The 144,179-nt window shown below is 35.1% G+C and overlaps 3 protein-coding genes, 1 long non-coding RNA gene, 1 other non-coding gene and 1 pseudogene across 12 annotated transcripts; 5 read left to right on the top strand and 1 right to left on the bottom strand.

Moving 5' to 3' along the window:
* Positions 1-16,926: 16,926 nt before the first annotated feature.
* LOC115953605 (tyrosine decarboxylase 1-like) lies at positions 16,927-18,758 on the top strand. Its single transcript, XM_031071342.1, has one exon. It carries the CDS (start codon positions 17,030-17,032, stop codon positions 18,632-18,634), a length of 1,605 nt encoding a protein of 534 aa, XP_030927202.1. The 5' UTR covers positions 16,927-17,029; the 3' UTR covers positions 18,635-18,758.
* Positions 18,759-42,233: 23,475 nt separating this feature from the next.
* Positions 42,234-44,976, top strand: LOC115951636 (annotated as a pseudogene).
* Positions 44,977-76,446: 31,470 nt separating this feature from the next.
* Positions 76,447-80,435, top strand: LOC115953093 (probable E3 ubiquitin-protein ligase RHC1A). 2 transcript variants are annotated; one of them, XM_031070579.1, is made up of 2 exons: positions 76,447-76,594; positions 79,121-80,435. In XM_031070579.1, exon 2 carries the CDS (start codon positions 79,215-79,217, stop codon positions 80,148-80,150), a length of 936 nt encoding a protein of 311 aa, XP_030926439.1. In that variant the 5' UTR covers positions 76,447-76,594; positions 79,121-79,214; the 3' UTR covers positions 80,151-80,435. The 2 variants fall into 2 exon arrangements, with proteins under 2 accessions (XP_030926439.1, XP_030926438.1); XM_031070578.1 differs by having other exon boundaries at positions 79,117-80,435.
* A 14,491-nt stretch (positions 80,436-94,926) lies between these two features.
* Positions 94,927-136,497, bottom strand: LOC115953126 (transcription elongation factor SPT6 homolog). 7 transcript variants are annotated; one of them, XM_031070639.1, is made up of 17 exons: positions 136,376-136,421; positions 136,178-136,279; positions 135,308-135,419; positions 134,849-134,921; positions 134,574-134,724; positions 105,136-105,265; positions 104,802-105,051; positions 104,522-104,725; positions 104,308-104,433; positions 103,791-104,177; positions 103,607-103,717; positions 102,715-103,494; positions 99,963-100,104; positions 98,714-99,885; positions 97,906-98,115; positions 96,736-97,225; positions 94,927-95,688 (listed from the first exon to the last, which is right to left on the bottom strand). In XM_031070639.1, exons 1-17 carry the CDS (start codon positions 136,404-136,406, stop codon positions 95,195-95,197), a joined length of 4,965 nt encoding a protein of 1,654 aa, XP_030926499.1. In that variant the 5' UTR covers positions 136,407-136,421; the 3' UTR covers positions 94,927-95,194. The 7 variants fall into 7 exon arrangements, with proteins under 7 accessions (XP_030926499.1, XP_030926500.1, XP_030926495.1 ...); XM_031070640.1 differs by having other exon boundaries at positions 134,574-134,721; XM_031070635.1 differs by lacking the exons at positions 134,574-134,724; positions 134,849-134,921; positions 135,308-135,419; positions 136,178-136,279; positions 136,376-136,421 and adding exons at positions 105,338-105,488; positions 105,614-105,686; positions 106,026-106,152; positions 107,241-107,330; positions 107,451-107,691 and having other exon boundaries at positions 105,136-105,268.
* TRNAN-GUU lies at positions 106,433-106,504 on the top strand. The gene has a single exon. It is a non-coding gene; the product is annotated as a tRNA-Asn (tRNA).
* LOC115953127 lies at positions 114,445-116,779 on the top strand. Its single transcript, XR_004083654.1, has 3 exons — positions 114,445-114,844; positions 115,739-115,969; positions 116,286-116,779. It is a non-coding gene; the product is annotated as an uncharacterized LOC115953127 (long non-coding RNA).
* Positions 136,498-144,179: the final 7,682 nt, after the last annotated feature.

Raw genomic sequence — 144,179 nt, 5'->3', positions numbered from 1 at the left:
CTCGGGAAACTCCATTGCGGGACCACCCAAACAACGCCTGTCCGTCGGCTACAACAAAGGGGCTGACCAACGCGAAACTGTGAAAATATTGTGTCCACGAATTCTTCTTCTTTGTAACACCACTCTTGCCTCCTCTCTCCACTTGCCATTGCCAACCAGTACTATTACACACATTTTTTCTATTCAAATTGATATAATAAAATTCTTTTTCAATGAAATAATAATCAAAGTCACCTAAATTCATTATCAATATATTTTTTTAGATCACATATCAATTTATAATATTTTATTTTGCTTAGTGTATCAATTGTAATTTCCTAATTATTTATTAATCACAATGTCTTATATGAATTGGCCTATTAGCTCAGTTGGTTAGCTAATAAAGTAGAGGTCGTAGGTTCAAAACCTGCATGGGCCATGATTATTATTATTATTATTTTCTATTTTTTCCTAATATTATATCATCGTCAATGTCAATTTCCCCTTTTATCTCTCTCTGCTCTTTTTTACTAGTAAATGTTAAAACAAAATTTTTGTTTTTTATTTTTATTTTTTTTCCTACCCTATATCTTCCTAATATTATATCATTGTGAAGGCCAGTTAGTCAGAAGGTATTATTAAGGCTGTACGAATTGAGCCTATGGCCCAATTCGAGGCCATTAACTAATTCGAGAATGGCCAAATGAGGTTATAATAGGAATGGTATAAAGAGAAAAATAAAAATAGTACGAGATAAGTCCAACACACGTCCAAGGAGAAAAGCCATCTCGAAAACGAGGATCCGAGGTCAGTAAGAGTGTCATATCACCCTAGACCTTCTTCAAAATTACATCACAACCAGGAGTTGGACGTTGGACAAGGGATAAGTAAAGGGAGGCAACAAATATCTTCAAAAGCTGCTACCTCCACATTAAATGCCTCCCAATTAACTTTTTGGGTTCATTAATGTGGAGGTGATACCTGAACAGTGACTAAGTAGCCTTACAACTACTATTTGATGGTTCTGGGAGGTGTTGGATGGGATAAAAAGAAGCTCCTAGAATCCAATCTACACGTGTATGATAGAAATAACACCAAGATTGTAATATATAGCACGGGAAGGTGACCTAAAAAAGGGATCGAGAAAAATCATAAAATCTAGGCAATAACATTGTGGATTCTTGTAACTATGTTCATCAACAAGATATTATAAGATAAGCTTCTCAGGCTGTGCCGAGGACAGATTTTCTTACTTTATTTGTGCTTAACAATCTTAATTCAGCAACTTTTATGATCCATTTTTTAGAGTATAACTAGTTCTTTCACCTACGCTCTATAAATTCATTGTTTGGGCTTGTTGGGCTTAAACCCAATCCCATACTAGGTCTAATCCAAATTTAGTCCTTATAATCATCATCAATCTCAACTTCCCCTTGATCTCTCTCTCCTTTTTTTTTTTTTTACTAGTAAATATTAAAACTCAATTTTTGTTTTTTATTTTTATAATGGTTGAGATGTATATGGAGATTTGTCACTAATCATTTTTCAGACAACTAGGGATTGGAAAAACCAAAGATCAGAAACACATTCCCCACCATCAATATCTAGAAGATATTAGCCTAAAGTTTAGGCAGACATTAATAAAACTATTATTCCTAAAATTATATCATCACCAGTGTCAATTTTCCCTTTTATCTCCTTCTTTTTTTTTTACTAGTAAATATTAAGGGCCTATTTGGTAGGAGAATTTTTTTTTTTTTCAAATTTCAAAAAATTGAATGTGAAACTAGTTTTCAAAGAATAATTTTATATTATATGTGCTTGGCTCCCTTTTTTAAGAACAATTTTCAAAATACTAAAAAAAAAAAATAAAAATGATGTTTGGGAGTCCATTTCTACTTTGAGATTTTTAATTTTTTTTTTCTACTAAAAGTAACGTATAGCTTATCTATTTCTATACTACTAATAGCATGATTACTTATTTGGATTTTATCATTTTGCATATTAAAATATTCTCACACAAATTCTTAAATTCTCCAAAATACCCCTATCTTTTAGTTAAATAATTTTAAATTAAAAAACACAAATTAGTTAAAACAGTAATTTATTTTCCTAAGTTTTAGGCTTTTTCCTAAACATTAGAACACTATCTCTATCTCACTTTTAAATAGTTTTGCATGTATATTTTTTTAGAGAAATTACTTTTCCTATTTGAATTCCTATGCCTCTATGTGAGGGGATCTATTAGGAAAACAGAGAAAAGAAGATTCTGGACTTGGAGAATTTCTGTATATTGCATTGATTAAAGATTACAAAGGCTAAGTGTATATATATACAAGGAAAGGAAAACAGGGGAAACCGAATAACTAACTAATCTACCAGGATTTTCCTCCTAACCCGACTAATGGAACTACCCACCACACACGTGCTATCCACATGCTGATTACTAAGACTTATACACAGTGATGCAAAGCTACATGTCGTAGTATAAAATAAAACAAATACAGTGCATTGTCGTTTAAGCAGACTTGAGAGTCTTCTTCTTCCCTTGATCTTTGCTTCTGTCATGATCCTCTCTATTCTTGACAGGAACAAGGAGAAAAGTGAGGGAACTGTCTCGACATGATTACATTTGACTAATAGGAAAGAAAATCACAGATCTTAGGACTAAATTCGAAGTGTTGAAAGGAAATGATCAAAAGGTTACCAGTCCCACATTTCAAACAAATTTGAATGTAGCCGAATGAAGCAACGTTATGTTGACGTTGCTTTTTCTTCTTTCTTTTTAACCTTTGTTGCTAAATTCTTCTTTTTCATTTAACTTCATGTTTTAGGTAACGAACACAGTTCTTCTTTGCATTACAAATAGGAGTACACAAACGCTCATAAAGGTCAGCCCCAAGGAGCAAGAAGGGCCTCAAGTATGCCCAGATTAAAGCCCAGGAACACCACACAGCCCCCACATTCATTTAACTTTTTAACCCAATTTAATGCCTTTTATCATAACTGAAAGCAAATGGCAAATGCTCCTACATTGGCTTACAAGAATTGCACGCTTCAAAAAGCCTGAATGACATATGATTCAACTCAGTACTACAGACGATATGGTACAAATCATAGTGAACTTTGTTTCCCCTGTTGGAGACAACATTAAGATGAGGATGCTTTTTCTAGTCTTCATCAGATCCAAGGTTACTTGGATTATTAGTATGCAACAGTTTTCTTTGAAGACACTCTCATGAAGTGATGCAGATGCATGTCTATTATTTTGGGTTTTCTGTTGGTGATAAGATTTGAATTTTGTTATGTACTACGAAGTTTGCGACAGTTGTAGCTTGATATTTGGAATTGCTGTGGAGGCTGGTATAGAGGTTCTGGTATAGACAATTCAGATTTGCTTATGTGTAATTTTTAAATAATAAAAAATATGTCATGTCACTTAAATTGACATGTCATTCTTCTATTAGACATATAAGTAATAAAACTAATTGAAATTAATTGAAAGACCAACGAAGAGTGGGGAACCTCTAGCTGGTTTTTTTTTAGCAAAAAAGAAACAAAATGTTTGATAATTTTACTCTTAGTTGCACAAATGAGAAACTTCATCAAGAACATGTTAAATAATGATTGCAATCAAGTTATGATCTAGACAAAAATATAATGATGAACTTATCAAGTTGATAGTACTTATGGATGAAACAACATTATTTAAAACATATAAAAATAAAAATAAAAAACATTATTTAAATAATGTTTCTTTAAGTTCAATATAAATCTCCAAGAACACATGTAATGTGACTAAAAAAGGAGAAAGAGACATGAATGTTACATTGTGTTAGCCAAAAAAGAACTCTAGTCAATTTATATCATTCTCTAGTGTTGCATGCTCAAGTCTTAGTTTGTCAAAATAAATAAATGGAGTCTTTAAGATTTTCAAACCATAAAATATAAAATTTTAAAAAAATAATCCCAAGATTTTTCTCCTGCTATATAAGCACTAAAAAAATGACACTATTAATAGAATTTCTTCTTGCGAAATGGAAGTCCTCCGTTTTCCCAATCAGCAAGCATATTTGGTAATTCATCTTATTTTTTTTGGTAATTTCATCTTTAAGATAGAAGCAACAGAGAATAAGAGCATTCACTTTAAGATAGGAGCTGAAAGTTCAAATAGTGTAAAAACATCCTTGAACGTTTAGACCCCCAAATTACAACTTAACCAATTCAAGCATTATGTCAAACAACTAGTGTGCGGAAAATTAACATAAGCTATAATATGGAATTGGAAAAACTATCTAAGTCAAATTAAAATCACAACCCACAGCAGATAATAAAAGGCAAAGATAAAAGGGAAGGAAGATGCAAACACAAAGACAACACGCGATGTGTTATCGAAGAGGAAACCGAAGCCCTCGGCGTAAAACCTCTCCGCCGCCCTCCAAGCGGTAAACAATCCACTAGAAAATGTAGTTGGGATACATGGACAGCAATAGACCCTCCAATCCTAATCTACCTAGTGCACCTAAGCCCTTCAAGCTTCTTGTTCCAACGAGGTTGCGCCGAACCTTTTTCTTTTCTAGCTTCCCAGATTCCGCTACTAGACCATAGCATCAACCAATGAAGATTGGTTCCTTCCTAACTGCTTCCCAGAACACCAAACAGCCCCCTCACAGTAATGGATATGGTGAGAACAAGGTTTTGGTAAAAAGCCTCTCAAGGGTTTGGCAATGGAGAGGAAGAGAGTTGAGGAATTTGAAGAGGCACTTATGTAAAGATTGTAGATAAATCAATCTTGTTTTACTCTAGGGTTTCTCTCTCAAAATTCTCTCTGGAAGCTCTCTTTCTTTTGTGGGTATAAGGGGTATATATACTAGGGTGAGAAAGGGATGTGAAACGTCAGGTTTTTTTCAAAACAGGGCTGGCTCGCGGCTTGGCCTCGCGACTTGACTGAGTCGCGAGATCCAGTCGTGAGATAACCGTATGGCCAGTTGTCCTGTTTTGTCTTGTAGTGCTCCAGCTAGCATGACTGTTCACCTTCTGGCATGCTTGGCACGTGTGCTGCGTCTGGTGGCTTGCAACCGTGAGTCACCCGTGAGGCCAAGCCGCGAGTCTCTGTTTTCTTACACACTCTTGAACAAACTTCACTCTGTCTCACTCACTACCCTTACAACAAGCCCACCTAAATACAGGGTTACTAAATGCTGAAATACAAGCAAATTTGGCACGGAATAAAGCCAATTAGATGGTTGAATATATTCAACTTTACAATCTCCCCCTTTGGCTATTCCGTGACAAAACCCTAAAACAGACTCTAGACTTAACATGTAAGTTGGGAACAATTGAGCAAAACTCACTCACACCTAACTCTAGAAGCTGTGAAGCACTTGAATCATATGAACATAAGACTCCTGAAACACAACAATACACCATGATCATTGTAAACAGAAAATCGTGAAATGCATATGAAACAGGCAATATGTGATCAAGCAAAGATGGAGTTAAGAAACAAACCATGGCTTGATCAACCAAGTAATCACTACAAGGTAGTGACCACAATGCTCATTCACACTTGGAATGAACACTAGGACATACAAGCTAACAAGCTCAATGCAAGTCTCTTGCATGTCAAACACTCAACCAATGCATAATACACTAAGTATATGCATCTAGGAACAATCCTACAAGGGCACAAGAGTGACAGTACTTAAAAGAAAATGCAATACATTTATATAGAAGTACTGATTTAAACAAAGCATAAAAGGCTGCATAAAGCATGGTACAAATCATAAAGCTTACAAACTATGCATAGAACATACCCTAAAAGCTTACAAAAGCAACATGGGTACAAGACGGTACAAAACACAATATATCAACTTAAACTGAAGAAGAATGCAAAAACACTCCCCCTTAGGTAATATCCTCCCCCTTTGATTAGGTCACTCCCCCTTTTTGTCATGGAATAGGCTATATATCCTCTTCTAGCCTTCTCTGAATTTGATCCAATTGAGTTTGAAGTGAGGTAAACTTCATATCCCATCGAGTGCTGAGATGGTGTAGAGTAGATGTGAGTCCAGACATCTTTGTATTCAACTCGTGTACAGAGGATACAATGTGATCAAGTTTTTCATCAAGGGAGAGAGTGCTGAAATGAGAGCCACTGTGAGATGCGGAAGTTTCCAGTTTGGCTCTCTTCCGACTATGTCCAATATTGGCGTTGAATGTACGCATGTTGATTGGACTCGGTTTCGAGAGAGGAGATTCATCTGCCGTTCGGGACTCAGTTCGTAGAACCGTTTTGCGCAGAACATAAAAGATATGAGCACAGATGTCAATTTCTACATCAGAGATTAGATCATGAAGAAACAAAGCACGTCCGAGGTTCATATACCCAGTGCTTGATAAAGGGTACAAATTTTGAAACATCACAATTGTAAGCACTCTCAATTTTGGAGGAAGAGAGGAAACACTGATGGATTTTCCATTGGGTGAGAACTCCAAGTCTTGTCCAAGACTTTCCTTGAGAAGCTCCTCATCAGGACAAAGATCATCATAAACCGGTGAGTGTTGAAATATTGGTCTGTTGATGTGCAGGATCTCTGCCAAATATGCAGGAGAGAGTGAAAAGCTCTTTTTCCTAATCCAGCACTTAAGTTCATCTTCTTCCACAATCGCGTTGGTATAAAATTCATTTACCAAATCTTCATACGCGTTATCCAGATCAGAGAGAAGGTAATTCCAATCCTTGTGAGCAAACAATTTCGGAATGTCAGTGTCATGAAGTGATGATTGATCCACAGTTCTTTCTAGTAATGGTGTAACATTTTGGAAATAATTCTCATGAGACTAATAGGCTGCATAGGATCTGAACTTGTTGGGATCAAATCTCTTTGATAAATAACGAGTCTCTTTTGTTTGAGGTGGGTAGTCATCAACATCAATGGCGTGTTCCTTCCCTTTGGAACTGCCTCCTTTCACAGCTACATTCTTGAATGGTGACATATTTAGTCCGAATCATGAATAAAGATGACAGAACACAATCCAACAGACATTATTAGCAGTGGGTTAGTGGTAATTTAGGGATAATGAAGAAACCCTAATATCTAGATGAAAATGACTAGAAAATAGCAATGAGGGACAAAAATGGCCCAAATGTAGCTACGCAGTAGAGTGGGTCAGATTAAAACCACACAATCAGCATAGTAAAACACACAGCCAACACATGAACGTTTTGAATCAACACATCAACAACGGATCAGATAAGATGAGAAACCAACAAATAACAAACCCTAGCTAAGCACATGATGAAGAACAAAATCAATAACTTAAAAAAAAACTCAAAACTGAATCAATAGCTACCACAGGCTAAGCATGGACAAAGAGTAACTGCCGAACCAAAAACCCATCTTAAAATCATAAACAAATGTGAATAATCCGGAGGGAAAAGCACAAAAACAAGTAAAATAGAGTTCAAGACAGAAAAACCCATACTTGTTACTTGAAGATTTTAAGCTGAAAAGAAGCAACAATGGAGTTTGAAAAATGGGTGCATAGAGTGTTTGGGAAGGAGACAATTGAGAAAGAAGATGAACAGTTCGAGGGAAAACTGAAAAAAATTTAAAACTGCCCTTATTTTTGCCAAACGCGTTTTTCGCGACTGAAGTGAGTCGCCACAAAGACGCCAGTTCAAGCCGCCAAAACACTCAAAGACAAAAGTTTGAAAGATTTTTTCTATGTGTTTTTCGCGACTGGAAGGTTTACCCACGAGGGAGTCGCGAGCTGAGCCGCGAAAATCTCTGAGTAACCCTCGGACTGGACCTTCCACTCGCAAACAAGTCGCCAAAGATGACCCGCGAACACGCGACTGAGGAACGCGACTTGACTTACCCGCGACTGAGTCGCCAAAACAGGGCAAAAATGGATTTTTGAAAATTTTCAGATTTTTCTAACAAAATACTTTCCAAAAACACCTAAAACACTCAAAAATCTTTTTGTGCTTGAATTAACAAAGATTGAGCATGTGAAAACACATTTCATTAAGTACAATCACACAAATGAATATGACATTTATTGAACATAAACTTGTGTGTTGTGTGTGGATATCAATAATGAGATAGTCCTTAATCTAATGTGAAGTTTCAATGATCAATTCAACCAAGGCATACACAATTAGCATTAGATCATGTGATCCATCTCAATTATAGAAATATGTATATATGACCTCCTACAAAACTTGATAACATATCTTGGAGCTTTACATTTGACTCCACTTTCAATCATACCATTTGATCTTTTTGATCCTTTTTGAGACAATCACCTCTCATTGTGAGAGTGATATTTGATATTTCACTTTAATGAACTAGCCTTTGGCTTTTTGAATAAACACTCACTTTAATTTTAGGTTGCTTACCCTTTTTCCTAGTCGAATACTAGAATGTGCGACAGGCTTTTGCAACTCAATATCTCTTTTCATTTGGAGATTTACATTTGGTGAGCTCTTTTTAGTAAAAACAAAAATAAAGAGTGGGAAGATATATAGACACAAATCTATGAATGTCTCAAGATCATCATAACCATTCACTAATCATTCATGACAAGTTTGAAGATCTATTTACAACAATCACATAGATTTCAAGATTTCTCCCACAGTGATATGAGTGCAAAGAAACAAGCAATGCTCGAAAATGCACAAAACCATTAGCACAAAGGTACAAGGCAAAACAAGTTTTGAGACAGAAGCTCAACAATGTCAATCAAACTTTTTGATTTTCTAATTTTTATGTGATTTTTGGATTTTTGACATAAGAGAAGAAAAAGATTGATCAAAAATAAAAAGGAGCAACAGTATGCACAAATAGACAAACAATCAATAATCATGCTACACAAAGAGCTAACAAAGTATTGTATGCCCCAACACAAACAAGCTTATCATATTATAAATATGTGAAGCACACATCACACAAGAGAGTCAAGGAATTGTACCAACACCAATGGTCTTACGGAGTGATTCAAACCGTGGACCATCGAGAGGCTTGGTGAAGATGTTCGTCTTTTGATTGTCGGTGTGTATGAACTCAAGACACACAACTTTTTCCTCTACCAGATCCTGAATGAAATGGTAACGTATCTCTATGTGTTTAGATTTTGAATGCTGGACAGGATTCTTGGAAAGATTGATGGCACTGGTGTTGTCACAGAAGACATACATCGTCTCTTGAGGAATTCCATAATCATGAAGTAATTTCTTCATCCAAAGAAGCTGAGTGTAGCAACTTCCAGCGGCGATGTATTCTGCTTCAGCAGTAGATAGAGACACGGAATTTTGTTTCTTGCTCATCCACGAGACAAGATTGTTACCAAGGTAGAAACATCCGCTTGAAGTACTTTTCCGATCGTCTACACTACCAGCCCAGTCAGCATCTGAATACCCGGTAAGACAAGCATTTGAATCTTTTGAATACCACAGACCATAATTTGAAGTACCATTCACATATCGAATGATTCGCTTAACAGCAGTCAGGTGAGATTCGTTCGGATTAGCTTGGTATCTGTCACACACCAACACTGAATGCAATGTCCGGTCTACTGGCTGTAAGATATAGTAAACTCCCAATGATACTTCTATATAAGGTAGGGCTTACTTCTACTCTAGAAGAATCAACATTCAGTTTAGTGGATGAGCTCATGGGAGTGGAGGCATGTTTTTTGGAGTCTAGTCCAAACTTCTTGACAATGTTTCTAGCATACTTCTCTTGTGAAACAAATATACCCTCCTTCTGTTGTTTAACTTGAAGACCCAAGAAAATGTGAGTTCCCCCACCATACTCATCTCAAATTCCTTCTTCATCTCCTTAGAAAATTCAATAGCACGATCTTCAATGGTTGCCCCAAACACTATGTCATCAACATAAACTTGTGCCACAGGGAGATAATCTTCATCATTTTTGACAAACAGAGTTGGGTCGGCATACCCCCTTTTGAATCCTCTATTTAGAAGGTAATGTGTAAGCCGATCATACCAGGCTCTAGGCGCTTGTTTTAAGCCATAAAGGGCGTTCTTCAATCTCAATACATGATTTGGAAAGTGAGGATCCTCAAATCCTTTTGGTTGCTCAACAAACACTTCTTCATTTAGATATCCATTCAGAAATGCACACTTTACATCCATTTGATAGAGTTTGAAGTTCATAGTGCATGCTATGGACATGAGAATTCGAATGGATTCGAGTCTTGCCACAGAAGCGAAAGATTCATCAAAGTCTACTCCTTCTACTTGAGTGTATCTTTGAGCTACTAACCGAGATTTGTTTCAAATTATCTCTCCATCTTCATCAGTTTTGTTTTTGAAAATCCATTTTGTGCCTATGACATGAACATTTTCAGGCCTTGGAGCAAGTTCCCACACATCATTCCTCACAAACTGATTCAGCTCTTCATGCATTGACTCAACCCAATTCTCATCTTGAAGGGCCTCTTCTACCCTTTTTGGTTCAAATTGCGCAAGATAGCAGTGATATGTTACATGATTGGCTAACGGGATGTTTCCTTTTCTGAGGCGAAGACCTTCATCTAGAGACCCTATGATGTTGCTTTTTGGATGGTTCTTAATTACTCTTGAAGATGGCTTCTTTGATGTGGAGACTTCATCACTTCGAGAGATAGGAGGATGGACTTCCGGAGGAGTAAGAGGACTTGATGTTCTAGACATCGATCTCGTTTCCATTCTTGGGTTGATGGGAGTCAATTCTTCTTCTGGTGTAGGTTCTTCACCTTCTATATCAAGAGCTTCGACCTCAACATTGGGCTCTTTGGTGCTCAGCCCTTTTCCATCATCAATCATCTCCACCTTAGATAAGGCCTCATCAATCTTGACATTGATGGACTCCATCACTGTCTTAGTTCTCTTGTTAAAAACTCTATACGCCCAACTCGTAGTAGAGTACCCAAGAAAAATACCCTCATCACTTCTCGCATCAAACTTCCCAAGATTCTCCCGATCATTTAGGATATAGCATTTACTTCCAAACACCCGGAAATACTTCACTCTAGGCTTCTTTCCATTCCAAATCTCATAGACGGTCTTCTTTGTTCCTACTCGGAAAAATATTCTATTGCTAATGTGACACGAGGTGTTGACAGCTTCTCCCCAAAATTTTTGAGGTATTTGCTTGTTAAGCAACATGACTCTTGCCATTTCCTGAATCACCCGATTTTTCCTCTCTACCACTCCATTTTGTTGTGGAGTTTTGGGGGCTGAAAATTCTCTTTTGATTCCATTCTTTTCATAGAAAGACTCGAATCTTGCATTTTCAAATTCCCTCCCATGATCACTTCTAATTTTGGCAATAGGGACCCCTTTTTCGTTTTGTAGCTTCTGATTTTTCTCTAAGGAATTCAACCCAAGTGTATCTTGAGTAATCATCCACAATGACCATAATGTATCTCTTTCCCCCTAAACTTTCAGTTCTGGTAGGCCCCATTAGATCAACATGAAGTAACTCCAAACACCGAGAAGTAGCAATCACATTCACCTTGTGATGACTTGCCTTTGTTTGCTTTCCCATTTGGCAAGCACCACAAACGGTCTTCTTCACCTTTCCAAACTTAGGAAGTCCCTCAACTGCTTCAAGTTTGGACACTTTAGCTACTTGTTTGAAATTGGCATGCCTAAATCTATGCTGCCACAGCTCCAACATATCCACATGAGTACTTCTACACGAAAATGGGTGTCGTGGGAACTATTCCATAACAGTTATCTGTAGTCCGATTTCCCTCTAAAACCTGAATCCCTTCTTCATTGACGATCAAGCATCCCTTCTTAGAGAATTGTACCAGGAAATCATCATCACAAATTTGAGTGATGCTCAGCAGATTTGCCTTCAGCCCTTTTATGTATAACACATCTTTCAACAGCGGTAATCCAGGTATCTCAATAGTTCTTTTGCCTAGGACTTGAGCATGACTTCCATCACCAAAGGTCACATAGTCACCAACCTTTTCTTTGAGTATCTTAAACAGTGACTTATCCCCTGTCATATGGCGAGAACAACCACTGTCAAGATACCACAAACATGCATTAAACACCTTCAATGAGGTATGCACAAATAAGCTCACATGAAACAAACATTCTTGACCTTCAAAAAAAAACTCATTATCAGTTTTCATGCTTCTTTCAGATTGACCTTTCATTTTCAAACTCTCAATCATCTCACACAACATTCTATTCTTTCTTTTATATTTCTTAATCAATGATTTAAATTTAGATATGCTACTGTGTAAGACATGATTCTGATTTTCGAAATATTCCAGCATGTGAACAAATATCCTAGCATGTTTCTTAGTTTTTAACAACTCTACAAGATCATTGGTAAAACACCCTTCAGACATATGCATAGAGTCATTTTCACAAACACTTAAGCTACAATTCAGCATGGTATTATCCAACACATCTACCACAACACAGGGGTCTAGGATCACACTTAGGTAATAAAACCACAACAAGTGTACCCGCTCTGATACAAATTGAAAGTTCAAATAGTATAAAAACACTCTTGAACGTTTAGACCCCCAAATTACAACTTAACCAATTCAAGCATTATGTCAAACAACTAGTGTGTGGAAAATTAACATAAGCTATAATATGGAATTGGAAAAACTATCTAAGCCAAATTAAAATCACAACCCATAGCAGATAATAAAAGGTAAAGATAAAAGGGAAGGAAGATGCAAACACAAAGACAACACGCGATGTGTTATCGAAGAGGAAACCGAAGCCCTCGGCGTAAAACCTCTCCGCCGCCCTCCAAGCGGTAAACAATCCACTAGAAAATGTAGTTGGGATACATGGATAGCAATAGACCCTCCAAGCCTAATCTACCTAGTGCACCTAAGCCCTCCAAGCTTCTTGCTCTAACGAGGTTGCGCCGAACCTTTTTCTTTTCTAGCTTCCCGGATTCCGCTACTAGACCATAGCATCAACCAATGAAGATTGGTTCCTTTCTAATTGCTTCCCAGAACACCAAACAGCCCTTTCACAGTAATGGATATGGTGAGAACAAGGTTTTGGTAAAAAGTCTCTCAAGGGTTTGGCAATGGAGAGGAAGAGAGTTGAGGAATTTGAAGACGCACTTATGTAAAGATTGTAGATGAATCAATCTTGTTTTACTCTAGGGTTTCTCTCTCAAAATTTTCTCTGGAAGCTCTCTTTCTTTTGTGGGTATAAGGGGTATATATACTAGGGTGAGAGAGAAATGTGAAACGTCAGGTTTTTTTCAAAACAGGGCTGGCTCGTGGCTTGGCCTCGCGACTTGACTGAGTCGCGAGATAACCGTATGGCTAGTTGTCCTGTTTTGTCCTGTAGTGCTCCAGCTAGCATGACTGTTCACCTTCTGGCATGCTTGGCACGTGTGCTGCGTCTGGCGGCTTGCAGCCGCGAGTCACCCGCGAGGCCAAGCCGCGAGTCTCTGTTTTCTTGCACACTCTTGAGCAAACTTCATTCTATCTCACTCACTACCCTTACAACAAGCCCACCTAAATACAGGGTTACTAAATTCTGAAATACAAGCAAATTTGGTACGGAATAAAGTCAATTAGATGGTTGAATAAATTCAACCTTACAGGAGCAACCGAGAATATTGAAATACAAAATTTGTTAGTACTCCTGTTATAAATATAAAGCCGTTATATAGCAATATTTGGTAATTCATCTTATTTTTTTTTGGTAATTTCATCTTTAAGATAGAAGCAACCGAGAATACGAGCATTCACTTTAAGATAGGAGCAACCGAGAATATGAAATACAAAATTTGTTAGTACTCCTGTTATAAATATAAAGCTGTTATATATATAAAATTTTAAAATATATAGCAATATTAATTTTTTTTTAGTGAGAATTATAGTAATTTATTATAACCAAGTTTATAGTCAAACTTTCTCAATACAAAAATGATAATTTTGATATCCTAATTAAGTGACGAGGAACATGCTAATTAGCTTAATTGTTTTTCATAACTTAAAAACTTCCAAAAATATGTTCTCATTTTCGGTGACTCAAATTCAAAATTTAGAGCTTTGAGTTATAAAGACTGAAAACAAAAATTCAGCCAAAAATATGTTCTCATTTCCAAATTCATTGAAGATTTGGCAGTGGGTTAGTTGTAGGACTTTAGAATTGAGCGACAAAAACTAAGTTTTGAGTTACAGTTATGCTCAAACCAAGTACCCTCTACCATGTCGGCCGAGTTTACGTAACTCTTGTTCGTGGTTGGAGGAGTTCACGTGATTCAATTTGCTGTTGGTGGAGTGACACGTTTATCATGGCCTGCAAAGTGGTGCAGGAACATGCAAATGTTGTACACTTGTACTAAACCCCAGGCTGGAAAGTTGTGGAGTTAGTACCAGTGGTGTGGCTAGAAATTTATCATTGGAGGGCTATTTATAAAATTTTTTGTGTATGTATGAAATTTAAAATAGTAATATACAATATTTCATAACTCAATATGTGCTATAAACAACAATTAAATACATGTTAATTTTTTTCGAAGTGCTAAATACATATTAATATAGTAGTATATACTTTATATTTTAATCAAACTAATCAAGTACATTTATAAATTATAATGCCATACGGTATATAATATATTAATTATTATAATAACAAATAATGTATTAAAAAAAAAAAAAAAGCAAATGAAAAGTAAAGTAAAGAAATCAAAAGAACACAAATGAAAAGTAAAGTAATATGCACAAGAGCACTATACATGGGTAAGGGGTCTACGGAAACTTCAAACTTGTCTTTCACTCTTTCTTGTCTAGTTTTAGAGAATTTCAGCCTATGGTCACACTAAACTTTTACTTTTATGTTGTAAACACAAAACTGTAGTAGCATTAATATTACTTTTTCATTTACCAATTACTATTCATCACATCAGCCATTTGTAATATTTTTTGTAAAATAATTTGTATCTCTAGCATTATTTTTCTATTTAAATGAGAGTTATGTTTATTTTTAGACTTTCTTAAATATATATGTATATTATTGGGTATAGGAATCAAAATGATAAGGTTCTTTTAAAAATTTTCAAATTATTTATGATAATTAAAAAAAAAAAATATTCATTCATTTTTTTCAAAAATTTGGGGGGGGGGGGGGGGGGGGGGCAAGGCCCCCTTCAGTCCTTGTGATGTACGCCACTGGTTAGTACAAATGTGACACGTTTAATTAATGTTTGCTAGACTGATAGTTGTGGAATTAAATTTTTTGTCAGTCAAGTGATAGCTTTAGGATTCAATTATACATTTGGTTGCTCAGTGCTTGTAGCTCTAGCATTTAAAAAAAAAAATATATTTAGTACTTATTTTATCATAAAATAATTGAGTTATTTGGTGTAATTGTGTAACCACGAGATAAAGTAAATATTTTAATAAATAGTAAGTCACGTAATAAGTTATCTATTGTACATCATGTAACACATGCGTTTTGTCATTGGCACAATCACAATTTCTAAAGCCTAACTTTTACTATATTTATATAGTATATCACAAAAAATTTGATAAGTTACATTTTAGGATTTAAGATTTAAAAATGTCCTAATCAAGTTAGTAATTCTGTAATTTTACCATTATAACTTATAATTCTTATTTGTGAGACAAAATTTGGCATGGTCACATAAATGCTCCATCTTAACAAGCTCAAAGAATTTGATTCTCACTCAAAAAACAAAAAAAAAAAACAAAAAAACAAAACAAGCAGGCCTAAAGAAAATATCATATTGTATGGTCTCTTTTAGTTGATAATTGTAATTGTATGTAACAGTATTGTAACTACATTTTGGTCTTGGAATGTGGAGCTGATCAATGGCATTTCTCGTGAAGGCAACTGTTGAGCTAACCTTTTAACTCTAGCCAAGGGCAACAACAACAACTGGAAAACATACTGACCGACCTTTTTGTATTCATCCCTCTGGTGCGCCCAATGACGTATGAATCAAAATTTAATTGAGCGGTTTGGCATGGTTTTAATTCATTATCAGCCCTTTACTCACCACCACTTTCACAACCAGGGACGGAACTAAGCTTGGACTTTGTGGGGCAATGCCCCCCCTGATTTTTTTTTTTTTTCTAAAAGATATTAGTATATATATTGGTATTAATTTTAGCAATTTTATTTTTATAAAATTACACTTTGCCCTCTTAACAATATCATTGATTTTTTTAAGAGTAATAGTATAGTCACAAACTTTTCTACAATATTTTTGCAAAGTGTTGAGATAGCAAATTCTTATTGGTTTGTATCTAAGCTCACCATTTATATCATTTTTTTTTACTTATTAATAACACTCACCACATCATTAATTTATAAAACAAGTTTGTATCCTTCACATTTTTCTATTTTTAAAGGTCATAAAAAAATTATAGAACTAAAATCTAAAACAAAATATACAAGCTCAAAAACATTAGCACAACAACAAAAATTACTAATAGCAAACCTAGCTAAAAAAATTTAAGTCCAACCAACAAATTTTACCCAAAACAAACAACTTGACCCTTTTAAAAAATTTTAGTAGAGTAATTTTGTCCTTACCTAGCATCAAACATACACATCAAAGACCCAAAAAAAAAAAAAAAAAAAAAAAAAAAAAAAAAAAAAAAAACCTCAACGTCTAAGCAGCAAATTAAGTTGGAGGTTAGAGTTACCGCACGTAATTAGAGCAGCCCCTAACTCTAAGTCCTAACTCCGTATCTGTTCACAACCACCATCTACTCTTCATTTAACATACATAAATATATATCCCTCTGTTGCTGTAAATGACTTGGGCAGTCTTGTGGCCAATGAGACAATGGTGGTCTATTCAAAGAAAATCACGGTGAATTTTATTCCTCACGTAGCTCCCTGACATCTATATAAACTCTCCATTCCCTTCGTTTCATCTCATCAGCTACAAGATAGTCTTTAGTTTCTCGTTTCACTTTTTCCTTTCCACAGTTATAACCCTTCCACCAGAAAACCAAAGAATCCTGAACCATTTCTTTTCCCCATAGTACATATATATATATGGGTAGCGTCAAGTCTGACCATATGCCCAACCACACTTCTTCCTATAACAATAACCCATTAGACCCCGAGGAATTCAGGCGGCAAGGCCATATGATCATAGACTTCCTTGCTGATTATTATCGCGATGTAGAAACATACCCGGTTCTAAGCCAAGTTGAACCAGGATATCTCCGAAAACTCTTGCCAGAGTCCACCCCAAAAAATCCAGAACCCATTGAAACCATTCTTCATGATGTAAAAAAGCACATAGTTCCTGGTTTAACACATTGGCAAAGCCCTAACTTCTTTGCTTACTTCCAATGCACTAGTAGCATTGCAGGGTTTCTAGGCGAGATGCTTAGCACCGGCTTCAATGTGGTCGGATTCAGTTGGATTGCATCACCAGCAGCTACTGAACTAGAGACAATAGTCGTGGATTGGCTTGGAGATATGCTTCAGCTGCCAAAGTCTTTCCTTTTCTCTGGCAATGGCGGGGGTGTGCTACAAGGGACTACGTGTGAGGCCGTTTTGTGCACAATTGTCGCTGCAAGGGATCAAATACTAAGCAAAATTGGGAGAGAGAACCTCATAAAGTTGGTGGTTTATACTTCTGACCAGACACATAGTGCAATCCAAAAAGCAGCACAAATAGCAGGGATCCATCCAATGAACGTCAGAGCCATCAAGACTTCTAAGTCAACATCATATGCACTATCACCTGTCTCACTACGAGCCCAAATTTGCGAAGATGTGCAAGCAGGCCTAGTTCCATTGTTTTTATGTGCCACCGTGGGAACAACTTCAACAGCTGCCATTGATCCACTAGAATCGTTATGTGCTGTGGCAAAAGATTATGGAATGTGGGTTCATGTTGATGCCGCTTATGCCGGAAGCGCTTGTATTTGTCCAGAGTTTCGGCACTTCATTAATGGTGTTGAGGGTGCAAACTCATTTAGTCTCAATGCACACAAGTGGTTCTTAACCACTTTGGATTGCTGTTGCCTTTGGGTTAAAGATCCTAGTGCCTTGATAAAGTCACTCTCAACCAACCCTGAGTACTTGAGGAATAAAGCCACGGATTCAAAGCAAGTGGTGGACTATAAAGACTGGCAGATAACCCTAAGCCGAAGATTTCGTTCCTTGAAATTATGGTTTGTGCTTAGAAGCTATGGTGTAGATAACCTTAGGAGCTTCATGAGAAACCATGTGAAATTGGCCAAACTTTTTGAAGAGCGTGTAGATATGGATAAAAGGTTTGAAATTGTGGTCCCTAAAATTTTTGCCATGGTTTGTTTCAGGATTTTGCCATCGGCACTAAGTGAGACAGTATACAAAAATGGTAAGCTTGGCATCGTAAGCGAGGAACTTGCGAATGAGGCAAACCGCAAATTGTTGGAGTCCATTAACATGTCGGGCTGTGTCTTCATGACTCATGCTGTGGTCGAGGGAGTATACGTGATACGATTTGCCGTTGGTGCAACTCTAGTTGAGGAACGACACGTTATCACAGCTTGGGAAATGGTGCAGAAGCATGCAGATTTCATGCTAAGCACTTGGAAAGTACGACCTCTTCTCAGTGTCGACTTCAAGAATTTTGTTCAGACTGTTCCTATTCTACTTTGAAAAAATTTCGGATCATTTCGGTCTATTTCGGGTGTTTCGGGACATTTCGATAAATACCGGCCGAAATTCAAAATTTGACCAACATGAAGTTTGTGCTTTAAATAAATAAATAAAAGTTCTTAAAACCAAAACAAATTTGCATTTTGTACATTGAAAAACTTCAAAAGGAAAAAAAAAAATGAAAAGAAAAGAAATAAACAAAGGTACCTATACAATAAACTATAAATTCATTTGACATATTAATAAAATTATTAATTATTGTTGTTTAGTTGTTTCATAAATTTGTTTGTCTTTTATAAACTATAAGTTGTTGTATTGTTATTTCATTAATTATTAAATTATTAATTGTTGTTTAGCCTAACATAATTTAATTTGTTTGTCTTTTATAATGTATTGATTAATTAAATTATTAATTATTGTTTATTAGTTGTTTTCCTCAATTAATTATTGATTAATTAAATTATTGTTTATTAGTTGCACTAGCACACATAGAATCTATGTGCACATTATACTAAAAGAGCCAGCCATGTGCACATTACACATCCCATGGGCTGATGTGCACATCATACTGCTTTAATTATTGTTTACCCGCCCCATGTGTTCATCCAACCAAAGGATCAAACCAATAATATTCATTCTACCAAATGGTGCCACAGTTATTAGGATGTGACTCAATTAATTTAAACATATCCACCATCACCACCACCTTCGCCGGCAATGCCACCACCACAGACTCTGTTGGAGGGGCTCAAGGACTATGGCCATGAAGATACTTTTGCTCTGTGTGATGAGCTCTCCCCTGATAAACATGGCCTTCTCATCAAAGAAATCGAGATCATTTTTTACCCTTCCTCCCTCTAAAAAAAAACAAGTGGGATTAAATGAATGTTTAATGCCTAAATGAGTAGTTGCGGTTTCTATTGCTTTTTCTCTAGTGAAAAAATGTTGGAAAACAAAAATAAAGTTAGTGATTTAGAAATTGTGATTCAGGGAAGGGATAAATGCTAGCAATATTTATCCCTTCCCTGAATCTTGATAACCTCAGTTCAGTCACCCTCTAAAACTACCTTCTCAGCCCCTATTGTAGACTGAATTGAATTAGCAGCCAAGGCCTCTACGATTGGTATTACTTGGGGGAGACGGATCTGCTCTGTCATAGACGTCATTTCCTAGGCTTCTGTGTTACGGATCATCGAAGATAGCTCCGTAAAAATTAGCTTTGTAGTTAACCAAAGGAGGGTTACTTTCATCTTGACATATTTGCTAGGAAAGTTAAAGTTATATGTAACATACATAAATGGTATCTAGATTCAAGACTATGTGTCCGTTTAGGAATAGTTTATTTAATTGAAACTGAAAACTTTTTACTGAAAGTATTGTAGATAAAGGTAAAAGTTAGGTGAATAGTATAGTAAAATACATAAATAATACCAAAAAGTGCAGTGAGACTCATAAATAGTAGCAAAAATAAGCTGAAATTGCAAATAAACTAAAATTTTCAGCTTGTCCCAAACAAACACCATATATATAGTTCATGTAGGCCCAAGAAACTTTCTTGGAAGACCATAGATGGTACAACATAGGGTGCAAGCTGCATCCCTAGACATAATTTATATACCATACAAAATTTGGCTAACGTAGGACCAACATTTTTTTTTCTTTTTTCTTTTTTTTAGGGGGAAAAAAGGGACTTGTAGAGGTGTGCTGATCGTCAACCCCCACCCCTCCCACCACCGAATTTTCTTAAACCTGGTTATGAAGTGGATGAGACCACCGGCGTAATAATCGGACTTGCCACTAATCCAACTTACAACTTCCAAAATTATACGGGTGATGGATTATAACCAAGGACGGCTCCATGTTATGTTTAGGGTGTTCAAATGAATACCCTAACCTTAAAAAAAATATATATATATATATATATATATAATCTTTTTTGAAATATTTTTTTACCATAAATAAATAAATTTAACACCCTACAATATAGTTACAAAGACCAATAAGGGTAAACATAGTTTCAATAATCAATAAGTTGAGTAACAAAAAAATTCCTAGTGCAAAAATTCTTATCTATTTTAGCATAAAAACCTAATTTTTCTATTTTACAATACTAATTTTTTTAAAAATCCACATCAAATCTATTTTACACTATATATTATTAAAATATTATTTCTTTATCAATTGTTTACTACTCTCTCAAATCATCTCTCTCTATATACGAGTAAAGAAAGTATTAATAAATAAATTTGCATATGAACTGTAACCGTAAATATTTGCATAATTATTGTAACTATAAATGCATTTTGCACAATAATACATAAGTTGTTGTGTATAATGTTTGTGGTTGGTTGTACAAAATTTTACCCTCATGTCATTTTGATACAAACTAATATGAATACTCTTAGTGACCACCCAAGAAATAATTCCTAGAACTACCACGATTATACTCATAAAAGGATGGTTAAGCCACCACCATTAATGGACAACATAGGACCAACCTGTTTGACCAAAAAAGGAGGGTTAATTTCATCTTGACAGTTGACATACCTGATATCTACGTAACAAGATTCTAGACCACCCTTTCTCAAAAAAAAAAAAAAAAAAGATTCTAGACCACCAACTTCTACTTCTATTGTTCATGTCATGTAGGCCTGATAACTTTTTTGCCAGACCATAGATGATACAACATAGATAGGGTGCAAGGATACTTGGAAAAATTTTATACCATACGGTATTTGGCCAGCGTAGGACCCACCTGTTGGACATCGGGTTTATTTCATTTGACACATTTGGTAGGAATGTTAGAACTAAAGGTAACACAGTTACACTATATAAGTAATTCTTAGGTACTTTCTAAGTGGGTTGATATGATATTCTCTTCTCTCATTTTATGGTAAATTAAACTAATTAAATTTATAGTGGAGTCTACTACACACATGAGAGGAGAGAGTACCACGTCACTTTGCTTCAGGAGTACCTAATACTTTTCCCATGATGTCTAGGTAATTAGATTCTAAAACACCGACCTTGATATAATTCTATAGTTCATTTAGGCTGGTGAAAACATTTCTTGGATGACCGCAACATAAGGTTAAGGCCAACCAATCATCTTATCAAATTCATTCCTCTTGGGGGCTTTATGACATTTGTATATATAAGTGAAATGTCTATTGCCACATTTGTTGGGTTTTATAGAGCCTAGTTGTGTTTGATCCAGATGACGACCCAACTCGAAATGATGTTGCGTGGTTTTTAATGGGAGATTTTCTGAGAGAGAGAAAAACTGTACTGCCACACTTTGTATTTTTCCTTGATAATAGTGAAATCCCAGCAACTTTGTAGACGTAGGCAAATTGCCAAACCACATAAATATTGTCTTGTGCATGTGAATATTTTTCTTTGGCGTGTGTTTTCTCTATTTTGTTTCTCACGGGTTTGGGAATTTCGTGTTAATTCCCTACAACATTCACTTACACACATTACACACTTATTTTTTTTTAACTAAAATCACAATTTCCAAGTCACGATTTTTGTTCCAAAAGTGATGAGTATGTATACTATGTGTGTAAATGAGTATGTGAAATAGACATTGCTCTTAGTATAAACTTTTAATTTCCTTCATTTTATATAATCTGCTACAAATATTGAGATAGTCTCTAGTTTTCCATTACACTTTTTTCCTTTCAAAATAATAACCTTGCCACCATAAAACAAAAGAAGTTCGAGCCATTTTTTTTTTCTCTATATTTCTATATGAGAAATGTTAACGGGCACTGTAAGGTACTTTTTAAGGATGAGTTATTGTGGAGTCCAGTTAATAAAAAATTGGCATGAATTGATGAGAGATGCTATACGATTGAAGTAATAAGTGAAACTCAAAAGTTAGCTCCATTGACTTCGCACCCTCTAAAGGTACCAAATTCGTAAGGCATATTCAACAAGGGAATACCGCATTTAATTGTGACCCTACAACTCAGAAGTTAACTCCAATAAGGTCAAACTGATCATAGCCCTTGAATCTATATTCATTGGTACAATTTTTTTTTTCATAAGAGAATCAGTGTGACAATCAGAACAACATGTTTTGAAAACACAAAGAAGCCAAAACAGCGTCGTTTTGAGACGACACATTTATTTAGGATCAATTAGAGATTGTAAAGGATCATAATACGAATGAATACAAAGAGATAATACCATTTAATTAATAAGGATAAATTTAAGAAAAAAAATAAAGACATTTACATTTGAATGCCTAAACTTCTTAATAGTTAATACATGGCAAGGAAGATTCAGCCTAGGCTTCTATAACAAAAGAGGTTTTGGGCTTGGAAACGTGCATTTTGGGCTTTCAAAGTGGAACCAAGTGTGCGTTTGGTTCCACTTTCTTAAGCCAAAACGCAATTTTTCCTACTGAAAATCCAAACCGCGTGTTTGGTAACACATTGCAAACACACTTTGTAGAAAAATCACTTTTCCAAATACAAAGGAGGCGCACAAGATTGTGTGGCAGCTGGGGAGTTGCAATTGCAAAAAGGCACGGTGCGTTTGCAATATTACCGTTGGAAGGTTTAACTAATTTCTCAAATTGCCCACTATTTTTCCTTAAAAGCCCAATTTTAACCCCTTTGTTTAAAAGATAGATTACTACACAGAGCAGCCCCAGATCACAGAACTCACAAATCTACAATATTTTTTTCTGCTCCTTTATGCTACTACTGGGTCCTTTCCTCTATGCTTCTTCTTCTTCTTCTTCTTCTTCTTCTTCTTCTTTTTCTTTTTAGTTTTTTCTGTTCCTCTGTGTTAATGCTAGGTCCTTTCTTCTATAAATTTGATCTCAGAAAACTTTTTGAATTCGGTAGAGTTTTTTATTAAAGGAAAATATGGAATAGAGAGAGGGAGCGAGAAAGATTTGTGTGTGTCACAGGGTCAATTTTTCTTTTAAAATTTCTGCCTGTGATGGCACTAAGCCCCTGACTTAGTCTCAGCCAACACACTACACACACACACACACACTGTAGGAACACTCAGAACAGAAGTATGAAGGGAATTCACACACACATTGCACACATAGTATTTACAGGGCACTAACTCCAACCCTTATTACTCAATATCAAGCACAAAGGAAGCTTGGAGAATACACACGAAACTCTCTAAGCCAAAATTACACACTCTGCTTTTGACAGCCCCAATAGCCATAAATGCACAGAAATAACTGTCGAGCAATTTCTGCCAAGTAACTGCCCCTTGTCTAGGACTTGCTGCCACATGTGGTCTGACTTAGGACACCTGCAACTGATGTTGTCTTGGCCTACTCTCCACGTTTCCAGCCTCTACTCAACAGGTCTAAACATCCAACAAGCTAGGAACTACTTGGTAACTACCGGTAACTGTTGCTGCACACTTTATACATGCTAGCCCATATCTCAGCACATCATGAGGCCTCTACCCATGCTCCAGCAACCCACACACAATTGTTCCATCATGTTTTAGAAGGCTTGGCCCCTACCCAAGCCCTTCTCATCAGCATCACAACCCACACAGCATGCCCATCTACAGCACATCAAGTAACTGTCATCAGCCCACTCATACAAGTCCATGCATTCTGCCAGCACCAACTAGCCCAATGTCTTACATAGCATATCATCATCACAGTAGCCCAGCACTGCCTTGCACTCAAGCCACCAAGCCTACAAACAGAGCAACCATTAGCCAAGCCACCAATGCCATGCACCATCTCACAGGGTCAGCACCACCTGCTGCTACCCAACATCAAAATTCGTCTTTGCCCACCATGGCCCTCCTCTGCCATAGCCTCGGGGCATCATGTGGAGCAAGATGCCTCCACATGCTGTCCCTCATCATGCTCATCATTCTGAATCCAGCAAGGAGACTGGGCTTATCCCCCTCAAAGAGCAGTTTGGAGCTTCACTAAATAGGCATGAGGAGCCATTGGTGTCTTGAGAAAACATTGAGCCAAGTGACTAACTTGATGTTGTCCAAGCACTCCAATTCCTCATGCCATCATCAGCAACTCGTAAAGCTCCTAACAAACCACCCCCACCAGAAGAAGCCGATGTCCTCGTCGGTAGGATATTCTTAAATGCCTTCACCTCTTTCTCAAACTGCCACAATGTAGATGCCTTCTCCCAACTCGCTTCTGATTCAGCCGCCCCTTTCCACTTCACCAAGTAGTAAGTTATCATATTTCCTCCATTTTGATAACCTGTCACCTTCTTATCGAGAATTCTATCCATTTCTCAATCAAACTGAACCATGACAGTAGGCGAAGCACACCTTGCCTCATTCCTTGTAGGATCTTCTGCATCCCCATGATAAGGCTTTAAGAAGCTCATATGAATTGTTGGGTGAATTTGCAATCTTTTTGGCAGCTTCAACTTGTAAGCCATAACACCAACTCTCTTTACAACCTCAAATGGACCATTATATTTAGGAATTAAACCTCTGTGAATTGCCTCATTTCTGAACTTTCTCTAAATCTGTGGAGTCAGCTTCAAGAGCACCTTGTCCCCAACTTGGGACTCAAAAGGCCTCCTCCCTTTATCAGCATATTTCTTCATTCTCCTTTGCGACAAGCTATCTTGTGCCTCCTGCATCAGTTTTTGCTTCTTGATGGAAAATCTATACGCTGCAGGACACGTGCCCCCTGAACGCTGCTTGGCAATCTCATGAGGTGTGAGAAGCTGCTACCCCATAGCCAACTCAAATGGACTCATTCCAGTCGATGAAGACTTATGCAGATTGTAGGAAAATTGTGCAGAATCTAACAAGTCTAGCCAATTCTTCTGGTTGGCAGTCACATAATGCCTCAAATAGTCCTCCAACACAACATTGATTCTTTCTGTTTGCCCATCTGTTTCTGGGTGATTAGTAGTCGAAAACTTCAACTCTGAACCCATTAAACCAAACAGAACAATCCAAAATCAACTAGTAAATTGAGAGTCTCAATCGCTTACAATATCTTCAAGTAACCCAAAGTATTTCACCACATTTTTATAGAACAAATCAGCATCTACCTCTGCTATACATGTACTCGGTGCAGCCATAAAAACAACATACTTTGAGAATCGATCAACCACCACGAAAAATGAACCCATCCCCTTAACTTTTGGCAAACCAGTAATAAAATCCATTGAAATCGAAACCCATGGACTTTCTGTTATAGGAAGAGGCTGCAGCAAACCTGCTTCCTTTTGAGTTAAGCCATTGTCTTGCTGGCAAACTAGACAAGTCTTCACATACAACTCAATATCCAATTCCATTCTAGGCCAATAGTAAGAACGGGACAGTAATGCATACATTCTATCCTTACCCAGATGTCCTGCTCATTGTGGATCATGAGTTTCCTTCAGTAAGTCTCTACGGATCTTCCCATTTGGAACAGATAGCTTGCCACCCTTGGCATATAGCAACCCATCCTCAAGCTAATAATGCCTCCCAAGGCCTGCAGTCACATCCTGCACCAGCTTCTAATAGGTAGCATCAAGCTTAGAACTTTCCTTCATCTTGTCCACAAAATCTGACTCAACTCTAGTCAAGGCAGCCACATACTCTTGCACTTGTTTTTGGCTAAGTGCATCTGCTACTTCATTATGCTTGCCTGGTATGTGCTCCCACACAAAATCATACTCTTGTAGCAACTCCTGCCACCTCGCCTGCTTAGGTGACAACTTCTTTTGTGTGTTGAAGAAGGTATTGGCCACATTGTCTGTCCTTACCACGAACTTAGGCTCTAGCAGATACACACGCCATGCCAGCAAACAAAGCACGCACTACAACAAAAGTGGACTAGAGTGACAAAACCTTTTGTCACAATATGTCATTATTTCGTCACTAAATACATATGGTGAAGAAATGGTGACGAAACAGTATTTGTCACCTAAGCTTCGTCACAGAATGTATTGGTGACGAAAATGTTTTGTCACCAATATAAAAATGATAGGTGACGAAAGTTTTTCGTCACCTAATATTTTCGTCACTAAACCTTATTTTCAATGATGGAATATTTCGTCACCAAATGCATTTTTTTTCCCAATTTCAATATATTAGGTGATGAAGTTTTGTGTCACCGATTTTATTTTATTTATTTTTTATTTTTTTATATATTTTTTTTTATTTTTTCAGTTCAATAGATTAGGTGATGAATTATTTTGTCACCAATTTCTACTTATAGTCAGATATGGCGACAAAAATTATCGTCAGTAATTTTATTTTTCTATTAAAAAAATGGGGAAATAAAAAGGATGACCAGGTTTGGGCAATGGAGGCGAATTTAGCGAGCTCAAGGTCTTTTGAAGAGGAAGCTCATTGGAATCCTCCAACAGAGGAAGAAGAAGGGGCATTGGAGAAGAGCCTATAGCTGAGGGGAGCTCGGTTAGGGTTAGGGTCAGAGAAGTGAGGAGAGCGAATGTGGTTGTTGATGGAGATGGAGGAGCTTAGGGCTCGGAGATGGCTATGCCTGATGAGCCTAGAAGCCATGTTTGAAGCTTGATGGCCGACCAAAACAAACAACACGGAATGAGTTTTGGGTAGGAATGACAATGGGTCGGGTTCGAACGAAAGCAAGTCTTGTACGATTCATCGCATGCAATGGCTTAAATGGCCTTTCAGAATCCCACCTATTCAAAACACAAGTTAATTTAAATTTCAAGTTGTAATTTCTTTCATTTTCCCTTTTTTTCCCCTCACCAACCAAATAGGGGATTAAAAATAAAAATGGGGAAATAAAAAGGCTGACCAGGTTCTGGCAATGGAGGCGAATATAGCGAGCTCGAGGAATTTCAAAGAGAAAGCTCGTTGGAATCCTCCAGTAGAGGAAGAAGAGGAGGCATTGGAGAAAAGCCTATAGCTAAAGCTGAGGGAGGTTCGGTTAGGGTTAGAGAAGTGAGGAGAGCGAATGTGGTTGTTGATGGAGATGGAGGAGCTTAGGGCACAGAGATGGCTATGCCTGACGAGCATAGAAGCCATGTTTGAAACTTGATGACCGACCAAAACAAACAACACGGAATGAGTTTTGGGTAGGAATGACAACGGGTCGGGTTCGAATGAAAGCAAGTCTTGTAGGATTCATCATATGCAATCGCTTAAACGGCCCTTCAAAATCCCACCTATTCACAACACAAGTTAATTTAAAATTTCAAGTTGTAATTTCTTTCATTTTACCTTTTTTTTTCCCTCACCAACCAAATACAGGATTAAAAAAAAATGAGGAAATAAAAATGTCGACCAGGTTTCGGCAATGGAGGTGAATTTTGTGAGCTCTAGGTCTTTCAAAGAGGAAGCTCGTCAGAATCCTTTAGCAAAGGAAGAAGAAGAGGCATTGGAGAAGAGCCTATAGTTGAGGGGAGCTCGATCAGTGTTAGGGTTAGAGAAGTGAGGAGAGCGAATGTGGTTGTTGATGGAGATAGAGGAGCTTAGGGCTTGGAAATGGCTATGCCTGACGAGCTTAAAATCCATGTTTGAAGCTTGATGACCAACAAAAACAAACAACAAGGAATGAGTTTTGGGTAGGAATGGCAACGGGTTGGATTCGAATGAAAGCAAGTCTTGTGGGATTCATCCCATGCAATGGCTTAAATGGGCCCTTCAAAATCCCACATATTCTCAACATAAGTTAATTTAAAATTTCAAGCTGTAATTTCTTTCATTTTCCCTTTTTTTCCCTCACCAACCAAATAGAGGATGTAAAAAAAAAAATGAGGAAATAAAAAGGCTGACCAGGTGTCGACAATGGAGGCGAATTTAGCGAGCTCGTGATCTTTCAAAGAGGAAGCTCGTTGGAATCCTCTAGTAGAGGAAGAGGAAGAGGCATTGGAGAAGAGCCTATAGCTAAAGCTATAGGAAGTTCGGTTAGGGTTAGAGAGGTTTGGAGAGCGAATGTGGTTGTTGATGGAGATGGAGGAGCTTAGGGCTCGAAGATGGCTATGCCCGGCGAGCTTAGAAGCCATGTTTGAAGCTTGATGACCGACCAAAACAAACAACATGGAATGAGTTTTGGGTAGGAATAGCACTGGGTTGGGTTCAAACGAAAGCAAGTCTTGTAGGATTCATCGCATGTAATGGCTTAAATGGCCTTTCAGAATCCCAACTATTCAAAACACAAGTTAATTTAAATTTCAAGGTTTAATTTCTTACATTTCCCCTTTTTTTTCCCTCACCAACCAAATAGAGGATGAAAAAAAAAAATGAGGAAATAAAAAGGCTGACTAGGTCCCGGCAATGGAGGCGAATATAGTGAGCTCGAGGTTTTTCAAAGAGGAAGCTTGTTGGAATCCTCCAGTAGAGGAAGAAGAAGAGGCATTGGAGAATAGCCTATAGTTGAAGCTAAGGGAAGCTCGGTTAGGGTTAGAGAAGTGTGGAGAGCGAATGTGGTTGTTGATGGAGATGGAGGAGCTTAGGGCTCAGAGATGGCTATGCCTGACGAGCTTAGAAACCATGTTTCAAACTTGATGACCGACCAAAACAAACAATACGGAATGAGTTTTGGGTAGGAATTGCGACGGGTCGAGTTCGAATTAATGAAAGCAAGTCTTGTAGGATTCATCACATGCAATTGTTTAAATGGCCCTATAGAATCCCACTTATTCATAACAGAAGTTAATTTAAAATTTAAAATTGTAATTTCTTTCATTTTCCCTTTTTTTTCCCTCACCAACCAAATAGAGGATTAAAAAAAAAATAAGGAAGTAAAAAGGCTGACCAGGTTTCGGCAATGGAGGCAAATTTAGCGAGCTCTAAGTCTTTCAAAGAGGAAGTTCGTTGGAATCCTCCAGTAGAGGAAGAAGAAGAGGCATTGGAGAAGAGCCTATAACTGAGGGGAGCTCGGTTAGGGTTAGGTTAGAGAAGTGAGAAGAGCGACTGTGGTTGTTGATGGAGATGGAGGGGCTTAAGGCTTGGAGATGGCTATGCCTGACGAGCTTAGAAGCCATGTTTGAAGCTTGATGATCGACAAAAATAAATAACAAGGAATGAGTTTTGGGTAGGAATGGCAACGGGTCAGGTTCGAATGAAAGCAAGTCTTGTAAGATTCATCACATGCAATGGCTTAAATGGCCCTTCAAAATCTCACCTATTCTTAACACAAGTTAATTTAAAATTTTAAGTTATAATTTCTTTTTGAAAGTTCAAATAGTGTAAAAACACCCTTGAACGTTTAGACCCCCAATTTACAAATTACCAATTCAAGTTTTATATCAAACAATTAATGTGTGGAACATGAACAAAAGCTTAATACAAAATTGGTAAACAATCTATGCCAATTAAAATCACATCCACAGTAGAAAATATAAGGCAAAGATAAAGGGAAGAGAGATGCAAACACAAGGACAACACACGATGTGTTATCGAAGAGGAAACCGAAGCCCTCGGCGTAAAACCTCTCCGCCGCCCTCCAAGCGATAAACAATCCACTAGAAAATATAGTTGGGATACATAAACAGCAATAGACACTCCAAGCCTAATCTACCCAGTGTACCTAAGCCCTCCAAGCTTCTTGCTCCAACGAGGTTGCGCTAAACCTATTTCTTTTCTAGCTTCCCGGATTCCGCTACTTGACCATAGCATCAACCAATGTAAATTGGTTCCTTCCTAACTGCTTCCCAGAACACCAAATAGCCATCTCACAGTAATGGATATGGTGAGAAAAGGGTTTGGTAAAATGCCTCTCAAGGATTTAACAATGGAGAGGAAGAGAGTTGAGGAATTTGAAGAGTCTTTTATGTAAAGATTGTTAATGAATCAATCTTGTTTTACTCTAGAGTTTTTCTCTTAAAATTCTCTCTAGAACCTCTCTTTCTTTGGTGGGTATAAGAGGTATTTATACTAGGGTGAGAAAGGAATGTGAAACGTCAGGTTTTTCAAAACAGGGCTGGCTCGCGGCTTGGCCTCGCGACTTAACTGAGTCGCGAGATCCAGCCGCGAGATAACAAAACGGCCAGTTGTCCTATTTTGTCCTGTAGTGCTCCAACTAGCATAACTCTTTAACTTCTGGCATGCTTGGCATGTGTGTTGCTTCTGGCGGCTTGCAGCCGCGAGTCACCTGCGAGATCTAACCGCGAAACTCTGTTTTCTTGCACACTCTTGAGCATTCAACACTCTATCTCACTCACTACCCTTACAACAATCCCACTTAAATACAGGGTTACTAATTGCTGAAATACAAGTAAATTTGGTATGGAATAAAGCCAACAAGATGGTTGAATAAATTCAACCTTACACTTTCATTTTCCCTTTGTTTTCCCTCACTAACCAAATAGAGGATGAAAAAAAAAATGAGGAAATAAAAAGTCTGACCAGGTTTCGGCAATGGAGGCGAATTTAGCGAGCTCTAGGTCTTTCAAAGAGGAAGCTCGTTGGAATCCTCTAGTAGAGGAAGAAGAAGAGGCATTGGAGAAGAGCCTATAGTTGAAGCTGAGGGGAGCTCGGTTAGGGTTACAGAAGTGAGGGGAGCGGATGTGGTTGTTGATGGAGATGGAGGAGCTTAGGACTTGGAGATGGCTATGCCTGACGAGCTTAGAAGCCATGTTTGAAGCTTGATGACCGACCAAAACAAACAACAAGGGATGAGTTTTGGGTAGGAATGGCAACGGGTCGAGTTTGAATGAAAGCAAGTCTTGTAGGATTCATCGCATGCAATGGCTTAAATGGCCTTTCAGAGTCCCACCGATTCAAAAAACAAGTTAATTTAATTTTCAAGTTGTAATTTCTTTCATTTTTCCTTTTTTTTTTTTTTTGCCTCACAAACCAAATAGAGGACTAAAAAAAAAATAAGGAAATGAAAAGGCTAACCAGGTTTCGACAATGGAGGCGAATTTAGCAAGCTCGAGGTCTTTCAAAGAGGAAGCTCGTTGGAATCCTCTAGTAGAGAAAGAAGAAGAGGCATTGGAGATGAACCTATAGCTGAAGCTAAGGGAATCTCAGTTTGGGTTAGAGAAGTGAGGAGAGCGAATGTGGTTGTTGATGGAGATGGAGGAGCTTAGGGCTCGGAGATGGCTATGCCTGACGAGCTTAGAAGCCATGTTTGAAGCTTGATGACCGACCAAAACAAACAACAAGGAATGAGTTTTGGGTAGGAATGGCAACGGGTCGGGTTCGAATGAAAGCAAGTCTTGTAAGATTCATCACATGCAATGGCTTAAATGGCCCTTCAAAATCCCACCTATTCTCAACACAAATTAATTTAAAATTTCAAGTTGTAATTTCTTTCATTTTCCCTTTTTTTTTCCTTCACCAACCAAATAGAGGATGAAAAAAAAAAAATGAGGAAATAAAAAGTTTGATCAGGTTTTGGCAATGGAGTATTTAGCCAGCTCTAGGTCTTTCAAAGATGAAGCTCGTTGGAATCCTCTAGTAGAGGAAGAAGAAGAAGCATTGGAGAAGAGCCTATAGCTGAGGGGAGCTCAGTTAGGGTTAGGGTTAGAGAAGTGAGGAGAGCGAATGTGGTTGTTTATGGAGATGGAGGAACTTAGGGCTTGGAGATGGCTATGCCTAACGAGCTTAGAAGCCATGTTTGAAGCTTGATGACCAACCAAAACAAACAACTAGGGATGAGTTTTGGGTAGGAATGGCAACGGGTCGGGTTTGAATGAATGCAAGTCTTGTAGGATTTATCGCATGCAATGGCTTAAATGGCCTTTCAGAGTCCCACCGATTCAAAAAACAAGTTAATTTAATTTTCAAGTTGTAATTTCTTTCATTTTCCCTTTTTTTTCCCCTCACCAACCAAATAGAGGACCAAAAAAAAAAATGAGGAAATGAAAAGGCTGAGTAGGTTTTGGCAATGGAGGCGAATTTAGCGAGCTCAAGGTCTTTCAAAGAGGAAGCTCCTTGGAATCCTCCAGTAGAGAAACAAGAAGAGGCATTGGAAATGAGCCTATAGCTGAAGCTGAGGGAAGCTCGATCTGGATGTGGTTGTTGATGGAGATGGAGGAGCTTAGGGCTCGGAGATGGCTATGCCTGATGAGCTTAGAAGCCATGTTTGAAGCTTGATGACCGACCCAAACAAACAACACAGAATGAGTTTTGGGAAGGAATGGCAACGGGTCGGGCCAGGTACCCGCGGGTCGGGTACATTTTGCCATCCCTAGTTTTGGGGAAGAAAACTCAAGTAAGAATGACCATGGGCTGGGCCTAAATTTTTACAAAGGGTTGTCTTTTATTCAGCATTAAAAACATTTATGAGAAAAAAAAATTAGAAAAATAAAGATCTAAAAATGGTATTTGTGAAAGTTGCTTGAAGAATCTTACAAAAACTATACCTTATCTCTCTATGTAATGTTCATAAATCAAATCTATTTGCATTAAAGAATACACAACAAATCTTACAAAAAAAAATAATAAAAAAATTGCTCCAACAATATACAATAAGTCTTGCTAAAAAATAACAAAGGAAAGTTTAAAAGAAAAAATAAATAAATAAAAAAGCACCCAAGGTTCAAAATCCCAAAGGCTTAGATATAGTCTAAATATTGATTAATTTTTAGATATTTCCTGACCATAGAGAATTGTGTTCTCTCATCTTACATTTATGGTGTACTTCATCCATTAAATTTATGTTGGGGTTCATCATGAATGTGAGAGTAATGAGCACAATTTTTCCGTACTCCGGAAGTTGCTAAAATTTTTTTGAAAATACTAAATACCTTTTCCTAAATTGATTGTCATCAAAAAAGGCCCAACCTAGTTAGAGGAATAAGTGTCTTAAAAACTATACAATAGTGAGACATTATTATATGTAACAGATTTTGCAGATAGTGTTAGAAGACAAACATAAAAGTAGTTTTCTCCCCAAAAAAAAAAAAAAAAAAAAAAAAAAAAAAAAAAAAAAAAAACATAAAAGTAGTTGGAAATCCATTCACCTGCAACAACTCTACACTTCAACCAAAATATGGGAATACAATAATTTATCTATTCTAAATTCATGCATCATCCAAAGAGCTCTCTCTTTTATCTATTTTTACAACTAAACCAAGAGAATCCAAATCAAAACCAAATCAAACCAACCCCTTCCCACACAAATCAAAATCCACAACATTCAACACCCTTTCAAGGACTGAGTTACATTAGGGCCAACAAGGGCCATGCTCCCCCCCCCCCAACAAGAAACAAATAAATATATATATATATATATATATATATATATCAAGCTCTAATCAAATTCATTATTTCAAAAAAAATAATGTATGAAAATTTTGAAGTGTTTTAATATAATTAAAAATAACAAGATTACAAAAGATGTTTAATAAATCTCCCACTCAAATTTCTTATTTTTGTGAAAATAATACGTGAAAATTATTAAGTGATTATAATATAATTCCATTTAAGGCATGCGGGTAAATAAAATTTACTGTTAAATCCATAATAAAAAACTTATTTTGTATGATAAATAAATATTGTCTAAAGAGTTCTGTTTTTTGTCTTTTTGAATTATGTTTTTAATATGTTTAGTTTTTATAATTTTCTTGAGTACTTAAATTTTTATTTTCTTCAATTTCTTGTTATGTTTCTTACTTTTATAGTATTTAATTGATTTATGGGAGAGAAAAGAGTGCAAAGTCACATAAGATATCAGTTGAAAAGAAAATTGATTTTTTATATATATAATTTTTAGAGTGTGTTAATCCTTTAGTATATTCTACAAGTTTGTAGAATTGTGAGGGGTAAATAAATTAATTTTTTTTTAAAATTAAACTCCAAAATTTTAAGCATAGCAAAAATTATCTCATAATAAGTTAAAAATATATTACAAATAACATAAAAATACTTTATTTAAATTCAATTTTTTTATATAAAATTTGTAGATATATATATATATATGTAATCAAAACTTATGCAATTTATCTACCTTTTTTGTCCAAAAAAAAAAAAAACTTATACAATTTAATATGAAAGATAGTATCTAAATAAAACATATGAAATTATAGAAATTAAAAAGAAGAAATTAGACTAAGAAATTCTCAATAATTTTAGTTTAGTTATCTCTTACCAAATATGAAAAATTTGCTCAAATTTTTAGGTGAATAGTAAACACACAATTATGTACGACCTTGTGTGTATGTGTGTGTACACGCGTGTGATTTGAATTTTATATAATTTTATTTTGGTCTTAGAGGTTAGCCCCCAAGTTAAGAATTTTAGCTCCGTACCTGCATCTTCCTTTTGCCTTTGCTTTTATTTTCAACTATTTGATTTATTTTCAAAAAGCCTTAGAAAGGATATTATAGCATTGTAGAATATTTTTATTTTTTAAAAGACAAACAAAATTCTGGCACATTTGTTTGAGGGTGTTGTGATAATATATATCAAATTATTTAAGCTTGCAGAATTTTTTTTTCTTGATCCTGTTAAGAGAATTAGAAATATTTTCAATGAGTTAGGTCATTGGATGAAAGAGGAGTGAGAAAGTAAGGGTTTTTTTTTTTTTTAAACAAACACACACAGGAGAGAGGAGAGAGAAAGTAAGTTTTGAGTCTTGATGGAGTACTTAATAAATAAATGAACATTTGCACTGGGTGATAAGTTCTTTTGGAAGGGACTGGAAAGTAGAACATTAGAAAATACATATTAAAAAGAGAAACTAATAGTAAAAGTGAGTAAAACTGTAAAACTTATAAAAGTTGTGGGCTTGTTGATGTGTTGGGGGAGGAGAGATGGAGGAAAAACTGAAAAAAAGTCAAAGTAATTAAGTAAATGTGAATAAAATAAGTAGTTAAGAACAAATGAGGGGGCAAGTTAGTTTCATTTGGAGGGGTCAACTTTTACAACAATTCTGTATGACCTATTTTTTAGCAGCTATAATAAATTTTTAAGCATTTTTGGCGGGGCCATGGCCCACATTGTAAGACGTAGCTCCGCCCCTGAATGAAATGACGATCAAACCAAACTAACAGTAAGCCAACTTTGAATTTTTAACGTGAAGAAGGCTTCCTTTTACAGATTATAAAAATAAAAATAAAAAAATCAAACAGTTTAGAGCTTTGACCTGACTGACATTTTAGGCTACCATCGCATCTTTTGCATGGTACAATAAGATAATTTAGGCCATTCTTATAAGTGTCACTAATAGTAAGAAACAGTAACATGATAAAAGCCCCATTAATTTTCATATAAGCAACATGTTATAATGTATACACTAAGAGCAAGCCTGCTAGACCATCTTGCTTTACACACAGAAAATAAGCACAAAAGGACAAGCTCTTAAAGACCCTCATCTATATACACAATCTCACCTAAAATATTTTTACATAAACCATGGCAGCGAGTTCATATCAAAATACAGTGATGGGAGGCCTAAAATATGGGAAATAGGAGTGTTGTTTACACCAAATAAGCTTTCTAAGAATGGTTGGTTGAATAGTTTTTTCAACCATCAATCAGCCATCCCCCTCTGTTTTGGAGATTTGGAGCCTTGACCAAGTTTTGGAGATCTAGAGCCTTGTGCTTCTCCCTTCTAGATGGTTTCAAACATAGAGTTATTGGAGTTTTTTTTTAGCTTGGGCTTCAACACCTAGTACTGTATGGACTTAGGACCTGTGGATGGTTTCAAACATCACTGCGGGGATAAGCCCAGGTATATCATATTTCGGGTATATACATCTAACTTCTCACAACATGTGGGTCTCATATGTTGTGAGTAGACATGGCAAAACGAGCAGGTCGGGTCGGGTCGGGTCAATCGGGTCACGGGTCAAAACGGGTCATTTTAAGCGGGTTGAAAACGGGTTCGGGTCAATTGGGTTGTGGGTCGGGTCGGGTTGGGTTGGGTTGGGTTGGGTTGACCTGTATTTTTCACATGAATTTTTTTTTTTTTTTTTTTAAAGAAATCAATATGTATTTGCCATTTGGATAGTTATGCAACATATTACTTGATGTAAAATGCATTATTTTGAATTCACTATTTATATCAAGAATAAACTCAGTTAAACTTATTAATACTTATTCAATAATTTTAAAATTATACAAATCCTAACATTGCTATCTAAAACAAAACAACACAAAGATAAGTAAAACAAATATACAAGTTTTATTTTTACACAATATCAACATTCCAAAAAAAAAAAAATTACAAATGACTTATTGGATAACTCATTTGATAAAGAATAAAAACATATAAGAAAGTTACAATTTAAAAAATTAATTTTATAATCTATTATCAATTGTGATTGACACTCTATTTCAATTTGAGATATACATTAAAGTTTGATTGCTTACTTATTTATACCTAGTCTCTTTTATGAAGATCATATCATTGTTAAGCAGCACACACTCTAGGAAATATCATAATTTATTTTGAAAAGCCGTTTATTTTGAACATAAATTGTTAAAAAAATAGATCTAAGCATTCATAATTTATGCTAATTTGATACTTTGGCTTTACTATTTTCACACTTGTGAATGTGTCTCACACATATCTAAAATTTTAAATCTGTTTTTAACTTTACTGTAACCAGATTATTTTGACATGTACTTTGCTATTTGATATCTAAAAATCTTTACTCATTACAGAATGCTCAACCATTTATTTTTTAATTAATTTGCATGCAGTTATGTAAATGTATCAATTATTTCCTTAAAGCTCACAATAAACAATTAAACCAATATTGTCTTAATTTCACTATTTTTTTTACCAAAAAAAAAAAGGTTTTAAAAAAATGGTTCGGGTTTGGGTCGGGTCATGGGTCAACCCGTTTTTGCTTCGGGTCAAAAAAATCGGGTTTAGGTCGGGTATTTTTCGGGTCGGGTCAGAAAATTCTGACCCGTTTTGCCATGTCTAGTTGTGAGAAGCTAAGCAATGCATTCGAAACATAATATCGTTGACCTAAAGTACCTTGGGCTCTTGTCCTATAATATTGGGCTTAGTATCCAAAGCCTTCACAAAAATCCTATTAAGATTTCTAAATAAATGGATTTTTATATGATAGAAGGTAGTATCAAAGTGCTCTACAAGACTACAATCCTTTGCACTCCCCATGTACTACGTACCCCATCCAATCTGAAGATAAACTATAATTATAAGTTGCTATGGAGAGCCAACTACCTTGAAATTCTTTGATTTTCTTTGTCAAGGTGGACTAAAAAATTGTTACGAAGAGCCTTTAGCCCTTTACCAACTAAGGATACATATTAAGATGTAAATTGTGATTGATGTCTATACACATAATAAATAAATAAAAATAAAAAAATGTTGTGATTGATGAAAATTTTGTCAGAAAACTCATTGAAAATAAACTGAAATCCTTCCTGCCCCAAATATAGAATGGGCTCGGTCCTCATAAATGTCAACTCCTTCCAACAAACTGTCCCTCTCAGTTCTTGGACTTTGAAGGCTGGCAAAGAGTGGTCAATTTTTATTTATTTATTTTAGATATATATATTGAAATCTCAATCACTCCCATAACATTCAGTACAGCTCCACGCCCATTAGCATTTCTCTCTCTCTCTCTCTAGTGAACATCATCAACGCACTACAAGAATTAAAGCCCTTAAAAAAGTGAAAAAAAAAAAAAAAAAAAAAAAAAAACATTTAGGTCTAAATCTCATTGCCAACTCTTTTGGTTGTGAACTCTTTTCGTTATTTCTGAGTTCCAATTAAAAAAGAGAAAAAAAAAAGGTATTGGCTAAAAAGAGAGAAATAAAAGGAAGGTGGTTCCCATGAGGTCATTAACTGTGACATAACGCAAAAATGAAAGATACGATTTTAAAGAGCCATGCTTTAGATGTATGCTTTATTTCATTTCAGGTTTCACCCACCAAAAAAGAAAAGGGAATATACTTCTTTTTCTTTTTTGCATTAGGTGCTAAATAAATAAATAAAAATTACATCTTGAAAATTTACACGTTTTTAGTTTCCACCTAATTTTATTTTCCTATATATCAAGCATTTTGTATGCACAGTCTGTTCAATTGGTCAGGGTATTAACTAGTTGATTCTTGTTAAAAACTTATAAATTCTTAACACTTTTTACAAGCCAAGACATTCGTACAGGTGCTCCCGATGTTTTCAGTAAATAGTTTCTTATTGAACTTATTGATAGCTCCCCCCTCCCAAAAAAGAAGAAGAAAGGAAACAGCATATCTAAATGTAAATGATCCCTGTTTTAACACAAAAATACGTATTTTAATTGAAAATACAAACGTGTAAATTTTCAATCCATAAATTTATCTTTTATGTATAATTTTAACTACAAAAGCTCAAAATTTAAACGTTTGATTGATAACATAACTTTTGATCTTTGATTTTATTGATATTTTGCAATAGATGATATAAGAAGAAAATGCAATACAATAGTAGATTTATCAAAATTCATATTCAATAAAAGAAATATTAGGTAGAGTTGTAGCTTAATCTACAACCAAGTTTGTTACCAAATTTTGTCCAAAGTTTATTTATGTTGGGCCTAGAAAAATTTAGGATGGTCACAAATATTTTTTTAAAGTAAAAAAATCATAAAATTTTTAAAATTTATATATAATAATTATTTTTTTCTAGGTCAGGGTGGTCCTATGATCACCTTGGCATCAATATAGAGCCATCCCTAGTTGTGAGTGTTGATTAATGTCATTATAATCTATATCATTGATAATGGATATTTTAATTGGCGTGGACATAGGCATGAAGTTGGTTGAATTGCATTAAATGTCGTTTTCTCTTGTTGATGTTTTATTATTAATTTTTATTATTTGTGTGAATGCGCCTTTGCTAGCCCAAATATATATATATATATATATATATATGTATGTATGTGTGTGTGTGTGTAAAAACACATAGATTTTTGGCTCTCAGGTATGCCATTATTTTATTTATTAGTCGAACAATGTGATAGCTACCTGCTATTAACAGGGTTTAAAGGAATACACAAAATCGTAAACTTCAATCTGAACTTGAACTTAAACTTCAAATAAATTTATATATAATAATAAAAAGGCTAGCGTCATTCACACTTTCTCTGATATCATTGGCAATTGGAACTCTTTTGGTCTTTTGCCAACCCCTTGGAGTTGAAAGCCCAAATTGCCAAATTTTTTTCTTGGGAAAAAACCAAAGTAAACCCTTCTTTCTTCTTTGCTCTTATTTTTATTTTTTGTTTAGCAACCAAAAGTTAATTGTATTGTTTTTTTCTCACAAAATTTTGGAGGATACAAACTCCGTTCTCTAGTGGAGGAAAGGCCAAATTATGTTATTGAATCACAAATTTCTTGATATCAAAGATGAAACTGTAATTTACACAAGTTACAGAGAGTGCAAATAATTGTCTGTATGATGTAATTATTTAGGCTAAAATGGGCATTTGCTCCTTTCGCCAAAACTTTCCAGTAAAATGCCCCCCGTCTGAAACTATTTAAGGATATGCCCTTGTTTTGAAACTCGATTTTCTAAAAATCGAGTTTCAATTTAAAACTCGATTTTTGGACAATTGAATTATAACGAACTGAAAATTTAAAAAAAAAAAAAAAAAAAATTGTGAGAACTTGAGTTCTAGAAATTTTTTTTTTTTTTTCTAAGTCTAAGTTCATTATAACTCGATTGTCCAAAAATCAAGTTTTACATTTGAAACTCAATTTTCTAAAAATCGAGTTTCAAAACAAGGGTATATCCCTAAATAGTTTCAGACATGGAGCATTTTGCTGGAAAGTTTATGAGAAATGGGTAAAACCCAATTTTGGCCTAATTTCTTATCTACCAAGTCCAATTTACAAGATTTAAGAATATAAAATATAATCTTCTCAATCAAAATAATTGAAGGCAGACATCAACATGATTACAATCACAACAATTTACTTTTTAATTAATTTAAAAACCTATAAACGCATAATCATTCATCTAATCCACATTAGTCACGCATAAAACAACTAGAATCCATCCATATGGTATTTGAGGCATGGTATTAATAAACCCCAGATTAGGGGTGTTCACCAAACTATATAAACTACACAAACTGCAAAAACCACACCAAAACTACCCACAAAATAGCATAACCGCACCACACCGCAAGTAATAGTGCACCGCACTGCACTGCACCACACCGCATAGTGCAGTGCGGTTTGCGGTTTTATAATAAAAAAACTGCACAAACCGCATCGCCCCGCATCCTCTCTATATATTAATATATTTAATATTAAATATATTATTAATAGTTTAATAACCCTAGTTTTCAAAAAAAAAAAATGATAACCCTAGCAAGTGTTGATTAGGAAAGTCAGCCCAAAATAAAGAAAAATTAGCTCAATAGTTTAGAACTTGGTTCAAAACAAAGGGAAAAATTAGTTTTGAGCTGGGTAGAAAAAGCCCAAAATTTGAAAAATATACCAACTTCAAATCATTCAAACCGTATCTTATACACTGCACTGCATATATGACCGCAAAAATGAGGTGCGGTGCTGTTATGGTTTTGGCTAAACTTTAAACCGCACCGCACCGCACCACACCACACCGCACATGTGACCGCAAAAATAAGGTGCGGTGCAGTTATGGTTTTAACTAAATCGCACTGCAAAGTGCGATGCTAAAAATGGCCCAAAACCGCATCACACTGCACCGCGAACACCCCTACCCCAAATAGCTTGCACATGGCCAAAAAGAATACCCAGATAGCTAGCTCCTCGTTTCTAAATTCTAATAATAAGTAATAATGCTAGGGCCACAATTTTTACCACAACTTTGCTACAATTTGTTCATGTTTTGAGTTGTGAGTGGTGGGCCTATTTGCACCCACCATTTTTACTCTACCACTAACAAATTGCTACATTGGCAAGTTATGACAAAAGTTGTAGTCCTAGTATTTTCCTTTAATATAATCACCAAAAAAAAAAAATCACAATTACTTAAAAAAAAAAATGTTTGTGGAGGGTCTGATGAGAACTAATAAAAATTTGTCATATCAATAATTTTAAAAATGTTATAAAATAGTCTGTATGGTTGTAAAATCACTCATTCAAAATTATTAAAAGCTTACTAACTCATTTGTTATGAAATTTATTAAAAAAATAATAAAAGTATTACAAATTTTACAACATTAAAATTACAAAATAATCAATTAATTTTTATTTTTATTTTACTGATCAGTGACACTTTAATTTATAAATTTCATGTAAAAAATTAAAATAGTCTTAACATCATCACTTATTAGGTCAGAAACATTACTCAAATCCTAATAGTACAATCATATAATATGTTTTTATCCAACTTTTCCAAGAGTTGACATTAGATTCTCAGATTTTAGGACTCCACTATATATAACTTCTTATTCTCTGAAACAGCACGCGAAAACTCTCTAGATATCCAAAAGTCAACCCCAACATTAACATTAAAATAGTTCAAAAACATTAAACAATTTTCTATAAAGTACAAACACAAACTTACTTACCCATCTCTAAAGTCAACTCTCTCACTCTCTCTCTCTTCCTAGCCTTTGTCAGAGATTCTTCATCATCTTCATCTTCTCTCTCTGTATCACTCAGAACCACGCAATGAACAAACGCATCGAAATCTAAGTATCTAACGGCTAACGCTAGCTAGGTTGAACTTACTTACAAGTTACAACGAGTCCAAGAAAGAGTAAATTATTATATAACGTACAGAGTTATCATGGGAAACAGCGTAGGAAGAGCATGTTACTGTTTCGCTGGTGAAGCAGGAGAGCTCTCAAAGCGCCACAACGACGTCGCTTTGGACCAGCCTGAGCCTCTGGACGAGGTATTGGACTTTGGTCATTCCTTTTGCTACCCAAAACCCGAACACCAACCAAGGCTGTCTGGCTTCTCGGTCTCCTCAATCTCAGAGGAAGACTATTCATCCACAACGACTACGTTTCCAACAATCTCAGGAGCTTTCTGTGAGTGCCAACACGTTCACGCCTTTGTCACCTTTGCTCTTGGACACGTGGGATTCCTCTATTGGTGTCGAGCGTGCCGCATCGTTTGCTAGCACCGCGTCATTCGCTTCCACACCGCTGCAACCAGTGCCTCGGTGCCCCACTTGTGAGACGAGTTCCGGTTCGGGTCCTGGAGAGAGAGGGTTCATGTCGGGACCGATGGAAAGGTTCGTTTCTGGGCCTTTGAATTCGGATCCTATAGAGAAAGGACATGAAAAAAAGGTACAACAAAACATTTTTCCAAATAATGGTAGAGTGAAGTCTAAGAAACGTTTCATTGTTGATTTTAAGGAAGCAATATCCAGGATGTTTCGAACTAAGAAATTGGTTAAAAGAGGTAGTGGTGTTGGAGTTAAGGAACCGAATTTGGATAAGGAGAATGGGAATGTGTGTGTGACTATTGGTGATGTGAGTTGTCGTGGACATGTGTGTACGAAATATAATGATGGTCATCATGAGGTAAGTCCGGATTTTATGGAGAGAGAATCTTCAATGGGCGCAAGGAAAGGCAGGGGAGGATCGAGTTCAGGTTGTGATTTCTGAGGAACGTGGTTGGCTCTTTGTGGGAATTTATGATGGGTTTAATGGTCCTGATGCACCTGAATTTTTTATTACTAATCTTTATTCTGCTGTGCATAATGAGCTTGAGGGGTTGCTTTGGAATAAAAAGGTTTGAGTCCACAGATGCAGAAGGTGATCAATCCCAAACGAGGAATTCTGATAAGGATAATGACATTTTAGGAAGTGGGGAAATGGATTTGGATTCTAAATTTCTAATATAAAGAGAGAGCAGGGGAATAGTCGTTCTAAAGGTAGGAGTGGAAGGGTGGGCAGCTTTGATTTTGAACTTGATGATGGGGAAATTATAGAGCGTGAGAGGAAGTTAAAGAAACAGTCAAATCCAGATGGGTTAGCTGGAGTTAATCATTCAGAGGTGTTGAAGGCTCTCTCTGAGGCTTTAAGGAAGACAGAGGATGCATATTTGGAGAGAGCAGATGAGATGGTGAGCAACAATCCTGAGTTAGCTCTGATGGGTTCATGTATTCTGGTAATGTTGATGAAGGGTGAAGATGTTTACTCGATGAATGTGGGGGATAGTAGGGCTGTGTTAGCTCAGGAGGATGAACTTGATCGCGGGCCAAGGAAAATGCACCAGGACTTGAAACGGATGAATGAGGAAATTTTAAGCAATCAGTACTTATTGGGTGGTGTTGGATTGAGGGGACTAATAAATTCAATTTCCATTCAGCTCACTACAGATCACAGCTCAGATGAGGAAGAGGTAATTTGGTTGTCTGTCAGTAATATGATCCTCTCTTATTATGATTACACTATAGTGTTTGTACTCTCTCTATTTGATGATAGGATTTTTTCATGACTGACAGGCCTTTTTGGTTTTCAGGAAGTTCAAAGAATCAGAAATGACCATCCTGATGATGCTTCTGCCGTTATAAATGATCGGGTGAAAGGTTATTTGAAGGTCACTCGGGCTTTTGGGGCTGGCTTTCTCAAACAGGTATTCTAATTTCTAAGATTATAAATTTGTGAGGGGATTACCTCAACAAGCATGCGAAATACACATATTTTAGCAAATACTAATTCTGTCTAATTTCTGCAGCAGCTTAGTATCTAAAAACTTTAATATCTTTTTGATCATCAAAATTAGAAGCAAATACCATTTACATTAGAAATATGCTAATCAAATGTACCTGGTTTCTAATTTGGGGATATTTAGATAAGAACTCAATTTGAAGCTGTGCCAGTCAAAAGCTGGCAACTTCTATATACTGAGCTTAGAAGCCTCTTCAATTAGCATAAATTTATTCAATTATGGGTTGTTCTGAGTCAGAAATGTGATTGATCTGCAAAGGTCTTATATATTCAATTCTATCTTCACATATTTGTGTAATAGAAGGATCTAGCTTTGGTTTTGATGATCACAAATTCCTCTGGTTTTTTTGCAGCCCAAGTGGAATGATGCACTTTTGGAGATGTTCAGAATCGACTATATTGGCACCTCCCCTTACATTACATGTTGCCCTTCACTCTACCATTATAGACTTGGTCCAAGGGACAGATTCTTGATACTATCCTCTGATGGACTTTACCAATACTTCACCAATGAAGAAGCTGTTGCTCAGGTTGAATCCTTCATTGCTTCATTTCCAGATGGAGATCCTGCACAACATCTCATTGAAGTAGTATTGTTTCGAGCAGCAAAGAAAGCTGGTAAGGCCTTTTGTGTGTGTGTGTGTGAACAAGAAATAGAAAAAAGACAGGAAAGAATGATAAAAGAGAAACTAACTCTAATGAGCTTGGGATATTGCAGGTATAGACTTCCATGAGTTGCTTGATATTCCACAAGGGGAACGACGTCGATACCATGACGATGTTTCTGTCATTGTTGTCTCATTGGAGGGACGAATATGGCAATATGGCGTTCCTTTGTGTAAATAAAGACATTGAAAGATACAAGAAACAAATACACTTTTTGTAAAGAAGATTGGCAGAGAGAGTTATGCCTACCTTACTTTTTTTTTTTTTTTTTTTTTCAATCACCATTTTCGCCGTGACGATCATGAAGAAGTGTCGGGATTGTATAAAGTTGATCTCATTTAGCAAAAAAATGTGAAAGTGCTTCCTATTTTTCCCTTGTTTATTGATAGATCAAAATGTAAATGACATTCTATATAAAGTTTCCATTTTCCTAGAAACGCACGGTATCCCTAAATTGGGTGTGATGATTTAAAATCAAGGAATTCCAAGAATCTTTATTAGTATAAATTGCTTGATATAAATTTAACAACTCATGATGATTTGAGTTTCATAGATTTCCTTCACACAGTGATATTTGGATTTGAAATGACATTTTAGAGCATTCACACAAAGGAGGTAAAAGAGCTAAAAAGCTATTTTATACCCCCAAACACTAAAAACCACCCAACATCAATGGTGTTATAGCTAAAACATTTTGCATACATGCTATAGTAATTTGCTACTTGTAGCAACTTATTGTAGCTTGTTGTTATCAATTTTTTATTATACTTTGTCTTCTCTCTCCTTCACATAATCTCCTCTCTCTCCAGTCCTAACTCTTTGATTCTCTCACTCACTCTCCTTTCTCTCAATCACTCACTCTCCTTCCTCCTTTGAAACCCCCAAGCTAATTCACCCTAACCCGGCTTGAGCTCCTCCAATGATCTCTTGGTTTTATCAAATTTTTCTTTGCTTCACCATTAATGGCAAATCATCGAGAGCTTCAAGGTTTAGATCTTGTAGTAGAGTCGTGAGCGGTTATTGGAGCGAGAGCTTTTAATTTCGTCTTATGTCGATACATTGGTTGGCGTGGTTGTCATTGATGAGATTCATCATAATCAAGTTCTTTCTCTGTTCCTTGAAACCAGAAAGTTGTGGATTTCGCAGAAATTATTAGGTATTTTTTATGATAATGATAGTATGCTAGTTGTGATGTTGTGGTTTCAGTGTTTTGTGAGGTTTTGAGTTTAATTCAAATTAGTATTGGCCAAGTTGGTGAGTTTTTTCTACATTTTTTGAATGATATGCCTTTGTTTTATAAAGTGGTGTTGAGTTCGCATGAGATTGACAATGAGTGTGGTTAGGTTTCGGTGGGTGTGGCTGGGTTTTAGTGGGTTTGTGATGGGATTTTGGGTGGTGGGGGTTCTGATTTGTAGGGGTTGTGGCCCTTGTGGGAGGCAGTGATGGTGGTTTTGGGTGGTTATTTTGTTTTGGGTTTGGTGGGTTGTAATTTGGAGGGATTGTGATGGTTGGGTGTTGCAGTTGTGGGTGGTGGTGGCTGTGCGGTGGTTTCCGTGGTCGTAGTAGTGGTTGTGTATTGGTGATTGTGGTTGTTTATTTTGTTGGATATATTATTTTATTGTGTTGTTTATATTATTTTAATGTGTTGTTGCTAAAATAAAACCATTGATGTTGGGTGTTTTGTAAAGTAAGGTGGTAAAATAGATAAAGTAGGTTTTTGAGATGTCAAAAGCTAAAATTTGTAGCTCCTTTGATGTGAATGCTCTTAGAGCATTTGCGTTAACTCGTGCAAAAATTTATGTCTATTTTAGCATAAGAACCTACCTTTTCTATTATATATACTCACTTTTCAAAACATCCCACATTAGATTATCTATTTTATACTACATTTAACAACCATCAGCTACTCTCCTTCATCCTCAAGATATGTTAAAGAAAGAATAAACAACTAAATGCAAAATGAATATTATCAGTGTAAATTTACACGGTTATTGTAGTAAACTTATAAATTTACACAACTATATACGGACTAATGTAGGTCATTTTTAGGAAATATTGTGTAAATTTTATACATTTTTTTATTATAAATGGACTGGTGTGAATGCTTTTACACACTAATAATAACTTCAAATCTATACGGAATTTAAATAATAAATTAGCGGTAATGACATTATTATTAACTAGTTTGTATAAATATAATAAAATAATTTATGGTTCTAGCATTATTATTAATTAGTTGCTAACTCGAGCAATGCATAGGAAAGCTATTGAGTGTGACTTATTATTTAATATGAATGTTTTGCAAATATAACTCTTCTAACCTCTTTGGTTACACATTAGGATTCCAATCTTAAAAATTCAATATGAAATATTAAATTACTAATGTTCTTTTTGTTTTAGCATTTACATTTTCTTAGAAAATATCAATCAAACAAAAAATTAAATAAAAATTAGTATTCAATTATCTAATAAATGTTGCAATGTTAAAATATCAATTTGTATTGTTTTTCAGAAATTTTTGTGATGATAGCATTACAAGTGAAGACAGTAGGCCTTGTATTCAAAACAATGCTGTGAATACCGTTTCGGTATGTCTATTAGAACAGAATATTTTGGTACAGGTTTATTTCCGCATATTATTTCTGAATTACTGTTATAAATATATATATATATATATACATATATATATATATATATATATATATATATCAATAAAAAATTATATTACTTATGACTATTATTAAGCCAAATGATATAATTTAATGAATTTTATTTATTACAATGTTAAAAAAAAAATCATAATAAAGTGATCAGAGTGGTGGTTATTGAGGAAAAAAAATTCACATTTGGGTTTTCTTGTAAATATTCAAATGTATTGGTATATTTATAATTTTATACACTATAAAGCTTCTCCACTCCCAAGTCCAGCCACCTACCCACACGATACCACATTCCAATGCCTTTGGCTTTTTATATTTCCAAGTCTCATTTGGAGTTTTTTGAGATTTGATGAAAAGTTCAGTTTATTTGGGGTTTTAACTTCTTTTTGGTACTATTTACGAGCCCTATTGCATTTTTTGGTATTATTTATGGGTCCTATTGTACTATTCAGCTAGTTTTTAACTTTTTTTTTCTACACCTTCAGTAAAAAGTTTTTAGTTTCAGTTAAATAAGTTGTTTTCAAATGAACCCTTAGTCCTCTCACTATACTAGTTTGAAAACTCAACAGACTTACAAAGTTCAGATGCAAGCCTTGAAGAACCAAATTTTTTTAATGTTTGATCATTGATGTGAGGAAAAATAAACATGGAATGAAATCAAGAACATTAATTCAAAAACGGGGAGTGTCTTGCCACTGCTACTGCGGCATCAAGGTAGAGTTGAGGAAGGAGGAGACGATAGAGTCTGTGTTTGGAAGAGTTGGGCTTTTTTTTATGCTCCTGATGATAGCTCTTTATCATCAGACAAAGACGCCAATTGGTTTTTGGTATAGACGGGAATTAAATCCCAGATCTCTTATTCAACTATCAGAAACTTTACTAGTTGAGCTAACTAGAACCCACTAATATGCCTTGAGTTAAACCATAATTTAGAGCTGAATATTTTAATATAGAAATAGGAGATAGATAAATACAACATATATACTGTTGGCATTTGAGCACATAGGAAGAACCAAATAACCGCCTGTGTGGGCGGCCCATAGTTTTAGAGTTTTGGTGTTTATATTATATATTTCAAAAAATATGTAGCTAAAGGCTCAAAAAAACTCATGCATCAATCTCAGTATTTTAACCCACAATTTTAACGTGGGGTTGTTTCCTCGCCAGACCTAGTGATTCTTTTCACTCACTACACAATATAAAAATAAATAAAAAATCAAACCATGTTTTTATTTTTCTCTCCCTTTCTTTCTCTCTCTTCGCTCACTCTCTGCCTCATTTTACACTGCTCCCTAATTTTACACAAAATCCTAATTTTGCACAAACTCTCATCTGACTTTCTTTAGTCCACTTGCGGCTTCATGATTACATTCTAGAGGTCAATAAAAAGCATAAATTCTATAAAATATAAAATAAAAGAGAATCTAAATATATATACATCACAAAAAAAACAAAAACCCAAATATATGAAGTTTTACAATTGCCTTTTTCATATTTTGAAATCATTGCATGATATCTTTATTATCAACACTACAAGCTACATCTCTTTCAATATATACAACCAAGTAATCATTGATTCACTCATCTCCCATTTGTTTGACTTATTTCAAATTTTTTAAGATCTAAATTGATTTTGTTGTTGAGCTGATTATTATTTTTTTTTTTTTTCCAAATTTTAGATCAAAATGGTTTTTTGTTGGGCTTCTTTATGTATTTGAAAATGCCAAAATATTGTTAAGAAGATCATATTCAAACTTATTTCCACTGGGCTTAAAAAAATTTTAATCATAATTTTAGGGGATCAAAGAAAAATATTATATATAATTTTTTTTTTCCCAGTTCAGGAAGTTCTAGTGTAGTGACCCAAAAGTGGGGTCTTGCATTCCATGGAATCCCACATCGCCTAGGAAAGCACATGAGAATGTGTTTATAAGGAATGACTTCTCTTTAATGTGTAGAGGCCTTTTCCCCAGCGCAACCTGGGGAAGAACAAAACCATGAGGGGTATAGGCCCCAAAGTGGACAATATCTACACAGTTGGAGTGAGGTCGTTATAAATGGTATCAGAGCCATACCCTAGCCGGAAGTGTGGGCCCCACACGCGAGGACGCGTGTGCCCGTAAGGGGGGTGAATTGTAGTGACCCAAAAGTGGGGTCTTGCATTCCATGGAATCCCACATCGCCTAGGAAAGCACATGAGAATGTGTTTATAAGGAATGACTTCTCTTTAATGTGTAGAGGCCTTTTCCCCAGCGCAACCTGGGGAAGAACAAAACCGTAAGGGATATGGGCTCCAAAGCGGACAATATCTACACAGTTGGGGTGGGGTCGTTATAGATAGGCTTCAAGTGGAACCACCCCTGCTCTAGTCTCAGGTTACATCATCAAAACCCTAAGTTTTGGCCCATAAGTATAAGCATCACTACCCTTTAACATTGTGTGTATAACAAACACTACATTTAAATTAAAAACTAAAATTGCTCTAGGCTTTCTTAGCTGTTGTACCTTTTCTTTTTAGGTACAATATTCTTAACCGTTGACCCTGTCCTTTAAATTTAAACCAGTATCAGAGATGACAGAAGATTCATAATTTTTCTCTATACAATATGTATATCAACATCATACCAGACTGGGAAAATCAAGCTTTAGAATCTTACTTATTTGGGATTGGAATGGCTGGTGTGATATCAATGATGGTTAGTTCTCCTTAACGACTTATAGTTGTCTAGTGGTCACCCTTGCATCTCTTAATTTGTTACCAAATCTACTACAAAATATCAAACCACCTAGATTTTCATATAGAGTTCTTAGCAATACAAAACAAAGCGTCAATCATCTTTATTATTGAGTTAATTTTTTAGGTTCCCCTAAGTTGGGGTTCGCGTGGAACATGCATGGTGATGATCCATCAAAGTTGTCGTTATATGTTTAGGTATTTGAGTCTGACACACTATGCGTAAGGCTGCTAGAGAGAAGTTTCGAGTTCCATAATCTTTAAGTTAAGAAATGCAACGTAAGACAGTGCAGTTGGGGATGAATGAGTAGTCTAACGAATCCCGCAATGTCTTTGAGACGGTTATTATTTAAAGGGAAAAGTACTTAATAGATGATCTAATGACTTGATTTAAGAAAATTTTTACAAATTTTTTATGGGGAAATAAAAAACAATTAATTTTTTTAATGACTTTTTATATTTTTCATAAAAGTAGTATCAAATTTCATAACATAATTTATCAACAATTGCTCTACAGTTAAGTTGTTAACAAGATCTTTATTTAAAATTCAATACTCATACATATCATGTTTGAAAGCTAAGAGTTAGAGACGTTTTGGACAAGATATATATTCAACCATTGTTTTTTTTAATAACATTTTATATTTTTCATAAAAGCAGTATCAAATTTTTTAAAATAATTTATTAATAATTGTCTTAAAGATACCGTTAACAAAATTCTTATTTAAAACTCAATCCCCAAAACATTTCATGTTTGAAAACTGAGAGTTAGAGACATTTTGGACAAGATATATATTCAGCCACTGTGACACGGTCTGATTTTCAAACAAATATCTGGATATCTTTAAACCAAGTAACAATACAAACAAATGATTAAGACTGGAAAATAACAAAATGATTAGTCTCAAATGAGTTCTTAGGGGACAAATATAAATGGTAGATGAAATGAAAAAAATAAAAATAAAAATACTGGTTCGTTTATAGTTTATAGTCAGTTAATAAAGAAAATTAAAAAATCGGCATGAATTAGTAAAAGGAGTTGAAAATACTACTAAAGTGATAAATGAAACTCAAAAGGTTGGTTTCATTGACTTCACACCCTTTAAAACTAATAAAACATCTTACAAAAAGTAAAAAAATTGACACAAAACAATTCCTTAACATGCACCTTATGGTGCCAATTAACATTGCCCTATTAATAATAGATGATAAAGTAATAACATGGTGAGAGCTTGAGGATCAATATAAACCAATAAAATATGTAAACATAATTCCCGTGTCATGTGATTGATTATAAGTAGTAGACAAAAATTAATGGATTCATGTGTTAGTAATAAACAACTATTCACAATATATCATGTCAATTGTGAAAAAAGTTGTCTAATTATTTTTTTTTAATAAAAGAAAAAAAATTATAATTATAAAAGAACTCAAATAAGTTGCTAACTTAATTATTCTGAAAAATATTATAGAAATTATCGTGTTAATTATAGTTTAAAAAATATTATAGAAATTATTGTGTTTTTAGTTTTACTTTTATTCATAATAATATTCAACAAAATTATAAGGAATATAAAAAAGAAAGCAATGAAAAGTAAATTAAAAAAAATCAAAATAAAGCAAATGGTACTTGGGAAGAGTTAAAAACAATGAGTATCAAGGTATAGATAGAGCTGGTTAGCTTAAATATGAAAGTAATGAAAATTATAAGGAATATAAAAAAGAAAGCAATGAAAAGTAAATTAAAAAAATCAAAATAAAGCAAATGGTACCTGGGAAGAGTTAAAAACAACGAGTATCAAAGTATAGATAGAGTCGGTTAGGTTAAAAAGAAAGCAATGAAAATTATGTTTATTTTTAGACTTTTTTAAATATATATATGTATATTATCATGTATGGGGGCCAAAATAATAAGATTATTTAAAAATTTTCAAATTATTTAAGTCATTTCCAAAAAAAAAAATTATTTTTTTTGAATTGGTCTTCAAATGGCTATGCCACTGAAGCTAAGAGTTAGAGACTTTGGACAAGATATATATTCAACCATTTTTTTTTTTTTATATGATTTTTTATATTTTTCATAAAAGCAGTTTCAAATTTTTTAAATAATTTATCAATAATTGTCTTAAAAATACTGTTAACGAGATTTTTATTTAAAACTCAATACCCAAAACATTTCATGTTTGAAAGCTGAGAGTTAAGAGACATTTTGGACAGAATATATATTCGGCTATGTACTGTGACATGGTTTGATTTTCAAACAAATATCTAGATATTTTTAAACCAAGAAACAATACAAACAAATGATTAAGACTGGAAAACAACAAAATGGCCAGTCTCAAATGAGTTCTTAGGGGACAAATATAAATGGTACATGAAATGAAAAAAAAAAAAAAAAAAAAAAATTACTGGTTGGTTTATAGTTTATATTCAATGATTACTTAATGAAAAATAATAGTACCTAATTGTTGGATTTTCAAAAGTTGGTATATTTTTAGACACACAGATCAGAAACTCCCAGATTCCAGAGACTTTAAATTTTATTACAGGTTGTTGATAGTGGTTTAGATCTCTCAAACATCACGTGAACTGCAAAATCAGTATTCAAGGAATATGCTGGCTTTTGATATGATCCAAACTGTCATCAAATGCCTCTACTGTTGGAACTGGTATATATAGATGACGATGGTGGTTTTCACGACAAAAGGACAACCTGTTACAGCTTGATCAGCTGTTTGAACTTAATAGTTTCGGCTGCCATTATTTTGGGATTGGTTTTAATCTATTTACTTCAAATGGAAAAACGTCATTCAGGTTTGAACAATTCCATGTTCCAACTCTTAATTAGCTTAAACAATGCGTTGCTATTTTATTGAGGATGTTAATTTATTCTGCGTTTTGGATGAGAGTTTGGGTAATTATAAGTCCCGTCAACCAAAACCAAACTATATTGGGAATCCATTTTCCATGACTTTCGATCAGAAGTAAAAGAGGATATTTCTTCTACCAAAAAAGGATTGGATGTTGGGAACGCCATTTCCCAGCAATATGCCATGTGTTTGAACTTTGAACATTTTTTTTTTTTTTTTTGGGCACAATCTTGGAATAAGACTTGGGTGTGTACACATTGGGATGCTTCAATTTTGAGGACTTCTTCTTTTCTTTTCTTTTTAAATGGAGGTAATCTATGATTGAAACCAATCCACTTATATTAATCATTTTATTTATCTATATTTATATAAAGTTGAGTATAAATTACGTCTAATATAACTTAAACAATATTACACTATATATTCAATTATTGAATGTGAGTTTTGAAAAATTCATCGTGGGATTAATTTATTTTTTTTCTTACATTCAACATCCTTACAATATTTCAATTTAATATGAGATCGATAATTATCTTATCCATAAAGTGTTTAAATTTTAAAATTTTATATTTTAAAATTATGTAAAAGATAAATTAATGAATCGAATAGAAAAGAACATCTTATTGACATGAAATAAAATTGTAAATCTTCAAAATACTGATCAATAAAAAATTTTGAACGTTACACCATGTGTAACTTGATCTATCACATTTATATATAATATAAATTAAAAGTCTTTAATTCTTTTGTTGACTTCTTCCACAATTTGCATCATTATTCTAACATAGGTGTGAATAAAATTTGGTTTTTAGAGTTATAAACAATATTAAACTATGTTAGTTTTTAGAGTTACAGCTCAAATTCTATTTGGATAAATTTTGGAGAAAACAACCTAAAACTAAACAAATTTTGATTAAATTATGTTTGATTTTCTCTAACTAATTAAACAATTTCTAGTTAAATTAGGTACGTTCTTTTTCTACAAATTTTCTAATTAGAATCTTTATTTATTAATACACATTAAAAGATTTTGAATTATATATATATTAAAAGTTTTTGACTTTTTGTTGATTTTTTCTAATCTTACCACATAAGTTTGTGAAAACCCATATTTTTCCACAACATTACTCTAATATATATTTTTAATTTGATTTTTAAAGTTACAAATAGTTTTAAAATATTTTTTTAAACTAATTAGAACGCACCATCTTTTTGATTAAACAACCCAATTGCTAAACTATTAAATTCGGTGCAATCTTCTATAAAAAAATCTTAATTAAATTAGCATGTTCTTTTCTATAGATTATCTAATTTGACTTTTTATTTTTATTGACGTTTATTAATTTAATATGTATCACATATAAATTTTTTTGGTCAAACCTTTCTATGCGTTGGGTGAATTAAAGACTAGTATATTATAAAATAAAAGCATTCCACTTTTTGTTAACATGTTCTAAAGTTGTTACGTAACTTTTGAAAGCCCACATTTTTTCACGTTATTATTCTAATATATATATCTTTTTTTAATTTGATTTTTAAAGTTACAAATAATGTTATATCATGTTAGTCTAAAATAATTAGAATTCACCATATTTTTAGATAAAACAACCCAAAACCAAGCAATTCTTATTAAATTAAGTTTGATATTCTCTAAACCAAATTATATAACATATTAGATACGATTCTTTTTTACAAAGTCTATGATTAAGTTAATTAAATATGTAGTGTTGATGAGGAGGGGCGTATCTATCACGTTTATAAAACATTGAGGGTGGGAATGCCATTTCTCAAAACGTTTTGGGGGAGTGTCATCCCTTTAAACCTCAAACGAGTTTAATACAATTTACCCAAAATTTTTGTGTTGAACCTTCTTGTGCATTACAAAAAATAACAACTGGCTATTACAAAAATAATCAAACCAAACCCACAAGATAAGTCATTTTTCATTACTTTACTTCTACTAATGTTATGTACTTATGTTAGGTCTTCCTCTACATTTTTTAATTCCCTCAACTTGAATTAACTCTCTCTTATTGGAGAAAAGTCAACTTGTGAAAAATCAATACATTCCCTTTGAGATAATCGAGTTAATTAGGTTGACAGGTAGAATGCACACCCCTAAATAAGGAGGTGGTATTATGTGTAACCATTAAATGCATCCCTCTCATATGGTGATGAATCCAACACTTGTGGGGCACCCTTATGTGAAAAGATGTTGCATGTAACTATTACACAAAATAATAAATGCTAAATAAGACCTAAGAGAAGGAAGAATAATCAACTGGATGTTTGATCAATGGGAAAATTTTTACTTGAGGCTACTATTTGACTTGAGCTTGGTGGAAAATGTATCCTTAATAGTGTGTTGATGGTTTGAGGCTTCGGTAATTCCTTAATTAAGACTCAAAGAGGACTTTCTTTTTTTACGAACTTAACTAACACTACAAAAAAATCGTCTTGTCCCAGCGTTTTTTTCCAGGCGCTTTTAAAAACCGCCGTAATAGATAAGCCTATACCAGCACTTTTTGAAAGCATTGGTATAGGAAACCCTATTACGGCAGCTCAAAACCGACGCTTTAAAAATCGCTGCAATAAGAGGCCTATAGCAGCAATTTTCAAAAAAGCTGGTATAGGAAGCCTCATTGTGTTGAAATAGGGTCCACCTATTCCAGTGCTTTGGAAGTGCTGGGATAGGTCTCTCCATTCCCTTATGGAAAGGGACCTGTCTCGGCGCTTTTAAAAGCGCTGGAATAGGGTCCACCTATTCCAGTGCTTCAAAAAGCGTTGGGATAGGTCCCTCTCCATAAGGGAATGGAGAGACCTATCCCAGTGCTTTTTGAAGCACTGGAATAGGTTAACCCTATTCCAGCGCTTTTAAAAGCGTGGGGATAGGTCTCTCCATTTCCTAATGGAGAAAGACCTATCCTAGCGGTTTTGGAAGCACTGGGATAGGTCTCTCCATTCCCTTATGGAGAGGGACCTGTTCTGGCACTTTTAAAAGCGCTGGAATAGGGTTCACCTATTCCAACGCTTCAAAAACCGCTAGGATAGGTCACATATAGGGTTTTTTTTTTTTTTTTTTAATACAAGATAGAATTTCTACTCTAGCACTTATCAAATGACCAATACTCCCCTAAACCTAGAAAAGGTCCAAAGTACCCTCCAAAACATTGAAAAAGAGCAAAAACACCCCCGATACCTAGAAAAAGACCGATATACCCCCGAAACCTAATAAATGACTGAAATACCCCCAAAACATCAAAAATGACCCAAGCACCCCTAAGACATCGAAAATAACCGAAGTACCCCTTATGCCTAAAACTAGCCAAAATACCCTCGATTAAATTGAATAAGACCAAAATGAATAAGTCTGGTAAATGACCAAAATGCCCCTAGAAAGACAAAAAAAGTCCAAAACACACCTGACACCTAGAAAAGGACTGATACACCCCCGAAACATAAAAAATGACCGAAATACCCCCAAAACATCGAAATGAACGAAATACCTCCTAAAAACAAGAAAATGACAAAAGCACCCCCCATGCCTGAAAAAGGTGGAAAACCCCTTGATTACTTGAATAATACTAGGGGTGGAAAAATCAACTCAAATCCATTTGCCCACCCAAACCCGCCTACTTAAATGAGACCCAAACCCACCCAATTATTAATTGGGTTAATACCCAATTAAACCCAATTAACATTAATGTTTATTGGGTTTTAAATGGGTACCCAATTATGATTCAAGTATCATTTCTACAAATTAACCAACTTTAAAATACAAATTAACCAACTTTAAAATACCCCAAAACCACTAAAATTACAAAAATACCCCTTAAACCTGAAAATGATCAAAATACCCCCAAAACCCCAAAAAAAAAAAAAAAAAAAACCAAAATAACCCCAAAACCTACAAAATGACCAAAATACCCCAAAAACCCAAAAAATGACCAAAAAAACCCCCCCCCCCAAAACCTACAAATTACCAAAATACCCCCAAAACCTAAAAATTACCAAAATACCCCTGAAGTCCCAAAAATGACCAAAATACCCCTAACATACAAAAAATGACTAAAATACCCCTAAAACATAAAAGATGACCAAAATACCCTTGAAACCTAAAAATAACCAAAATACCCCTTAAATCCAAAAAATAACCAAAATACCCCCTTAGGGTGGATTTTGGCAATTTTTTAGGTTTAGGGTGTATTTTTATCGACTTACAGGTTTAAGGGGTATTTTGGTCATTTTTTAGGTTTCGAGGATATTTTGGTCATTTTAAGGTTTAGGGGTTATTTTGGTCATATGTAGGTTTCAGGGGTACTTTGGTCATTTTTTAGGTTTCAGGGGGTATTTCAGTGAATTTTTAGGTTTTCAGGGTATTTCAATCATTTTTTAGGTTTTGATTGTATTTCGATCATTTTTAGCTTTCTTGGTTATTTTGGTCAATTTTCAGGCTTCAGGGTTATTTTGGACATTTTTAAGGTTTCAGGGATATTTTGGTCATTTTTATGTTTCAGGGTTATTTTGGTTAATTTTTAGGCTTCGGGGTTATTTTGGCCATTTTTTAGGTTTCAGAGGTATTTTGGACTTTTTTTTTTTTGGGTTTTGGGGGTATTTTGGTCATTTTTAGGTTTCAGAAGTATTTTAGTCATTTTTTGGGTTTAATGGGTATTTTGGTCATTTTTTATGTTTCGGGTGTATTTTGGTCCCTTTTTTTTTGTTTTAGGGGTATTTTGGTAATTTTTGGTTTTGGGGTTATTTTGGTCATTTTTTTGGTTTTGGGGGGTATTTTGGTCATTTTAAGGTTTTGGGGGTATTTTGGTCTTTTTTGGGGTTTTTTGGGTATTTTGGTAAACAAGATTGATTATGTAAACAAGATTCAAGAGCAATGAAATTAATGGTAACTAAGTGTGAAATTTAAACAACATAATTGATGACATAGATCGAGGCTAAACTAAATTGATCGATGCTAAATTGAATTAGTATTACACCTAGAGGCATAAGTAAATTACCAAACCAAACATGTCTAAGTTAAAAAGAAATTAAGGCATTGAATCTAATCTCACTTGCATTAGCATGACAAAAAAACTATAATCAATGCTTAATTTAAACTAAAGGGGAGATTATAAGGATAAATAAGCAAAATTTGAGCATGTTCTTGTCAAGGAAGTGAAATTCGTACCGTACCGGCCGGTACAGTCGAAAAAATTCGTACCGGTCGCCAAACCGGTACCGAAAACGTCTTAAAATGTACCGGTTTAAATACTGGATGTTTCGGTTGATACCGGATGTTTTTGTCTGTACCGGCCATTTAGGATGGTTTTTGTGCTTCCGGTCAGTATAAGAAATGCTCTTCAAACCCAGTCGCAAGCGCCTTCAACTTCTTCTTCGTCACTGCGTTATTTTTCTCTTATCCTTTTCGTCGGCGTCAACAACTCTTTGTAACTCTGTCTTCATCATTTCTTTCTTTTAGCTTCTCTTTCTATCTTTTGCTTTCTCTTTTTTACCCCTACTCTTTTATTTCATTGCCTAGTTGTACCCCATGTTTTAAAAAGTAAGTGAAAGTCTACGGTCTACCCACTAAAAAGTTGTGGACAAATCAATGAATTTATGTGGTTTGTCAACCTTCCAGGTGGCAAATATTAAGTTACTAATTATAAGTTTTGATTTATATTATATTTAGTCGTTAATATATATTTATATTGAGTTTTAACACTTGGCTGTAGAAAGTATGATTTTTGGTAGAATAGAATGGTGGAGATATATGTAGTCGACTCTGATTAGTCTGTTGAGGATTTATTGCCGACACTAAAAGTTTTGGGACTAAGGTTTTGTTGTTGTAGTAGTAGTTCATTGGGTATTCCTTGCCTCTCTATTCTCACACTTAGGTAGGCTTAATGGATTAGGTTCATCAAGTACTTGTCTTGAATTGCTAATTGTATGATTGCTTATTAAGCTGCAATTTAAATTTGGGTATGTAATGTGGTTACCCTGAAAATTGTTGTTTAAATGGTGACTGATGTGGGAGTTAAATTTATATTATAAGTAAGGGGCAGATGGTTTTAAATATGTAGACAACATGTGTCGTTGGGCTTTGGATAATTTAAAATTTTAGTTAGAAATATGGAGATACTACAATAGTTCAATCCGCTCTTATTGTCTTTCTCTCTTCATCATTTCTTTGTTCTTTTCTAGCCCTTTTTTCACCCCTTCTTTTCACAAATCTCTCACCTTCTTTTAGGGTGAGTTTGGTTCAGCTTTTTGTAAAAGTGCATAATGAAAAAGTTGAGTTTTCAAAAAATGCATAATGAAAAAGTGCATTTTCAAAAAGCTGAGTGTTTGGTAAAAGCTGTTAAAAAATGCTTTTTGAAAAAACTGAGTGTTTGACTAGCACTTATAAAAGTGACAGTTTGAGAGGTAAATTACCAAAAAAGACAATGTATATATAAGGGAGTTTATTTCATACTTTTTTTTTTTTTTTTTGGATGTGAGTTTGGTTCAAACTTAAAAATCAACTACTTCATCATACTTAAATCAATTTTTCTCTTTCTAAAAAAATTCTTTTTTTCTCACCAATATTAGCTAATAATAACTGTAAGGACACGATTCCTTTGCGGCCCATTAACATTTTTGGGCTCACACACGAAAGATCCCTCACAATATGATTTGTAGAGAGTGGGTTTGAAAAGCTAGCCGTTGGTCACGGGGCGATGTTCTGGGCTCGATTTTACAGGGATTCCAGTAAAAGAAAAGAGTTGGGTTTGACCATTTAAGCCGTGAAGCGTGGCGTCCACTGTGATTGGGCTCCTCGGACTTGGTCCGAGGACCATTAAGGTCTTCCCAGGTTACCCGACGGCGGGTCCTTTTATGGTCTGCACATGTTATTAGGGCGTTTCCCCCTATGGAGTCTTTCTTTTTTAGAGATCGCCCCCCTCAGATTTACTTTCTTTCTCCTTTTATACTCGCTTGCATTCACTGTCCTCCGTCCACGTGTAGAGTCGATCTTTACAAAAACTGACATTTGTCCCATCAGTCCAATCCCGGAATTGTTGGGGATGGTTTGATAAAGCTAAAGAGTACGGCTCTGTCAGGGGCAGCGCATTGAATGGCAATGAGAGCAGCTTTTCCGGATATTCTTAGATTCTCTTTTAAGCTTGGCCCTATACCGGTTTTATCCTTCTTCTTTTGGTGAGGTTTTGGATCTGCCAAGGACTGAGTTGTCCTCGGCTGCACCACAAAAATGTTTTGTGCTCTGCATTGTAGAGCTTGGGCCGTAGTTCTTCTCGGCTCGGGCCTTTGGACTCTCTAAGGGCGAATAGGCCTGGTCCATGAATTATTGAGCCCCACAATAACCTACCACTTAAGATTTATTGTGAAAGTATTGTGAAAATATTGTGATAAAAATTGATACTGATTTTAATTTTAACGTGCTATTAAAATTATGTTTTTCTCTTTCTAAAAAAATTATTTTTTTCTCACCAATATTAGCTAATAATAACCTACCACTTAAGATTTATTGTGAAAGTATTGTGAAAATATTGTGATAAAAATTGATACTGATTTTAATTTTAACATACTATTAAAATTATTTTTTTCTCTTTCTAAAAAAATTATTTTTTTCTCAACAATATTAGCTAATAATAACCTATCCCTTAAAATTTATTCTGAAAAAATTGTGATAATATTTCATTCTTCTTTTTTCCTTTTTTCCCCCATCTTTTTTTATCCTCCACACACGGCATTTCTTTCTCTCTTTTTTTCCTTTTTTTTTTCCCTCTTTTTTTCTCCTCCACACATGTACCCGTTCTCTTTTCTTTTTTATCCTTCTTTCCTCATTTTTTCCCCTGCCATTCCTCCAAACTCCAGAACATTCAGAGCTCTCCTTCTTCTTCTTTTTTTTTTTTCTCCCTTTTCTCTTAGCACTTTGTCTGTTGGTTCTTAGCAGTGTTGTTGACGCAGGATTGTGGAAGAGAGGCCCATTGCTAGGCAAAGGAGCATTTGGGTCTGTGTTTTTGGCCAAACCCACATCCAAGTTTCGCTCTTTTCCTTCGTTGATGGCAGTGAAGTCAGCGGATCAGTGTTGCTTGGTGTTTTGTTGATCAAATCTCTACCTTCAAAATGTATTTCTCAGATTAGATTAGACATAAATAAAATTAAAAAAAAAAATTACAGATCAGTGCGCGTTGAAGAAGACGAAGAAAGAAGAAGAAGAGGAAGAAGATTCACGGATGACTTACCATGGAGAGACTTGTAGCAGCACGAAGAGGGCAGAGCAGAGAAGAGATGAGAGGCGTTGAGCTTCAGAGCTTCAGAGCTTCAGGCGTTGAGCATTTGAGAATTGAAGCCATTTATCAAGGGTAATTTGGTATTTTTCGGCAGAGCCCAACGGATACCATTCAAAAGCGCATTCGACTTTTTGTTTATGGACCTCCAGAGGTCCATAATTGTCTTGCAAGTTTATGCCTTCATCCAAAACGCAACTTTTATATAAAAGTTGTGTTTCTGCTTCACCAAACGGTGATTTCTGTCCAGCTTTTAAACAAACGCGCGTTTCAGCCCCTAAAAGCTGAAACAAACGAGCACTTAATTGGACTAGGGTTTTTGAGAGAGGAATTTAGTTCATTCTTTTTTCTGTTTTAACTTTCCTATTATATCTCTATATTTTATTCTTAATTCCTATATTTGGATAAGAATATAGTGACCCTTGTTAGGACTGTATATGACTAGACTAGATAAAGTAAATGACCCTTATTAGGACATTTATAAAAAAACCAGACCATAGAATCTGACGCTGATAGTTGTCATTTTAGTTTCATCTAGCATGTAAATTGCACTTATCTATGAGTATGCACTTTCACTGCAGCTTATAATAAAAAATTGTCCTTTAGCTTTTTATAAGTACTAAGATATTCATGCTAGGGCTTTCATTGGAAATATATATGCTGTCCTCCACAGCTCTCTCTTTTATTGTTAAGCGTGTATGTAATGGTACAACAACAATTTCACTTCCACCTCCCCCACAAATAAATTCTGATTAGTTTTCCTTGTTTCAGTAAGGATCCTAACAGTGCTAGGCGTTTTGAAGGGCTTAAAATAGTTGATGTTGGTTGTGGCGGTGGAATTCTCTCAGAGGTATTCTTACAATATTTTGAATGCTAACATGTCTATTTTGGTTGCACATCCTTGTTAGCTACCAGTATCATCCCAGAAGAAATTATGGATAAGGCCTATTTAAAATAACTATCTGTCGAGGCCCTAAAGTTTTTTTAAGATCTATTCCTATATTTCACAATTTTTGGATTTTTTTTTTTGCACTCTTTCATTTCTTTGATGTTTTTCAATTTATAATAAAAGCAAAAACATAATGCTAAAACAATGAAAATAAGCTAAAAAATAATGCATGAATGTATATAAACACTAACTCCTAGGATGAATGATGAACAAGAATGCACATCCTGGGAGAAGAACTAGCAGATCATGGGACAGACACTGATAACCTTCCGAAGGGGCACTCAATGCAAAGGCCATCGAGTGGTTTGTTGAAAAAATCACCGAGTGATGTTTTGGGATGAAAGAGACACCATGATTTTCTAAAAGATTTTTAATGAAACGATATTGAACATCGATGTGCTTGGTCCAAGAATATTGGACAGGGTTCTTGATAATGTTAATGGCACTATTGTCACAATGGATAGTCATAATCATTCAAAGAAGTTGAGTGCAATAATTGCCTACAACAATGTATTATGCTTCAACAGTGGACAAAGATATGGAATTTTGTTTGTTGCTCTTCCATATGAAAAAAAGACAAAGATAGAAAGATCACAATAGTGTTTTGCTAAGAAATAAAGCTCTAAGTCCAGAAGAGCACTCTTGTTCATTCAAAATCAAGGCATATTCTTACTCTCAATTAAAATAGAAAATTTCCCGCCAATTTCCATTTGATTTAGTTCCATATTAGATCAAAAATTTCAAGCTACACACCCAACTCGGAGACTTTAAGACACAATCCAAGATCAAGCTTCATAGTCCTTTAGATCATCAAGCATTGCAAAAATCGAATTAGAGAAATTTATAGTATTCCTTTATTGCAAAGAATCATATAGAGAATTATACACACTTTCATATAATGTCAATACAAATTGATTATTTGTTGCACTCTTTTGTTACTGTGTGACTTTTAAACATAAAATTTGTGTGTACAATAACAATGTTGAGATTGCATATCAAAAGATTATATGGTTATGATTTAGTAAGATAACATACAAAAACAAAATTATTGAAACCATATAAAAACAGCTTTAGCAAAGTCAGGATTTGGCTGGGGAGGGGGGGGGGGCCGGATGGAATTTTTTGAATAAAGAACAAAGTTTATAATTATATGTGTGTGTATGCGCACGTGTATGCGTACACACACACTTATACACATACATTTTTTAAAAAAGAATATACATATACATTGATGTCATTAATAATTACTATATGTATAAATCAAAAATAATTAAATAATAAGCATATGAAGTAGTACTAATTTAATTATTTATACATAAAGTTTCATGAACAAAAAAAATTTATCATTTTTCAAATTTAAATGGTAACGATCTTTTATTTGGTATCTTTTTCTCTTCAAACCTTTAATTCCCTTTTATATATTTTGATTCCAAATTATTTGATTCTTGATATATAGAAAAGATCTTCCTATTTTGTTTGTTGATAAATAGAAAAAAAAATACTAATCAATTTATTATCCCATAAAAAACCGTTCAACAATAAACACATATAAGAGAATATATTTTGTATATACATATATTTTTTTATTAAAAAAAGAATCTATTATAATCTTTTGACTAAGATAGGTAGAATTTTATTTATTTTAAAACTTTTTTTTAATAAATTTTTAGAACAATTATAAATTAAGTGACATCCACATGTTCAAAGTAATAGCCACGTATTAGGCAACCATGACTAAGGCAGGTTGTTTGCATTTGTGTTCTCTATTAACTATTCGCATTGACTCATTATTTGCTCTACATTTTCTAGCAGTCTCAACTCTCAAGCCATTCGCCTAGATGTCCACATGGTATGTTGGGAGGACAAAATCAAGTTTTAGGAGAGAGTTAGAGTTTTTTTTGTTTGGGTGGGTGGGCACGTGGGCTTTATATACATATATGGGCCAAAAGTGACATTTTACCTTCCAAACTTTTTTTTTTTTCTTTTTCTAAACTTCGCCATGATTATATATATATATATATATATATATATCTATTCTTCTTTTTCTAAACTTCACCATGATCGTACCTTCGTTGAGGATCACGAGACCATCAAAGCCGATTGGCAAGTACTAAGTAGCACATTGAATAGAACACGTGAGAAGAAAAAAAAAATTAATAATCTATATTCCTATATATAAAACTGAAATCTTTGACTTTTGTTGACCTCTATAAAGCTTGCCACATCATTATTATTTTATAATTTTTTTTACTCTTATTTTCTTCTTCTATAATTTCTAAATTGATAAAACTCTTAATTTTCTTCTCCACGCACCGCCACGCGCAACTAGCAGCCCACACGTGCTACACGCGCCAGTCACTGTGCCGCCACTCGCCTGCACACACACCACACGCTTGATCCGATTTGCGTCACCCCACATTTGCCCTAGGGTGACATCATTATGCCCATGTCAGTGTCTGCATCACCAGCTTATGCTAGCACCTCACGTCATCAACTTACGTCAGCACACGTCAGTCGTTGACTTGAAATTTAACCATTGACTTTTGGCCAAAAATCAAAATTCTTCAATAGGGCTTATCTTGCTTAGTTTTTCGCGTAGATTCCGATTTTGAGTTGAGTTCCCTTTTTTCATTTGAGGTCCCTAAATCCATCTTTTTGGTCATTTTCTTCATTATGGCTCAAGAAAACGAACGAAACATTATACATCCTATCACCGTTATCTTAGATGGTCTTACTACCTATCATGCATGATTTCAGAATATAACTATCTTTCTCAAGGGTCGCAAACTATGGTGGTCTATAACTAGTTCGATTCCCAAGCCATTGCCAATACCTAAGTCCAAATCTACAATTGATGCCAATGTCTCCAAGACTACTGTTGTAGAGGATGATTATAAAGCACACCTAGAGGAATGGGAAAATATTCAGAGTAAGATCTTGTATTGGTTTATCAATACCTCTGTACCTTCCATTCATAGTCTTCTTCCTCATCTTGGTACTGTTGCGGCTGCTTGGATATTTCTGTCCAATCGCTACAATTACACTAATGATTCAAGCCTGGAATTTCATATTGAATCAAAACTTTATCAAATGCACCAAGAGATAGGTCAATCTATATCTGATTATTATTCTCAGACTTCTTCTATATGGGAACAACTCTCTGCTACAGATCCTCCATTACTGTATCCTGAGGACATTGAGTACTTTGCAAAATATCGGGACTGTCATTGATTTATGCATTTCATAATGGGTTTACGTGAGGATTTTAAGCCTACTAGGGCTTTTCTGCATAGCCGGTCTCCTACTCCTTCTCTTAATGCTACAGTCAAGGAGCTCATCTCCGAAGAGAACCGTCAGCCTATTTATCACATGTCATCCTCTGAACATGCATTGGCTACACCCTTTCTTCCCCCACAACCTCCCATTGTTGCAATCATTGCCCCTCCACGATTAATCTCTTAGCGTCCTTCCTCTCAGTCTTTGAAAGGTACTCGCTGCGAGTTTTGTCGTGCCAAGGGCCATGATATCTCTATTTGTCACAAACTGCAGAAATTCATTCAAGAGCAAAACAAAGCTCCTCCTCTTCGAACAGCTGCTATGTGTCCCTCAAATCTATCGGTTCCTACAAGTCCATCTTTGGCTTTCTCACTTACTACAGCTGATATCGAGGTAATAATTCAACAGGTTTTATCCTGAACTTCCACTGCCCTTTCTGTCACTTCATGTAACCATTCTTGGTTTGTTGATATTGCATGTTGTAACCATATGACCCCTGATGAATCTCAATTCTCTGATAAGGCACCCTTAGCACATTCTATCTCTATTTATACTGCTGATGGAACCCTTATGCTTGTTAGTCATAAAGGAACAGTCTCTACTCCTAGTTTATCCCTTAGTGACACTTTTCATATTCCAAAGTTGTCCCTCAATTTGCTTTCTGTTGGCCAACTCTGTGAATTAAGAGTAGATATTCTTTTTACTAATCATGGTGTGGATGTGCAGGACCTCGAACGGGTCAAGTGCTTGGAACAGGTCGCAAGGTTGAACGTATGTTTGAGGTTCATAACTTGAAGATTCCTTCACAAGTTGTTTCTACTGCTGCTACTACTACCACCTTTTCGCCTAATTTATGGCATGCTCATCTTGGTTATACATCATTATCTCGTCTTCAGTTGTTAGCTTCTCAAGGTCAATTAGGTTTAATTCGGTTTCCAAAATTTGATTGTACTTCCTGTCATTTTGGCAAACAAACAAAATTTCCCTTTAATAATAGTAACTCTTTTTCTTCTACACCTTTGGATCTTATGCATTCTGATATTTGGGGTCAAGCACCGGTTCCCACTGAGGGGGGATCTCGATATTTTGTTATATTTATGGATGATTTTTCTCGATATACTTCACCATAAATCTGAACTTGTGTCCATTTACCAAACATTTCATAAAATGATTGAAACACATTTCAATCATAACGTTAAGAGCTTTTGGTCAGATAATGCTCAAAAATATAATGATAAATCTTTCTTGTCCTTTTTAGGTAGCAAAGGTACTCTCCCCCACTATGCTCTTTATGGCCTCAAGCAGACTCCTTGGGCTTGGTTTGAAAAGTTTAGCTCAGTTGTTACTGGAGATAATTCTGCAGGTATCCACTCTCTTCAGCACTTCCTTAGTCAACATTTTGACATGAAAGATTTGGGCACTCTCAGCTATTTTCTTGGGCTTGAGGTTACCTCATCCTCTGATGGATACTATCTTTCACAAGCTAAATATGCCTTTGACCTTCTCTCCAAAGCCGGTATCACAAACAACAAAACTATTTCCACTCCCTTGGAATACAATGCCAAGCTCACACCCTTGGATGGTGAACCAATATCAGATGCTATTCGTTATCATCAATTGGTTGGTAGTCTAATCTATCTCACTATCACTTGCCCGGATATTTCACATGTCGTGAGTATAGTTAGTAAGTTCATGGATGTCCCTCGTATTGTCCACTATGCTGCTGTTCTTCAGATTCTCTGATACGTCAAGGGCACACTTTATCATGGTCTTCACTACTCCTCTCGGTCTTCTCTCGAGCTTCATGCTTATTCAGATGCGGATTAGGCAGGTAATTCGACTGATTGATGCTCCATCATAGGTTTTTGTTTCCTGTTGGGTACTTCTCTTGTCTCATGGTGTAGCAAGAAGCAGGACGTGGTTTCTCATTCCAGTACCAAGGCTAAGTATCGTGCTCTTACTGACACCGCCTGTGAGCTTGTCTGGCTTCGATAGCTCTTGGCTGACATGGATGCTCCACAGCCCACTGCCACTCCTCTTTATTGTGATAATCGTAGTGCTATCTACATTTCTCATAACGATATCTTCCATGAACGCACCAAGCACATTGAGATCGACTGCTACATCACTCATCAACATCTCAAGAAAGACAATCTCCAATTATTCTCCATCTCCTCTGTCACGACTCAAACCTATACTTCAGAATTTAGAGCATGACCGGCATGTTGATATCAAGTTTACCTCAATACTAACACGAACCAACTTAAGCTTAAGGTGCTTATCAAAAATTCATTTCTTGTAACATGAGTCTCTTTAACATGAGTCTTTCTCTCTTCTCTTTTGAATCCTTACGTGATTCTTTTTTGTGTTTTAATCCTAACGTGAGTCTCTTTAATATTTTAGTCTACTTAATTGAATCCAAACACGAGTTTTATATATATATATATATATATATATATATATATATATAGATTAATTAATTAGTATTATATTTATTTAAGTAATGCTGACGTGAAAAATTGTGGAGAGGTCAAGAGCTTCGGTTATATATATATATATATATATATATTGACAAGTAGTTAAAATTAGAGTAATAATTTTAACATTATCTATTATTATCCCTATCACATTCAAATGTCAAGCAAAAAAAAAAAAAAAAAAAATACATTCAGATGTGAATTTGGTTGCGTCAGCACTTACTGTTATTGAAAACAAAAATCGTAAAGTAGAAGGCGTCAGCCAGAGCATTATCCTATGCCTTATTTATATAATTATATCTATATCCCCATGCATTGAACCTTGAGCTTCCGGAAATTGACTAATCGCCGCGTCACGTTGGGCCCCACTTCACAGCTCTCTCTTTCCAGCCAATCCAATTCCAAATCCTAAGAAATTCTGAATTACGTTGCGCCCTTTGGTCCTTCGTATCTTTCACTTATTTGGCCACAATGTGTCTAATTGTCTATACAACCAAAGATTGAATAGTTTAAAATGGAAACAGAATTCCAAACCCAAAAAAAAAAAAAAAAAAGAACCACTATGCTGCACTTGCATCACAATATTACTTACATGAGAACAAATTATGCTATTTATAAACATTTTATGAAGCAATTAAAAAAAAAAAATTGAACCAATTGGAACATACAACCATTTTTCAGAATATTAAATGTTAAGATGATTTCCATATCCAAATTATTTATTAAAAAAATTGAAGCAGTTGAGTGAAATTTAAAAAAAAAAAAATTCAAAATTTCCAAACTTCACCTGTTCAGAAATTTGGGCCAAATTGGCCATTTACCACTTTTCACGGAAATTATTATAAACATACCACTATTTACAAAATAAGTAGCAATATAACACTTTTTGAAACTCCAGTTCCTGAAACTCGAGTTTGCTGTTTAAATCGAGTTTTAAACACTCGAGTTTCATAAAAATAAATAAATAAAAATTGTGCTGACGTGGATTTTTTTTTTTTTGAAAAATTGCCACATGGAACTCGATCTTGGTAAACTCGAGTTCCATGCTACACAATAATCGAGCTTACCAAGCTCGTTGTAAATACAAAACTCGAGCATAATGCTCTTTCTTTTTTTTTCTTTTTTTTTCTTTTTCTTTTTTTTCCTTCTATGGTACTCGATCTTACCAAACTCGAGTTCCTTATAATATGGAACTCGAGTTTGGCAAGCTCAAGTTCCTTATACTTTTTTTTTCCCTATAATCAACTAATAAACATAAACATAAAAATAAGTAATTTTTTTCATTTGAACGCACAAACATATGTTTTTATTTATTTAAATAGAAGCATTGTAAAATATAGAAATTTTAATTTCAAAATATTAATTTTTAGGCCACTCATACCCCTTATTCATTCATTTTTAACACACTCATCAATTTCTAACTTCTCATAATACAATGAGAAATTAGAACAACATGTAAAAGAAAAATCTCACTACATTTTTAGCCATGGGCACACGGAAAGAAGTTTAAACTACATATTGTTACTTTATCAATCTTGTTCCAAATTACTGTATGGTCAAATGATTGATAAGGGATATAAAGAAGAACTTACGTCTTACCACGTCTGGATATGTAAGTTCTTGACTTGCAGTGTTTCTAAGAGGAATGTGAAAGATTTTTTCAAGAACTTACATATCCAAACGTGGTAAGACTTAAGTTCTTCTTTATTTGTTGATTATCGGGAAAAAAAAAAGTATAAGGAACTCGAGCTTTCCAAACTCGAGTTCCATATTACAAGGAACTCGAGCTTTGTAAGCTCAAGTACCATAGAAGAAAAAAAAAAAAAAAAAGAGCATTACGCTCGAGTTTTGTATTTACAAAGAACTCGAGCTTGGTAAGCTTGAGTATTGTGTTGCATGGAACTTGAGTTTACCAAGATCAAGTTCCATGTGGCATTTTTTCAACAAAAAAAAAAATCCACGTCAGCACAAGTTTTTTTATGAGACTCGAGTGTTTAAAAGTCAATTTACACATCAAACTCAAGTTTCATGAACTCGAGTTTCAAAAAAGTGGTATATTGCTGCTTATTTTGCAAACAATGGTATGTTGCTAATAATTTCTGCGAAAAGTGGTAAATAGCCGATTTGGTCCAGAAATTTGGACCTCTAAAAAAACCCGAAATTTTAATAATAAAAAAAAATATTAGAAAGAAATAAGGAAAAACCTATAATAAGTACTAAAATTGTAAGATAGTGTTAATTCTGATCATATTCAGAAAATAAGATTAAAATTAAATATACTAACCTTCGAGTTGCAAAGCAAGCAAGGTAAAGATAATTGAGAATGCTGAAGCCACAGTTATACGAATGAATTTTACTTTTTTGTGGGAAAGAGAAGCAAGGAATAAAATTGAATCGGGTTTCGAGGGGAAAGGGCCGTAGGAAGTCGGTGTTTGGAAGGAAGTTCGATTGAATTGGGTTTATTATCTATCCCTGACGGTGATAAGGTTAATTTCGTATATAAGCGGGGTGTTTGGCAAATGAAGAGATCTGGATTTACTGAACTACATTGTTTGGGTTAGGATAAGTCAAAAAAATGACAGTTTAGCCTTAGTTTTTGAAGTATGTAGTCAAATAGTTCATTTTCAAACTATATGGCAAAATACTCCTGTTTTGGAACTCAAACTAGCCTGTGCCTATTTTATTACTTAAATTTTTAAATTTTGTGCACCACTTAAAAGTATGCATAGCTAATGTTGAGTTCCGGTCAGAACTTAACGTCAGTAATATCGAGTTCCAAAATAAAGGGATTTTGCTATATATTTTGAAAAGTGTACTATTTGGCTACATAATTCATAAATTAAGGCTAAACTGCCCATTTTTTCCAGATAGGCCATAGCCGCCTTTATTTCTCTTCTTTCTTTTCTTTTCTTTTTCTTTTTTTTTTAATTAAGTTAGAGCCTTTTTTTTTTTATTGGGAAAAAATTTGGCTCTTAACATGTTTTGAGTTATCCTCCTTTGATCTATTATATATTAATTGAGCAGATCATTCATGTATATTCTTCAAGAAAATCTCAGGATTATTTCAAATTACTAATTTGGTCTACGTAAGTTTTTTTTTTTTTTTTAATTAAAAGTCAAAAAATGTAAGATTAATTTTATTCTCTATTCAATAAATATATATATATATATATATAAATTAATCTTTCGACAATCAATTATATTAATTTGGCAAACACATAGACCTAGGGTCCATTGAGTCAGATTAAAAATGATTAAAAACTTTGCATTGGATATGTTGCATTGTTGCCCTTGATTACGGATCCATGTTATTCATGATTGAATATGGCTGTTGAGTCACTCACTCAGAGTATTCACACTAGGCTCAACGGTGTTTAGCTAAATTATTAAAAAATAATAATAAAACTCACTTTTTCTATTTTAACTAGCTATTTTTCTCAAGGACAAAACTATAAGTTATAGTACCTTAGGTGTTATTCCTTAGATTTCCCTCTTAAGATTCAGTCATGTGGCTACTTAACTAAAAAATACACTTTCATTCCATGAAAAAAAATTCACATGGCAAAATCTTAAAAAGAGAACCTAAGAAACAGCACATAAGTACTGTACCTCTAAGTCTTGCTCTTTTCTCAAACACACCAACATTGGCCTTGATACTATATTTCTAATTTTATTGAAATATTTATTTTTCTCTTCCCTCCCAACTCTAATAGTAAATCACATTCTCTCTCCAATCTCTTCCACCAATTTTAGCAAAAAAACTGTCATCACCTCTCAAGTCTCAACACAGATCAATTTACAAACCATTCAACTTGGAAATAAGATCCACAATCATAAAAAGTTTTTATTGTTCATCTGCATAGATTGTCTAAAATTTTTTCACAGTTCAATTCACTGTTCATCAACACAAATCATCCAAAAATGTTTTCATCACTTATTAAAACAAATCAATTCACCATTTTTTGCACAATCACAGAGGCACCATTGCATAATCGCACAACCAAACCACACATTGTCACACATCACAATTTTCTCAATCACCATCTCAATCCATAAATTATCCAAATTCAACCACCACCTTGCAAATCCAGAGACCTAGCCATGAACCCGAATTGTGACCCACCTCCACTGTCATCCACCACAAATTGCCACTATAGCTTGGGAGCCCAAACATCAAAGACTCACCAAAATATGGGAGCATCGTAGCCAAATAACAATTCAATTTCGGGGGAATTACAGGTTACCCACATGTGATTTGCCTCAAATTTAACTTACCCACCCATGGTTTCATTTTTGGCACTTTACCCACCTGTGCTTCACTCCGTTACTATTTCGTAATCCACCTCCCTTTCAAATGTTACTCTAACACATTTTTTATCAAAAACAAAGCCCAAAATAGATCAAACACTCCTCTCTCTCCCAAAACACACTCCCATCCACACATGCTCACCAAACTGAGATCCTAGATGCTACAACGTAGGGAGCTTCAGATAATAGACCGAGAACCATTTGGGGCCATCACAACCACCATCGGAACCCACAACCACCGCAACCTCCATCGAAAACCACAACCATTGCAAGCCCTAATCTACAACCACCACCAAAATCAAATCAATCCACAACCTAAAACTACAAAAATAAAACAAAACCCATGAAGCAAATTTTGAGAGAGAAGAGATGTAGTTCGATTTAAAACCTTCGGCATCAATTCCTCGCAAAAAATGGTGGTGGTTGATCTGGGTTTGCCGGGCTTTTCACTATTGTGGCAGATCAACCTCTAAAACACCGCCTTTGGCATCGATTCCTCATAAAAACGGTGGTGGTAGATCTGGGTTTGCTGGGCTTTTCACTATGGTGGCAGATCGACCTCCAAAACGCTGCCTTCGGCATCGATTCCTCACAAAAACGGTGGTGGTTAATTTGGGTTTGTTGGGTTTTTCACTATGGTGACAGATCGACCTCCAAAACGCTGCCACGAGAGAGAGAGAGAGAGAGAGAGAGAGAGAGAGAGAACAGGTGAGAGGAAACAATGTTGCTGGGCTTTTGTTTCAGTCTTAAGAGAGAGAGAGCAAATCAACCTCATGTTGCTGGGCTTTTGCTTTTGTTTCATTGAAATGAATGTCTTCTATTAGGTTAACGAATAATGATTATTCCCTCGTGCTTTTGTCTTCAATTGGATTAATGTCTTCTATTGCTGTCCTTTTGCTTTTGCAACATAAGGTTTGTGAGGTGGCACAAACCTAACTAGAATTGGTACAAGCTTAAAATGTTGAAAATTCGTACGCGTGGATGTGAGTGTGTTTTGGGAGAGAGAGGAGTGTTTGATCTGTTTTGGGTTTTGTTTTTGATAAAAAATGTGTTAGAGTAACATCTGATTGGGAGATGGGTTACGGAATAGTAGCAGAGGGAAGCACAGGTGGGTAAAATGTCATAAATGAAACCACGAGTGAGTAAGTTAAGTTTGAGGCAAATCACAGGTGGGTAAACTGTAATCCTCCCGAGAAATTATTATGAGTTGTACAATTATGTCAAATAGTTGGATGGATAAAAGAGATAGAGAAGTGACAAATCTAAATATAAAACAATTATATTTAAAAAAATGTTTGTTACCTTTTTCTTTTTTTTTAATGAACTATCAAGCTTAATGTAAGAAGTTTGTTAAGCATGCTATTTTTTTCAAGATAGATGTGTAAATCCTAGAAGAGGGAAAAAAAAAATCCTTCAACAAAAAAATAAAGGCGAAAATGACATTAAATATTTGTGATAATTTGATAGTTACTATTGAAGGTTGATGTGGTACCAAAAAATAGTATCATCTCTAACTCGTCCATAGGAGTCGTCCAAAAGCCAAAGGCCAACCATTTAAGGAGGTCGTCTATAAGCAGAAGGCCGTCCATGGACATAAGTATCGTCCATAGGTAAAGTGCTTGGACGATCGTCCGACACTTGGAAAATTTCCAATAATGGATTTACCCGTATGAGTTAAAGGTTCGAACCACGTGGAACTTTGAAACGAGAACAAGGTCCGTATTTATTGCCATAACTTCCTCACAAGTGCTTAACTTCCAGTGGCAGTTGTAGAAGATAAGATTGAAAGTTTTAACTTCTATAGCCGTTGTGGAAGTTACATCTGAACTTACCAACTTCCACAGATATTGGGGAAGTTACTAAACAAGTAACCGTTCCAAGGCTCTCTATATAAGGGCTCACCCACATCAAATCAAAGTAAGTTTTACATAACTCCTAAAAAGTTGGAACTCTAAAATTTAAGAGAGAAACTAACTTAAGCATCGGAGGGTTCTTGGCCAGTCCACCCCAGTCACCTTTTGATCATATGTTTTTCTTTTCAGGCCTTCCAAGCAACCATCATTCTATTGAAGCCTGGAGCATTCAGCCTACTGATTTTCTGTGATCATTAAAGGTGAAATTTGAACCATGGATATCATGGATATGGATGACAATTTTGCCCTATCCTGCCTTAGGCCTTGGGCACCCCACTTGATTAAGTTTTTCCCACTCCACAGAGATGGTAAAGTAGGGATAGCCATATTATGGTGGAAGAAAGTAAAAATTATTGTTGAAAAACTGGGTAATGTGTATTTTTTTTTTTTTTTAATGCATTAGGAGTTTGGATTATGTTATTAGAGCACCCACAGTAGATGTGGGATATGTGCCAAATGCTAAATATTTGGCACATATCTCACACCAAACACAAAAAACAGCTCCCATCAGATGTTGCATATGTGCCAAAATTATACCATTTGTGTCCGTACCGTTGCAAATTTGCAACGGTACGGACAGATGTGGTAAAACGAAATAATGTTTTATATTTGGCTTTCTCTCTCCTTTCACTTCCAGTCTTGATTTCTTCTCTCTCTCTTCTCACATCAAACCCAGCTTCCCTCATCAGAGAAAGAACAAAATGACACTCCGATCGGATCCGAGGAGAAGCAGATTATCTTCATGGGCGAGGCCACTCCGATTGGATCATCGCCATCTAAGACCCAATGATACTATGTGGCTATCATACAAAACAATAGTTTACAAGCATTTTCCAGCTAAATTCCTAAGAAGAAAAAGAAATGAGAAATTAAGCCAAAAAAAAAAATGTGCGAGGCCACTCCGATCGGATCATCGCCATCATCATCGTCGTCGGAGGCGCAAGCGGTATGGGCGAGGCCACTCCGATCATCCATATCGCCATCACCGTCGTCATCGTCATCCGCTCCAATCTCACTAATCTCTCTCTCTCTTTTTTGGTGGTTGGTTGTTTTGATTGTTGGTGGTTGGCTGATTTTGGTTGATGGTGGTAGGTTGATCGGGTTATAGGTGTGAGATTTGGGTTGATATTGGTGTTTGAGTTTGGGTTGATTGGGTTGGCTGATTTTGGTTGATCGGATTTTGATTGTAGTGTTTGTTTGAGTTTTTTTTTTTTTTTTTTTTTTTTTTGTAGCAGTGGCTGATATTGGTGGTCGGTGGTTGATTTGTGGGGGTGGCCGGTGGTTGTGGGCTGTGGCGGTTAGTCTGCGGTGTGGGTTGTTGTTGTTGTTGCTTTTGTTGATGATAATGGGGGAGGGGATAATATATTATTTTAATGTATAGAATTGAATTATAAAATATCTGATAAATGAGATGTTGCAAAATGATGTGGTAAAATAATAAAGTAGGCATTTGGTGTGGTAAAATGGCATAATTTTTGCACCAGCTGCTACGGATGCTCTTATGCATTAAAGTATTAGTGTTAAAGATTTTATTTGTATTATTAAATACTCCTATTAAAATACATAAATATTAAATTTTTTTTATTTTATTGTGATATTGTTATCTTAAAGACTTTGGATAAAATAGTATGTATTATTTAATATGATAAATTTATTTGTAATTTCAAATATTTATATTAATGAAACAAGATTTATTAAAGAAAAATGATATGTTTATAATATTTTCACAATATTTTTATAATAAATTTTAAGTAGTAGGTTGTTGCTGGTTGTTATTATTGGAAAAAAAAGTAATATTAATGTTAAGTTCAAATTTGAACCAACAACAACTAACCAGTTATCATTTATCGTAAAAATATAATATCTTACTTTATTAAATAATAAATTGTAGCAGTGGGCGGAGAAAATTGACACAGGACAAGACGGTTTCAATGCAGTCCCTGACACATGAAGTGGCAACTGGCAAGTGTCAACTAGTTGTTGAGCTACACAAATTGTTGCCGACGTTAAATGGTATTTACCTAATTAACCACCCCTGACACTGAACTAGTGAAGCGATGAGTGAGTGAGAGAAAGACATAAAAGAGACGTAGCTGGCTCAGTAATCGCCACGTGTAATTTAAGATAAAATTGATTCCTTCCAGACTTAAAAAAAAAAAAAAAAAACTATAAACAACCAATAAAAACAAAAAACCCAAAATTCCACACCTTCTACTCTCAAATCTCAATCAGTCAACCTATTAGGGTTTTCATCAACACACCCATTCTCTCTCCCTCATCGCAAAAACCCATCGATCGATCCATTCGCTGCTCTCTCGATCTCCCAAAGGTACGTTTCAACCGCACATCTTCTCATCACATCAACACTTCACAATTTCAACACTATACTTCAAATTATATAAATAAAAAATAAAAAACAAGTTTCATTTCTGTTTGGTTGCCGAGAAAACTTGATAAACTGTACTCAAAAATCAAAATATCAGGGTTTTGTAAATGCCTGGATTTTTTTTATCAGTTGGGATCTTAGAAATGACCTTTTTTTTTTTTTTTTTTTATAATTATATATAGTTAAGCTTGACTTGACTCGTTGGATTAATCTGAGGTCAACGGGGAACCCAAAATAGTAAAAAATTACTCTGTTTATAGATTTGCCTTTGTTTTTCTTAGCAACCAAACAAGGGTTGTTTGTTGTGTTTTTCTCAGATATTTGATTTTTGTTGGCGGTTGAAAGTGCTGCATTAGATCTTTCAAATTGGGTAACTGTTTCTGTTACTTTGATCATAAGTAGAAATTAATTGGATAAATTAATTGGATATTCTGGAATGGATCTGGGTATTTTAAGCTTTTGTTGTTGGCCTTGAAAAATTTAACAAATAAAGCATAAATATTGGGGATTTGCCACTTTTCTGTTGTTTGAATTTTGGTGTAGAATCATAGGTTGCCTTCTTGTAGTTTAGTCTTTAGTCGAGCATTTATTTCAACGACTAGTATAGTAGTATATTCTTTTATTCGGAAGCTTTTTTTAAGTTGAATGCTTCTATTTTTGTACCACATAGCACTGGGGCATTTTCTTTTGGGAAAATGGGGGCAATTGCTGCAATTTTTAGTAACTGGATTTGGGTTTAACGATTTTTATTCATTTCAATCTTTCGTTTGTGATGATGGCTGATGGATCCCTTTGCTCATTTAGAATCTGCTAGTGTGTCGTGCTAGTAAATGAGCATGGAGCATATGAAACTTGTACATGAAGAGAATTACTGTCGGAATGCTTGGAACGAACTATTATAGATCTAAAACTGTTTTTTTTTTTTTAAATCTTTGTATTGGTTGATGGTAGGATTAGGCTCAAGTTTTTTTTTTTTTTTTTTTTTCACCCTCTTAGATTTGATTAATCATTGTACTAGGCTTTGATTTGATGTACCCATAGTATACCCCGTGTACTTGGGCTACACTTTATTTTTTAATAGGTTAATAAACTCATTAAATTAAGAAAAATGAAATCCCAATACACAGGGTGTGTACTAAAAAGGCATAGAAGAGTACAAAAGAAAAATAAAAATAAAAACATGAGCTAGAGAAAGCTAGCCAATGTACGTGTTTTTCATATGAGTAAATATTGTTATTTACCCAAAAAAGTGTTTTAAACCTGAAGGGCTTTTTTCTTTAATTAATAATGAATGACGATTACAAAGCAAGTGGAAACCATAGCAGTAGTATTAATTGGATTGAATATCATTTAGAAGTATTATAATTAACCTAGCTATGAACTATAAATGATAATTGATTTTCTTAAAGTCATACATATGGTATGGTGGCTGCTAAAGTTTTTGAGTTCACAACTTCCTTTGTGTAGTAGTATATAGATAATTGTATAGTTCCCTCAAGCGTTGGCTCATGTTGTAAATGATGGGCTTGGTTTGGGGTGGGTCTTATTCATATCTCACCAAACAAAGAATAACAGTAGGTAAATAAGAAAGAGAAGGATTTTATACAATCATCGGTGAATGTTGACTGGTTTGAGCATGATCATGCACACAACAAGATCTTCTCAAAAGAATAGAAAGTTTTGAGCAACTGTTTGTATGGAATGAACCTGTTGCATTTGAAGTTAAATATAGCTCCATCTGCTATTATGTGTCAATTTGTGTGCGTATAGATTTTGGCATAAGATTTGATTGTGTCATTCTGTTGTTGGTTTGTATTATTTGTCTCTTTATGTGGCTTTTGTTTTCTTTTACCTCATATCTTACGGGGTTTATGTATTATTAGATCATTTAATGCTTGTTTTCTCTTAGAGTTTGGCTGTGTTTTCGATCTTCAATATGAGCATTACTCTGCTATTGTTTGTGGTTCATGTTTTTGGGGATATTTGATTTTCCTTTCCTTTCCTCTATTCCTTGTTTTATTGCTGTACTCATAAATTCTGATTTGATAAGGGTATAACTATAGGACATTCCTCTCTCTCTCTCTCTCTCTCTCTCTCTCTCTCTCATTTTTTTTTTTTAAATTTTATAAATAGGAATTTCCTATTTTTATTTTGTGCTTTCCTTTTTCTTTTTTCTTTTTTTAAAGGTGGGGGGTGGGGCGAGCATGAAGGAATATGGAATGATCAAAGATATGGTCTTCTGATCCTATATTTAATCCAGAAAAATTACTTATCAGAAAAACAAAAAAATCCTAGACAAATTAATTAGCATCATATCTTATAAAATATTTTGTTTTGTAATTACTTATTAGTGGAGATGAGGCTGTGATACAAAAATTCAAATTTCCTGTTTATATGCTTTAGTTTGTTTATACTTACCATGTTTCAAAAGCTTGTGTTATATCTAATTTTTATTGCAAACTTAGACAGCATGTTCAGATAATAGTTAAAGGTTTGAGGAGCTCCAGGGACGAGTTTTGGGTTTGGTTTTCACAACTTTGCAAGGGGAGAGGGTGAAGAAAGGATGTCAAGTGGCAGAGAAACCCATTGGTGTTACCGCTGCAGCCGGCGAGTTCGACTGCGCGGACGAGATGGAGCCTGCCCCAGCTGTAATGGAGGATTTGTTCAAGAACTTGAAGATATGATGCGTGGCAGCCCATTTGATTTATTTGGACTGGACATTGATGAAGATCGCGATAGGAGTTTAGGGCTTATGGAAGCTTTCTCAGCTTTTATGAGGCAGCGATTGGCAGACAGAAGCCGTGGACATGATATCAGGGCAAGATCAGATGCAGTTCCGGAACATGCTCCTGGTTTTGGTCCTTTGCTGATCTTTGGTGGCCAAATTCCTTTTAGGTTGTCTGGAAATGGTGGAGTTGAAGCTCTTTTCAATGGAACTCCTGGGATTGGTCTTACACGGGGTAATGCTGGTGACTATTTCATAGGTCCTGGACTGGAAGAGCTGTTTGAACAGCTTTCGGCTAATGATCGGCGAGGCCCTCCCCCAGCATCTAGATCTTCAATTGATGCAATGCCAACTATTAAGATCACACAGAAGCATCTTCGTTCCGATTCACACTGTCCTGTTTGCAAAGATAAATTTGAGATGGGGTCTGAAGCAAGGCAAATGCCGTGTAATCATATGTATCACACAGATTGTATTGTCCCATGGCTAGTCCAGCACAACTCATGCCCTGTATGCCGCCAAGAACTGCCACCACAAGGATCGAGTAGTGGCCGTAGCTCAAATAGTCGAAGTAGAAGCAACAACTATAGTGGTAATGCCGATGGAAGGGAAAATAGTAGGGAGACTCAAGGAAGAAGGAACCCATTCTCTTATTTGTGGCCATTCCGCTCATCTACTTCTAGCTCTAATCATAATGGAGCTGCTGGAAGCAGCTCTCCGACTATCCATGAAAGCAACGAGATGGGTTATTCAGGATGGCCTTTTGACTATTAGCACATGGTTTGTATAATTGTATTATTGCCATTGTGATTAAGATTATCGGGTCCAACTTGCTAAACAAATTGCTTGGATTCGGCCAACATAAGGGAGGAAAAAAAGGAGGTGCTTGAATTGAAAGTGGTTTTAGACCTTAAAGTCTACCAGACTGGAGTGTGTGTGCTTGATGAATTAAGCTCTTTTTTTTTCTTTTTTTTTGTTATGTTTTGTAACTTGCTGCTTTTTATGTAAATGACTCTTCTTTTGTGAATTACCTGTCCTGAGCCTCTTTAGTGTTTTTGACGCTGTGATTGCTTGTGTTGGTGAGAGCTTTTCACATTTTCCTGATTTATTTCTCAGCTTGGGAAAGGGAGATTTGATTCTTTGAATACAAGTTGTTTTCGTGCGGAGACCACACGCATGAAGCCAAAAGCCTCCTGGGTATTTATTAGAGCATCTATAGTAGTGGATCTATATTTTTAGCTTTTTAGCTATACAAAAAGTCACTTTATCTATTTTAGCTCCACACATGCTACAGCAGTGGATCTATTTTAGCTTTTAATCTAATAAAATAATATAAATATCCCAATAAAATAATATAACAACTACAATAAAATAATATATCTCACTAAAAAAAAAACCTCCACACCATCATTCACAACCACCTCCATTATCAGCCACACCCACCACCACCACTGGCCACAACCACCATCTACTTTGGCAATCACAACAGAACATAGAAAAAAAAAAAACAAAACCACAACCACATTCACAAATTCCACAAACACCATTTCTATTCTCAATTCATTGAATCAATCACTTCTAAACAACGATTCCAGGCACCGAGCTCCCGGCCTAAGCTGTGGGACCCAGATTCTTGATCTTAACCGTGGCGGAGGAGCTCAGATTCTCCGTCTTGATCTGCGTGTTTCGAGCTGAGCCAAACCGGAGCCTCCACCCGCGTTGGCGGCGTCGAGGCGAGCTGTGGTGAAGGTGCGAATGGAGGAGTCGTCTTCATCGGAGTTTCAGTGTTTGCAGCGTCGGGGGCTTCCTCGTCGGAATCGTCGTCAGAATCAATGTGGGCGATGGGGCTTGGGGTGGGTCGGCGGAACAGATCGGCGATGAGAGAGTTGGCCAGCGAGCTGAGGGATGAGGGAGATGAGGGAGCTGGCCGGCGAGAACGAGAGGAAAAAAAATTAAGAAAGAAAAAAAAAATTGAGGAAGAAAGAAGAAAGAGAGAAGTCGGATAGAGAGAGAGAGAGAGAGAATAGGAAATGTATATTTAATTGGAGAGGAGAGGGAATTGTAATAAAAAAGTTTTTTTTTTTTTTTTACCTGTGAGCTACAGTGCACATCTAAAAATAGATGTGCACTATAGCTGAGGAGCTAAATCTTTTAGATTTAGCTCCACTGCTGCATGGTGTTTTTTGTGATAAAAAGCTAAAAAAATACAATTATACCTATATAGCTCTACTGCTGCAAATGCTCTTAGCATTCACAGTAGGCTCGCCAAAGGCTAAACCTAGCAAAAGTTTTGATTAACCAATGCTAAAAAAAATACCGAACAAAAGTTGCAAATGAACATAGTACCACCCCAAACTTAATGAGCACTGTTCATTGCCAACACTAAATTTAATTTAATTATTATATTTGTTCTCTCTCTCTCTCTCTCATGCAGAGATATGTTTAGCAATGGTGGTGGATTGGTCTCAATGGTGGCCACTGGCCGGTGGTTAGTAGGTTTGATGCATGGTTGTCAAAATCGCGATCTGGATCGTAGGATCACATGATTTTACAATCCTACGTCACCTAAACGTTTAGGATCGCACTAGGATTATAAAAATTGTAGAATCGCATAGGATTGTAGGATCATATATCAAAACATAAATCTTTGCTTTTATTTATTTATTTATTTATGGGATAAATTTTTTATTTTGATGAAATTTTTAAGGGTTTAATTTTTCCATTTCGTGATGGTACGACTTTTTTTTTTCTAGAAAATTATGTTAATGTAGTCAAATGTTTTCTAATTTCTAGTTCACTTGTCATCAATCTGAAGGAATGTTTCATCATTTCTAAATAAAGAATTTGATGTTAGCTTTGCTACCTTTTAAGCTATAATGTTGTTAAATTTGTTTAATCAGTATACTAATGTGTGTTCTGATATTACTAAAATGTCTTTTTATATATAATTTTTATCAATTATGCTTGTATTTCTATATTGATTGATTAATTTTTTTGAGCATGCTCTGTAATTTTATTGAGTGGTATAACTTGAATAGTTAAGTGTGAAGCTGTATCTTGATGTCTTTTGTAACTCTAGCATACAAATATACAGTGTTTACATAGATGATGAAATGAATGATGATTAGGACGGTGGTTATAAGAACCCTAGAATGCGAATGATTAAATGTTCACTCTACCTTAATATTCCTCTTGCTTTTGGATTTCATATTGTAGTTAGCTAGTTTCCATTTCCTAACTTATTTTGAATTTTAAACTTGGAACTTAGAATTTAGAAAATATTTTTCATATGTGTTGATAAATATTTTGGTACTTGGTTGCTAATTAAATATTTATTGAACTTTTTAAATACACTGGGTCAACACTTAAATATATTTGTTTCGTTAGTATAGACGTAACGATGAATGGTATGCAAATTACATCATATGATGCAAATCTTTGTTTTTTTATGGATGAATTCATAATTTACATGATTATTCAACATACAAAGTCACTATTAATGTGTGTGTGCATTTTTTTTTTTTTTTTGCTTTAAATATGAAAATAGCTAGGATCTTACGATCCACGATCCAATTCTACGATCTATGATCTCACCTACCTCCCACGATCTTACATAGGATCTCTATCTTGATAACCTTGGTTTGGTACTTGAAGGTGGGTTTCTCTGGTGATTGGGTTTGGAGGTGCTTGGTAGTTGAAGCTGAAGTTGGGTTCATGGCAGAGTAGTGGGTTGTATGTGATGGAGTTAGGTCAAGAGAAAGGGGTTTTACGGTAGTTATATAAGAGAGAGAGAGAGAGAGAGAGAGAGAGAGAGAGAGAGAGAGAGAGAATAATTTGAATTTCAAATTTTAATTTAAATAACTTGAATAGAGTATGAAATGACATTTTTTAAGGCTAAATTGCAAACTAAACTGCTAGTTTAGGGGTAATTGGATTTTATACTCTAAAATTTTAGAATTTGGATTTTACCTTTTAAAGTTCTATTTCGTTTGCATCAATAACCCCTCTATCCATATTTTTTATTAAGTGCCACATAAGCTTGCCACGCGTGTTTAGTTCATCCAATAAAATAATGACATGTCAGTTTTATTATGTCATGTCATTTTAATTATTTAATTATTTAGGCTAAACTAAACATATGTGGCATGTTTATATACCACTTAATGGAAATAAGAATGGAGGGACTGCTAATGCAAACAAAATAGAATTTTAGGGGGTAAAATTTAAATTCTGAAATTTCAAGATGTAAAATTCAAACACTCTCAAATTTTATGGGTGTAGTTTGTAATTTATTATTATTTTTATTAAAAAAAATCTATTAATGAGTTTAAACTTTATTAATATTTGGATTTGAAATACTTCGGTGTCAGATGTTATTTCAAATCCGTAGTATCACAAGTGTTTGACTTTGTAAAATCTTCAAAACTCAAATCATCATATGTTGTTAAATTTATATCAAGTAATCCATAGTAACAATTGTTCTTCAAACTCCTTGATTTTAAATCCTTAAGTTCAAACTTAAGCTTAGGGCTTTTATTGGTCTTTGGTCATCTTAGGATCGATGACTAACTAGCCCCTTAGGATAGATGACTAGCTAGCCTCTTAACCCATGGCCATTACTAAAGTTAATTCAACCTTATGTGTCTAAGAACATTTAGAAAATTCTACAAAACATCGTCCTCGAAACACGTACTCTTTGCTAGGGGATTGGTTCAAAATGTAGTATTAACAACCTACACCCTTATAACTAAGTTTCTATTAACGGTTTTTTTTTTTTAAACATTGGAAATGCAAATTTATCGTCATATGCTAGCATTATTGTACTCTTATTTCAGTTTTCTAAAGAAAATTATTCTTCTAATATGATTTTTTTTTTTTTTTTTTACTATATATGGCTTGGTCAGATTTAACTTTGCGAGACACCAAATTTTTATATAATAAAGAATAGAAGTTGACGTACATCATTTTAATTTGAAAAACAAGGGGGAAAGGAAGAAGCATTTTGGAGTCATTTAGTTTTGATATGGTAGCTTAAATGGTGGATAAAAAGTTGTGATTAATGTTTTATATGATTAAATCTTTCTTTTTTTTGAGAAGCTATATGATTAAATCTAGTTCCATCTTTGGAATATAAAATTATCATTTATCAATGAGCTTAGAAAGGATTGGAGAACGCATAAAAATAAATAAATAAATAAACGATTGGAAAATCCCACGGTTTATAGCCCATTCACAATTTAATTAACATAGCTTTAACATTAACTAAGGCAGAAGCAAAGCTCCTTACGTTATAAATACCTCATTTTGTTATTCTATTTGGCACAAGCAGGGATGGTCATGGCTAAAATTACTCAATTTCTTTGTATTTTTCTTATTCTCTTTATTTTCACCTTTCCTGCTGCATGATGGAAGAAAGTGCACAAATTTAAAACAAACGTTTTTGTTTTTATTGTTGTTATTGTTATTGTTATTAATTGTTGTTATTATTGTTGTTTTACACAAGTTTAGCCATTCAAAATAATTTCTAATTTACTACTGCGCACCCTTAATGCGGTAATCACTCTACAAGTATAAATGATTATGGGGTGTGGGGGGCAAGGGTCATGGTTCAAGTCTCTAAGAAAGAGTTTCATACACATATATACTTAGATTAGGTTAGAGTAGAAATTTTATCTTGTAAAAAAAAAAAAAAAAAAAAAAATTTCCTAATTTGGAATCCATTGAGCTAAAAATAGTCATAATGTTATTGGGTATGGTATATCGTCAAAATTTTTCCCATTATTTATTAAGAATTTATGTATTTTTATTGTGATTTGAATTGCACTAATTTTCATTACATTCACAAGGATTCTTATTTTAAACACTTTGAGGAATTTATGTATTTCACGGGTAATTTGAATTATTAAGTGCGTACACTACAATATTATTTGTAAAAAGGAAAAAAAAAAGAGTATTTACATTTGAATTTTACTCTTTTCAAAAAAAAAAAAAGGAATTTTACTCATGTTAGCTTTACCATTACAAATGCTACTTGCGCAAATTAAATAATGAGAATATTGAACATAATTTGCACTTATTATGGTAATTGAAAAAAAAAAAAAAAAAAAAAAATCAATAAGGAGCCAGACTACTTTAGAAGTTGGAGGTATATGATTTCTCTAAACACCATACAAAGAAACTAGAATTCTCATTATGAATAGCAATGCTAACTTTCATAGCTTGAAAGGTACTTGCTCTCTTTCTATATCTGTGTCTGATATTCTTCAATCTTTATATTGTAGAACGCACACAGGACTCTCCTCTTCAGCCAAGCAAAAGATACAAAGGGAGATGCAGGAACTGATGCGATTGCTCTTTTATAAAAGAATTTGTACAATGTTTATTTGCGTGTGGAAACGAAGAGGCATATCCTGCATATTGCATAAATGAGAAGTGCTACTGTCTTCGTAAGTTACTCTAAAATTGTTTCTAAAAAATTAAATAAAAAAAGTCTCTAAAATTTACAAATATTGGTTTAGACAATGGCGGGGCCACAAATTTATCTTTGAGAGATTGAATAAAAAGTGAAATGATTTTTTTTCCCTTTGTAAAAAAAAAAAAAAAAGATTAGATAGTTACTATGAGAAGGGGATTTGAACCCGAAATGAATATCGGCATTGAAAACACTAAGAGATGTCAATCAGTCTAATTACAAGATTCTTGACTTTGTGTGTGCTGTATTACTACTATGTATAGTGGTGTAAGAAGAAATTACAGCAACAATGATTTAAAATACAAATTCAATTCTTTACTATCCAATACTTATACTACAAAGAGCATAGTTATTAAACAAACTCGTGTGATGATTGACACAAAAAAATATTGATATCTTTAACTTATTTTTAATTAAGGGTAAACTACATATTTGATCCATAACCTTTACACCATATTTCAATTTGATCCCCAACCTTTCAATTGTGTCAATTTGGTCCCTAACTCTTCAGTCTCGTGTCAATTTAGTCCCTACTATTATATTTTGTATGAAAATTGATAACATGGAAAACGACCAAAATAAAATTTTAGTTTATTTTCACATCAATGGAAGCTAATTTTTTATTTTGGCCATTAGACATGTTATCAATTTTCTTCCAAAAGATAACAACATGAACTAAATTGACACGGTACTAAAAGATTAAGGACCAAATTGACACAATTGAAATGTTAGGGATCAAATTGAAATATGATGTATAAGATAAGGACCAAAAACGTAATTTACCCTTTAATTAATTATGACCTACGCACGTTATTATTTAAATTATGACTCATAAAGTGTAAAAATTAAATAAAGAGTAATATTATGGATACTATAAAATGGGTTCTAGTTAGCTCAACTGGTAAAGTTTCTGATGGTTATATAAGAGATCTGGGGTTCAATCCTCACCTATACCAAAAACTGATTGGTGTCTTAGTCTGATTATAAAGAGCTATCATCAGAAGCAAACGCTATAGGTTGATCAAACTCTCTAAAAAAAAAAAAAAAGATACTACAAATTTTATAATATAAGTCTTATAAACTTATGTGTTACTAATTATATTCATTATTGTCACATTAATGTGTAACCCTTTTGTAGTAAATTAGTAATTGCTTTAGCATCAACCACAAATAAAAACCCTTCTTTTGTTCTTCCTATGTATTTGAAGATAACTGCATAGTTTAATTTTATAAATATCCAATTAATTCATATAATTTTATAAATATGCAATTAATTTATAGAAATTATATTATTAGATATATAAATTTTAATTGTGATTTTTAGGCCATAACTATGAACAACTTCTTTGACGTTTCATATGTATAAACATGTGCACTTGTGATATTATTTAAATTCATGATCCATATTGTCCTAATGTGTCTCTACAACTGGGTAAAGAGGGACATCTAATCTGATTAGTATAATACCTTATATTGAAGATGCTCCTTTAGTTAATGAAGATGACTTCTATATCACTCTTAAGTTTTTGAAATTTCACAATGATTCAAATTTTAATATATTTAAAACTGAATTTCATCAACAATGTGTTTTCAACAATAAAATTTTAAAATTTGTGCTTATGAATTTAGCCATGATAATATCGATAATAAAATTGAATTTTTATTTTTTTATTGTGAAGAACATAAATCCATTAAGATTTTGGACTGCTTGAGAAGATAGAGACTCAATAATCAATATCTATTTATTTAACACTATTCCAAGAAACTAGAATTCTAATTTTAACCATCATTTACTTTTCTTTTGTCTACTTCTCTTTTTCTTAGGTTATCTTTGTCTCTAACTATATAATATTATAGATACTGAAGGTTATTCAAATTTTAAGAGATGGAGGACATTATTGAAGTATAACCTCATTGATTATTTCAAGACTTTGCCCAAGAGGATTAGAAGCTTCCGTAGGATATGCCGATATGGATGATGTTTTACAATGTTGAGAGAGACATGCATCAAATTGGAACACCCAAACATCATTTGGAATTTGCATTTTTTTGGGAAGTTCTACTACACATGTTATAATTTATACTAATAAAGGTTAAGTGATCAAAGGTTGCATAGAGTGCTATCTAGACATTAGTGCACAACTATTAGTTTTTTCCCCCCTAAAAAATAATGTTCATGCGATTTGTTTGTTTGTTATTACTTTGTATTATTGCATGATTGAAAAACGATAAATAAATAAGTTGTGTACCCATATATCACTGAAGTTGAAATTTGTTTGTAATAAAAGTTTGTAATTAAGAAATAATAGATTTTTGTAAGTGGGAGGGTTTTGTTTCTGTTCCCATCTCTATATATCCTTCACTCTTTTGGAGAAGGATAGAGTTGGTTAGATCATTTCCTTTTCTTTTGTTCTTGTTTTAATAAAATCTTCTTATTCAAGAAAAAAAAAATTAAAAATGATCACGATGCCGGATTGAATTCTTGAAAACTTAATAGTATTAGTTTATTTTGTTTTGTTGTAATCAGCAACGCTTTTGACTTTTGTTTTGAAAGGTTAGGAAACTGAGCAAAAGGCAATCAAATGAATAACAACGGTTGATGACAATTTGTTACCCAAAGCAAATATCAAATATCGTTAGGGCTATAAATGAACCAAACTGTTTATGAACCGCTCAAGCTCGGTTAGAAAGAAAACTTATTCATGTTCGTTTGTTAAAAAAACAAGTCAAGTTCAAGCCTTAAGTTTAGGCTTGATTATTAAACAAGCCAAGCTCAAATATAATAATGTGTTTGTGAACAAACTCGTGAACATGAGGGTTCGATTTAACTATATATATTATTATATTTTTATGTATATACTTGGCCTAAAAATATATTTATATAGACTTGAAATTAAATTGTATAAGTTTGTAAATAGGTTCATAAGATATTAAATTATTATTTGTAATTTATTGTGATATAAACAGTTTATTAGTAGTAAAACTTTATAAAATTGTAAAGAGGTAAAAAATTTTAGTCATATGAAAAGAATAAGTTAATTAAGTTGATCGTGAACAAGCTTAAGCTTGCTCGACAAAAAAATGAGCCAAGGTTGAACATAAATTCTTGTTTGGTGATGAGCTCGAGCTTAGCTTGTGTTCAAAAAAAAAATTAAATGAACTGGTTTGAATTTTTAATACTAAACGAGGCTCGGCTCGTTTACGACCCTAAATATCCTTATTATCTTTTAAATAGAAGTTCAAGAAAATGGTAGATATCAAAATGCCTCCTTATGCTTAGAAGGATTATCATTTATATAGCCCCCTCTCTATTCAAATGTTACAGTACACCTCCTTGAACCTTGACTTATAGCTTACTTTAACCATTATTATTGACTAATTTCAAAATCATGACACACATGTGACCAATGGCCAAGATTACTACCCAATTTCACATTAATGACACTTGGTATAATTGTTACCACCCCACTAATAAAATGCTCAAAATATTTCATGCAATGCAAGCGTTCCGGAAAATGGTGGTTTTCAAAATTTTGAGTGTATATATATAAACATTGGATATATGTGTGCGTTGCAGTCCATGAGATACATTGTATGTGATTTAAGTAAGAATCCAGCTCAAAGCTTATGAAATGATTTCTGCATCAGTGCATCAGCCTAGTGTCACTTGATGCATTAGTGTTGTTAGTGAGCAGCATAATGCAGGAACTGTCCTAATTTGTTAGGAATTGGGTGTTAGAGATGCTGTGTGTTAGAGATACTATTGAAGTGCCTACTGCTACTGGGATGCCATTTGTAATGTACTGTATATAGCTTGGTGAATGTAAGGATCAGTTGTAAGTCACATTAGTAGCAGTACCAGCTAAGTTGTTATCCTTGTACTAGGTTAGCATACAGAAGTCTAGATAAGCAGCCTTAATGTGTGCGAACACACCCTTACAGTTACAACAACAGTCCTAATCTAAAAACTGAAGAGAATGCAGAGAAATATTGAATTTTAATTCCAAAAAAAAAACTGAATCTATTGGTTGGAACCCTCCGGCTTTAGGCAGAATTCCTACCAACCAAACACCAAAAAGCCTAGGGTTAAATGTGGGAGAGGGAGTTAGAGGTAAAGGAGGCAACCAAAACACGAGAAAAAGGTTAATGATGTAGGCTAGAGAGCACAACGTGGAATAGAAGACAAATTGCAAAGACCGATGTGCTTCTAATGTCTAAGTTTTTCTTCTCCTCTTTTTGACTTTTTATTTATATTCTTCCATGAATTCTTAATTAGGATTGAGAATGATACCTTATTAATGATTATCAGTATTTATTTATGAGATTTGATTTTTTTCCAATAGTGATTTTTTTTTTTTAAATGATTAAATTGTTCTTACTTCATATCAGTTTACAAAGATAAGATTCTAAATATGGGTTCAATCATGTTTTTGTCATGATTTAAGATAATCTTAATGAATTGAATGCTTGGTTTAAAGTTGAATATCTCCTGAGATTTTTCTGTTAACAAATACAACTAATGATTTGATTTTATATTTGTAAGGGACATAACATACTTTAGATTTTTATTATAGTAATTTTAATGATAATATCTTCTATGGTAATAAGATTGAATTCTAGATTATCATGCAGTTGTTTGGGAACAACTAATGACCATGAATATATGCAAATATGAATTAACAAGGCAGATTTCAAAATCTTAATTCTTTACTTTTGATTGTTTACCACTCTTCATTTCCTTTTATTATCTTTTTGGTTAGATTAATTGCTTGTTAGTTTTATTTAATTTTAAAGCTAGCAACTTTTATTGAACTAGATAATAATTTATTTTTTGAGGTTTGGTTAATTTTTCTACATTCACATAAGTTCCAATGGGTTCAACCTCACACAAGTCACATGGCATATGCGTGGCATTCTAGGTGGCAAAGGAATCATTTTTTTTTTTTTTTTAATTTGGTCGTTAGCCATGTCAACATTTTTCATCTAATACTTAATAGCAGAGACTATTTTGATAGAATACCAAAACGCTAGGGACCTGACACATTTGAAATTTCAAATTGACATATGGTCAAAACATTAGGTACCAAATAGGTAATTTACCCACCTTTTATAGACAATATTTTTTGTTTTTTATTCTTTATCGATTTCATTGTTTAGTTATAAATAAATATATGCATGTATGTATGTATGATTTTTATTTAAATAAATTATTCAAATTCTTCATTCTCTGATAACCAAAACTCATAAAAAACTTGTACTGAATATGTATAATTTATTCTCTAAATTTTATTGTAGATAATTTGTTCTCCCTAAAAATTAAACAATTTTAAAAAATAGTTTCCATCATTCTGTTTTTACAAATATACAATTTTATCATTTTTGATGTTTTTGATTGATATTATTCTTTTTAGAAATGGTCCATATTTTCTTAGTTTTTTTTTTGTACAAATAAACTTTTAAGTTTCAAAGTTATTATTCAAATTCTTATTCTTTTAAAGAGGTTATTATGATAATAAAAACTTATCATATAATTACAATTGATACTACACAAATAATTGGTAGTAGTCTCAACCCAAACTTTTATTTTCTCATTCTTAAATAGGTACACCAAATTGGACAGAAGTGATTTGAAATAGGTCAAATTAACCGAATGGACCAAAGTGGACACAATGGACCGAAGTAAACCAAATGGACTGAATGGACCGAATATGACCAAATTGACCGAAGTAAACTGAAATACACTGAAGTGAACCAAATGGACCGAATTGGAATGAATTGACTGAATGGACCTAATTGGACTAAAGTGAACCGTAGTAGACCGAATTGGACTGAAGTAGACCAAACTAGACCAAATACATGAAGTGGACTGAAATGGACCAAATTCCGATCTATAATTATCATAGCAAGATTGTCTAGAATTGCAAGAAAAAATATGAGAGAGAGAGAGAGAGAGAATAATAAGAAATTTATAGAAAATAATATGAGAAGGAAAAAAGTAAAAATAAAAAATATAGTATTAACACCAAATTATCCAAGTCATGTTATGTTATGTAATAAAATAACATTATATTCTTATATACTATCTTTATAATACAATAGGATAACATCTATGAAATCAAAGAAAAGAAAAAATATAACAACTTAAAAACACAACTTAATCATCAATCCAAAGTAGAGTTCCTAATAATACAAAAATTCATCAACCTAAAGTAGAGATGCAAGGAAAAAAAAATTTAAAATCCACCAAAAAATGAAAGGTAAAAAATTGACAAAGAGAAAGAAAGAGAAATAACCTTTTGTGTGTAGGAAAACTTTGTATAGAATGAGAAAGATAATTGTAAATTTATAGTAAGAGAAGGAGAATAAGAAAAGCCAAAAATATAGGAAGATAAATGGATAGAGGAAATGTGATATTAATGTAGTTAATAGTGGGGAGATGAAAAGGTAAAAGGAAAGGGGAAAATTGGAGAAAGTATAACAATAAGTTGGTAAATCAATAAGAAAAGAAAGTTAAAAATATGAGAGAGTGTTGGAAATGGATGGATAATGTGGCTGCTGATGTAGCTCAATAAGAGCGTAAAAACAATAAATATTATGCTTCAGCTTTTAGATATACATAGATAAATTATATAGATATGAGTAACATCGAAACATTTTTTCAAAGCATATGGATTGAATTAAAATAATTAATTGTATGTATATAGAAAAAAATTGAAATATTAGGGCTATTTAATTAAAGTAATTAATTGTATATAGAAGAAAATTGAAATTTGTCCTAATACTGCAAAACCACAAACTAATTAAACTATATATATAAAATAATAATAAAAAACCACCACCTAAGATTACATCTATCACCTTATCATAATTCAAATTATAATCGAACAAAGTGTTTGGAGTTTAGTAGGGAAAATGGTTTGAACTGTGAGATTAGCAGTACATCGTAACTATCTATAAAAATTAAAAATCAAAATCAAAGAAAACAAACCCATAGAGACAGTTGGATTTGTCAAAATGCTTGTCTAATGAAAAATGATAGAAAATGTTACCTAATTTGTCAAAATACTCATTTAATGAAAATTTATAATTCTAGAATTTACATTAGATGTAATTGGAACATGAAACATAAGTGTGTGTGTGTGTGTGTATACACCATCTATAAGAGGATTCCCCTCTTTGGACTGGACTTTTATGTGGTTCAAAAATGCCCCTATTCCCTATTTTAATAGTAAACAAACTTGAGAACTACTTAGTAAAAATATATCTTAAATACCACGTAAAATGACTACAAAATAAGACACTCTACTACTAAATCATGTTTTCAAAACAAAATTATCCAAAAATTAAAATTAATAAAAAAAAAAAAATGATGAGTCCACTTTGATATTTCCCTCAAGATCACATTCCAATTTTTTTTACTTTATCAAGATTCACTGGTTTCTTTTATTTATCTTTTAAAATTTTTGGTTCCTTAATTGCTAATCTCACGTGCACTAGACCAAAAAAAAAAAAAGCCTCATCGCACACGCAAAGCGCATGTGATGAGGCTAGTGTATATATATAAGCTTTCTATTAGAATTCTTCACTAAAATATTAACACATTTGTTTCAATCTAATGAAGATCAATAGTCGATCTAAAAAAAATTATAACTAAGGTTTTGCTGATGTTTACCGTATAACTAACTAAATAGATACATAACTACAAATTTGTTAAGACTCAAAAACTGTCCTCTATGCACTCAAACCCACCCTACTATCTCAGTATTAACTATGAAGACCTTGATTTAATCTCATCTAGATCCACGCCTCTTGGAAGTGAGCACAGGTTTGGTTGGGTTCATGCAATCATGCCTGACCCGCATATAAATGCCATAACCCTATTTACCTAAACCTGCACGGACTGAGTTTGGGTCGGGTCCCTTCTTGCTCTTCTCTTTTCTTTTTTTTCTTTTTTTAATGAAACAATGCAAGAGATTTTACTCTTTTTTTTTTACTGAAGAAGGTATAAGAGATTTTACTTTGGTTCTATTTAAAACTTGGGATTTATACTTTTCAATCATTAAGCACGGCATAAGTTGACAAAATTTTAAAAAGTTCCTTACGGCCCATTTCCAAACAAGTTTCTTACGGAAGTTTGGAAATGGTCCAAATATAATTGCTTTCAATTAAACTTGTAGTCTTGTATTCAAAATCTAGTCAATATATTCAATAAAACTTGTCGACAGAAGGAAACTTATGTCGTTTCTTGTTTATGGAAAGATTAACTGTCACGGGATGTTTAGGGTTTGTAATTAAAATTAAAATTCTATTTCCTTATGTCGTTTATGGAAAGATCAGCTGTCATAGGTTGTTTAGGGTTTGTACTTAAGATTTATAGAAAGTTACTTAAGATTTAGGGTTTGTACTTAAGATATAAGTTCTATTTGTTAAAGCGATAATGTTTTATAAAAAATAAGCCATTTTTCAAAAAACATTTTCTATAAAATTATCTCATTTTCTTATATTTAATAACAATCTTAAATAGTTAACAGATAATCTCTTAATTTTCCTTATTTAATTTACTACAAAATAAAGTTATTTTTAAAAAAATAAGTGAAAAACAAACTCTTAAAATTTTTTTTTTTTTTTTATGTTGAACAAAAATAATTTTCGTTTGACTCATTTTTTTTCTAATATTATCAAATACTAAAAACAAGAAAAATTATCTTTATACAAAAATTTTCATCAAAACAATTAGGGCGTTAAGTAAATGAGTCCTCATCCAAATCAAATACCAAACTGACTCAACAAAAATTGTGGGTTGAAATATTTATTAACTCAAATATTGATTCATGCAAATAAAAAAAACAAATGAAACCCTCCAAAGGAGTAAAAACTCGGAAGAAGAAAAAAAAAATCAAAATTAGGATCAGGTAGGTCGGGTCATGCAGGTGAGATTCAAGACTGACCTGAACCCGAAACAGGCCCAAGCATGGGACCCGACCAGTCCAAAGCCCTTTGGACCGGGTTGGATGGGCAGGTCAGGTTATGCGGATTCCTGCTCAGCCCTACCAAAATACAAAACCAAAATATTCCAGATTTTACAAAAGTAGGGTGAGATATTTCTCATCCAAGAAATAATGCAATTAGAAAGAGTAGAGAAACAAATAGAAAGAAAACTCAGTGCCATTTATAAATAAATTACATACAGAGATTATAACAAGTAAAGGTCAATACAATTAATCGCATCACCACCTGGATGTGAATGCCCAAAAGGGTTCCACACCTTTGATGCCATATCAAAACATCTGCTATTAGTCAGGAGTGGGAGACCAGGAAAGGAGATATATTAGCATATCATGTGGTTTCACCAACCACCACCCCCACCCCCGCCCCCGCCCCCACTTCCTCCCGACCATCCATTCCCAGCTTGGGACTGAGAAGAACTTCTCTTAGGTGCAGTTCCCCAACCGGAACCCCCATTATCAGTACCACCGTCATTTGTACCTGCATCCCCCCACCCAGCATTTTCATTGCCACTAGCTCCACCACCCCAACTATTACCGCCGCCACTGCCACTGCCACTGCCACTGCCACTGCCACCCCAACCACCTGGGAAAGCCTCCCTGCCTGGTGAGTTTTGAACTTTAGCACCAGGAAAACTGCCCCAACCATCTTCTCCATCCTTGGTAGTTGAATCCCATTTGGGGGCATCATAACCAGAATCTTGCCTCTCATTGCCGGAACTATTTCCTCTGCTGCTGTTATACGAACCTCGACCACGTCCGCGCCCACCATATGGCCTAGGCAATCCACTTGGATGTCCATCTCGGCCACCTCCATTTCTATAATCATTTCGGCCTGTCAAATGAAACATCGAAGTCATGAATTATATAGGAACGAGTTGTAGGCCTAAAATCTTTCTCAGAAAGTAAGACATGGTAAGGTCATAAAGGTGATTTTTCCATTCCAATGATTGAAACCATTGCTTTAATTCCAGCTCATAAAAGAGGCATGCAAAAGGTTTGTTTTGAAAGAGAATCAAAATTTATCGATAACCTTGTGACTAAAATGAGTACATTTGGAAGACAATGATTAGTAAAAAATTTAGAACTATTTTTTGAGGACTTAAGATCAGATTTTATTAAGTGGGAATTATGATCAAGCCTATTAGAGGCTTTGTCCTAGTCAACTTGTTTTGAAAGAGAATCAGAATTTATTGATAACATTATGAATAAAATAAGTATGTTTGGAAGACAATGATTACTAAAAAATTCAAAACTATTTTCCAAGGACTTAAGATCAGATTTTATTAAGTGATCATTATCATGATCGAGCCTGTAAGAGGTTTTGTCCTAGTCAATTTTCCTACCAAAAGAGGATGGGGAGAAAAACACTTCGAAAATACACGTTCATGCAAAGATGAATGTTTATCACCTTGCCATTCATTATTGTAAAAGAACGAAAAAAGAAGAGCAGCTCAAATCCAACGAAAACGACAGGACTTTTAAGATCGAAGTGTAGGTCATGATATTTGCTAAACATTTGGCAAGTTTATCTTAGTAGAGCCAGATATGTCCAAAAATACAGTTCAGGAAGTTCAATACTTTACTATTTAGTTGCATATGTCAAAGAAAAAATTAAGAATGAAATTTAATTATAAAAACCAAAATCAAGAGGTTATCAGTATTACAAAAAATCATTGGGATAAAACACATACAAGTTGCAAACTGAAATCCCAAAATAAACAAACTTATATAAAAGGTTTGCATACACTAGCATTGTAAAATGGACAAAAACATAAAATAGAAAACAAAAAGAGGAATGGACCATAACAGAACATGGTAATACAAGTGTTGATGCATAAAATATACAACTATAAGCAATTGATATTTCAGAAGAATTTACCTGTTCTTGAACCAGGTGTAGAAGATCGATCCCTGTCATAAGATTGACCCCTCCAATTATCCTCATCGGTTGAACCACCCCAGCCACTACCCCCAGATGCCCCTGAAGAGCCCCCAGTTGCAGGGCTTCGCATTGGCACCCTAGCAGCGATCGATCTGAGAGATTGTGCTGACTGAGGATCATCAATATGTCTCTGGAAGTATGCTACAAGCCGATCAATGTCCTCAAACATCCTTTTCCGGAATTTAAATCCCTTTGGATATAAACCAATATACTCATGGTGTGGATTTGTACTCCTTACATAGGTCAGGATGAAGGTGCCAGGATGCTCATGTGAGATGCCAAAACAATAAACTATCCTCGTAGGATTTTCTGATTTCTCAATCCTTAGGAGTTCATCAACTTCTGCTTTTGTGCCCTTCCTGAACTTTCGATAACTTAGCATTGCTTTCAAGTGAGACACCAAGGGATCAACATATCTATCCATCACCTACAGTTTTTTTTTTAGTTAGTAATAAGCCACTTCAGGAAGGTAAAAAACAACATTTACACACAATGTAAACAGCAAAATCGATTTTCACTATGTTTATGCCAAGATTAAATCCAAAAAGTGACATCAAGAGGCCCAAAAGCCCATACCCTTACCCCCAAAACTACAACAATAATATATTATTATTTTTCTCCAAAATCATATATACTAATTCAAATGGCTATTTGTCTACAAATTTGTACACTAAATCCTTATGCTGCTGTGATGTGAAGAGCAACACTCCACAACGGATGTCTTTCTTACTAAAATTAGACTAATATCTACTCATTTAGCAATGAGAGCTCACAACCTTTGGAAACATAAAAAGGGATTCCATCTTTCCCTCAATACTTATAACTATATGATATAAGTGCCATTAGTTCTACTCATTCAAGATGGAAGGTATTCCACATATAAGATGATTTGGTAAGTAATGTCAATCATATCCAGCTCACTTTGATTGCAAAAGCTCCCAAGTTCAATTCTCAGAAGGCCCCATTAATCAATATCGATATTGTAATGATTACATATAAAATATCAAGTTCAATTCAGAACTTAGAGCAGTTCACCACTGTCATCAATATGTAACTTCAATAAACAACAACCAATCAGAAAACACCCCCCTAGAGAAAAATACTAACCTCATCCAAATCCTCAAAAGTGTCCTCCCCAATTTTCAATGACTTCCCAATACGAAGTAAGCTTGTGATGTCCTTGTGCTCCTTTCCACCTTCAACTATGTCCTTTTGAGCATAAACTCCATCATAAACTTTGAGAGTTAGAGTTAGATGAGAAGGTCCATGGCGACTGGGACTGATGATACTTTCGCCAGGATCCTTGTCAGACAAGAACTGTAAGATCCAATCAACATAAAAATGTATTATAATCTTGCAAACGTATTAAAGCAACTATAATACAAAACATAATACTAAACCCTATCGTGGTGCCTTCCAGAAATGATATGCTATGACTTAAATCCTATAATTCAAGTAGAACAATTACGAAGAATCTCAATTTATTCACATCTGAAAAGCAAGTTAATTTTTAAATCTAATTAATCATTTACGAAAATATATCTATTAAGAGGGGGGGAAGAGGGGGTGAGATACAATTTTGTCCCTGAATTCTGGTCTATATTTGACAGCAATGGATGAAAAGTGGTCAAGGCCAAGGTTACAGGTACAAGGCATCAAGCCCTACTAGGTGTATGCATGCATAACTTACTAATTAGAAAATTTTAGAAACATATTATATGCTGAAATTACAAATATATCCTTTTTTTTTTATAAGTACAAATATATCCTAAAACTTCTAAAGGCAGAATACTCCAACTAGATTCCTTTTAAAAGTATAAATGATCCTTCTGACTAACAAGATTCATAATTCCAATAAATATTAAGCACAAATTATTAATACACATGCTATTAAATGTTTTAGTTGACAACATACCTCCTTTGCTTCATCTAAGGTAATATTCTGGAAGCGGGGATGAACAATCATCCTTGGCTTAAAATGCTTCTTTGCAAGCTCCTTTTCTTTGCGAGCTTTGTCTTGCTCACTTTGTAGCCTGCTTCGGTCTTCATGGTAGTATGGATCGGCGTTTCTGACATACTGAAGTCGGTTACTTCGCATCTCACTCTCTTTAGAAACTAGGAAGACCTGGTACCTATTCTTTTGAATTGACTTAATCTTGCAAGTGAGAATGTCACCTTCATGTAGCCTGTCAGACAACTCAGCCTCCCTCCAGTCATCTGAATAGTCTTCTTTCATGAGCATCCCAGTCAAACCAGATTCAAGCACACAAATTGCTTTTTGACCTTGCACCCTACGGACAGTGGCTTGCACAATTCTTCCCTCAGCAAGGGTCTCCTCAGTTTCACCTGAAATCATATAGAATTCATCATCTTGACTAGGCTCTTCATATTGCTTACGCCAATCCTGAAATCCCTGCATAAGTTCCCTTTTTATGTCATAAAAAGTTTCCCTTTTATTCGCACGGTTCTTGCCATTAGCATATTCATCAACATCAAGGCTTCTCAAAATACTAGGTCGATCTCTAACATGCTCTATTGCCATCTCCAGTGCATCATCATCATCATTTGTATCACCTCTTATGTCCTCGTCATAAACGTCTTTGGCCAACTCTTGTGCAAGATTATAAGATTCTGGATGTATTCTTGTATCATCTAGCAAATCAATGAACTGGCTGCTGCTAGCAGCCAATCCACTCCGCCGGACACGCAAGAAACCAACCGAATTGACAAACACCTTTTTACCAAGTCCATGCACTGTGACAAAGTCCTTTCGAGTAAATATTGCCCCAGCTCTTACCAAGGACCTCTGCAGAGATGCTGCCTTCCTAGGACCAAGCCCAGAAATGAACTGTAGAGGAGCAAACAACCATTCATGACTGATAGCCAAATTAATGTCAACACCCACTTGGTTTGTTACGTCTACCAAAACCTGTTCAATCATTCCATATTTCTCATCTGGGTTTAAAAAGTTCTCTAGGGAACTAAGTTTCCATGATAAGATCTCCCTTCCCGGTCCACATAGCGTCGCAATCATTGCCAAAGGATTTTGCAAATATCGCCCGAGAGCGACAGCCCGTTTAACAATGCCTAACAATACAAGAGAACAAAATTAATAAAAGAAGTCTAGAAAGCATTAAAAATAAGAAAGGTAATGAAGTATGTACCTGATTGCGAAGGTAGCTGGTCAGATGAAATCCGAGAGTTCTCATAAAGGCGAGGTAGACTCTCATCCCCATATACAATGCTTAACCCATCCATCTCATGCCCGACATCTCTGGGATTTTCCTCCACCATCTTGAAAATAATCTGATAAACACACGGTAAACTAAAATAAGACCACCTCCAACAAATGAGAAATTAAGAACATGAACTGCAGAACTGTTCAACACAAAAAGAGAATCTTGAACTATCATGTAGTAATTTATCATTGATTCGACACAAAAGTATTTAAGAGATTTATAAACTGCAGCATAACAGATTAGCAAAAATAAGAAATAAAAGGAAAAAAAAAATTGCACTGTCTCAAAACCATTCTTGGAGCCTCTTTTTAGGCTTCAATGAGTACCTCAATCCACAAACACATCCCACAAAATCCTCAACATCAAAGCCCAAATTTAAAATACAAAAATGATATCTAGTACCTCAAATAAGAAAAAAGAAAAAGAATAAACTCTAAATAATTTTGGCTATAGTCCCCGCAGATAAAGTATCATGTAGTAATGGAACTCAAATCAATGGAAAAATGAACGATATTTCTATGACATCTAGGGCTGTCCATCAACCCATCAGACCCGACCCACCCGTCTGACCCGAGAACCCACAGGTGGATCCGACGGGTCGAGTGCGGGTCTGTTAATTTTAAAAATCGGTTTTGTGGGTTGGTTCCAGGTCCCTTGAATTCTAACCCATATAAACCGACCCGACCGCCCAAAATTTTAAAAGAAAAATCTTTGACCTCGGTTTCTCATTTACGCTAAAGTCTGAACACGCATTACACGCCTCCTCATCCCCTTTCTCAAAAACAAAAACATGCCTCAAGGCCTTCAACCATTATTAGTTTCAGAAAAATTTCTCTCTCTAATCTCTCTCTCAAATCCCTAACCCTAACCTCATTACTGCCGCCATCATCCTTCACCGAGTTGGGCTCTACTACCGTCCCTAACCCTAGCCTCCTTACTGCAGCCCCTAACCCTAGCCTCCTCACTGCTGCCGTCACCGAGTTTGGTTTATTGCCACCGTCACTAACTCAAAGTTCAACTTGGAACTCCACATATTGATGAATCCCTCCTCTGATGTACTTGAAATCTCCTCTAATCTTGTGCAGTCTGTGGGTTAGTAAAAACAATGTTTTTTTTTTTTTTTTTTTTTTTTTTTTTTTTTTTTTTTTGGAATCTTGTGGATGATCTTGTGGATGTGGTGCTGGTGGGGGAAGGAATGGTGGTGGTGATGTGGGTTTAGTCTTTTTCGTTTCAGTCTAAAGATCTGGCGTTTTTGTTATTTGGGTCTTTTTTGTTTTAATCTATGGATATGGTGTTTTTGTTATTTGGGTTTTGATTTCTTTGTTGTTTGGGTTCTGATTTCTATCTTGTTGGGATTCAAACCCAAAATCACCCGTCAGTTTAGACCCGCTCAACTGATGACCCGCACCACCAGGTTCAACCCGAACATTCCGTCGGCCGCAAGTCCCTTTTCCGTTCACCCAATTCGATCGGATTGGTTGTAGGTCAACCACAAGCCCGATCCAACCCGACCCATGGACAGCCCTAATGACATCCCAAAGGGGAAAAATATAAAAATAAAGACATGGAAATACATGCTTAAAATCTTATGTTTACATCCACTACTAAAAATAAAATAATGAAATGAAAAGAAACGAAAAATTAATTCTCAGGCATAGAGCCATTTTAAGAGGACAAGCAGCTTACTGTTATCATACTGATATACCATACATTAAATGATTTCAAAAGCATCTTTCTGCCCAAAAGAAGTGAATTCCTAGAGTGTTCTACACCACCCCCCCCCCCAAAAAAAAAAAAAAGAACAAACAAACAAGAGTTTGCTACATAATTCAAGAATAAACACGCAAGTTTTATTATATGTATTACACTGTTAACTGAAGGTTTGACACCTATTACTCATCAATATCAACCAAGTCAAATTATAATAAGCTATTCATGGGCCTCACTGCACTTTTTAGTACTATTCATAGGTCCCATTATATTACGTCAGCTAACTTTTACCTTTATCTACAGTACTTTCAGCAAAAAACTTTCAGTTTCAATGAAATAAGCAGATCCCAAACAGACCTTCAATCTATTCACTTCTAAGAACCATTAGAAAATAAAAAATATATCCAAACATGAAAAAATAAAAGATAACAAATAGAGTTCTAGTAAAAGAAAATGAAACATTATTGGAGAACCATACATTACACATCGTAAGTTGTAAAACAGATTAGCTTTTTTAAATAATATTTAGTAATGAAAAAAATTAAACATCACTACTTCAAAACATTAGGTTTCAGATCTTTTAGAATTAAATACGATTAAAAAGAAATATTGTTAAAACCTACTACAAGCCACAACCTTACCCTCCAACCATTCTTATGGGGGGAAAAGGTGCTGTATAAGGGGAAACACCATTACAATTATCTATTTTAAAAGATAAAATAAAATTCGGATAGCACTAGTTTCGTAAGAAGCGAAGACACGACGACAAATGCACATTGCATCACACTTCCTTGCATAGTTTAATAAAAATGTTAATGACAATATAATAAGAAATACCTGAAAACCATGAGATCCATAAATTACTGAAACTAAACAAAGCGCTAAAGTTCAGGATCTCAAGAACAATAACCACAATTCCAAACAATAAAAATTCAATGACTACCATGGAAAGATAAATAATGTTCACCTCATATATATCCTCCTTCAATCGGGTACAAGAGAGATTTACAGCTCCTAAAACAACAACATGTGGTTGGTGATCTGTCATGAACTTCAATACACGTTCTTGATCATTTTTCTTACGTTGTTGGTCATTCACATTTTGGGACCGCAAAGTGAGGGACCCAGTGTAAAGCACATCCAGCACCTCACCTGATGAATCTAACATTACAAAGGTAGTAGCTGGCTTTCCAGGGCCCCAACAACAAGCCATGACCCTTGGTGCAGCTTCTTCATCTGAGTTAATATCAGTTTCCTTCCGTTGATATGGGCCCACGGAAACTTTGTTCCACAAAACATTCCCATACTCCATAAGTAACCAGTTTTTCGCTCTACTGGTCAACAAAGATCTTGCTTCTTTCTCCATGGAGGGCATAAGAAACCCAAAAAGTGCATCCTGCAATATTAATTTCCTCTGCTCATTCCATAGTTGAGCAGATTTACTAACACCATCACTAAGATAATACTCATTAAATTCATTTATTAACTTCTCCAGATCCCTTTCTGGCATCTTAACCGTAACCTGAAGAAGCCTTTCCTCTTCAGCCTTCTGAATGAGGAGCCATTGTGCATCATCAAATGCACTAAGAGGCTTCTCGCGCAACCACTTCACCCCTGCAAACTGATGGAAAGAATCTATTGCCAAATTCCCATCAGGTGTTGGACAAGTTGATACCACAGCATGATCCATAAAGTTGCTACGGACATGTTTCCTAACACATGGCTCACAACTTATCTCCACAGCTGCCTGGAACAAGTCACAGACAATTGCAGTCAAACTTAGAACATAACCGTTTGATCAAAGCATTGAACTGAAAAACAGTTGCACTGATGCCTATGTAGTACAAAAACTAGCATACCATGTGCCTAGCTCCTTTAAGCACAGCTTGAGGTGTCTCAAACATTGCACATGTAAAGTTAGAAGCCATCTCCTCAGGTGTTTCCTTAGGATCCTCCAACTCATCATTTCTCTACAAACCAACAACACAAGAACATTAAGCCTTTGTTCAACAGAATAAAAATTGCAAGGCAAAAGTAACCTACCATCTTTTCTAATGATAGCTGCAATCCAAATTGCTCAGAGCTGTAACCAAACTTGTTTGCAACCTCCCATAGACCAGCTTTACTGCAAATACTGTATAGTGATTTCCTCTTGGGCCTCTTGTATTGTCCCTCATCCACTCCCACTTCACCCGAAGGGAAATGTAAGTTAAACTTGGAGTCAACATCATCAACCTCCCTTTCTGATCCTGCTGCCTTGAGTGACTTCATAATTGAGTCAAAGAGTTGCTGATTTAAATTGAGTCTTGTTACATCATATACACGCCGAGATTCTTCCTCAAATCTCTTATTGTAGTATGACTGAAGAGCACTCTTTCGCTTCTGAAGCAGCAGCCACTTTCTATCCAAGTCTTGAATTGCCCAAAGTACCTTCATATATGCAAATATCAGTTATTCACTTATTAGTCTTGCTCTTAACAAGCATAATTTTCTTTTTTTTAATTTGAGTAAATATTTCATCAATTAACATGCCAGATCATCCTATGAATAAAAAATTCACCTTGTGCCACTTTAGAGTAGGTGTCTTCTCATTCTTATCCTGATTTTCATCATCATCTTCCGGCTGTTCAGGATCTTTCAGGAGACTTAGGCACTCCTCCTTTCGATACATAGCAATAAAGGGGATCTGAAGGCATGAAGAAAACGCCAAAATAATAAGATAGAGATCAAATCAAAAAAAGAGTGGCTTCCAATGTAGATTAATGAATACTAACATCTAGTTTTTGCACATGCAGTAGGTCCAAAAATCTCATGATATCATCTTTCTTAATAGACAGATCCCCCCCTTCCTTAACAGTCCCCATGCCTCTCTTGCCAAACAAAGGTACCGTACCACTTTGGAGTTGATTATATATCCAAGCAGTCTCTTCAACTATACTATCATCCAATGGAGGAGAACCAGTGCTCTCCTCAGATATCTGAAAAGGAAAATTATTATATACATGTTATCTCACATATATGAAATAAAGATATATCTCAAAAGGCCTGTCAAACCTGCATTCTTTCTGGGATGTCAAGCTCCTTAATCTGGTCATCCTTCTCTGTCATATACTTCTCAGAAAGAACAATTGGTTCAAATTCATCTTCCAGCCTCCTTTCCCTCCATTCAGTAGAATCTAAACCTTGCTTACGGAGCTGCAGGAGTTCATCAACATCACCGAATATTTCATGAGCTTCCTGCAAAGCTGATGAGGAAACTCCAGGCGCCCTCCTATTCCCTCCTTTCTTTGGCCGCCTCCCTCCCCTACAATTGAGCCACTTAGTTCAATTAGTTTCTTGGTAAAACAAAAGAATACCTCAGTATTGAAGAAACACACACAGAACATACTTGGGAGGAGCTCCGTGCTCATCTTCTTCGTCCACAATAAAGTCAGCCATTTCATCCTCCTCACCAATGTCTCCATCCTCTTCATCTTCTGCTTGTTCCTCCTCTTCAGCAATGTCCTCAAGCGGAGCACCTACTAAATCACAGAATATTGTCAGTCAACAGTCAACAGGCACCTAAACCAACAAATTTTATAAGACAATACCTTCATCATCACCAAATAAACTACGCTTAAGCTTCTCCTCTGCAGTTCTCCCACCTTTTCCACTTCCAAACATCTCCTCCTCATCAGATAATCCAGAGGGCTCCTCAGAAACCCCCTGAGCTTTTTTCAGCCGCTTAAACTTTTTGCTCTGCTGATAAAGATTCAAGATAAAACATCTACCATATGAACCATTATACTTTACACGTACACAGCTCTACAAAAATTTATAATAACGTCAAGAGGATGAAATGAAAAGATATCAAGAATGTTCAAAACCTTCCAACGGGGAATGGTTATATTGTTGTCCTCCAAGAGCTCATAGTCATCTTCATCAAGTGTATAATTCTCTCTAAAAAGTGGAAATAGAAGTTGTTAGAATCAACAACTTACCTACAGTCCGGGTTTTAATAGAATAACTAAAGAAATGGAAAAAAAGATTTGCTATCTAACACAATTTCAAATTTGAAAGGGAAAAAGGGAAAAATATATATCAACTAGCCATAAAATTTAATTGTTAGATCAAAAAGATGACAATCATTTGTTTAAATCAGTATCAATTAAAAAAACACAGGTATTTATCTCTTCTTTTTTCTTACTATTTTCCCATCAACAACCCATTCCATTTCTTTTTTCTTTTTTTAAATGAATGAACTTTATATAAATAACAGCCAGTGGAAAGAAAATCTACTTTTTCTTCCGTTTCTTCTTCCTCTGCCTCTCCTCATCACTGTCTGCCCTCTCTTCTTCATCTTGCTCCTCTTCATCAACATCATCCACTATAAATCCATCCTTCTCATATTCATCCTGCCCTTCTTCTGCACAAAGAAATTAAAAAACCAAAAATAAAAATAAAATTATTCAGTCTCCCCCACAAAATGCACCAAGATACTTCCAACAGAAGGTAACTGCATACATCAGAACAAACAGCTAAAAGTCCAAATAAAAATCAAAATTACATTGAATTGCACAACTATCACAAGAGTGGTACGGAGCCACTACGAAGAAGTTCCCAGAGTTAGGAAGGAAACTTCAAGCTCATATTGGTCACAGGTTGAGAATGGGAATTGAACTCTATGAGATCAAATCTCCCGTTGCTCCTCGGTAGTTTAGTGGCAGAGCAGTCGGCTGTTAACAGACCGGTCGTAGGTTCAAATCCTACTTGGGGAGATTTGATTCATTCCGAATTAAAGAATAAACATCTCACTGAGTACCACGTGGTAAATTATATAAAATTGACCATGACTGTACCAATCAGAACATAATTTTGATGGGAAAAATTAGCATGTATATAATTGATTCATATACAAACGAAACAATCGTCAATTCTTCAGAATCTCAATTAACAATAACATAAAATTTCATGTCAATTGAAGTTCACAGACTACAAAAAATTGCTAAAAATGCTTAAAACCAATACCAAAACAGTGGTCAACCACTAGAATTCAGATGGAAATAATTCCAAGATGAACATATATTATTTGAGAAAAACAGATTTCAGAAATCAGTTTTTCCTACAAAAATTCTTCGGAAACCATACTAAGTGTTATCACTTTGGACAAATATAAGACTCAGATTCTTATGTCTTATCAATCAATGTTGCTTCGTGAAAAAAATTAATAATTAAATAATTAAAAATCCACAACTCAATTACAATTTCTCACCAACCAAACACAATTAAATCCAAGCCCAGCCTCTAAACTCGCACTCCGAAATTTCCCATCAACCAAACAGACCCCATCAAAGGGGAAAAGAAACTTCTTACTCAACATGCAAACAAACAAAACCCTAAATCGAAAGACTTTGACTTTGAAACCCTAGTCCACACCAATCAATCGCATTAAACCCCCAAACCCAAAACCAAACAATTTAAAAAATAAATAAAGCGAAACCCTAGAAACCGTACCATCTTCTTCGTCCTCTTCATCCTCATCGCGACCACCTCCACGACGATCAACGTGTTCCCTCTCGTCCTCGTCCTCGACCTCGACCTCATCTGTTTTTCAAATCCAACAGCGACCAATGTGAGAAACCCAGAAAAATCTAGGGCTTAAATTTGTCCAAAATCAAAATAAATAGAGAGAGACAAAGTAAATTTGGGTCTTCGAGGGCTTACCTTCTTCATCAGAGACTACGTTTTTGCCCATTGTTGGAGAAGAAAATTAGGGCAAAGAAGACGAAAAGAGTCTGAGCTCGTAGAAATGTGTGTGAAAGATAGAATCTGAGAAAGGACTGTGCGAGTTTTTGTTAGAGTAATGGGGGACGATAGAAATTTATATAGAAATGTGAATTTGTATAAGCAAGAGCGAGACAACAAATAGTGGCGGTTCGAGTGTGTGAAAAAACATAGGGGAAATAACACTTTCTGGTCCTTATATGTTGAGTCTGTTCCTCATGTAAAAAACTAATCCATTTGGTCCTATAGTTTTTGAATGTATTACCATTTTAATCCCTGCCTCGTCTAGTGACCAAAAAAAAACTAGCTTATGCTGAATGGAGTTAGCTCAATTAGTGAAGAAAAAAAAAATTGTCATTAAATAACATATTTAGGGTACTTATATAAAAAAAATCACATAAAGAACTCTTAGAGCACTAGTATTGGGGGGAGGGTAAACACTCCCCAATTGCTATTTTATAACTTAAGACAGCAAAAACTCACTCCATCCGGATTTATATACTTAAAAAAATTTGCAACTTATGAATAATAAAGTTGCATATATACAACCTTACTATTCATAGGTTGTAAAAAAAAAAAAAATATATATATATATATATAATCTAGTGGTTGTGTATGAAGAGAAAAAGATAGTGGGAGGAAAGAGAGAGAGAATAATTTTTTATTTTATTTTATTAGGTAGTTTATATTATTTTATTGGATTGTATGTAAAAATAAAAACTAGGATGTAAGGTAAGTTGTAAAATAAGTTGGTAAAATAGTGTTGAGGTCAGAAAAATCATGACACCAAGGCCCAAAGAAATAACGCAATGGGCCAACCCCATGACAAGTAATCATAAAAGGGATGAATTCACCACAAAGAAAAAAGGATGGTAAGCCCAAAAGATTTGAAGCCCAATATCCACGAAAGGAAAAGCTTAGTCTGCCAAGATCAGGGGATTGAGGCGAGCCCAGCAGGAAGAGCTGGGCTGGGATCCCTAGAAGCTGCCAAAGGCTCAGGATCCCTGGGACGCGCAGCACAGCTGAGGTAGGATTGAGATAGCTCAAAGGAAGTACCAAAAAAGCACAAGGAACGAAGGATAGACATGTCCTTCTCAAGCACCCAGTGATACAGTAAGGAGTTAGAAGGCATGAAGTAACCATTCGTGAACAAAGGGGGTGGTACTTCAGGGAACGCAGAATGAAGAACTATAAGGGGAAGTAGCTGGAAAAGCCTTCAACCCAGCAGGAAAGGATTCTGACCACTTGGGAAAAATGACAAAAAAATGGACAACCAAAAGCTGAAAAGGTAAGGAGCCAAAAGGCTAAGGTTAGCTACTTAAAGGCACCTCGGAATGAAAAGTCAACAAGGAACTTTCAGGGAAACAACATCAAAAGGAGAAAATTATGAGAAATAAGGAAAGGGCCAGCCCTCTGAGTAATTGGCACAGCACAAGCTCTAGTACCTATAGGAGCAAAAGAGAGAAATTAGTGGTACCTCGGAACCCTATCATGACACTATAAAAGGGGAAGGCAACTAGCATTGAAAGGGAAATTGGGCAGTAGTGAACCATAACAGAATCATTGAGAAAACTCTGTCAAAACTTAAAGAAAGTAGTAAAAAAAGAGAAATACTCTTTGGTATCCCAGTATAGCCACTGTAGAACATACTCAGATTCAAAGAGATTCAAACTTTGCAAGTCTTTAATAGCTTGAATAGCCATCTAAGTTTGTGATTTTTGAGCTTATTTGGACCTCGTAACACGTCTTAGTGAGCACATTGTAATCCATAATTAAGAAAATAATCAAATATTTTATATTGACTTGAAGATCCCTAACAGTCATTGTGTATTTTTTCCTTGTTACATTGTTTTCCTTTTGCTATTATTCTTGATGTTCAATATATATATTCTTGCTTGCTAGTGTATACGTGTTGTAGGATCCTTGCCCTATGCACCACTTGGTTTGTAAACAGCCCATTTAGCTACGATGAACCAAGCCCAGTCCACTAAACCACAAGTATTTGGCCCAGGATCCTTGGGCTTGGGAGCTAAGAAAAAGGCACCCACACAAATAGATATAGTAGTGTTTGAGAATGCATAATAGGTTTTTTTTTTTTGCATGCTCGGATGCTAGTGCTCTTAAAAGTTAAAACATTCATTCCTCAAATTAAAATAAAAGAACCCTTAAAAGCTAAAACATTCATTCCTCAAATAACACCACCACACACCCTTAGCACGATAGTCACTCTACAGGTATAAGTGCTTGTTGGATGTGAAAGGCAAGGATCGAGATTCAAGTCTCTAGAAGAGAGTTTCGCACACATATACACTTAGATTAGGTTAGAGTAGAATTTTTATCTTATATAAAAAAATAAATAAATAAATAAAAATAACGAATTAAAAAATTTAAATCCTCATTTTTTTTTTCTTTTGGTTTAGCAACCAAACACATATCAAAAGTTAAACCTAATCAAAACCCTAACAAAAATCAAATCCAACCAAAACAAAACCCTTTGATTGCACTTCCTCGCACTACATGACCTAGGGTGTCAAATGTTGATGCTAATTTACTTAGATATTAAATAAAAAGACATCTTAGAGTGTTAGATGATGATATTAATCTTGTACTTTGCTTGTGTATATAATTTTTTCGTAATGGACATCATGAGATATAAGGATGCCTATAGTATTTCGAAGTTGTAAAATACAGAGATGTCTACAGAATTTTGAATCACAAGCATATGATTAGATTTTATGCAACATCTGTGAGGATGATACAAATAGATAATCAATTTATTACAAAACAAAAGTTTCAATTGGTGTCATTTGATGACTTGAAGTATCTTGCTGGCAAAAATTTTCAAGATATTTAAAATAAAAATTTTATTATTTGTTTTAAATTGTTTTATAATTTACATATATTTTTATAATAAACTATACTTACACAATGTGCATTTATCACTAACATAAAATAAGTTTTTTTTTTCTTTGACATATGATTTTGTATTTAGAATAAGTTTTGCATTTATTTTAAAAGATTTTGTTTAATTCATATGATTAAAAAAAATACCTTGAAAGCAAGAGGAAATATATTTATATAAAATCCATGAGCCACAAAGTAATAGTATCAATACATTAATGACATTAATAAAGTCAAATGATATAAAAATTAGGGTTAATTGTAATTAACCCACTTGTAGTTTGGCCGATTTTAACAAAACTTGCCCATGGTGTGAAAATTGTCACTTAACACACTTAAGGTGTCTTCCATTACATATATGTAACCCAACTTTCCCATTACTGTCAGAAAATAACCATTACTATATAAGCCACAATAGAAACAAGATTAGAAGCAACACTATAAGAACAACTTCTCTCTCACTATCTTAGAAATCGAATCTTCAAACCCAAATCCCATATCGTGACTCGAATCTCATTCGATCAACACAAGAATTGGTTCTCTCTACTTAATGCGAGCAAAGAGATATACTTTGGGCTATAGGGTTCCTTTTTTTCTTTTCTTTTTTCTCTTTTTCATCGCTCTCATGGTGTTATCAATTTCTCTTTTGTTTGTGAAATTCCATAATCTTTTTCAAGGGTCTCAAAGCAAAGGGGTTTGAGATTTTGATTGTTGTTAAGATTTGAAAATATGAGTTTCTTTTAGTTTGTTTTGGTTCTAGGAGTTTTGCATGTTGAAATTCAGAGGGTGGTGGCTTTATCGGGGTTAGGGTTTGTGCCTTTGTGGTTGCAATCTCATAGAAATGAAGATTTGGAAGGGAATTTGTAAAAATTGTGAAAGTTATTAATCCTTTGGCTCAAGAACACTAAAACTTTCATTTTTATGCACAACAATTCTTGCAAAATTATGTTAGCAACTCAATATTCTTCCAACAATATACATCAAATCTCGTAAAAAAGTACAAAGAAATTAAGAGAGAGAGAGCGAGAGAGAGAGAGAGAGTCTAGGATTTCAACACCGAAATCTAACTTTGACACCAAAATCTACCATATATTCATAGGTTTCTTCCTTCAATAGTGATGATGCCGAAAAATCGTCAGTAAGCCACACGGTCCTTACGTGCTCCTGACAAGAACCTGCATAACACAAAAGCTGAAGACCTTAAGAAGAGTACCGATGTGGTACCAGCCAAATACCCTCTGATGGTTAAGTTAGAGAAATCTTTTGTTCACAACTCTAGAGTGTCAGAGCTAGGGGGAAATTGTGTGTACCTTTGTTTGTGAGGGTTTTGGGGTTTTTATAGTAGTGTAGGGTCGAAATCCATGCCTTGATCCAGAAGTTCTTTCCTTATAGGAGAGAACCTCTTTAATCCATGTATCTTCCGGAATCCTTTCCTTATAGGAATCTTCTTGATTAGAGGTAAACGTGGGGCACAAGATATTTCCTTATACACGCATGCGTGGAGACCAAGCAAGGCCACGTCAGACTCATCAGAGATTCATATATCCCCTTCAGCTTATTCTCTTCAGTTTACTGTCTTCAGCTTACTGTCTCCAGCTTACTATCTTCAGCTTACTGTCTTCAACTTATTCTCTTTAGTTTATTCTCTTCAGCTTACTATCTTCAGCTTACTATGCCCAAGATGTAGCCATCAGGTAGGGGGTGGAGCTGTAGACTTTACAACTAGGGCTGTCCAGATTGATCCGGTAACCCGACCCACCCGAAGAACCGACCTGAATCCGACCGACCCGATTGCTCCAGCGGGTCTGTGGCGGGTCTTCACCACCAGAAACCAATTTCGGCGGGTCGGTTTCGGTTTTCCTCCTCTAAAACCCAAAAAACCCGAACCGACCGAAAGATTTCCAGATTCCGACAAAAATTTTTAGATCCCGGCCAAAATTTCCAGAATCCGGCGATAATTTTCCAGAATCTGGCGAAGAAACCCAGATTCCGACGATATTTCCTTTAGATCCAGTGAGATTTTGACTGGATCTGGAGAAATCTCATTAAATCCGGTGAGATTTTTTCCAGATCTAAGGGAAACCTCGCTGGAATCTGGAAAACTATCGCCGGAATCTACGTTTATTCGCCAGATCATTGTTTTTTCACCGTTTTCTCGCTGTCTTCTCAGATCTATGACTCTGACCGACCCGCCCGCCATCTGTTGATGGTCTAAACCGTCCGACCCGATTACTCCGGCGGGTCGGCGACGGGTGCATTTTTTTCTCACCCGATTTCGGCAGGTCGATTCCGGGTTGGGCACAAACCCGATCCGGACCGACCTGTGGACAGCCCTATTTACAACAAGGTTGTCTCTCATGAGTGAAGTTGACATCCTTGTTATGTCCATCGCCTTTTGTTTCGTCATGGGTTGATTACAAAATTACCCTTATCAAATAGCATAACCAAAAACCATTCACCCAAATTCTACAAAAACCAATTACAATCACCACACTCAAAACTCAAAATTCACAAACTCATTCACAATTTTTGTCTCTACCATTACCTTACTTTCAAGTCTCCCCAAATTGAATCCCCATTTTGAAGCCAATCTGAAACTGAAATGAGAAAGAAACTTAGTCTTCATATGGTTTATATCACCACCAGTGCCCAAGGCTGGTTACCAATCTCCAAATCTCCCAAAACCTGTTTAATTCATCATCCCCATCTATACATTAACAAACCCTCTTTTCTTTTACCCAATTTCAAACACAAACCCTAACCTTAGACCCAAATATGAAAAACTCCAGTTCAAGCTGACCCACACCTCCTTCCTTAAACTCATTCACTTAGTCATACCCAAACAAAATCTTCACTACAACGACCTTCAACACCGAAATATGCAGGCTTGGTTGCTCCACCTCCAATATTTGATTCTATGGTCATGTTTTTCACGATAATGACAGTCTCAATGCCACTAGTTATGGGTTTTGTGAAATGTCTAGAAGAACCACTAAGAAAGTAACAAAGCAGAGAGGGAGAGAACGAGATGGGGGAGATCAAATTAGAGAAAGAAAGGGAAAAAAAAGTGAAGAAGAGAAAAGAGAGGAAAAAAAAGGAGAGAGACATAAAACATAATGAAAAAGACACATTTACCCCTCCTTTTAATGGTAAAAAGGGAGAGATGGGTAACAACTATCTAATAAAAAGCACCTTCAGTGGGCTAAGTGTCAATTCTCAATTCACAAGTAAGATTTGTTAAAATCGGTCAAATTGTAGGTGGGTTAACTACAACTAACCCTAAAAATTATCACTAGTTTTTTTTTTTTTTTTTTTTTCCATAAGAATGCAAATTTCATAAGGATGTGGTTCAAAAGCCTACCTTTACACCCTCCGATCAAATATTGCCACATCAGATTTAAGTAAATACAAGAAGAGACTAAAACACCAAATCACAAAACATACCTTCTCTCTCGGTCTTGGATTGGACATTTGGATTACCTACCATAGCCATACTCTTAAGCTTCACCCATCATTGGTGTTGTCGCCACCATCCCTGGCCCTTCTCTCTCTCTCTCTCTTTTTCTCTCTCTCTACATACATACTATAATGCATACAACAAAAATTAAAAACCAAAGAAGATAGTGTCAAATTAAATCCTAGTCCATACACCATATTAATCACCGGAATCATCATCACCACCGGCTAGTGTGTTGTTTTTGTTTTCTTTAATGTTAATGGGATGGTGAGATGACTTGGTGTTTTACTCTCTATTCTTCTTTTTACACAAATCTAACATGGCAGTATATGATTGGATGGCATAAACACATACTTATTGAATTCAATCTCTTTTCATAATAGTTCAAGCAAGATGTTGTAACAAATGCACAAATAAAAATCATATGTTGTGGTAAGATCATTTGAGAGTGATGTTGCATTACTTATAACTTGACACCCATAAATTGTGAAAAACATCATGTCACTAACATGATTGTTGTTATTTTAACTAACCATTTCTGCAAATAAATCTTGCAATTTCCAACTACTTCTTTTATTCCACGTGATAGTGTTTCATTATCTTTCTCATATTCTCCACTCAAGCAATTCAAACCCGAGAGAAAGGGAGAGATGGCAATCAAACTTCACAAATTGCACAGGGCAGTCACATCGATTTCACCTAAACTATTTCATCAGCTCCTCATTATAGTCATGTATCACCTTCATCCCATCCCTTACCCCACTAATGACCATGATCTATGACCACCTAGTTGGAGTTGTGAACTCCATTATCAAACACAACTCAACAACTTGGATATGCGCACAGTTTGCACATATGGTTATTATGCCATGAATAAAGAGCATGGTGAGAAATTGAGATTTTTTTAACTATAAGGGTAGAAAAAATTCAGTCTTTCTCACATTTGGAATGGGCAGACTTGGAAAAAAAGAAATTGGTAATAAATTTTATTATTTAATTTATTATGTAATTATTGTACATTTATTTTTCTTAAACTCACCAATTATTTATCAAAATTTGATTCAATTTATCTTCGAGTAAAATACTAATAAACATGATTGAAAATTTAACAAATATCTTGAAAATGTATCCAATAAAAATGGAAATGATTCATTTGTTAGTTATAATTAATTAAAAAAATCAATGCTTTTCATATTTCCCCTCATATAAAATTACAAATACTAATCAAACATTCAACTACTAACTAGAAAACTAGAATTAAAATGACTCTAATTGGGAAATTTGAGAAATATCGGGGTTGGAAGTTGAACGGTCAAGTAAGATAAGAATTAAAACATGGTGTTCATATTTACAGTTGGCCTCCACAGCTCACAGGTTCACTACCCCGAATTGTTGCCTGATTTTGCTACCTAGTATCTCTCTCTATCTCTTTATGTTTGAGGGTGCAAGTTTCCTTTGTTCCGTAAGTATATAGAAACCCAAACTAAAAGAAAAATACTAAAACGGTGTTATTTAGATAAACGTGTATTGTATTGCTGTACAACTTGCATTTTAGGGCCCGTTTGGTGGAGGCGTTTGAGTAACATTGTTTAAAATGATGTGGAATGTGGTTTAAAAAGTGTTGTGAAAAACACGTATTTATAGTATTTATAAAGGAAAAAATGTGTTTGGTACTGTGTTTCAAATACATTTTTTGGTATTTGAAATATAAGTTGTGTGTTTGGTATGTGTGTGTGTGTTTTTGTTTAAAAAGCTGACAACGGTACAATTTTAAATTTATTACATCAAAAGAGAAGACAAGTGCCTGAAGCGTCTGACTACTTCTTTTTCCCTGTGTCCCACTGAAACTTCTTCCCTTTCCTAAATTCAGTAGGAACCTAGGTACCAAACAATCTGCAACGTTTTCCTTTGCTTCTGTTTCCTCATCTCCATCAACATAAACGACGATTGAAGGCTGGGCTTTAGTTTCCATCGGATCTCGTCCATTCTTGTCAGTAATCCACCCTACCCCAACAACAACCAGGGGTTTCATCGTCGTCGAACCCAAGGGAAAAAGGTTCCACTTTACCACCGAAAACCCATGGGCTTGCTGGAAATCTAGGTTTGAAGAACACTTTAACCTTGGTTCTTAATGGGTTTTTGTAATAAGATTGTTGTTTTCCTTCTCTATACTTATAATTGGAAAACTGTCAATTTATATATATAAGGGGTTTTGTGAGATACCGAAATGGTTTAAACCACTCCATGGGGAGAAACCACGTACCCCTAGCAGAGGAACCCTTGTGAAAAGATAACACTTTTATATAATACATATTACAATTGTTTGATGTTAAACTTGATACTGAACTCGTGGTTATGTGCAATCCTTTATACTTTGATAGCATAGTGAATTCAATACTCTTTGGTTTCTTTTGCAGATGTCGGAAGCAATGCATAATAATATTGACAACGGGCTTCAATTTCGAAATGTGAACTGTTTCTGTGGCTTGAGAGCAACCGTGAGGATTTTGGATAAGCGAAATGAGAATCGATATAGGCTTTACCAATGTTGCCCAAGGGATCAATGTGGTTTTTTTGAATGGTGTATTCCATTGAATGTGTCATTGTCATATGCGGAGGATTTCCAGCAACTACAAATAGAGCTATGTGTATTACGAGAGGAATATAAGGCCGTTCATGAGACGGTCCAACCCATTGTTGAGATTAAAAGAATGGTGAAGATTACGTTTGTTGGTGCCTGCTATGCGCAGTTGTTGCACTACTGCTCACTATATCAACGGTGTCAACGAAAATGATATGTTGTCCACTTTGTGTTTCCTTGTTACACATAGTTGTGTAGGATTTTTTGACATAGCAACCTCTTGTATTTTGTTACTACTACCCATATGTATGTTTTAAAACTGTTTGCATAAACCAGTTTAGCAACTTCTACTGTATATATTAAACATATTATCATCTTACTAATTCCACATATCATTTTGTGAAATTAGCACCATCGATACAGCATTTGTTATTTGTGTTGCTAAAAATAGCTTTTCGCATTTTCATCTGTGAATGCTCTAAGTGGCTCATATTGTGCCCGTTTGGGTAGAGCTGAAACTTGCGTTTCAGCTCTACGTTTTCCTACCTTTTTTTTTTTTTTTTTTTTTTTTTCTCTGCACGTGAACAGTAAAAGCACTGTGCAGGGAACAAAAAATACTATTCACGCACTGTTTACGTACTGTTCGTATACTATTCATGGGTCCCACGACACTATTTACACATTTAAAAATTATTTTGCTACAGTGTTTTCAGTTTTCAGTTTTCAGTTTCAGCAACAATAAGCTCAATCCAAACGGACCCATTGATTTAAATGTGATTAAAGTGAAAGATTGTTGTCAATTTTATTATGAAATTAATATATGTGTGTATGAAAAACTTTAGTGAAGGACTCAATAAGGGAAAAATACAAAGTTATCAATGAGATTGATCGAAACTTGGCATTAAAAACAAATTATAGTTAACACAAACTTAATAGAAAACAAAAAAAATGACCAGATGGTTACAAAAAATATACACACCATATATTTATAGGACTCAAAATTGCCATTTTTAGTTCAACATTATGGCTTAAATCAGATACCATTTTGCTTTAAATATCCTCTTTCACAAGAATGAATTTTTTTCAATCCATATGCAAGTTTTACGATTGTTATCTTTTTTTTACCCTAAAGAAAAGTTGTGAACCAAAGTCATGTGACTAGTGAAAGACAAAAGTCACATGATCTGCCAAAAATATTTATTAACCCAATTGGAAGCCAAGTGAAAAACAAAGCAAAAATTTCCTCAATAACATAATCCAATTATAGAATCACCAAATCCTTTATAACAGAATCCAATTACAAACAGAGTGAGTTCATTTTGCAAGATAAGAAGAAACACAGGATGAGTTCCTCTTATCAAATTACAAGATAGAGAAAAGATAAGAAGAGTGGAAAAGAAATAGAATGAATTTGAAATACAATGAATTTCCCTTTATCAAATAGGATGAGGGGAAATTCAGAAATGTTATTCCATAGCAACACACAGCACAGCAGCACCTAATGCACACAGCAGCATTTGATGCACACAGCAACAGCGTATGCATGCAGCATAGCCCAGTAGCACTTGATGCCAACACAAAATAGACAATTACACAAAAATCAGCACAAATACGGCAACATCAAATTCAAATATTGATTAATATTTCTAAACATTAATCTACAAAGGGAATCCAATAACTTGCCAAATACCTCAAATGCTAAAGAGCTTTTTAGTAAAAGCTATCTTTCACTAGGACATTAAGGCAACAATACCATTAATTTTGTTCTTTCACTAGGACATTAGGGAAGAAGGTTTCAAATGAAGCTATGTGAGACTGTTAGGGCTGCTACAATCCACCATATATATCTAAAAAGAAACACAAGCATTCATAATTGTAATGTCAAAATAGAAGGCATTTTCGAGCCATGAACATGTTATGCTAATTTACTCAGTTTTAGATTCTGTGCATCAAATGCAGAACACAAGATCATATTAATTTCAATTCACTGCATCACTACCATTAATATTGTTAAAAATATATATAAGATTGTATATCACAAAAGTTCTACAGTTCAAATTTTTACTTTCTACAACAATGTTAAACAGACACATAGTACAGCTTTTGTAGTATTCATTACAGTTCTGGAGTTATAAAGCTTGAAATTGTTTTCAGCTTTAAAGACTGTAATATTGATTACAGTTGCTATTGTAATATTGATACACAATTTCTCCTTAAAAGCACTAAATTTCAACTTCAACCTTAAAATTGTTTTCAGCTTTAAAAACTCCTTAAAACTCTAATTAAGGTTAGAACCCTCCCCCTTTTTTTTGTCTTTTTTCTCTTTTTACAAGAAACTATAAATAATATTTTATATAACACACTTGGCATTAAATCATACAACCTCTTATATATAGAAAACCACAAGGGAGAGTCCAAAAACTATCTCATCTCCATGTTAATTTCCCTTTTCCTAATTAAAATACACTAATTAATAAATGAATTTTTGGTCACTGTTAGTAATGTCTACAACCAATATTCGAAGATCATGAACGACTATGAATGCAAAAAAGATCAATCTTTCTTTATAGTAATTGCCCAACAAACAATACATATGTCATAAAGAACAGTATATTAATTGCCCAACAATCATGACTTACTTATGTCTAGCCTGAAGCCTCAAAACGCCGTGTTTATTATTTTTTATTTTTAGAAAGTAGAACACATTAACATTTGAAATGCAATGCAAGAAAAGGAAAGAAAAAGAAAAAGAAAATGAAATGCAAGACAGAAAATGAAATTGACTTGTTTCAATAAAACTCAAGAACAATTGCCTTTGTACTTTGCCCACATAGTTTCTGTGCTGTCATCCTGAAACTGGGACATGGCTCGTTGTGCCTAAGGACTAAAGGCTTCCTCATTCCCTCCACCTCCAACTCTTGCACCACCTGAGGTACTTGCGTTGCTAGGCTTCATGTCTTGTCCTTCCCATGCATCAAACATTTCATCGAAGTGGCTATACATGCGGATGAAGTTGTGCAACGCACAGCACGCGATGATAATCATTCGTTGTCTAGACTGTGAATAGGAGTGCATATCATTGAGAATCGAGAACCTCCCCTTTAGCACTCCAAAACACCGCCCAATGACCATGTAGAGCAAGGAATGCCTGTAGTTAAACAGCTCTTGTGAAGTTCTATCTTGTCTGCCAGAACCTCTGTATTCTTGTGCGTGATATCTGACGAACTTGTGCGGTGGGAGGAATTCAAAGCCAATGGCATACCCCAAATCGACAAGATAGTATAAGCCTACAACAACACAAAAAAGAGGCTTAACACGAATATAATAAATGAAACTGTAACAACATTAATAACTACATGAAACAGGGTATATTTAGTGTTCACCTCTGGGCACCCAAGGGAATTGAAATCCTAGATCGCCAAGGGCCTTTTGCATTACCCGCGAATCATGTGCATCACCCTCCCAGCTAACATGCACATACGTGAACCTCATATCAAAATTGCACGCACACATAACATTCTAGGAGATGTCACTAGATCTATCCCCGTAGGAGGTACTTTTGCAGGCCAGTGCAGAAGCACTGATGTGTGTTCCATCAATAGCTCCTACACATTTTTGTTAACAAAACATACATTTCAACTAACTAGTCATAAGGTAGCAATAGTATAAATTAACAATTGAAATTAACAATTTCCATTGACTGCCACACTATAAAATGAACCCCCTACTAATAGTATCATCCTATGTACATATTTGTCTCAATTTAACTTTCGCCATATCATCAAATATATTTATAATAGAGATGTATTCATACCTCAAACCATGGGTAATACTTCGTATTTCCACGAAGATGATGAGGGAGCTTAACTGCATCCTGTTCAGGCCTTATTATGAGGCACCCCAACGAGTGAATTGCTTATAACACCCAATGGAATCTCCGTTGAATTGTGTCTAGTGAATGCTGGAACCGATTTCCAGTCACCCTCATGTCCACATTATGCCCAAGAATATATAAAAGTGTGCCAATGGACTCCTCAATAGAGACAATTCCGGTGTCCTCTTCTAATAAGTGTAGCCTTTTCAACTCACTACACAAATGCAGGAAAACATGCTTGTCCATGTGAAACGTATTATAACATGTCTGTGGATGTCCTTTAAGTGTCTCCTGCACGTACGACTTCCCTGATAGAATACTAGTGCACATCGAAGTCTTCAAATAGTGTTTTTGGATGTAGTCAATACAAATGGCGACATAGGTTGACATTATTTCGTGTTCTATGTCATTGAGTTCATCATCTGTGTTGCGGTCGGGCATAGTGGAATCACAACTTTATGGTGATAGACGTTGTCAACAACACATTAATGCAGTGTTGATGCATAAATTATGCAAGTCATTCATACGTAATCACTCCAACCACAACACCTGGATGTGTTTTACCTAAATTGAATTATAGTTGGGGTAGAATTTTAGATTACTTGAAACTTGACTTATAGGCTTTTACCTAAACTGAATTGTTCTAATTAGTGAGAATTTAAGCATTTGTTGCCAAAAAAAAAAAACCACTATCTGAATTATTAATGAGATGAATAACAACAACACATTAGTTTAACAAACTATAATATACATATATATTGAATCACTTGGCGCAAAGCATGTAGGGTGTAAGTTTTACAATATTAGGACCAATGGTGGATTTTATATTTTTATTCGCCGCAGGCGGCGGCGACGGCGGGGGGGGGGGTGTCATGGGGATGGGGGAACTTAGGTTGAGTTTGGTATTGGCTTAAAAACTTAGTTTTTTATTATTATTATTTAGATTGTGTTTGGCATTAGCTTAAAAAGGTAGCTTATTTTACTATTTAATTTATTTTTATTACTATTCATGGGTCCCACTGCACTTTTTTGTACTATTTATGAGTCTCACTGTACTATTTCAACTAACTTTTACCTTTATCTTTAGTACTTTTAGCAAAAAAAATTTAGTTTTAGCTAAATAGTGTGCGTTTGGCATTGATTATTTTTGCTAGCTTATTTTATTATTCAGTTTATTTTTACTACTATTCATGAGTCCCACTGGACTTTTTGGTACTATTCATGAGTCTCACTGTACTATTTCAGCTAACTTTTACATTTATTTACAATACTTTTAGCAAAAAGTTTTCAGTTTCAACTAAATAAGCTGTTCCCAAACGGACACTTAGGGTTTATTTGGATACCGTTTATTACTGAAAACTAAAAATACTGTAGCAAAATAATTTTTAAATGTGTTAATAATACCATGGGACCCATTTTTAATGAAAATTTTGCTGAAAAAAGAGGTTTGTGGGTCCCATGAACAATACACGGGACCCACTAACAAATGCTAGACGCAAACGTTGAGGTAAATCATCTGTATCCAAATGCTCACTTAACTTATTTTTACTACTATTTAGGGGTCTCATTGCACTTTTTGGTACTATTCATGGGTCCTACTGTACTATTTCAGCTACCTTTTAGCTTTATTTACAGTACTCTCAGCAAAAAATTTCAATTTCAACTAAATAAGTTATTTCCAAATGGACCAACAAAATTCTTAAGTTAAAATTGTGATAGTAGAATAAGTGAATATAAATATCAAATAACAAATCACTACTGTATTAAAATTAATTAATTAATACAAAATAAAATGAGAAAAATTGAATTCTAAAGATGCAAGATGTAAACCTCACATCATATAAACATCATAAAAAAAAGAAGAAAAATGCAAAAAAGAAAATAGTAACAAAATCTAGTAAGTGTGCGTTTGGCAACACTTATTTTTGCCAGCTTATTTTACTATTCAACTTATTTTTACTACTATTCATGAGTTCCAGTGCACTTTTTGGTACTATTCATGGATCTTACTGTATTATTTCAACTAACTTTTACCTTTATCTATAGTACTTTCAGCAAAAAATTTTCAGTTTCAACAAAATAAGCAGATCCCAAACAAACCCTAAGTCTAGTCTCAACACATAAAATAATAGAAATTTAAGTTTTTAAAACATCAAGGGGCCGTTTGGTATGGGGCCCTACACTAAGTTATGTGTTTGGTAAGGTGTGTTGTTCATGTCTTGTTTGAGTTATGTTGTTCAAATGGTGTTTGAGATATATTATCGTTTGGTTGAAACACATAGGACCTACCTGAAGTGACACCTTAACTCTCTTCTCTCCCACTCGTCCGTTCAAAGTCTCTATCCTCTCATCCTTCCCGAAGCTCTTCTCCTCTCCCTTTTGCACAGAATCTAGTCCCATCACCTGGCAGGTAGCTCCCTTCATTAACCCTTCATTAATACCACACACTCACCCGAATCCCTCATTACTCATCCCAACGGTCATCTGAGCTCATTCATAAACACGCAGAGAACCCCAAATTACGAAACCCTAAATTCACCAAAATTAATCCATATATCGTATGGCCTGGTTCATCTCCCAACCACCATATTTACTCGAACACTCCAGCCACACCTTTCCTCACTATTTTGGGCAAGACTTTTTCAAACAACCATCAGACTTTATCTAAAATCAATTTAAGTTCCTTTACACAGCGTATCTACCATTAGCTGAGTATATTATAGAGCTTGCAAACACAGCGTCTTCCTCCTCAGTCATTCCGCCATATTCATCCTCCTCCAACGCAGTTCCTTCACCTACGGTAAGTGTTTAATTTTGCTGTTGACTTCAATGTTCAATTTTCCTGTTGCATTTGTTCTTACCAATTAACTCAAACCAGTTATTACAGGTATATATAGTAGAGATTGCAGTGAAGACAAGTTACATACAACATGGGGAAACAAAACAAAATTAACATCACAATTATAAATGATTGATATGAAATCAAATACACACTTTAGGCCTTTATTAATGATTTCTGAGATAAAGCCCATTTTCCTAAACTCAATCTTTTAGCTTCAAAAAGCCCATTTAACAAATTATACTTAGCTTTAGTTAGATGGGCATTGAGGAAAATCGTGTCCAAAATCAAGAGCAACAATCAACAATCAACATTTCAATACTGTTAAGAATTGTGATGGCCTTGTCCATTGAGAACCTATCACCCACTGGCACAAATTCAACAGTTGTTTTCGACTATCGCTATCCTTATCACTATGCTTTTTCCTTGACATGTTCGTGAACTCCATGACAACATCAGTGATATACTCAATGGGTTGTCCTTTCCTCTTCTTCTCTGCCGAGGTCTCGGAGTGAGATGGCTGCTTTCCAACACGTTTGTTGCATTGCCCTACAACAAGGGCTTTAATCTCCTCCACATTGTTTGGACTATCGGGTTCGACATTGACGTGCACTCCATGCGTTAGGAAAGTTGCATCCAATTCTCGCTATTCATTGCCGTTAAGGGCTGGTTGGGCGGAGGAAATTTGGAGAAATCTAGTTACAGTGCTTGTGAGTTTTCCTAGCAGATCATAGTGGTCTAGCCCCTTTTTACGAAACTCTTTGCACCTAGGTTGGCCTATCAAGATGTGGTATATACGGGATTATTCACATGTGGTATATATGAGATTATTTATATGAAAACTTTTGTGAATCAACGACATGAAACTCACCGCCATTGCCTGTGCCCAAGCCGCGTCACTACCTGTGATGGTGTTCGTAACAAAATCCCATCTCATTCCGGTTCGGCCGATTAGCTGGCAAAAAAACGGTGTCTTAGCTTTAACCTTTGATATTTCTGGCCCATGGATTTTTTTTTGTAATACCGTTTACCTCATGATTTTGTTTTTAAAAAAATAAATTTTATTCTTAATTTATTCTTTGACAAATGCAACTAAATAGTAAAAAAAAAAAAAAAAAAAACTTCTAGAACTGTTTTTTTGGTCATATCTGGCTCCACTTAGATAAACATGGCAAATTATTGGCAAATATCATGACCTACACATTAATGTTAAAAGAACTGTTGGTTTCTTAGGAGTTGAGCTATTCTTCCTTTTTCATTATGTACAATAATGAATGGCTAGTTGAAATGAAACATTCTTGTTTGCACGGACGTGTATTTTCTATTTTCTAAGTGTTTTTCTCCCTTCTCATTTGGTAGGAAAATTGACTAGGACAAAGCTTTTGTCAGGCTTTATCATGATTATCATTGAATAAAATTTGATTATAAGTCCTATGAAAGTGCTTAATTTTTTTTTTAATAATCATTATCTTCCCAAACATAATTATTTCATTAATAAGGTTATCGATAAATTTTGATTCTACTTCAAAAAAAATCTTGTTGCATGCTTTTTTTTTTTTCAATAATTTGGAATAGAAAGTTCACACTTATTACAACCTTTATATGAGATTTTTTTTTGTCATGAGAAAGATTTTAGGCCTACAACTCCTGTTCTTCATAAGTTATGCTTTATCTATAATTTGTAACTTATAAACCAAAATGATTACATAAATAGAGGTGACTGACATAGACATACGAGTAGGTGCTGTTATAAAGCGGTCTTATTTAGAAAGCTGCTGATAAGGATAATGTTTGCATGAAGATGAAGAACATCCAGAGAGATAAGTCAACACGATCCAGCTGAGCAACTGAAGCATAATTGATATTGCTTGGTTATTTAATTTCATCTTAATAATAATTAATAATTTCCTAAAGTATTTGTATTTAAATTAAAGTTGTATTTGCCATGTTATAATTTCCTAAAGAACATTTGTATTTGCCACCATGTTATTCAGGATCCAATGCAGAAATTCCTTGCAATTTCCCTGGTTTAAGTTTGTGTTGGGTCTAGAGAGATGCATATAATTATGCTCGTCATACTCTGGCCAAATGGTCATTACATCTTGCTCTTTTGATATTGGGAATGTTCCTCCCTGTTTTGTTGATGTCATTAATTAGGAGAGAGGCCTCGTAAACTTGTTTCTCCATTATTTAGGAGTTCGGCATATGAATGAAGTAAACAGATAATTAATATATATAAAAAAAAAAAAATGTCTATTTCATTTCTATTGGAAATAAAGGAGAGATAATACTTGAATTTTCCTTGGAAATTACACAATTTGATTTTACCAAAAGAGGTGACAAAAATGAGGCGTGGACCAAGTCACTGTCTTGAGACAAATCGTGCCGTCTACAGTATATCTGATGTAATTAGACAAATAGTTTCTGCACATTGTCCCCAGGATACAACAGCCCAGCCACATTTGTTGATTATCCTTGCGAGCCTATACTGCCCTTAAGAGAAGTTCTTCACAATCCCAACCTGGGAATGGATGGTCTGAAGCAGTTTAGTTGTGGTTGGTTATATCACGAGCTCTAGTCTCTCTCTTTTCCTAGTCTCTTTTGAATGTTTTGACATTACATAAAAAATGTAGAACCCTTTTGGACCTGCACTGGTTGTACATCCCAGGTGAAGTAATTTACGACAGTTTATTTATCAATGGTATTAATACAATAGTAAAATGTATCTTGCTCAAATACTTGGTTGCAGAGTGAAGTCTTTCATTCTAGTTCTGTCAAGACTTTCCATTCTCTCTACTCGTTCTAATTTCCTTATTTCTTGGATGGATGAGAATTTCTCACCTGACCATGGTAAAATCTAGTACATTTTGGTTTTGTATTTTCACCTAGATGAGATTAAAAGGTCTTTATTACTGGATTTAATCAAGGTCTTCATTGCTAAGATAGTAGGATTTGGTTGCACAGAGGATAGTTTTTGAGCTCTGACAAATTTCCAGTTGTTATCAATCCATTTAGTAAATGATGCGGAAAACGACAACAAAACTTTAGTCCCAAATTTGTGAGGTTCAACTATGAATTCTCAATAGATTAAAACAAATGTTTGAGGATTTAAAGCTTAATTTGTTACATATTATGTTTAGGGTTAATAATACACCTGTGCAATGCCTCATTAATTAAAAATTCTATATAAATGAGCCACTTGGAATTTTTTTAGTTCCATATGGATTAAATAATCAAAATGCAAATATATATTATGCTACTTGGCATAGAGATGGTTATTGGTATGTAATGTATACATTGTATTATATTAAATTACAAAATTATTATGATAGATGATCAATATAATTAAAATGCAATTTAGATTTCATTTTAAAATTCTTCAAGTTATTTGTAATAGAATTTTAAATCCCCCACCCCCCCCAAAAAAAATTGTAGGCAGTGTTCGTATAAAAGTATCTAGTGCACTTAAGCGCACAAGCTTCCTAGAGCCTAAGCGACAAGTGCAAAGCATAAGCGTGAGTTGCAAGCGCATATTTTTCAAATAAAATATAAATAATTTCTAATAAAATGATAAATGACATATGGCATATGGGGAAAAAAGTTCATAAACTCATAATAGTAACATATTTTGCTAATTAGATAAAATGGATAATGAAATTGCACAATTGGTACATTCAAATTTTATACCAGTTATTTCAATTTCTTAAAACTTTTTTATGGTAATAAAATTTAAAACAATTATTAACAGATAACAATATGATAATAATCTACTCATTGAAAGTTTAAACATACCATCTTGTAAAATTCTCTTGTACTTTATAATAATACGTAATCGGGATAGTTATGATCAAATAAAGTATATGGTTCAATGAAAATAAATTAAGTCCAAAAACTACAAGAATATTAAATAATCCTTCTTGATTTCTTTTCAAATGTAAAAAAGAAAAAAAGAAAAAAAAAATTGTTTGTGTAATACAACACCTTAAAAATAGGGTTAGTTTAATTAGTCAATGTCCATGTTATTTTCTTCAAAATCAAGGAGTTAAGTCATATATATTTTGTTCCAAAAATAAATAAATAAATAAGCACACCCAAACGTTCTTTTTGCTTCTTCAAAAAGTGCTAGAAAAGGGTACTTAAGGCACGCTCCATTAAATGAGCTTTGCTTTGACCAAGTGAAGTGCTCAGACCTTGGAGCTTTGAGCTTTAAGTGTTTAGGCACACTCTATTAACAACACTTGTAGGGCTTCACATTGGCACCCTAGCGGGGATTGATCTGAGAAATTGTGTTGACCGAGGATCATCAATATGTCTTTGAAAGTATGCTACAAGCTGATCAATGTCCTCAAACATCCTATTCCGGAACTTAAATCCCTTAGGATATAGACCAATACATTGATGGTGTGCATTTGTACTCTTAATGTAAGTTAGGATAAATGTGCCTGGATGCTCATGTGAGATACTCAAACAGTAAACTATCCTCATAGGATTCTCTGATTTCTCAATCCTTAGGAGTTCCTCAACTTCTGCTCTTGTGCCCTTCCTGAACTTCCGATAACTTAGCATCCCTTTTAAGTGAGACACCAAGGGATCAACATATCGATCCACCACCTACAAATTTTTTAAAATTTTTTGGATAAGTAATAATGAACTATTGGAAGATTAAAAAAACAAGAAGTTTACACATGACATAAACAGCTAAATCGATTTTAACTTTGTTTATGCCAATATCAAATCCAAAAAGTGACATCAAGAGGCACAAAAGCCGATACCCTTACCCCTCAATGTGTAACTACAACAATAATATAATATTGTTTTTTCTCCAAAATCATAGATACTTATTCAAATGACAATTTTACTACAAAATTTGTACACTAAATCCTTGTTCTGCTGTGATGTGAAGCTGAGCAACACTCCACAAAGGATGTATTTCTTACTGAAATATGCATAATATCTACTAATTTAGTCATGACAGCTCATAGCCTTTGGAAACTTAAAAAGGGATTCCATCTTTCCCTCGATAATAATAATTCTTTGATATAATTGTCATTAGTTCTACTCATTCAAGATAGAAGGCATTCCACATATAAGATGTGATTTGCTAGGTAAATCCAGCTAACTTTGGGTATGAAAGCTCTCAAGTTCAAATTTGGGTATGAAAGCTCTCAAGTTCAATTTTCAGAATGCCCCCATTAATCAATATCCATGGTTATGAAGCACGGGTGCATTTTAGGATTTGGGTGCAGGTGTGGGACTTGACAATTTTTGAAAAAGTAGAATGCGGGTGCGGCGATTAAAAAATTATTAAAAATATTTTTATATAGTAAATTTAATATTTTTTATATATAAAAAAATCAAATAAAGGGGTAGAGTTTATTATTAAAAAACAATTATTTATGATTTGTTTTTAATAAAATCAATATTTTTGGTAATTGTAAACAAAAAACCACCTTCCAAGAAGGTTCCTTTGCTTCTTTTCCAATTCCCAAGCCCACCCACGGGAAACAATTGACTTTCTCACCTACTTAATTTATATTCTTTTGTTATAAACCTTTATTCTTCTTCCTCACCTCTTCTAAGTTCTAACTATTTATTTGTGTCTTCTCATCTTCTTCTTCCTTCTCCTTTTTTTTTTTTTCCTCTCACAAGGCCACATGAAGCAGAAGAATGGCGGCCAGTAGCCGTATTGGCCAGAATTGGGAATTGGGCCATAATGGTCTATTTCAGTCGAAATCAGACCATATCAGCCATTTTGGCTCCCGTTTCAGTTGGAATTGGGTTGAATCGGCCGGTTTCAGCCCAAATCAACACGAATTGGTGCGAATGAGGACAAATCAAAAAAAAAAAAAAAGGCGACTTAGCACATCAAACACTGGACGCCGCGTTGGGGCGAGTCCGGTGCGGGTGTGGCGGCCCTAGAGCCGCACCCGTGCTTTCTAGGTTGAACCAATTACATATTGAATAATGTCAAGTTTGATTCAACACTTAGAGCAGTTAACCACTATCATCAATATGTGACTTCAATGAACAACAACTAATCAGAAAACAACCCTCTGAAGAAAAATACTAACCTCATCCAAATCCTCAAAAGTGTCCTCCCCAATTTTCAATGACTTCCCAATACGAAGTAAGCTTGTGATGTCTTTGTGCTCCTTTCCACCTTCAACTATGTCCTTATGAGCATAAACTCCATCATAAACTTTGAGAGTTAGAATTAGATGGGAAGGTCCATGACAACTGGGGTTGATGATACTTTGGCCAGGTTCCTTGTCAGACAAGAACTGTAAGATCCAAACATCATAAAAATGTATTAAATTCTTGCCAACATATGAAAGCACTTAGTATACAAAACATAATGACAATTAGTGAAAAATAAAGAAAACCCCATCTTGGTCCATTCCAGAAATGGTATGCTATGACTTAAATCCTATAATTCAAGTAAAACCCAAGTACAAAGTATCAACAAATAAGATACAATTAAAAGAATCTCAATTTATTCACATCCAAAAGGGAAGAAAAATGATCCTTGTGCATGCATGCGTAACTTACATATTAGAAAAAAGTAGCTACTAAAACTTCTAAAAGAGGAAAACTTCAACAAGATTTCTTTGAAAAGTATAAATGATCCTTGTGACTGACAAGGTTCATAATTCCATTAAACCTAACAAACAAGTTATTAGTACACAAGATATCAAAAATGTTTTAGTTGACAACATACCTCCTTCGCTTCATCTAAGGTAATATTCTGGAAATGGGGATGAACAATCATCCTTGGCTTAAAATGCTTCTTTGCAAGCTCCTTTTCTTTGCGAGATTTGTCTTGCCTACTCAACCTGCTTTGTTCTTCATGGTAGTATGGATCAAGGTGTCTAACATACTGATGTTGGTTACTTCGCATCTCACTCTCTCTACAAACTAGGAAGACCTGATACCTGTTCTTTTGAATTGATTTAATCTTGCAAGTGAGAATGTCACCTTCATGTAGCTTGTCCGACAACTCAGCCTCCCTACAGTCATCTGAATAGTCTTCCTTCATGAGTATCCCAGTCAAACCAGATTCAAGCACACAAATTGCTTTCTGACCTTGCACCCTACGGACAGTGGCTTGCACAATTCTTCCCTCAGCAAGGGTCTCCTCAGTTTCACCAGAAATCATATAGAATTCATCATCTTGACTAGGCTCTTCATATTGCTTACGCCAATCCTGAAAACCCTGCATCAGTTCCCTTTTTATGTCATAAAAAGTTTCTATCTTATTCTCACGGTTCTTGCCACTAGCATATAAATCAACATCAAGGCCTTTCAAAATCCTAGGTCGATTTCTAACATGCTCTATTGCCATCTCCAGTGCATCATCATCATCATCATCATTTGTGTCAGCTCTTATGTCCTCATCATAAACGTCTTTGGCCAACTCTTGTGCAAGACCATAAGATTCTGGATGTATTCTTGTATCATCTAGCAAATCAATGAACTGGGTGCTGCTAGCAGCCAATCCACTCCGCCGGACACGCAAGAAACCAACCGAATTGACAAACACCTTTTTACCAAGTCCATGCACCGTGACAAAGTCCTTTCGAGTAAATATTGCCCCAGCTCTTACCAAGGACCTCTGCAGAGATGCTGCCTTCCTAGGTCCAAGCCCAGAAATGAACTGTAGGGGAGCAAACAACCATTCATGACTGATAGCCAAATTAATGTCAACACCCACTTGGTTTGTTACGTCTACCAAAACCTGTTCAATCATTCCATATTTCTCATCTGGGTTTAAAAAGTTCTCTAGCGAACTAAGTTTCCATGATAAGATTTCCCTTCCCGATCCACATAGCGTTGCAATCATTGCCAAAGGATTTTGCAAATATCGCCCGAGAGCGACAGCCCGTTTAACAATGCCTAACAATACAAGAGAACAAAATTAATTAAAGAAGCCTTGAAAGCATTAAAAATAAGAAAGGTAATGAAGTATGTACCTGATTGCCCAGGTAGCTGGTCAGATGAAATCCGAGAGTTCTCATAGAGGCGAGGTAGAGACTCATCCCCATAAACAATGCTTAACCCATCCATCTCATGCCCAACATCTCTGGGATTTTCCTCCACCATCTTGAAAATAATCTGATAAACATGCAGTAAACTAAAATAAGACCACATCCAACAAATGAGAAATTAAGAACGTGAACTGCATCACCGCTCCACACAGAAAGAGATTCACATCGTAAGTTGTAAAACAAAATGAAACATTAGTGGAGAACCATACAATTCACATCGTAAGTTGTAAAACATATTAGATTTTTAAATTAGATTTAGTAATGAGAAAAAATACACCACTTCTACTTTAAAACTTTAGGTTTCAAAAGTTTTAGAAGGAAAAAAGATTTAAGAACAGTATTGTTAAAAAAAAACCTACCCATTTTAATAGGTAAGCTTACACAAGCACTGTTTTTGAACCCGCGACCTTATTTTTCTCCACCCTATCTTATGGGGGAGGAGCCGAGGAGGTGCTGTATTAGGTGAAACACCAATAATATTATCTTTAAAAAAAAAAATCAGATAGCACCAGTTCTAGAAGTGAAGACACAATGACGAAGGCACAATGACAAATGCACATCGCTTCTCACTTCCTGGCATAGTATAATCAAAATGATAATGACAAAATAATAGAGTACCAGAAAACCAATAGATTCATAAACATGGTGCTAAAGTTTAGGATCAACAGAAGAATAATCCCATCTGAAGCAGTGAAAATTTAATGACTATCATGACAAGATAAATAATGTTCACCTCATATATATCCTCCTTCAGTCGGGTACAAGATATATTCATAGCTCCTAAAACAATAACATGTGGTTGGTGATCTGTCATGAACTTCAATACACGTTCCTGATCATTTTTCTTACGATGCTGGTCATCCACATTTTGGGACCGCAATGTGAGGGACCCAGTGTAAAGCACATCCAGCACCTCCCCTGATGAATCTAACATCACAAAAGTGGTTGCTGGCTTTCCAGGCCCCCAACAGCAAGCCATGACCCTTGGTGCAGCTTCTTCATCTGAGTTAATATCAGTGTCCTTCCTTTGATATGGGCCCACTGAAACTTTATTCCACAAAACCTTCCCATACTCCATAAGTAACAAGTTTTTTGCTCTACTAGTCAACAAAGATCTTGCTTCTTTCATCATGGAGGGTGTAAGAAAACCAAAAAGTGCATCCTGCAATATCAATTTCCTCTGCTCATTCCATAGTTGAGCAGATTTACTAACACTGTCACTAAGATAATACTCGTTGAATTCATTTATCAACTTCTCCAAATCTCTTTCTGGCATCTTAATAGTAACTTGAAGAAGCTTCTCCTCTTCAGCCTTCTGAATGAGGAGCCATTGAGCATCATCAAATGCACTTAGTGGCTTCTCACGCAACCACTTCACCCCTGAAAACTGATGGGAAGAATCTATGACCGCGTTCCCCCCAGGTGTTGGACATGTTGATACCACTGCATGATCCATAAAGTTGCTACGGACATGTTTCCTAACACATGGCTCACAACTAATCTCCACAGCTGCCTGAAATAAGTCAGACAATTGGCAGTCAAACTTAGAACAATACCCTTTCATATAGCATTGAACTGAAAAACTTTTGCACTGATGCCTATGTAGTAGAAAGACTAGCATACCATGTGCCTAGCTCCTTTCAGCACAGCTTGAGGTGTCTCAAACATTGAACATGTAAAGTTAGAAGCCGTCTCCTCAGGTGTTTCCTTAGGATCCTCCAACTCATCATTTCTCTACAAACCAATGAAATGGGAACATTAAGCCTTTGTTCAACAGAATAAAAATTGCAAGTGAAAAGTAACTTACCATCGTATCTAATGATAGCTGCAATCCAAATTGCTCAGAGCTGTAACCAAACTTGCTCGCAACCACCCATAGACCAGCTTTACTGCAAATACTATATAGTGATTTCCTCTTGGGCCTCTTGTATTGTCCTTCGCCCAATCCCACTTTACCCGGAGGGAAATGCAAGTTAAACTTGGAGTCAACATCATCTACTTCCCTTTCTGATCCTGCTGCCTTGAGTGACTTCATAATTGATTCAAAGAGTTGCTGATTTAAATTGAGTCTTGTTACATCATATACAAGTTCAGATTCTTCCTTGAATCGTTTATTGTAGTATGACTGAAGAGCACTCTTTCGCTTCTGAAGCAGCAGCCACTTTCTGTCCAAGTCTTGAATCGCCCAAAGTACCTTCATATTTGCAAATATCAGCTAGTCACTTATATAGTCTTGCTCTTAGCAAGCATAATTTTTTTTTTTTTTTTTAATTTAAGTAAATATTTCATCAATTAACAAAGCATAAACTTCATTGTGGCCAAAATAAATTCACCTTGTGCCACTTTAGAGTAGGTGTCTTCTTATTCTTATCCTGATTTTCATCATCATCTTCAGGTTGTTCAGGATCTTTCAGCAGACTTAGGCACTCCCCCTTTCGATACATAGCAATAAAGGGTATCTGAAGACATGAAGAATATGCCAAAATAATAAGATAGAGATCAAATCAAACAAAGAGTGGCTTCCAAAGTAGATAAAAGTATACTAACATCTAATTTTTGCACGTGAAGTAGGTCCAAAAATCTCATGATATCAACTTTCTCAATAGAAAAATCCCCCCCTTCCTTAGCAGTTCCCATGCCTCTATTGCTAAACAAAGGTACCGTGCCACTTTGGAGTTGACCATGTATCCAGTTGCTCTCTTCAACTATACAATCATCCAATGGAGGAGAACCAGTTATCTCCTCATATATCTGACAAAGAAAATTATTAAATACACTTTATCTCACATAGATGGAATAAAGATACATCTCAAATAGCCTGTCAAACCTGCATTCTTTCAGGGACGTCAAGCTCCCGAATCTGCTCGTCCTCCTCTGTCATATACTTCTCAGATAAAACATTTGGTTCAAATTCATCTTCCAGTTTCCTTTCCCTCCATTCACTAGAATATAAACCTTGCTTACGGAGCTGCAAGAGTTCATCAACATCACCAAATATTTCATGAGCTTCCTGCATAACAGATAAGGAAACTCCTGGTGCCCTCCTATTCCCTCCTTTCTTTGGCCGCCTCCCTCCTCTACAAATGAGGCACATAGATAAATTAGTTTCTTGGTTAAACAATAGAGTACCTCAGTATTGAAGAAACATGCACAGAACATACTTGGGAGGAGCTCCATGCTCATTTTCTTCATCCACAATAAAGTCATCCATTTCATCCTCCTCACCAATGTATCCATCCTTTTCATCTTCTGCTTGTTCCTCCTCTTCAGCAATGTCCTCAAGTGGAGCACCTACATAATCACAAGCCACAACACACAGTCAACAGTCAACAGGCACCTATACCAACAATTTTTATAAGACAATACCTTCATCATCACCAAATAAACTTTGCTTAAGCTTCTCTTTGGCAGTTCGCCCACCTTTTCCACTTCCAAACATCTCCTCCTCGTCAGATAATCCAGAGGGCTCCTCGAAAACCCCCTGAGCTTTTTTCAGCCGCTTAAACTTTTTGCTCTGCTGATAAAGATTTAAGATAAAACATCTAAAATATGAATCATTATACTTTACACATACATAGCTCTACCAAAATTTATTACAATGTCAGAGGATGAAATGAAAAGATATCAAGAAAATTCTAAACCTTCCAATGGGGAATGGTAATATTGTTGTCCTTCAAGAGTTCATAGTCATCTTCATCAAGTGTATAATTCTCTCTACAAAGTGGAAATATAAGTCATAAGAAACAAGAACTTACCCTGAGTCTGGGTTTTAATATAATAACTAAAGAAGTAGAGAAAAATATTTGCCATCTAACACAACTTCAAATTTGAAAGAGATAAAGGGAAAATAATTAAATAATATATATATATATATATAAATATATATATATATATATATATATCAGCTAGCAATGAAGTTAAATTGTTAAGTAAAAAAAATTATAATAATTTGTTTCAATCGGTATCAATTAATAAACACAGGTATTTATCTCCTCTTTTCATACTATTTTTTCAGCAACAACCCAGTCCATTTCTTTTTTCTTTTTCTTTTTTTATATATACACTTTATGTAAATAACAGCTAAAGGAAAGAAAGTCTACTTTTTCTTCCTTTTCTTCTTCCTCTGCCTCTCCTCATCACTGTCTGCCCTCTCTTCTTCATCAACATCATCCACTATAAATCCATCCTTCTCATATTCATCCTGCCCTTCTTCTGCACAAAATTTAAAAAAAAAAAAAAATGAAAAAAAAAAAACTTATTCAATATACAGTCTCCACCCACAAAATGCACCAAGATAATTTCCAACAGAGGATAACTGCATACATCAAATCAAACAGCTAAAAGTTTCAAAAAATAAAATTCCATTTACATTGAATTGCACAACTTTCACAAGAAAATAAAAATAACAACAAACAAATTACTGAGTGCCACGCAGTAAATATAAAAAATTGGCCATGAACATACCAACCAGAACATAATTTTAATGGTAAAGTTGATAGCATGTATACTGTTGGTTCATATAAACAATAAACAATCATCAATTCTTTGGTATCTCAATAACGAGTAAGAAGAAAATTCATGTCAATTGAAGTTCGCAAACTACAAAAAATTGCTAAGAACTGAAACATCGGTCAACCACTGGTATTCAGATGGACATTATTGTGAGATCAATTTTTCCTACAAAAATTCATTGAAAACCATGCAAGTGTTATCACTTTGTAGCCATATGAGACCAAGATTTTTTTTATGTCTTTACCAACTACAATTTCTCAACAACCAGACACGATTAGGGTTTTCCACAAGAAATCCAAACCTCAAAACTCGCACTTCGAAATTTCCCATCAACCAAACAGACCCCACCGAAGGGGAAAAAGATTTCTTACTCTCCAAGCAAGCAAACAAACAAAACCATAATTCTAAGACTTCGAAACCCTTTTTCGAAAAAAAGAGCAAAACCCTAAAGACCGTACCGTCTTCTTCATCCTCTTCATCGTCATCGATATCACGACCACCTCGGTGACCATCGACGTGTTCCCTCTCGTACTCGTACTCGCCTTCGACCTCGAACTCATCTGTTTTTTCAAATCCAACAGCGACCAATGTGAGAAACTCAGAAAGTTTCTTGAGCGTAGTTTTGTCCAGAATCAAAATAAATATCGAGGGCTTACCTTCTTCATCAGAGACTACGTTTTTGCCCATTGTTGGAGAAAGAAAGAAACAGAGCAAAGAAGAAAGAAAGAGTGTGAGATTGTAGAATGAATAGATTTGTGTGTGAATAGAGAATCTGAGAAAGAAGCTATGTGCGAGTATCAGTGAATTGCGGAGTGAGGACGCGAAAGTTTATATATGTGTGAATTCGGGCGGCGGAACAATGGCGGTTTCAGTGTGTTTAAAAAAAAAACAATAGATAAATAAAAAGTTAAATTACAAATTGCACCCTATAATTTTGACCAAAATTCAATTTGGTCATCTAATTTCATTTTTGTTCAATTAAAGCCTCTAACTTTCATTTTTTTATTAAAAAAAAATTTAGTCCTCATGTTAGTCTCAGTTAAAATAGTGTCATCAACTTTCAACTTTGTTAAAAAAAAAACCTTTGTTGGAGACCCTATAACTTTGTCTAGACTAAGCTTTTTCTACTAACGGAAAGCTTGAAATATATAAATTTGATAGTTAAAGGACTTAATTGAACAAAAATGAAATTAGAAGGCTGTGTTGAATTTTGATCATTGTTAGAGAGTGCAATTTGCAATTTAGCCTTTCAAATTTTGTCCTCTAACTTTGCCTAAAATTCAATTCAGTCTTATAACTTCAACTTCATTTAATTCAAAATTTTAAATTTTAAATTTATTCAATTAAGTCCTTCGTTAGTATTTGTTAAATGATTTTCGTTAGGTTTCATTTGAAAGTTTATAAGGAAATGGAATGGAATTATCATAAAGGAATAGAAGACTTTCCTTTCTATTCATTTATGATCATTCTATTCCATTTCTTTATGAACTTCTAATTCTAAACGAAGGCTTAAAATAAATGCATAAAAATGAATAGAAGGTAAGTAACATTGTTTGGAAGTAATATAAAAGGAAAAGAATGGAATTATTTTATGACAATATTACTGATATAATGGTATTTTGAGAATTTTAGTAAAAAATTCATTAAATCTAATTTCATTCTCTCCAATTCCTCCAAATTTTGGGAGAATGAAAATTTAAGATTTTGAGAGAATAGAGAAGAATGAGTGTTCCCTCTTATTCATTCCATTCTCTCCAATTAAAACTCCCTAACAAGGGAATGAATTTTTTATTCTCTCTATTAAAACTCCCAAACAAGATAATGAAAGAATATTATAAAATTATTCCATTTTATTCATTTCCCTCCTCTTAAACAAGTTGTTAAGTTCCCAAAATGATGTAGTTTTGTGACTCTCTCTCTCTCTCTCTTTGTATTTTGTCTAAATATGTGTTTGAAGATTGGATTTAAAGCCAAATGTAAATCGGTTGCTTGGTGATTTTCTAGTAACTTTTGGATGTTGGTTTAAATTTTACATGTTTTTTTTTGCTTTAGGTAAAAATGTTGTATATGGCTGTAGACTGTAGTTTGCATTGGATGTCAAAGATAATTATGTGCTGAATGGTTTATGCATTGGGTGGGTAGATGGAATTATGACCTAGAAAGCTCCATATGAACCCACTTAAAACAATTTCAGAATGTTTTTTATTTTTGGTATTTGGATATGGATGATCATTCTTCTGGCTTTGACAAAATAACAAATGGGGTTCGGGTCGAATGGATTTTGGCTGTTGTTTGGATTGATTGGTTGTTCCTTTCAAATATTTTTGTGTTTGGCTAGTGAAAAAGTAGTTGTTGAGTTCTTCTTTGGTTTGCTATTTTTTAACTATCGTTTTTTTATGAAAAGTTAAAAAAAAAAAAAAAAAAAAAAAAAAATCTGAAGGGACATCATTTTGGCCACTTAATGCAGATCATCTGTGGACGCTAATAGGTGGAATGAATTGAATAAAGTTAACAGTTAAATGACTGAAATTTTAAAAAAAAAATTGTGAAATTAAAAAACTTAATTGAATTTTAAACAAAATTAGATAGAGTAATTTGTAATTTAGTCTTAAAAAAAATATGTACAATAGAGAAGTGAAACTTGCTCATTTTCACTTGTATTTTTCCTACAGTTTTATTGGTTTTTTTGGGCTAGAACTTTTATTTTTATTATTATTATTAAAAAATAGAAATGACAAAAACACATTTTGGAGTGAATAACTTAAATTTTCTTTCATGTAGTCCCTTATGTTTTAAAATTGTCAATTTTACATCCTCATAACTGAGAGCACGCTCAATATACATCTTGGTTACGTTTCACCATTTGCTTTAAAAATTTTCTTTTTCAATTATATTCTTTTGATCATTATATAGTTAAATGGAAGAGGATGATTTGAACTCTACATATTTTTGTTGAAAAGTTCAAGAAGATGTCAATTGTGCAATAGGACTTTGACATTTTTTCTTATTACATTCTTAACCCATTTTAGATGGAAAATAAAAATAGCAAAAACTAACCCATAAAATGGGGCTTGAATAGAAATGCAATTTGAACACATCGTTTGTTGCCTCCCCGGCCCCCAACTTAACTAATCATCCATTGAAATCACAAAATTTCGTATTTTCTTCCTCCCTCACAGTTCGATCAAACCAAACCCATTGACAGCTCTACTTTACTTGCACCATAGGTGTGGTCAGTGGTGTCCTCTTGACATGACTAATCACCCAAATAATCCCAAAAATTGAGTTGGTCGGTGCTATACAAAATGCCAAATTTTGGAGTTGGGCTGGTGAAATCAGTAGGGAAGAAATTCACTGAAAGTCAAATACACTATTACCACCTGCTATTCAACTTCAAACATGAAGCATTGCTGCATTGGAAAGGAATCTTCATAACTTACATTATATCACACAAAATGTAGTGATTACAAACCTCCAAAAGAAAGCCTGATATGTAAATCCTAACCCTTTAAATAGTAATAGTCCTACTCGTACACATACAGCATACAGGTGTGAGAGATTGCGGCCTGGCTAACTGGCATTTCTAGTTGGGCCAAACCCATGCAAGTGGGTGGAACGTGTGTGGTGTATCTCATGGAGGTGATTTTTTTTTTTTTTTTTTTTTTTTTTTTTTGGGATGAGAAATACGTTTAGTTTATTACTAAACGGATAAAGCATCCTGAAAAACAAGAGGTTCAATACATGGTGGAGTTTCCTCAATCCAAGTAACAAAATCATCAATTCCTTTGGCGTGATGATATACCTCTATAGATTGAGAGTTTTGCATGGAGTCAACAACTTATTTAGGATCTGTTTAGAATCTGCTTATTTTGTTAAAACTGAAAACTTTTTGTTGAAAGTGTAAAAAATAAGCTGAATAGTATAATAGGATTCATGAATAGTATCAAAAAATGCAGTGAGATTCATGCAATAGTAGCAAAAATAAACTAAAATCAACAATAAGCTATAACTTTAAGCACTTCCCAAACGAACACTTAGATTTCAAATTGGAATTCAATTAGAATATAATTTTATGCCATGTGTCTCATCTAATTTAAGTTTTTAAATTTTTGTGCCAAGTGAGTTAATTCAGTAAAAAAATTATATTTCAATTAGAGTTTAATTTTGCGCTATGTGTCCTATCTAATTTAAGTTTTTTAATTTTTGTGCTAAATGAGTTAATTTAGTGTAAAACACTAGAAGTCCAATATAAATAAACCATAAAAAAATACTCTATATATAAAATTAGAGGAAGAGAGAGTTTGAATAATTTTATATTTAAGCCCTCTTTTTTTTTTTTTGGTATAACTAAAAACATTTCAAATTTATAAGTCATTTATGTAATATACCATAACTACATAGGGTCTATTACTAACTAGGTAATAGAAATATATAAATAAATAAATAAATATATATATGTGGGGCCAGGAAACTTATGGTCCGACCCACGTCCTATTAGGGCTCGGGGCCCGTGTCGAGGAGGGTATGTGCCGAGGACGAATGGAGAAAGTTCGAAGTGTCGAGGGGAATAGCCTAGGACGACCCTGTCCTCGGCATTCCAGGACCTCAAGGGGAAGAGCAACGTCTTGATGAAGGATGCTCCCAAAAAGCCCCCTGAAAGGGATGCGAGTAGAATGGGACCCACATGGGGGTACGGTGCAAAACTGGTTCAGGGTGAACACGTCCCTTCCGCATTAAATGCACCAGCCAGCGTCCTGACTATGTTAATGAGAAAAGACGCATGGGCAGGGCGACTTCGATCATCGCAACTAACAGAAAGCAAAGAGGGACAACTGATGGGACGGGTACAGAAGTAGGCAACCTGCCTGACCAACAAGTGGAGGGCTAGGATCAACCAAGAAGGGCTATATAATGTAAAGGTTAATGCACCAAGAAAGGGACTGGGAAAAATGGCCAAAAACCAGAGCCCCCCAGCCCGCCTCCAAAAGAAAGACTCTTGTGGCGATCACGATTTAATTATGTACGAACACCACGGAAAACCACCGTCTTGTGACTGAGGCCTAGCCTTTCAAACCCACGCTCTATAAATGATATTGTTTGGGCCTTTTTACGTGCGAACCCAATATTATTCTGGGTTGTTACAAATCGTGTCCTTACAATTGGCGCCGTCTGTGGGAAAGGCTTGTGTTTTGGCACAGGTAGTGGGTTGAGACAATCCCTCACATCATTTCCAACAGCCGGATGTAGTGTTCTAGCATAAAATTCCACTAGGGGCTACGTTTCTTCACTAGGGGCTACGTTTCTTCACTAGGGGCTGCGCTTCTTAGCGTCAGCACCATGGATGGTTCTAAGGGCTTGGCCGAGTTGCTAATTCCCCTTAAACCAAGGTCCCACGCCATAGTTGAGGGGGTAATTCCCCCAACTACTTAAAAATCAAGTACTTTAAAGAAACCTAGATACTAAGCAGGACCTAGTAACTACACGTGACATCTCGGATGATGCCTATATCTCCATTGAATGGGGGACAGAAATGAGTTCAAGGCTCTACAAGTGCAGGTAAGCTAACGTTCTAAAACATGATTCTAAATTTATCACATGCACAACTATTTATACGTGTTAAGATAATTAGTTCAAAATTCATAAACAATAGTAAGTATCGACAAGGGCAACTAACAAGTAACCAAAAGGAAAAAGGAAGAAAAGGATTTCATATATACATGTTCAACAGGTTCAAACTACCAGTAGATTACAAAATTTTCAAAATGGAAAAGAAATAAGTTAATCGTTAAACTAAAAACAAGTACGAAGCCTGGCCAGGGTTTCTACTTCTTTAGTTTTGCGTCGGCCACGTCCTGGGAAGGCGGAACGGGATCAGCTTCGACGCCCTGGAGGATAGTCCCTTCTGGGGAAGGCTGAACAGGGTTAGTGTTGGTACTCTTGGGGACCACAGCAAGGGGAATTGCCTGTAGGGGCTGGGGAAGTATGGCTGGCTCCTCAGCATTAGGCATCTGAGTGCCAACCACGGGCTCAGCAACCTCTTTGGGTACCTCGAGATCTGTACGCTGAGATGTTTCTATCACATCCTGAAGTTCTCCCTCTTTAAATGTCTCACCAGGAGAGGCGCCGACCTGTATGGTTTCCGACTGAGCAACCCCTTCCTCGGTTTGGTTGCTCACAGCCACGGAGCTGGTGGAGGTGGCCTCACGGATGGCTGTAGGGTAGAATATGTTCTCCGCTTTCCACAAAACGGATGAAGCATTCACCCCAGCTCGTTTCAAGGCCTCTTCCCAAACCTGGGAGCAGTAAAGCCTGCATACTTCAGGAATCTGGGCTTTAAGGATGGCTTGGGTTTCAGCTACCCCCGCATTATAACCATCATCCTAGGCCGTTTCCTTGGCAGCCTCAGCCTCATTTCTGGCAAACTTGGCCTCCCGCTTGGCCCTTATGGCTTCGTCACGGGCATACTCCGCCACACCTTTGTCATGCTCTGCCGCGACCAGTCTTTTATTCAAGTCATCGATCAGCTCCTTGGCTATTCGCAACTAATCCTCGGCTTCTAGCAGGCGTTTTGTTTGATCCTTGACCTGTTTTTGAGTGCTAGCTAAACCCGCCGAGGCGCTATCCCTATCTCGAATAGCGTCTGTTAGGGCAGTCTTAGCCTTGGCGAGGTCCTCCTCAGAAGCTTGGAGAGTCTGCGCGGCCACTAAGCGCTTGAAGCGTTCATTCTCGGCCGCCTTACTCTTATTGTTCACCTCTTCCTCCATCCTATAGGTGGCCTGGAGAGCCTGTCAAGGGAGATAAATACATCGTGAATGACAAACCGGGAGTGAGAGTTAATAAAGTTTTAGGTTTCAAGAGCCTTACCATGCCCAAGTACCTCTTCGTACTGAGGAAGACCTCCTGCATCCTCATTTTCTTCAACCTATCCATGTCGGTGGGAAGTAGCATGGTTCTCCCTAGTGCGTATGCCACGTAACCACCCTCGCCATCTCCAAGGTCCCTCATGGATGCGGTTTCCAGCAGTGGACCCCCGTGGAGCATTAGGGCGGGAAGCCAGGCGCTTGGCGAGGATTGGGCCTCGATCCCCTTTCCCTTGCCTTAGGAAGGTTGGACTTCGGTCTCCTTATCCTTGCTTTGGTGCCCAATCTTTAATTGCTTCGCACGCGGGGCTTCCTCCCTCTCCTTAGAAGGTTGGGATTTTCCCCCATCCATGGTTTCCTTGCCCTTGGGGCTCTTCTTTCTCTTTGAATCAGTGCCTTCCGGCCGAGGAGGCAGAGTTGGTTGGGAAGGAGCAGGAAGTTTGGGGCAGGGGGATTGTGGCTGTGACTTGGTGGAGGATGACCTAGTCTGGACAATCTGGGGCTGAGGTGGTGGGGAAGGAGCATTAGGTTGTAGCGTTTCCTGCGCATCCTGCCCTGGTTGACCCTCGAGGAGTTCGAATAGGCTGGTCAGGGGCTTTCTCTTGAGTCCCATCTCGGCTTGAGAGAATGTGCCTACTGATGACAACTCCGCCTCGAACAAGGCTGGGTCACCTATATCACCAGAAGGATCCTCGGATTGGTTGGCTAGGTCAAACACCCCAAACCCTTTCTCGGGCTAATCTAACTCGCCTTCGTCCTCCGCTATTTGATGAGACGAGGAGGGGCCCACCAGTGGGATGCTCTCTGGGACAGATGGTACTTCGGAGATTAGAAATCCTGTCTCGACCACGGTAATTTTTGGAAGCCGAAAACGGCTCTCGCTGATCACGTGCCTAGGGTCGGCGAATGACTTCTGAACGGGAGTGTACCCTAATATTTTGTGAGCGGCTCGGACTTGACCATCTCCGTCATTTACGAAAACTGCCGCTTGTAAAACAGTCTCCAAGTCCACCCGGTTGATTAAGTGAAAATGCCGTTGATAAGCGTGTGGATCTACAAAAGAAAAACACATATGCATGGTTAGTTATCGAACCACATCAGATTAGAATGGCGCAAAGGGTCAGCGCCCTTCCATTCCCTATACCCCACCTGGTTTTCCTTCTACTATGGGACACGGATTGCCATCATGCCATTCACCGGAGACGATAAGGAAATCCTTGTTTAACCCCTTGTTGGAATTAGAGAGGCATTGAATTAGTCGAACCCTTTCGTCTCTCGTCTTCATGTAGTAGGATTTCTCCTTCAAATTTTGGAGATTATAACACTAATTCACGTCATGGTGGGTCAGTCTTAACCCCATCTTTTCGTTTAAAGCATCCACGCAACTCAGAATCCTAAACATGTTGCCGGTACACTGGGTGGGGGTTAATCGGAAATGCCTGAGGTAACCCCTCGTTACCGGCCCCATAGGGATTCTCATACCCCCCTCTACAAAGGCGAGGACGGGAATTACTACCTCGCCCGTTTCCCTCTTATAGTGCCACTCCCCCATCTTACAATGCCTCAGACTCACGTTGGGAGGAATCCTGTAATCGGCGAT

This window comes from Quercus lobata, chromosome 7 (genome assembly GCF_001633185.2).
Source record: "Quercus lobata isolate SW786 chromosome 7, ValleyOak3.0 Primary Assembly, whole genome shotgun sequence".
In the NCBI taxonomy this organism is placed as follows: domain Eukaryota; kingdom Viridiplantae; phylum Streptophyta; class Magnoliopsida; order Fagales; family Fagaceae; genus Quercus; species Quercus lobata.
Note: the sequence above shows the minus strand (reverse complement) of the source record. Positions and strands in the feature narration are given on the sequence as shown.

Coding starts and splice junctions, on each gene's coding strand:
- LOC115953605 (XM_031071342.1), top strand. CDS start 17,030: ATGGGTAGCGTCAAGTCTGACCATATGCCCAACCACACTTCTTCCTAT.
- LOC115953126 (XM_031070635.1), bottom strand. CDS start 107,481: ATGGGCAAAAACGTAGTCTCTGATGAAGAAG. Junction 103,718..103,790: donor AGCTATCATTAGAAAAGATG/GTAGGTTACTTT, acceptor GTTGGTTTGTAG/AGAAATGATGAGTTGGAGGA. Junction 98,116..98,713: donor CCTTAGATGAAGCAAAGGAG/GTATGTTGTCAA, acceptor TGGATCTTACAG/TTCTTGTCTGACAAGGATCC.
- LOC115953093 (XM_031070579.1), top strand. CDS start 79,215: ATGTCAAGTGGCAGAGAAACCCATTGGTGTTACCGCTGCAGCCGGCGA.